We start from the raw sequence: 130,774 nt of genomic DNA on the forward strand, positions 1-130,774 counted from the left end.
ACACACAAGCACACACCTACCTTTGTTGCCTGCAGATGCCTCCTTGGCTGTCCCCAAACGGTATCAAACCAACACCCACGGGAAGCTGTAAGCATAGAGGACATGCCTGCACCCCATTGGACTTACCTGTGTGGGTTAAACCCGGGTTATTTGACAACCTATGGCGGTGATGGTTCTGCTCAGGCAGAGCAGTGCTGATGCTCCTCATAAAGCTGTCGCTGCTGTGAAGGTTCTAGGTGACATCACAAATCCCTATGGTTACATACACAACAAAGCTGGGTTGTTGTTGTTTACACTCTGCAAGGCCTGTGGAAGTGAGTGACATCATAGCACTGTAGTTCTGAGGGTTCTAGATGGATGCAACAATCTCCTGTTGCTTCTATGAAGGCCATAATAGACGACATCACCAAACAGCTCCATAGTCACATACACAGCAAAGGAGAGATGTTGTTTACACCTAGTGATGTCAGTGGTATTGAGTGACATCACAGCACAGTGCTAAGGCTCCTGGGCCTGGACACAGCAGCGGCTGCAATATCTCAACGGAGAATACGTTTATATATATGTGTGTGTGTGCGCGTATATATATATATATATATATATATATATATATATATATATATTTCTCCGCCGAAATCACTTTTAAACCCATTTCCACCTTTTTTTCCCTTCTCTTCCTCTTACTTTTTTTTCACGTTTTTTTACGTTTTTCTCCTTTTCGCCTCTTTTCTGGGCGTATTATTCTTCTTTTTCTTCTTTTTTTTCGTCTAATGCATACCCCATCAGTGCAGCAATGCTTATTCAATACCGCCAGCAGATGGAGACACTGGGGGATAATTTTCTAAGGATTTATACTGATTTTTCCTGTCTGAATTTGTCGCACAGAAAGTTGCAGGCCAAATATGTGTGACATTTCTGCGACTTTAGCTTCTAGAGCATTTTTACAACATTATACATAGGTGCTGAATACATAAAAAGCGACTGTTCAGCGACAGACAAGTCGCATCGGCTGAAAGTAGGCCAGAATGTCAGTCCATGTTGGAGCAGGTTTAGATACAGTCTAAAGTATAGATCTTAAAGTCTGTGCACAGAATTTAGCAAGGGCCTCGCACCTTCTGATGCATCAGGTAGGTGCACAATAGCATAGCCTAACCCTCTGTACTTTGGTCTATATTGATGCGGGACATAGACAGCCAGCTGATGACCAATCCATTAGTGCAATGGATGGCTGGAAGCATTTGTCTTTGCCTTTGCAATACCACAGAAGCAATGCATGGTCAATGTACAGCAATGACACACCTGTGTGAACAGCCAGGAGACCCCCCCCCCATGTTATGTTACATAGTTACATAGTTAGTACGGTCGAAAAAAGACATATGTCCATCAAGTTCAACCAGGGAATTAAGGGGTAGGGGTGTGGCGCGATATTGGGGAAGGGATGAGATTTTATATTTCTTCATAAGCATTAATCTTATTTTGTCAATTAGGAACATTCAGCACCCACCCGCTATCAAGGCAGCTGCCTATCATGTCATGCCCTACCTGCACAGGTGTGCTGGCTACTCAAATGATCCAATTAAGGAGGCCATTTAGTCAGCAGCAGCAGAAGTCCTGTGCCTGGACGCTCCAACAGCGGCCAGACACAAGCAGAAGCAGCAGAAGCAGCAGCAGCAGCACCACCTTTTGTTTTTTGGCTGCAGCAGCAGCAAGGCCCACAGGGCTGGCTAGCTGGCTAGCCAGCAAGCAGGTAGCAATGAAAGTAGGAATCTTTCTTTTTAACCCTGTAAGGGGGTGGTGCACTGTACCCGAAGATACTGCCATATCGGGTCAATGCATAGGGCGACGGAAGCAAGCTTCGAAATCGGCCCCCGTTCTCAAAAATCCATTTAATATATGGTCCCCAGATAGGGGACGTATCAGATATTAAACTGATAAGAACAGATACTACACTTGATCTTAGCCAAAAGGCCGAGAAGCGATAACCGTGAAAGGGGCGGGCCCAACAAGGTCCCCTTCATGGGCACTATCACTGCTTGCTGTCAGGGAGGCTGCCAGACAATTTTCCATGCACACTCTGGGCTGGGGGGCAGTCAACCACCAGTACACACAGCAGAACCTAAACCCATACCATTATTGCTAAGCAGCAAGACAGGGGCCCATTGCACTCCCACGGGGCCTTTTTAAATGCAATCCATAACCCGGATTTGCCAGGAACCCTTCTTACTCCTCCTACTTGCATGTGACACTGGGCTTAGGATCTGCATAGGAAACACACACACAAGCACACACCTACCTTTGTTGCCTGCAGATGCCTCCTTGGCTGTCCCCAAACGGTATCAAACCAACACCCACGGGAAGCTGTAAGCATAGAGGACATGCCTGCACCCCATTGGACTTACCTGTGTGGGTTAAACCCGGGTTATTTGACAACCTATGGCGGTGATGGTTCTGCTCAGGCAGAGCAGTGCTGATGCTCCTCATAAAGCTGTCGCTGCTGTGAAGGTTCTAGGTGACATCACAAATCCCTATGGTTACATACACAACAAAGCTGGGTTGTTGTTGTTTACACTCTGCAAGGCCTGTGGAAGTGAGTGACATCATAGCACTGTAGTTCTGAGGGTTCTAGATGGATGCAACAATCTCCTGTTGCTTCTATGAAGGCCATAATAGACGACATCACCAAACAGCTCCATAGTCACATACACAGCAAAGGAGAGATGTTGTTTACACCTAGTGATGTCAGTGGTATTGAGTGACATCACAGCACAGTGCTAAGGCTCCTGGGCCTGGACACAGCAGCGGCTGCAATATCTCAACGGAGAATACGTTTATATATATGTGTGTGTGTGCGCGTATATATATATATATATATATATATATATATATATATATATATATTCTCCGCCGAAATCACTTTTAAACCCATTTCCACCTTTTTTTCCCTTCTCTTCCTCTTACTTTTTTTTCACGTTTTTTTACGTTTTTCTCCTTTTCGCCTCTTTTCTGGGCGTATTATTCTTCTTTTTCTTCTTTTTTTTCGTCTAATGCATACCCCATCAGTGCAGCAATGCTTATTCAATACCGCCAGCAGATGGAGACACTGGGGGATAATTTTCTAAGGATTTATACTGATTTTTCCTGTCTGAATTTGTCGCACAGAAAGTTGCAGGCCAAATATGTGTGACATTTCTGCGACTTTAGCTTCTAGAGCATTTTTACAACATTATACATAGGTGCTGAATACATAAAAAGCGACTGTTCAGCGACAGACAAGTCGCATCGGCTGAAAGTAGGCCAGAATGTCAGTCCATGTTGGAGCAGGTTTAGATACAGTCTAAAGTATAGATCTCAAAGTCTGTGCACAGAATTTAGCAAGGGCCTCGCACCTTCTGATGCATCAGGTAGGTGCACAATAGCATAGCCTAACCCTCTGTACTTTGGTCTATATTGATGCGGGACATAGACAGCCAGCTGATGACCAATCCATTAGTGCAATGGATGGCTGGAAGCATTTGTCTTTGCCTTTGCAATACCACAGAAGCAATGCATGGTCAATGTACAGCAATGACACACCTGTGTGAACAGCCAGGAGACCCCCCCCCCCATGTTATGTTACATAGTTACATAGTTAGTACGGTCGAAAAAAGACATATGTCCATCAAGTTCAACCAGGGAATTAAGGGGTAGGGGTGTGGCGCGATATTGGGGAAGGGATGAGATTTTATATTTCTTCATAAGCATTAATCTTATTTTGTCAATTAGGAACATTCAGCACCCACCCGCTATCAAGGCAGCTGCCTATCATGTCATGCCCTACCTGCACAGGTGTGCTGGCTACTCAAATGATCCAATTAAGGAGGCCATTTAGTCAGCAGCAGCAGAAGTCCTGTGCCTGGACGCTCCAACAGCGGCCAGACACAAGCAGAAGCAGCAGAAGCAGCAGCAGCAGCACCACCTTTTGTTTTTTGGCTGCAGCAGCAGCAAGGCCCACAGGGCTGGCTAGCTGGCTAGCCAGCAAGCAGGTAGCAATGAAAGTAGGAATCTTTCTTTTTAACCCTGTAAGGGGGTGGTGCACTGTACCCGAAGATACTGCCATATCGGGTCAATGCATAGGGCGACGGAAGCAAGCTTCGAAATCGGCCCCCGTTCTCAAAAATCCATTTAATATATGGTCCCCAGATAGGGGACGTATCAGATATTAAACTGATAAGAACAGATACTACACTTGATCTTAGCCAAAAGGCCGAGAAGCGATAACCGTGAAAGGGGCGGGCCCAACAAGGTCCCCTTCATGGGCACTATCACTGCTTGCTGTCAGGGAGGCTGCCAGACAATTTTCCATGCACACTCTGGGCTGGGGGGCAGTCAACCACCAGTACACACAGCAGAACCTAAACCCATACCATTATTGCTAAGCAGCAAGACAGGGGCCCATTGCACTCCCACGGGGCCTTTTTAAATGCAATCCATAACCCGGATTTGCCAGGAACCCTTCTTACTCCTCCTACTTGCATGTGACACTGGGCTTAGGATCTGCATAGGAAACACACACACAAGCACACACCTACCTTTGTTGCCTGCAGATGCCTCCTTGGCTGTCCCCAAACGGTATCAAACCAACACCCACGGGAAGCTGTAAGCATAGAGGACATGCCTGCACCCCATTGGACTTACCTGTGTGGGTTAAACCCGGGTTATTTGACAACCTATGGCGGTGATGGTTCTGCTCAGGCAGAGCAGTGCTGATGCTCCTCATAAAGCTGTCGCTGCTGTGAAGGTTCTAGGTGACATCACAAATCCCTATGGTTACATACACAACAAAGCTGGGTTGTTGTTGTTTACACTCTGCAAGGCCTGTGGAAGTGAGTGACATCATAGCACTGTAGTTCTGAGGGTTCTAGATGGATGCAACAATCTCCTGTTGCTTCTATGAAGGCCATAATAGACGACATCACCAAACAGCTCCATAGTCACATACACAGCAAAGGAGAGATGTTGTTTACACCTAGTGATGTCAGTGGTATTGAGTGACATCACAGCACAGTGCTAAGGCTCCTGGGCCTGGACACAGCAGCGGCTGCAATATCTCAACGGAGAATACGTTTATATATATGTGTGTGTGTGCGCGTATATATATATATATATATATATATATATATATATATATATATATTTCTCCGCCGAAATCACTTTTAAACCCATTTCCACCTTTTTTTCCCTTCTCTTCCTCTTACTTTTTTTTCACGTTTTTTTACGTTTTTCTCCTTTTCGCCTCTTTTCTGGGCGTATTATTCTTCTTTTTCTTCTTTTTTTTCGTCTAATGCATACCCCATCAGTGCAGCAATGCTTATTCAATACCGCCAGCAGATGGAGACACTGGGGGATAATTTTCTAAGGATTTATACTGATTTTTCCTGTCTGAATTTGTCGCACAGAAAGTTGCAGGCCAAATATGTGTGACATTTCTGCGACTTTAGCTTCTAGAGCATTTTTACAACATTATACATAGGTGCTGAATACATAAAAAGCGACTGTTCAGCGACAGACAAGTCGCATCGGCTGAAAGTAGGCCAGAATGTCAGTCCATGTTGGAGCAGGTTTAGATACAGTCTAAAGTATAGATCTTAAAGTCTGTGCACAGAATTTAGCAAGGGCCTCGCACCTTCTGATGCATCAGGTAGGTGCACAATAGCATAGCCTAACCCTCTGTACTTTGGTCTATATTGATGCGGGACATAGACAGCCAGCTGATGACCAATCCATTAGTGCAATGGATGGCTGGAAGCATTTGTCTTTGCCTTTGCAATACCACAGAAGCAATGCATGGTCAATGTACAGCAATGACACACCTGTGTGAACAGCCAGGAGACCCCCCCCCCATGTTATGTTACATAGTTACATAGTTAGTACGGTCGAAAAAAGACATATGTCCATCAAGTTCAACCAGGGAATTAAGGGGTAGGGGTGTGGCGCGATATTGGGGAAGGGATGAGATTTTATATTTCTTCATAAGCATTAATCTTATTTTGTCAATTAGGAACATTCAGCACCCACCCGCTATCAAGGCAGCTGCCTATCATGTCATGCCCTACCTGCACAGGTGTGCTGGCTACTCAAATGATCCAATTAAGGAGGCCATTTAGTCAGCAGCAGCAGAAGTCCTGTGCCTGGACGCTCCAACAGCGGCCAGACACAAGCAGAAGCAGCAGAAGCAGCAGCAGCAGCACCACCTTTTGTTTTTTGGCTGCAGCAGCAGCAAGGCCCACAGGGCTGGCTAGCTGGCTAGCCAGCAAGCAGGTAGCAATGAAAGTAGGAATCTTTCTTTTTAACCCTGTAAGGGGGTGGTGCACTGTACCCGAAGATACTGCCATATCGGGTCAATGCATAGGGCGACGGAAGCAAGCTTCGAAATCGGCCCCCGTTCTCAAAAATCCATTTAATATATGGTCCCCAGATAGGGGACGTATCAGATATTAAACTGATAAGAACAGATACTACACTTGATCTTAGCCAAAAGGCCGAGAAGCGATAACCGTGAAAGGGGCGGGCCCAACAAGGTCCCCTTCATGGGCACTATCACTGCTTGCTGTCAGGGAGGCTGCCAGACAATTTTCCATGCACACTCTGGGCTGGGGGGCAGTCAACCACCAGTACACACAGCAGAACCTAAACCCATACCATTATTGCTAAGCAGCAAGACAGGGGCCCATTGCACTCCCACGGGGCCTTTTTAAATGCAATCCATAACCCGGATTTGCCAGGAACCCTTCTTACTCCTCCTACTTGCATGTGACACTGGGCTTAGGATCTGCATAGGAAACACACACACAAGCACACACCTACCTTTGTTGCCTGCAGATGCCTCCTTGGCTGTCCCCAAACGGTATCAAACCAACACCCACGGGAAGCTGTAAGCATAGAGGACATGCCTGCACCCCATTGGACTTACCTGTGTGGGTTAAACCCGGGTTATTTGACAACCTATGGCGGTGATGGTTCTGCTCAGGCAGAGCAGTGCTGATGCTCCTCATAAAGCTGTCGCTGCTGTGAAGGTTCTAGGTGACATCACAAATCCCTATGGTTACATACACAACAAAGCTGGGTTGTTGTTGTTTACACTCTGCAAGGCCTGTGGAAGTGAGTGACATCATAGCACTGTAGTTCTGAGGGTTCTAGATGGATGCAACAATCTCCTGTTGCTTCTATGAAGGCCATAATAGACGACATCACCAAACAGCTCCATAGTCACATACACAGCAAAGGAGAGATGTTGTTTACACCTAGTGATGTCAGTGGTATTGAGTGACATCACAGCACAGTGCTAAGGCTCCTGGGCCTGGACACAGCAGCGGCTGCAATATCTCAACGGAGAATACGTTTATATATATGTGTGTGTGTGCGCGTATATATATATATATATATATATATATATATATATATATATATATTTCTCCGCCGAAATCACTTTTAAACCCATTTCCACCTTTTTTTCCCTTCTCTTCCTCTTACTTTTTTTTCACGTTTTTTTACGTTTTTCTCCTTTTCGCCTCTTTTCTGGGCGTATTATTCTTCTTTTTCTTCTTTTTTTTCGTCTAATGCATACCCCATCAGTGCAGCAATGCTTATTCAATACCGCCAGCAGATGGAGACACTGGGGGATAATTTTCTAAGGATTTATACTGATTTTTCCTGTCTGAATTTGTCGCACAGAAAGTTGCAGGCCAAATATGTGTGACATTTCTGCGACTTTAGCTTCTAGAGCATTTTTACAACATTATACATAGGTGCTGAATACATAAAAAGCGACTGTTCAGCGACAGACAAGTCGCATCGGCTGAAAGTAGGCCAGAATGTCAGTCCATGTTGGAGCAGGTTTAGATACAGTCTAAAGTATAGATCTTAAAGTCTGTGCACAGAATTTAGCAAGGGCCTCGCACCTTCTGATGCATCAGGTAGGTGCACAATAGCATAGCCTAACCCTCTGTACTTTGGTCTATATTGATGCGGGACATAGACAGCCAGCTGATGACCAATCCATTAGTGCAATGGATGGCTGGAAGCATTTGTCTTTGCCTTTGCAATACCACAGAAGCAATGCATGGTCAATGTACAGCAATGACACACCTGTGTGAACAGCCAGGAGACCCCCCCCCATGTTATGTTACATAGTTACATAGTTAGTACGGTCGAAAAAAGACATATGTCCATCAAGTTCAACCAGGGAATTAAGGGGTAGGGGTGTGGCGCGATATTGGGGAAGGGATGAGATTTTATATTTCTTCATAAGCATTAATCTTATTTTGTCAATTAGGAACATTCAGCACCCACCCGCTATCAAGGCAGCTGCCTATCATGTCATGCCCTACCTGCACAGGTGTGCTGGCTACTCAAATGATCCAATTAAGGAGGCCATTTAGTCAGCAGCAGCAGAAGTCCTGTGCCTGGACGCTCCAACAGCGGCCAGACACAAGCAGAAGCAGCAGAAGCAGCAGCAGCAGCACCACCTTTTGTTTTTTGGCTGCAGCAGCAGCAAGGCCCACAGGGCTGGCTAGCTGGCTAGCCAGCAAGCAGGTAGCAATGAAAGTAGGAATCTTTCTTTTTAACCCTGTAAGGGGGTGGTGCACTGTACCCGAAGATACTGCCATATCGGGTCAATGCATAGGGCGACGGAAGCAAGCTTCGAAATCGGCCCCCGTTCTCAAAAATCCATTTAATATATGGTCCCCAGATAGGGGACGTATCAGATATTAAACTGATAAGAACAGATACTACACTTGATCTTAGCCAAAAGGCCGAGAAGCGATAACCGTGAAAGGGGCGGGCCCAACAAGGTCCCCTTCATGGGCACTATCACTGCTTGCTGTCAGGGAGGCTGCCAGACAATTTTCCATGCACACTCTGGGCTGGGGGGCAGTCAACCACCAGTACACACAGCAGAACCTAAACCCATACCATTATTGCTAAGCAGCAAGACAGGGGCCCATTGCACTCCCACGGGGCCTTTTTAAATGCAATCCATAACCCGGATTTGCCAGGAACCCTTCTTACTCCTCCTACTTGCATGTGACACTGGGCTTAGGATCTGCATAGGAAACACACACACAAGCACACACCTACCTTTGTTGCCTGCAGATGCCTCCTTGGCTGTCCCCAAACGGTATCAAACCAACACCCACGGGAAGCTGTAAGCATAGAGGACATGCCTGCACCCCATTGGACTTACCTGTGTGGGTTAAACCCGGGTTATTTGACAACCTATGGCGGTGATGGTTCTGCTCAGGCAGAGCAGTGCTGATGCTCCTCATAAAGCTGTCGCTGCTGTGAAGGTTCTAGGTGACATCACAAATCCCTATGGTTACATACACAACAAAGCTGGGTTGTTGTTGTTTACACTCTGCAAGGCCTGTGGAAGTGAGTGACATCATAGCACTGTAGTTCTGAGGGTTCTAGATGGATGCAACAATCTCCTGTTGCTTCTATGAAGGCCATAATAGACGACATCACCAAACAGCTCCATAGTCACATACACAGCAAAGGAGAGATGTTGTTTACACCTAGTGATGTCAGTGGTATTGAGTGACATCACAGCACAGTGCTAAGGCTCCTGGGCCTGGACACAGCAGCGGCTGCAATATCTCAACGGAGAATACGTTTATATATATGTGTGTGTGTGCGCGTATATATATATATATATATATATATATATATATATATATATATTTCTCCGCCGAAATCACTTTTAAACCCATTTCCACCTTTTTTTCCCTTCTCTTCCTCTTACTTTTTTTTCACGTTTTTTTACGTTTTTCTCCTTTTCGCCTCTTTTCTGGGCGTATTATTCTTCTTTTTCTTCTTTTTTTTCGTCTAATGCATACCCCATCAGTGCAGCAATGCTTATTCAATACCGCCAGCAGATGGAGACACTGGGGGATAATTTTCTAAGGATTTATACTGATTTTTCCTGTCTGAATTTGTCGCACAGAAAGTTGCAGGCCAAATATGTGTGACATTTCTGCGACTTTAGCTTCTAGAGCATTTTTACAACATTATACATAAGTGCTGAATACATAAAAAGCGACTGTTCAGCGACAGACAAGTCGCATCGGCTGAAAGTAGGCCAGAATGTCAGTCCATGTTGGAGCAGGTTTAGATACAGTCTAAAGTATAGATCTTAAAGTCTGTGCACAGAATTTAGCAAGGGCCTCGCACCTTCTGATGCATCAGGTAGGTGCACAATAGCATAGCCTAACCCTCTGTACTTTGGTCTATATTGATGCGGGACATAGACAGCCAGCTGATGACCAATCCATTAGTGCAATGGATGGCTGGAAGCATTTGTCTTTGCCTTTGCAATACCACAGAAGCAATGCATGGTCAATGTACAGCAATGACACACCTGTGTGAACAGCCAGGAGACCCCCCCCCCATGTTATGTTACATAGTTACATAGTTAGTACGGTCGAAAAAAGACATATGTCCATCAAGTTCAACCAGGGAATTAAGGGGTAGGGGTGTGGCGCGATATTGGGGAAGGGATGAGATTTTATATTTCTTCATAAGCATTAATCTTATTTTGTCAATTAGGAACATTCAGCACCCACCCGCTATCAAGGCAGCTGCCTATCATGTCATGCCCTACCTGCACAGGTGTGCTGGCTACTCAAATGATCCAATTAAGGAGGCCATTTAGTCAGCAGCAGCAGAAGTCCTGTGCCTGGACGCTCCAACAGCGGCCAGACACAAGCAGAAGCAGCAGAAGCAGCAGCAGCAGCACCACCTTTTGTTTTTTGGCTGCAGCAGCAGCAAGGCCCACAGGGCTGGCTAGCTGGCTAGCCAGCAAGCAGGTAGCAATGAAAGTAGGAATCTTTCTTTTTAACCCTGTAAGGGGGTGGTGCACTGTACCCGAAGATACTGCCATATCGGGTCAATGCATAGGGCGACGGAAGCAAGCTTCGAAATCGGCCCCCGTTCTCAAAAATCCATTTAATATATGGTCCCCAGATAGGGGACGTATCAGATATTAAACTGATAAGAACAGATACTACACTTGATCTTAGCCAAAAGGCCGAGAAGCGATAACCGTGAAAGGGGCGGGCCCAACAAGGTCCCCTTCATGGGCACTATCACTGCTTGCTGTCAGGGAGGCTGCCAGACAATTTTCCATGCACACTCTGGGCTGGGGGGCAGTCAACCACCAGTACACACAGCAGAACCTAAACCCATACCATTATTGCTAAGCAGCAAGACAGGGGCCCATTGCACTCCCACGGGGCCTTTTTAAATGCAATCCATAACCCGGATTTGCCAGGAACCCTTCTTACTCCTCCTACTTGCATGTGACACTGGGCTTAGGATCTGCATAGGAAACACACACACAAGCACACACCTACCTTTGTTGCCTGCAGATGCCTCCTTGGCTGTCCCCAAACGGTATCAAACCAACACCCACGGGAAGCTGTAAGCATAGAGGACATGCCTGCACCCCATTGGACTTACCTGTGTGGGTTAAATCCGGGTTATTTGACAACCTATGGCGGTGATGGTTCTGCTCAGGCAGAGCAGTGCTGATGCTCCTCATAAAGCTGTCGCTGCTGTGAAGGTTCTAGGTGACATCACAAATCCCTTTGGTTACATACACAACAAAGCTGGGTTGTTGTTGTTTACACTCTGCAAGGCCTGTGGAAGTGAGTGACATCATAGCACTGTAGTTCTGAGGGTTCAAGATGGATGCAACAATCTCCTGTTGCTTCTATGAAGGCCGTAATAGACGACATCACCAAACAGCTCCATAGTCACATACACAGCAAAGGAGAGATGTTGTTTACACCTAGTGATGTCAGTGGTATTGAGTGACATCACAGCACAGTGCTAAGGCTCCTGGGCCTGGACACAGCAGCGGCTGCAATATCTCAACGGAGAATACGTTTATATCTATGTGTGTGTGTGCGCATATATATATATATATATATATATATATATATATATATATATTTCTCCGCCGAAATCACTTTTAAACCCATTTCCACCTTTTTTTCCCTTCTCTTCCTCTTACTTTTTTTTCACGCTTTTTTACGTTTTTCTCCTTTTCGCCTCTTTTCTGGGCGTATTATTCTTCTTTTTCTTCTTTTTTTTCGTCTAATGCATACCCCATCAGTGCAGCAATGCTTATTCAATACCGCCAGCAGATGGAGACACTGGGGGATAATTTTCTAAGGATTTATACTGATTTTTCCTGTCTGAATTTGTCGCACAGAAAGTTGCAGGCCAAATATGTGTGACATTTCTGCGACTTTAGCTTCTAGAGCATTTTTACAACATTATACATAGGTGCTGAATACATAAAAAGCGACTGTTCAGCGACAGACAAGTCGCATCGGCTGAAAGTAGGCCAGAATGTCAGTCCATGTTGGAGCAGGTTTAGATACAGTCTAAAGCATAGATCTCAAAGTCTGTGCACAGAATTTAGCAAGGGCCTCGCACCTTCTGATGCATCAGGTAGGTGCACAATAGCATAGCCTAACCCTCTGTACTTTGGTCTATATTGATGCGGGACATAGACAGCCAGCTGATGACCAATCCATTAGTGCAATGGATGGCTGGAAGCATTTGTCTTTGCCTTTGCAATACCACAGAAGCAATGCATGGTCAATGTACAGCAATGACACACCTGTGTGAACAGCCAGGAGACCCCCCCCCCCCCCCCATGTTATGTTACATAGTTACATAGTTAGTACGGTCGAAAAAAGACATATGTCCATCACGTTCAACCAGGGAATTAAGGGGTAGGGGTGTGGCGCGATATTGGGGAAGGGATGAGATTTTATATTTCTTCATAAGCATTAATCTTATTTTGTCAATTAGGAACATTCAGCACCCACCCGCTATCAAGGCAGCTGCCTATCATGTCATGCCCTACCTGCACAGGTGTGCTGGCTACTCAAATGATCCAATTAAGGAGGCCATTTAGTCAGCAGCAGCAGAAGTCCTGTGCCTGGACGCTCCAACAGGGGCCAGACACAAGCAGAAGCAGAAGCAGCAGAAGCAGCACCACCTTTTGTTTTTTGGCTGCAGCAGCAGCAAGGCCCACAGGGCTGGCTAGCTGGCTAGCCAGCAAGCAGGTAGCAATGAAAGTAGGAATCTTTCTTTTTAACCCTGTAAGGGGGTGGTGCACTGTACCCGAAGATACTGCCATATCGGGTCAATGCATAGGGCGACGGAAGCAAGCTTCGAAATCGGCCCCCGTTCTCAAAAATCCATTTAATATATGGTCCCCAGATAGGGGACGTATCAGATATTAAACTGATAAGAACAGATACTACACTTGATCTTAGCCAAAAGGCCGAGAAGCGATAACCGTGAAAGGGGCGGGCCCAACAAGGTCCCCTTCATGGGCACTATCACTGCTTGCTGTCAGGGAGGCTGCCAGACAATTTTCCATGCACACTCTGGGCTGGGGGGCAGTCAACCACCAGTACACACAGCAGAACCTAAACCCATACCATTATTGCTAAGCAGCAAGACAGGGGCCCATTGCACTCCCACGGGGCCTTTTTAAATGCAATCCATAACCCGGATTTGCCAGGAACCCTTCTTACTCCTCCTACTTGCATGTGACACTGGGCTTAGGATCTGCATAGGAAACACACACACAAGCACACACCTACCTTTGTTGCCTGCAGATGCCTCCTTGGCTGTCCCCAAACGGTATCAAACCAACACCCACGGGAAGCTGTAAGCATAGAGGACATGCCTGCACCCCATTGGACTTACCTGTGTGGGTTAAATCCGGGTTATTTGACAACCTATGGCGGTGATGGTTCTGCTCAGGCAGAGCAGTGCTGATGCTCCTCATAAAGCTGTCGCTGCTGTGAAGGTTCTAGGTGACATCACAAATCCCTATGGTTACATACACAACAAAGCTGGGTTGTTGTTGTTTACACTCTGCAAGGCCTGTGGAAGTGAGTGACATCATAGCACTGTAGTTCTGAGGGTTCAAGATGGATGCAACAATCTCCTGTTGCTTCTATGAAGGCCGTAATAGACGACATCACCAAACAGCTCCATAGTCACATACACAGCAAAGGAGAGATGTTGTTTACACCTAGTGATGTCAGTGGTATTGAGTGACATCACAGCACAGTGCTAAGGCTCCTGGGCCTGGACACAGCAGCGGCTGCAATATCTCAACGGAGAATACGTTTATATCTATGTGTGTGTGTGCGCATATATATATATATATATATATATATATATATATATATATATATTTCTCCGCCGAAATCACTTTTAAACCCATTTCCACCTTTTTTTCCCTTCTCTTCCTCTTACTTTTTTTTCACGTTTTTTTACGTTTTTCTCCTTTTCGCCTCTTTTCTGGGCGTATTATTCTTCTTTTTCTTCTTTTTTTTCGTCTAATGCATACCCCATCAGTGCAGCAATGCTTATTCAATACCGCCAGCAGATGGAGACACTGGGGGATAATTTTCTAAGGATTTATACTGATTTTTCCTGTCTGAATTTGTCGCACAGAAAGTTGCAGGCCAAATATGTGTGACATTTCTGCGACTTTAGCTTCTAGAGCATTTTTACAACATTATACATAGGTGCTGAATACATAAAAAGCGACTGTTCAGCGACAGACAAGTCGCATCGGCTGAAAGTAGGCCAGAATGTCAGTCCATGTTGGAGCAGGTTTAGATACAGTCTAAAGCATAGATCTCAAAGTCTGTGCACAGAATTTAGCAAGGGCCTCGCACCTTCTGATGCATCAGGTAGGTGCACAATAGCATAGCCTAACCCTCTGTACTTTGGTCTATATTGATGCGGGACATAGACAGCCAGCTGATGACCAATCCATTAGTGCAATGGATGGCTGGAAGCATTTGTCTTTGCCTTTGCAATACCACAGAAGCAATGCATGGTCAATGTACAGCAATGACACACCTGTGTGAACAGCCAGGAGACCCCCCCCCCCCCCCCCCCCATGTTATGTTACATAGTTACATAGTTAGTACGGTCGAAAAAAGACATATGTCCATCACGTTCAACCAGGGAATTAAGGGGTAGGGGTGTGGCGCGATATTGGGGAAGGGATGAGATTTTATATTTCTTCATAAGCATTAATCTTATTTTGTCAATTAGGAACATTCAGCACCCACCCGCTATCAAGGCAGCTGCCTATCATGTCATGCCCTACCTGCACAGGTGTGCTGGCTACTCAAATGATCCAATTAAGGAGGCCATTTAGTCAGCAGCAGCAGAAGTCCTGTGCCTGGACGCTCCAACAGGGGCCAGACACAAGCAGAAGCAGAAGCAGCAGAAGCAGCAGCAGCACCACCTTTTGTTTTTTGGCTGCAGCAGCAGCAAGGCCCACAGGGCTGGCTAGCTGGCTAGCCAGCAAGCAGGTAGCAATGAAAGTAGGAATCTTTCTTTTTAACCCTGTAAGGGGGTGGTGCACTGTACCCGAAGATACTGCCATATCGGGTCAATGCATAGGGCGACGGAAGCAAGCTTCGAAATCGGCCCCCGTTCTCAAAAATCCATTTAATATATGGTCCCCAGATAGGGGACGTATCAGATATTAAACTGATAAGAACAGATACTACACTTGATCTTAGCCAAAAGGCCGAGAAGCGATAACCGTGAAAGGGGCGGGCCCAACAAGGTCCCCTTCATGGGCACTATCACTGCTTGCTGTCAGGGAGGCTGCCAGACAATTTTCCATGCACACTCTGGGCTGGGGGGCAGTCAACCACCAGTACACACAGCAGAACCTAAACCCATACCATTATTGCTAAGCAGCAAGACAGGGGCCCATTGCACTCCCACGGGGCCTTTTTAAATGCAATCCATAACCCGGATTTGCCAGGAACCCTTCTTACTCCTCCTACTTGCATGTGACACTGGGCTTAGGATCTGCATAGGAAACACACACACAAGCACACACCTACCTTTGTTGCCTGCAGATGCCTCCTTGGCTGTCCCCAAACGGTATCAAACCAACACCCACGGGAAGCTGTAAGCATAGAGGACATGCCTGCACCCCATTGGACTTACCTGTGTGGGTTAAATCCGGGTTATTTGACAACCTATGGCGGTGATGGTTCTGCTCAGGCAGAGCAGTGCTGATGCTCCTCATAAAGCTGTCGCTGCTGTGAAGGTTCTAGGTGACATCACAAATCCCTTTGGTTACATACACAACAAAGCTGGGTTGTTGTTGTTTACACTCTGCAAGGCCTGTGGAAGTGAGTGACATCATAGCACTATAGTTCTGAGGGTTCAAGATGGATGCAACAATCTCCTGTTGCTTCTATGAAGGCCGTAATAGACGACATCACCAAACAGCTCCATAGTCACATACACAGCAAAGGAGAGATGTTGTTTACACCTAGTGATGTCAGTGGTATTGAGTGACATCACAGCACAGTGCTAAGGCTCCTGGGCCTGGACACAGCAGCGGCTGCAATATCTCAACGGAGAATACGTTTATATCTATGTGTGTGTGTGCGCATATATATATATATATATATATATATATATATATATATATATATATATATATTTCTCCGCCGAAATCACTTTTAAACCCATTTCCACCTTTTTTTCCCTTCTCTTCCTCTTACTTTTTTTTCACGTTTTTTTACGTTTTTCTCCTTTTCGCCTCTTTTCTGGGCGTATTATTCTTCTTTTTCTTCTTTTTTTTCGTCTAATGCATACCCCATCAGTGCAGCAATGCTTATTCAATACCGCCAGCAGATGGAGACACTGGGGGATAATTTTCTAAGGATTTATACTGATTTTTCCTGTCTGAATTTGTCGCACAGAAAGTTGCAGGCCAAATATGTGTGACATTTCTGCGACTTTAGCTTCTAAAGCATTTTTACAACATTATACATAGGTGCTGAATACATAAAAAGCGACTGTTCAGCGACAGACAAGTCGCATCGGCTGAAAGTAGGCCAGAATGTCAGTCCATGTTGGAGCAGGTTTAGATACAGTCTAAAGCATAGATCTCAAAGTCTGTGCACAGAATTTAGCAAGGGCCTCGCACCTTCTGATGCATCAGGTAGGTGCACAATAGCATAGCCTAACCCTCTGTACTTTGGTCTATATTGATGCGGGACATAGACAGCCAGCTGATGACCAATCCATTAGTGCAATGGATGGCTGGAAGCATTTGTCTTTGCCTTTGCAATACCACAGAAGCAATGCATGGTCAATGTACAGCAATGACACACCTGTGTGAACAGCCAGGAGACCCCCCCCCCCCCCCCCCATGTTATGTTACATAGTTACATAGTTAGTACGGTCGAAAAAAGACATATGTCCATCACGTTCAACCAGGGAATTAAGGGGTAGGGGTGTGGCGCGATATTGGGGAAGGGATGAGATTTTATATTTCTTCATAAGCATTAATCTTATTTTGTCAATTAGGAACATTCAGCACCCACCCGCTATCAAGGCAGCTGCCTATCATGTCATGCCCTACCTGCACAGGTGTGCTGGCTACTCAAATGATCCAATTAAGGAGGCCATTTAGTCAGCAGCAGCAGAAGTCCTGTGCCTGGACGCTCCAACAGGGGCCAGACACAAGCAGAAGCAGAAGCAGCAGAAGCAGCAGCAGCACCACCTTTTGTTTTTTGGCTGCAGCAGCAGCAAGGCCCACAGGGCTGGCTAGCTGGCTAGCCAGCAAGCAGGTAGCAATGAAAGTAGGAATCTTTCTTTTTAACCCTGTAAGGGGGTGGTGCACTGTACCCGAAGATACTGCCATATCGGGTCAATGCATAGGGCGACGGAAGCAAGCTTCGAAATCGGCCCCCGTTCTCAAAAATCCATTTAATATATGGTCCCCAGATAGGGGACGTATCAGATATTAAACTGATAAGAACAGATACTACACTTGATCTTAGCCAAAAGGCCGAGAAGCGATAACCGTGAAAGGGGCGGGCCCAACAAGGTCCCCTTCATGGGCACTATCACTGCTTGCTGTCAGGGAGGCTGCCAGACAATTTTCCATGCACACTCTGGGCTGGGGGGCAGTCAACCACCAGTACACACAGCAGAACCTAAACCCATACCATTATTGCTAAGCAGCAAGACAGGGGCCCATTGCACTCCCACGGGGCCTTTTTAAATGCAATCCATAACCCGGATTTGCCAGGAACCCTTCTTACTCCTCCTACTTGCATGTGACACTGGGCTTAGGATCTGCATAGGAAACACACACACAAGCACACACCTACCTTTGTTGCCTGCAGATGCCTCCTTGGCTGTCCCCAAACGGTATCAAACCAACACCCACGGGAAGCTGTAAGCATAGAGGACATGCCTGCACCCCATTGGACTTACCTGTGTGGGTTAAATCCGGGTTATTTGACAACCTATGGCGGTGATGGTTCTGCTCAGGCAGAGCAGTGCTGATGCTCCTCATAAAGCTGTCGCTGCTGTGAAGGTTCTAGGTGACATCACAAATCCCTATGGTTACATACACAACAAAGCTGGGTTGTTGTTGTTTACACTCTGCAAGGCCTGTGGAAGTGAGTGACATCATAGCACTGTAGTTCTGAGGGTTCAAGATGGATGCAACAATCTCCTGTTGCTTCTATGAAGGCCGTAATAGACGACATCACCAAACAGCTCCATAGTCACATACACAGCAAAGGAGAGATGTTGTTTACACCTAGTGATGTCAGTGGTATTGAGTGACATCACAGCACAGTGCTAAGGCTCCTGGGCCTGGACACAGCAGCGGCTGCAATATCTCAACGGAGAATACGTTTATATCTATGTGTGTGTGTGCGCATATATATATATATATATATATATATATATATATATATATATATATATATTTCTCCGCCGAAATCACTTTTAAACCCATTTCCACCTTTTTTTCCCTTCTCTTCCTCTTACTTTTTTTTCACGTTTTTTTACGTTTTTCTCCTTTTCGCCTCTTTTCTGGGCGTATTATTCTTCTTTTTCTTCTTTTTTTTCGTCTAATGCATACCCCATCAGTGCAGCAATGCTTATTCAATACCGCCAGCAGATGGAGACACTGGGGGATAATTTTCTAAGGATTTATACTGATTTTTCCTGTCTGAATTTGTCGCACAGAAAGTTGCAGGCCAAATATGTGTGACATTTCTGCGACTTTAGCTTCTAGAGCATTTTTACAACATTATACATAGGTGCTGAATACATAAAAAGCGACTGTTCAGCGACAGACAAGTCGCATCGGCTGAAAGTAGGCCAGAATGTCAGTCCATGTTGGAGCAGGTTTAGATACAGTCTAAAGCATAGATCTCAAAGTCTGTGCACAGAATTTAGCAAGGGCCTCGCACCTTCTGATGCATCAGGTAGGTGCACAATAGCATAGCCTAACCCTCTGTACTTTGGTCTATATTGATGCGGGACATAGACAGCCAGCTGATGACCAATCCATTAGTGCAATGGATGGCTGGAAGCATTTGTCTTTGCCTTTGCAATACCACAGAAGCAATGCATGGTCAATTTACAGCAATGACACACCTGTGTGAACAGCCAGGAGACCCCCCCCCCCCCCATGTTATGTTACATAGTTACATAGTTAGTACGGTCGAAAAAAGACATATGTCCATCACGTTCAACCAGGGAATTAAGGGGTAGGGGTGTGGCGCGATATTGGGGAAGGGATGAGATTTTATATTTCTTCATAAGCATTAATCTTATTTTGTCAATTAGGAACATTCAGCACCCACCCGCTATCAAGGCAGCTGCCTATCATGTCATGCCCTACCTGCACAGGTGTGCTGGCTACTCAAATGATCCAATTAAGGAGGCCATTTAGTCAGCAGCAGCAGAAGTCCTGTGCCTGGACGCTCCAACAGGGGCCAGACACAAGCAGAAGCAGAAGCAGCAGAAGCAGCAGCAGCACCACCTTTTGTTTTTTGGCTGCAGCAGCAGCAAGGCCCACAGGGCTGGCTAGCTGGCTAGCCAGCAAGCAGGTAGCAATGAAAGTAGGAATCTTTCTTTTTAACCCTGTAAGGGGGTGGTGCACTGTACCCGAAGATACTGCCATATCGGGTCAATGCATAGGGCGACGGAAGCAAGCTTCGAAATCGGCCCCCGTTCTCAAAAATCCATTTAATATATGGTCCCCAGATAGGGGACGTATCAGATATTAAACTGATAAGAACAGATACTACACTTGATCTTAGCCAAAAGGCCGAGAAGCGATAACCGTGAAAGGGGCGGGCCCAACAAGGTCCCCTTCATGGGCACTATCACTGCTTGCTGTCAGGGAGGCTGCCAGACAATTTTCCATGCACACTCTGGGCTGGGGGGCAGTCAACCACCAGTACACACAGCAGAACCTAAACCCATACCATTATTGCTAAGCAGCAAGACAGGGGCCCATTGCACTCCCACGGGGCCTTTTTAAATGCAATCCATAACCCGGATTTGCCAGGAACCCTTCTTACTCCTCCTACTTGCATGTGACACTGGGCTTAGGATCTGCATAGGAAACACACACACAAGCACACACCTACCTTTGTTGCCTGCAGATGCCTCCTTGGCTGTCCCCAAACGGTATCAAACCAACACCCACGGGAAGCTGTAAGCATAGAGGACATGCCTGCACCCCATTGGACTTACCTGTGTGGGTTAAATCCGGGTTATTTGACAACCTATGGCGGTGATGGTTCTGCTCAGGCAGAGCAGTGCTGATGCTCCTCATAAAGCTGTCGCTGCTGTGAAGGTTCTAGGTGACATCACAAATCCCTTTGGTTACATACACAACAAAGCTGGGTTGTTGTTGTTTACACTCTGCAAGGCCTGTGGAAGTGAGTGACATCATAGCACTGTAGTTCTGAGGGTTCAAGATGGATGCAACAATCTCCTGTTGCTTCTATGAAGGCCGTAATAGACGACATCACCAAACAGCTCCATAGTCACATACACAGCAAAGGAGAGATGTTGTTTACACCTAGTGATGTCAGTGGTATTGAGTGACATCACAGCACAGTGCTAAGGCTCCTGGGCCTGGACACAGCAGCGGCTGCAATATCTCAACGGAGAATACGTTTATATCTATGTGTGTGTGTGCGCATATATATATATATATATATATATATATATATATATATTTCTCCGCCGAAATCACTTTTAAACCCATTTCCACCTTTTTTTCCCTTCTCTTCCTCTTACTTTTTTTTCACGTTTTTTTACGTTTTTCTCCTTTTCGCCTCTTTTCTGGGCGTATTATTCTTCTTTTTCTTCTTTTTTTTCGTCTAATGCATACCCCATCAGTGCAGCAATGCTTATTCAATACCGCCAGCAGATGGAGACACTGGGGGATAATTTTCTAAGGATTTATACTGATTTTTCCTGTCTGAATTTGTCGCACAGAAAGTTGCAGGCCAAATATGTGTGACATTTCTGCGACTTTAGCTTCTAGAGCATTTTTACAACATTATACATAGGTGCTGAATACATAAAAAGCGACTGTTCAGCGACAGACAAGTCGCATCGGCTGAAAGTAGGCCAGAATGTCAGTCCATGTTGGAGCAGGTTTAGATACAGTCTAAAGCATAGATCTCAAAGTCTGTGCACAGAATTTAGCAAGGGCCTCGCACCTTCTGATGCATCAGGTAGGTGCACAATAGCATAGCCTAACCCTCTGTACTTTGGTCTATATTGATGCGGGACATAGACAGCCAGCTGATGACCAATCCATTAGTGCAATGGATGGCTGGAAGCATTTGTCTTTGCCTTTGCAATACCACAGAAGCAATGCATGGTCAATGTACAGCAATGACACACCTGTGTGAACAGCCAGGAGACCCCCCCCCCCCCCCCCCCATGTTATGTTACATAGTTACATAGTTAGTACGGTCGAAAAAAGACATATGTCCATCACGTTCAACCAGGGAATTAAGGGGTAGGGGTGTGGCGCGATATTGGGGAAGGGATGAGATTTTATATTTCTTCATAAGCATTAATCTTATTTTGTCAATTAGGAACATTCAGCACCCACCCGCTATCAAGGCAGCTGCCTATCATGTCATGCCCTACCTGCACAGGTGTGCTGGCTACTCAAATGATCCAATTAAGGAGGCCATTTAGTCAGCAGCAGCAGAAGTCCTGTGCCTGGACGCTCCAACAGGGGCCAGACACAAGCAGAAGCAGAAGCAGCAGAAGCAGCAGCAGCACCACCTTTTGTTTTTTGGCTGCAGCAGCAGCAAGGCCCACAGGGCTGGCTAGCTGGCTAGCCAGCAAGCAGGTAGCAATGAAAGTAGGAATCTTTCTTTTTAACCCTGTAAGGGGGTGGTGCACTGTACCCGAAGATACTGCCATATCGGGTCAATGCATAGGGCGACGGAAGCAAGCTTCGAAATCGGCCCCCGTTCTCAAAAATCCATTTAATATATGGTCCCCAGATAGGGGACGTATCAGATATTAAACTGATAAGAACAGATACTACACTTGATCTTAGCCAAAAGGCCGAGAAGCGATAACCGTGAAAGGGGCGGGCCCAACAAGGTCCCCTTCATGGGCACTATCACTGCTTGCTGTCAGGGAGGCTGCCAGACAATTTTCCATGCACACTCTGGGCTGGGGGGCAGTCAACCACCAGTACACACAGCAGAACCTAAACCCATACCATTATTGCTAAGCAGCAAGACAGGGGCCCATTGCACTCCCACGGGGCCTTTTTAAATGCAATCCATAACCCGGATTTGCCAGGAACCCTTCTTACTCCTCCTACTTGCATGTGACACTGGGCTTAGGATCTGCATAGGAAACACACACACAAGCACACACCTACCTTTGTTGCCTGCAGATGCCTCCTTGGCTGTCCCCAAACGGTATCAAACCAACACCCACGGGAAGCTGTAAGCATAGAGGACATGCCTGCACCCCATTGGACTTACCTGTGTGGGTTAAATCCGGGTTATTTGACAACCTATGGCGGTGATGGTTCTGCTCAGGCAGAGCAGTGCTGATGCTCCTCATAAAGCTGTCGCTGCTGTGAAGGTTCTAGGTGACATCACAAATCCCTTTGGTTACATACACAACAAAGCTGGGTTGTTGTTGTTTACACTCTGCAAGGCCTGTGGAAGTGAGTGACATCATAGCACTGTAGTTCTGAGGGTTCAAGATGGATGCAACAATCTCCTGTTGCTTCTATGAAGGCCGTAATAGACGACATCACCAAACAGCTCCATAGTCACATACACAGCAAAGGAGAGATGTTGTTTACACCTAGTGATGTCAGTGGTATTGAGTGACATCACAGCACAGTGCTAAGGCTCCTGGGCCTGGACACAGCAGCGGCTGCAATATCTCAACGGAGAATACGTTTATATCTATGTGTGTGTGTGCGCATATATATATATATATATATATATATATATATATATATATATTTCTCCGCCGAAATCACTTTTAAACCCATTTCCACCTTTTTTTCCCTTCTCTTCCTCTTACTTTTTTTTCACGTTTTTTTACGTTTTTCTCCTTTTCGCCTCTTTTCTGGGCGTATTATTCTTCTTTTTCTTCTTTTTTTTCGTCTAATGCATACCCCATCAGTGCAGCAATGCTTATTCAATACCGCCAGCAGATGGAGACACTGGGGGATAATTTTCTAAGGATTTATACTGATTTTTCCTGTCTGAATTTGTCGCACAGAAAGTTGCAGGCCAAATATGTGTGACATTTCTGCGACTTTAGCTTCTAGAGCATTTTTACAACATTATACATAGGTGCTGAATACATAAAAAGCGACTGTTCAGCGACAGACAAGTCGCATCGGCTGAAAGTAGGCCAGAATGTCAGTCCATGTTGGAGCAGGTTTAGATACAGTCTAAAGCATAGATCTCAAAGTCTGTGCACAGAATTTAGCAAGGGCCTCGCACCTTCTGATGCATCAGGTAGGTGCACAATAGCATAGCCTAACCCTCTGTACTTTGGTCTATATTGATGCGGGACATAGACAGCCAGCTGATGACCAATCCATTAGTGCAATGGATGGCTGGAAGCATTTGTCTTTGCCTTTGCAATACCACAGAAGCAATGCATGGTCAATGTACAGCAATGACACACCTGTGTGAACAGCCAGGAGACCCCAACCCCCCCCCCCCCCCCATGTTATGTTACATAGTTACATAGTTAGTACGGTCGAAAAAAGACATATGTCCATCACGTTCAACCAGGGAATTAAGGGGTAGGGGTGTGGCGCGATATTGGGGAAGGGATGAGATTTTATATTTCTTCATAAGCATTAATCTTATTTTGTCAATTAGGAACATTCAGCACCCACCCGCTATCAAGGCAGCTGCCTATCATGTCATGCCCTACCTGCACAGGTGTGCTGGCTACTCAAATGATCCAATTAAGGAGGCCATTTAGTCAGCAGCAGCAGAAGTCCTGTGCCTGGACGCTCCAACAGGGGCCAGACACAAGCAGAAGCAGAAGCAGCAGAAGCAGCAGCAGCACCACCTTTTGTTTTTTGGCTGCAGCAGCAGCAAGGCCCACAGGGCTGGCTAGCTGGCTAGCCAGCAAGCAGGTAGCAATGAAAGTAGGAATCTTTCTTTTTAACCCTGTAAGGGGGTGGTGCACTGTACCCGAAGATACTGCCATATCGGGTCAATGCATAGGGCGACGGAAGCAAGCTTCGAAATCGGCCCCCGTTCTCAAAAATCCATTTAATATATGGTCCCCAGATAGGGGACGTATCAGATATTAAACTGATAAGAACAGATACTACACTTGATCTTAGCCAAAAGGCCGAGAAGCGATAACCGTGAAAGGGGCGGGCCCAACAAGGTCCCCTTCATGGGCACTATCACTGCTTGCTGTCAGGGAGGCTGCCAGACAATTTTCCATGCACACTCTGGTCTGGGGGGCAGTCAACCACCAGTACACACAGCAGAACCTAAACCCATACCATTATTGCTAAGCAGCAAGACAGGGGCCCATTGCACTCCCACGGGGCCTTTTTAAATGCAATCCATAACCCGGATTTGCCAGGAACCCTTCTTACTCCTCCTACTTGCATGTGACACTGGGCTTAGGATCTGCATAGGAAACACACACACAAGCACACACCTACCTTTGTTGCCTGCAGATGCCTCCTTGGCTGTCCCCAAACGGTATCAAACCAACACCCACGGGAAGCTGTAAGCATAGAGGACATGCCTGCACCCCATTGGACTTACCTGTGTGGGTTAAATCCGGGTTATTTGACAACCTATGGCGGTGATGGTTCTGCTCAGGCAGAGCAGTGCTGATGCTCCTCATAAAGCTGTCGCTGCTGTGAAGGTTCTAGGTGACATCACAAATCCCTTTGGTTACATACACAACAAAGCTGGGTTGTTGTTGTTTACACTCTGCAAGGCCTGTGGAAGTGAGTGACATCATAGCACTGTAGTTCTGAGGGTTCAAGATGGATGCAACAATCTCCTGTTGCTTCTATGAAGGCCGTAATAGACGACATCACCAAACAGCTCCATAGTCACATACACAGCAAAGGAGAGATGTTGTTTACACCTAGTGATGTCAGTGGTATTGAGTGACATCACAGCACAGTGCTAAGGCTCCTGGGCCTGGACACAGCAGCGGCTGCAATATCTCAACGGAGAATACGTTTATATCTATGTGTGTGTGTGCGCATATATATATATATATATATATATATATATATATATATATTTCTCCGCCGAAATCACTTTTAAACCCATTTCCACCTTTTTTTCCCTTCTCTTCCTCTTACTTTTTTTTCACGTTTTTTTACGTTTTTCTCCTTTTCGCCTCTTTTCTGGGCGTATTATTCTTCTTTTTCTTCTTTTTTTTCGTCTAATGCATACCCCATCAGTGCAGCAATGCTTATTCAATACCGCCAGCAGATGGAGACACTGGGGGATAATTTTCTAAGGATTTATACTGATTTTTCCTGTCTGAATTTGTCGCACAGAAAGTTGCAGGCCAAATATGTGTGACATTTCTGCGACTTTAGCTTCTAGAGCATTTTTACAACATTATACATAGGTGCTGAATACATAAAAAGCGACTGTTCAGCGACAGACAAGTCGCATCGGCTGAAAGTAGGCCAGAATGTCAGTCCATGTTGGAGCAGGTTTAGATACAGTCTAAAGCATAGATCTCAAAGTCTGTGCACAGAATTTAGCAAGGGCCTCGCACCTTCTGATGCATCAGGTAGGTGCACAATAGCATAGCCTAACCCTCTGTACTTTGGTCTATATTGATGCGGGACATAGACAGCCAGCTGATGACCAATCCATTAGTGCAATGGATGGCTGGAAGCATTTGTCTTTGCCTTTGCAATACCACAGAAGCAATGCATGGTCAATGTACAGCAATGACACACCTGTGTGAACAGCCAGGAGACCCCCCCCCCCCCCCCATGTTATGTTACATAGTTACATAGTTAGTACGGTCGAAAAAAGACATATGTCCATCACGTTCAACCAGGGAATTAAGGGGTAGGGGTGTGGCGCGATATTGGGGAAGGGATGAGATTTTATATTTCTTCATAAGCATTAATCTTATTTTGTCAATTAGGAACATTCAGCACCCACCCGCTATCAAGGCAGCTGCCTATCATGTCATGCCCTACCTGCACAGGTGTGCTGGCTACTCAAATGATCCAATTAAGGAGGCCATTTAGTCAGCAGCAGCAGAAGTCCTGTGCCTGGACGCTCCAACAGGGGCCAGACACAAGCAGAAGCAGAAGCAGCAGAAGCAGCAGCAGCACCACCTTTTGTTTTTTGGCTGCAGCAGCAGCAAGGCCCACAGGGCTGGCTAGCTGGCTAGCCAGCAAGCAGGTAGCAATGAAAGTAGGAATCTTTCTTTTTAACCCTGTAAGGGGGTGGTGCACTGTACCCGAAGATACTGCCATATCGGGTCAATGCATAGGGCGACGGAAGCAAGCTTCGAAATCGGCCCCCGTTCTCAAAAATCCATTTAATATATGGTCCCCAGATAGGGGACGTATCAGATATTAAACTGATAAGAACAGATACTACACTTGATCTTAGCCAAAAGGCCGAGAAGCGATAACCGTGAAAGGGGCGGGCCCAACAAGGTCCCCTTCATGGGCACTATCACTGCTTGCTGTCAGGGAGGCTGCCAGACAATTTTCCATGCACACTCTGGGCTGGGGGGCAGTCAACCACCAGTACACACAGCAGAACCTAAACCCATACCATTATTGCTAAGCAGCAAGACAGGGGCCCATTGCACTCCCACGGGGCCTTTTTAAATGCAATCCATAACCCGGATTTGCCAGGAACCCTTCTTACTCCTCCTACTTGCATGTGACACTGGGCTTAGGATCTGCATAGGAAACACACACACAAGCACACACACACCTACCTTTGTTGCCTGCAGATGCCTCCTTGGCTGTCCCCAAACGGTATCAAACCAACACCCACGGGAAGCTGTAAGCATAGAGGACATGCCTGCACCCCATTGGACTTACCTGTGTGGGTTAAATCCGGGTTATTTGACAACCTATGGCGGTGATGGTTCTGCTCAGGCAGAGCAGTGCTGATGCTCCTCATAAAGCTGTCGCTGCTGTGAAGGTTCTAGGTGACATCACAAATCCCTTTGGTTACATACACAACAAAGCTGGGTTGTTGTTGTTTACACTCTGCAAGGCCTGTGGAAGTGAGTGACATCATAGCACTGTAGTTCTGAGGGTTCAAGATGGATGCAACAATCTCCTGTTGCTTCTATGAAGGCCGTAATAGACGACATCACCAAACAGCTCCATAGTCACATACACAGCAAAGGAGAGATGTTGTTTACACCTAGTGATGTCAGTGGTATTGAGTGACATCACAGCACAGTGCTAAGGCTCCTGGGCCTGGACACAGCAGCGGCTGCAATATCTCAACGGAGAATACGTTTATATCTATGTGTGTGTGTGCGCATATATATATATATATATATATATATATATATATATATATATATATTTCTCCGCCGAAATCACTTTTAAACCCATTTCCACCTTTTTTTCCCTTCTCTTCCTCTTACTTTTTTTTCACGTTTTTTTACGTTTTTCTCCTTTTCGCCTCTTTTCTGGGCGTATTATTCTTCTTTTTCTTCTTTTTTTTCGTCTAATGCATACCCCATCAGTGCAGCAATGCTTATTCAATACCGCCAGCAGATGGAGACACTGGGGGATAATTTTCTAAGGATTTATACTGATTTTTCCTGTCTGAATTTGTCGCACAGAAAGTTGCAGGCCAAATATGTGTGACATTTCTGCGACTTTAGCTTCTAGAGCATTTTTACAACATTATACATAGGTGCTGAATACATAAAAAGCGACTGTTCAGCGACAGACAAGTCGCATCGGCTGAAAGTAGGCCAGAATGTCAGTCCATGTTGGAGCAGGTTTAGATACAGTCTAAAGCATAGATCTCAAAGTCTGTGCACAGAATTTAGCAAGGGCCTCGCACCTTCTGATGCATCAGGTAGGTGCACAATAGCATAGCCTAACCCTCTGTACTTTGGTCTATATTGATGCGGGACATAGACAGCCAGCTGATGACCAATCCATTAGTGCAATGGATGGCTGGAAGCATTTGTCTTTGCCTTTGCAATACCACAGAAGCAATGCATGGTCAATGTACAGCAATGACACACCTGTGTGAACAGCCAGGAGACCCCCCCCCCCCCCCCATGTTATGTTACATAGTTACATAGTTAGTACGGTCGAAAAAAGACATATGTCCATCACGTTCAACCAGGGAATTAAGGGGTAGGGGTGTGGCGCGATATTGGGGAAGGGATGAGATTTTATATTTCTTCATAAGCATTAATCTTATTTTGTCAATTAGGAACATTCAGCACCCACCCGCTATCAAGGCAGCTGCCTATCATGTCATGCCCTACCTGCACAGGTGTGCTGGCTACTCAAATGATCCAATTAAGGAGGCCATTTAGTCAGCAGCAGCAGAAGTCCTGTGCCTGGACGCTCCAACAGGGGCCAGACACAAGCAGAAGCAGAAGCAGCAGAAGCAGCAGCAGCACCACCTTTTGTTTTTTGGCTGCAGCAGCAGCAAGGCCCACAGGGCTGGCTAGCTGGCTAGCCAGCAAGCAGGTAGCAATGAAAGTAGGAATCTTTCTTTTTAACCCTGTAAGGGGGTGGTGCACTGTACCCGAAGATACTGCCATATCGGGTCAATGCATAGGGCGACGGAAGCAAGCTTCGAAATCGGCCCCCGTTCTCAAAAATCCATTTAATATATGGTCCCCAGATAGGGGACGTATCAGATATTAAACTGATAAGAACAGATACTACACTTGATCTTAGCCAAAAGGCCGAGAAGCGATAACCGTGAAAGGGGCGGGCCCAACAAGGTCCCCTTCATGGGCACTATCACTGCTTGCTGTCAGGGAGGCTGCCAGACAATTTTCCATGCACACTCTGGGCTGGGGGGCAGTCAACCACCAGTACACACAGCAGAACCTAAACCCATACCATTATTGCTAAGCAGCAAGACAGGGGCCCATTGCACTCCCACGGGGCCTTTTTAAATGCAATCCATAACCCGGATTTGCCAGGAACCCTTCTTACTCCTCCTACTTGCATGTGACACTGGGCTTAGGATCTGCATAGGAAACACACACACAAGCACACACCTACCTTTGTTGCCTGCAGATGCCTCCTTGGCTGTCCCCAAACGGTATCAAACCAACACCCACGGGAAGCTGTAAGCATAGAGGACATGCCTGCACCCCATTGGACTTACCTGTGTGGGTTAAATCCGGGTTATTTGACAACCTATGGCGGTGATGGTTCTGCTCAGGCAGAGCAGTGCTGATGCTCCTCATAAAGCTGTCGCTGCTGTGAAGGTTCTAGGTGACATCACAAATCCCTTTGGTTACATACACAACAAAGCTGGGTTGTTGTTGTTTACACTCTGCAAGGCCTGTGGAAGTGAGTGACATCATAGCACTGTAGTTCTGAGGGTTCAAGATGGATGCAACAATCTCCTGTTGCTTCTATGAAGGCCGTAATAGACGACATCACCAAACAGCTCCATAGTCACATACACAGCAAAGGAGAGATGTTGTTTACACCTAGTGATGTCAGTGGTATTGAGTGACATCACAGCACAGTGCTAAGGCTCCTGGGCCTGGACACAGCAGCGGCTGCAATATCTCAACGGAGAATACGTTTATATCTATGTGTGTGTGTGCGCATATATATATATATATATATATATATATATATATATATATATATATGTATATATCTCCGCCGAAATCACTTTTAAACCCATTTCCACCTTTTTTTCCCTTCTCTTCCTCTTACTTTTTTTTCACGTTTTTTTACGTTTTTCTCCTTTTCGCCTCTTTTCTGGGCGTATTATTCTTCTTTTTCTTCTTTTTTTTCGTCTAATGCATACCCCATCAGTGCAGCAATGCTTATTCAATACCGCCAGCAGATGGAGACACTGGGGGATAATTTTCTAAGGATTTATACTGATTTTTCCTGTCTGAATTTGTCGCACAGAAAGTTGCAGGCCAAATATGTGTGACATTTCTGCGACTTTAGCTTCTAGAGCATTTTTACAACATTATACATAGGTGCTGAATACATAAAAAGCGACTGTTCAGCGACAGACAAGTCGCATCGGCTGAAAGTAGGCCAGAATGTCAGTCCATGTTGGAGCAGGTTTAGATACAGTCTAAAGCATAGATCTCAAAGTCTGTGCACAGAATTTAGCAAGGGCCTCGCACCTTCTGATGCATCAGGTAGGTGCACAATAGCATAGCCTAACCCTCTGTACTTTGGTCTATATTGATGCGGGACATAGACAGCCAGCTGATGACCAATCCATTAGTGCAATGGATGGCTGGAAGCATTTGTCTTTGCCTTTGCAATACCACAGAAGCAATGCATGGTCAATGTACAGCAATGACACACCTGTGTGAACAGCCAGGAGACCCCCCCCCCCCCCCCCCCCCATGTTATGTTACATAGTTACATAGTTAGTACGGTCGAAAAAAGACATATGTCCATCACGTTCAACCAGGGAATTAAGGGGTAGGGGTGTGGCGCGATATTGGGGAAGGGATGAGATTTTATATTTCTTCATAAGCATTAATCTTATTTTGTCAATTAGGAACATTCAGCACCCACCCGCTATCAAGGCAGCTGCCTATCATGTCATGCCCTACCTGCACAGGTGTGCTGGCTACTCAAATGATCCAATTAAGGAGGCCATTTAGTCAGCAGCAGCAGAAGTCCTGTGCCTGGACGCTCCAACAGGGGCCAGACACAAGCAGAAGCAGAAGCAGCAGAAGCAGCAGCAGCACCACCTTTTGTTTTTTGGCTGCAGCAGCAGCAAGGCCCACAGGGCTGGCTAGCTGGCTAGCCAGCAAGCAGGTAGCAATGAAAGTAGGAATCTTTCTTTTTAACCCTGTAAGGGGGTGGTGCACTGTACCCGAAGATACTGCCATATCGGGTCAATGCATAGGGCGACGGAAGCAAGCTTCGAAATCGGCCCCCGTTCTCAAAAATCCATTTAATATATGGTCCCCAGATAGGGGACGTATCAGATATTAAACTGATAAGAACAGATACTACACTTGATCTTAGCCAAAAGGCCGAGAAGCGATAACCGTGAAAGGGGCGGGCCCAACAAGGTCCCCTTCATGGGCACTATCACTGCTTGCTGTCAGGGAGGCTGCCAGACAATTTTCCATGCACACTCTGGGCTGGGGGGCAGTCAACCACCAGTACACACAGCAGAACCTAAACCCATACCATTATTGCTAAGCAGCAAGACAGGGGCCCATTGCACTCCCACGGGGCCTTTTTAAATGCAATCCATAACCCGGATTTGCCAGGAACCCTTCTTACTCCTCCTACTTGCATGTGACACTGGGCTTAGGATCTGCATAGGAAACACACACACAAGCACACACCTACCTTTGTTGCCTGCAGATGCCTCCTTGGCTGTCCCCAAACGGTATCAAACCAACACCCACGGGAAGCTGTAAGCATAGAGGACATGCCTGCACCCCATTGGACTTACCTGTGTGGGTTAAATCCGGGTTATTTGACAACCTATGGCGGTGATGGTTCTGCTCAGGCAGAGCAGTGCTGATGCTCCTCATAAAGCTGTCGCTGCTCTGAAGGTTCTAGGTGACATCACAAATCCCTTTGGTTACATACACAACAAAGCTGGGTTGTTGTTGTTTACACTCTGCAAGGCCTGTGGAAGTGAGTGACATCATAGCACTGTAGTTCTGAGGGTTCAAGATGGATGCAACAATCTCCTGTTGCTTCTATGAAGGCCGTAATAGACGACATCACCAAACAGCTCCATAGTCACATACACAGCAAAGGAGAGATGTTGTTTACACCTAGTGATGTCAGTGGTATTGAGTGACATCACAGCACAGTGCTAAGGCTCCTGGGCCTGGACACAGCAGCGGCTGCAATATCTCAACGGAGAATACGTTTATATCTATGTGTGTGTGTGCGCATATATATATATATATATATATATATATATATATATATATATATATATTTCTCCGCCGAAATCACTTTTAAACCCATTTCCACCTTTTTTTCCCTTCTCTTCCTCTTACTTTTTTTTCACGTTTTTTTACGTTTTTCTCCTTTTCGCCTCTTTTCTGGGCGTATTATTCTTCTTTTTCTTCTTTTTTTTCGTCTAATGCATACCCCATCAGTGCAGCAATGCTTATTCAATACCGCCAGCAGATGGAGACACTGGGGGATAATTTTCTAAGGATTTATACTGATTTTTCCTGTCTGAATTTGTCGCACAGAAAGTTGCAGGCCAAATATGTGTGACATTTCTGCGACTTTAGCTTCTAGAGCATTTTTACAACATTATACATAGGTGCTGAATACATAAAAAGCGACTGTTCAGCGACAGACAAGTCGCATCGGCTGAAAGTAGGCCAGAATGTCAGTCCATGTTGGAGCAGGTTTAGATACAGTCTAAAGCATAGATCTCAAAGTCTGTGCACAGAATTTAGCAAGGGCCTCGCACCTTCTGATGCATCAGGTAGGTGCACAATAGCATAGCCTAACCCTCTGTACTTTGGTCTATATTGATGCGGGACATAGACAGCCAGCTGATGACCAATCCATTAGTGCAATGGATGGCTGGAAGCATTTGTCTTTGCCTTTGCAATACCACAGAAGCAATGCATGGTCAATGTACAGCAATGACACACCTGTGTGAACAGCCAGGAGACCCCCCCCCCCCCCATGTTATGTTACATAGTTACATAGTTAGTACGGTCGAAAAAAGACATATGTCCATCACGTTCAACCAGGGAATTAAGGGGTAGGGGTGTGGCGCGATATTGGGGAAGGGATGAGATTTTATATTTCTTCATAAGCATTAATCTTATTTTGTCAATTAGGAACATTCAGCACCCACCCGCTATCAAGGCAGCTGCCTATCATGTCATGCCCTACCTGCACAGGTGTGCTGGCTACTCAAATGATCCAATTAAGGAGGCCATTTAGTCAGCAGCAGCAGAAGTCCTGTGCCTGGACGCTCCAACAGGGGCCAGACACAAGCAGAAGCAGAAGCAGCAGAAGCAGCAGCAGCACCACCTTTTGTTTTTTGGCTGCAGCAGCAGCAAGGCCCACAGGGCTGGCTAGCTGGCTAGCCAGCAAGCAGGTAGCAATGAAAGTAGGAATCTTTCTTTTTAACCCTGTAAGGGGGTGGTGCACTGTACCCGAAGATACTGCCATATCGGGTCAATGCATAGGGCGACGGAAGCAAGCTTCGAAATCGGCCCCCGTTCTCAAAAATCCATTTAATATATGGTCCCCAGATAGGGGACGTATCAGATATTAAACTGATAAGAACAGATACTACACTTGATCTTAGCCAAAAGGCCGAGAAGCGATAACCGTGAAAGGGGCGGGCCCAACAAGGTCCCCTTCATGGGCACTATCACTGCTTGCTGTCAGGGAGGCTGCCAGACAATTTTCCATGCACACTCTGGGCTGGGGGGCAGTCAACCACCAGTACACACAGCAGAACCTAAACCCATACCATTATTGCTAAGCAGCAAGACAGGGGCCCATTGCACTCCCACGGGGCCTTTTTAAATGCAATCCATAACCCGGATTTGCCAGGAACCCTTCTTACTCCTCCTACTTGCATGTGACACTGGGCTTAGGATCTGCATAGGAAACACACACACAAGCACACACCTACCTTTGTTGCCTGCAGATGCCTCCTTGGCTGTCCCCAAACGGTATCAAACCAACACCCACGGGAAGCTGTAAGCATAGAGGACATGCCTGCACCCCATTGGACTTACCTGTGTGGGTTAAATCCGGGTTATTTGACAACCTATGGCGGTGATGGTTCTGCTCAGGCAGAGCAGTGCTGATGCTCCTCATAAAGCTGTCGCTGCTGTGAAGGTTCTAGGTGACATCACAAATCCCTTTGGTTACATACACAACAAAGCTGGGTTGTTGTTGTTTACACTCTGCAAGGCCTGTGGAAGTGAGTGACATCATAGCACTGTAGTTCTGAGGGTTCAAGATGGATGCAACAATCTCCTGTTGCTTCTATGAAGGCCGTAATAGACGACATCACCAAACAGCTCCATAGTCACATACACAGCAAAGGAGAGATGTTGTTTACACCTAGTGATGTCAGTGGTATTGAGTGACATCACAGCACAGTGCTAAGGCTCCTGGGCCTGGACACAGCAGCGGCTGCAATATCTCAACGGAGAATACGTTTATATCTATGTGTGTGTGTGCGCATATATATATATATATATATATATATATATATATATATATATATTTCTCCGCCGAAATCACTTTTAAACCCATTTCCACCTTTTTTTCCCTTCTCTTCCTCTTACTTTTTTTTCACGTTTTTTTACGTTTTTCTCCTTTTCGCCTCTTTTCTGGGCGTATTATTCTTCTTTTTCTTCTTTTTTTTCGTCTAATGCATACCCCATCAGTGCAGCAATGCTTATTCAATACCGCCAGCAGATGGAGACACTGGGGGATAATTTTCTAAGGATTTATACTGATTTTTCCTGTCTGAATTTGTCGCACAGAAAGTTGCAGGCCAAATATGTGTGACATTTCTGCGACTTTAGCTTCTAGAGCATTTTTACAACATTATACATAGGTGCTGAATACATAAAAAGCGACTGTTCAGCGACAGACAAGTCGCATCGGCTGAAAGTAGGCCAGAATGTCAGTCCATGTTGGAGCAGGTTTAGATACAGTCTAAAGCATAGATCTCAAAGTCTGTGCACAGAATTTAGCAAGGGCCTCGCACCTTCTGATGCATCAGGTAGGTGCACAATAGCATAGCCTAACCCTCTGTACTTTGGTCTATATTGATGCGGGACATAGACAGCCAGCTGATGACCAATCCATTAGTGCAATGGATGGCTGGAAGCATTTGTCTTTGCCTTTGCAATACCACAGAAGCAATGCATGGTCAATGTACAGCAATGACACACCTGTGTGAACAGCCAGGAGACCCCCCCCCCCCCATGTTATGTTACATAGTTACATAGTTAGTACGGTCGAAAAAAGACATATGTCCATCACGTTCAACCAGGGAATTAAGGGGTAGGGGTGTGGCGCGATATTGGGGAAGGGATGAGATTTTATATTTCTTCATAAGCATTAATCTTATTTTGTCAATTAGGAACATTCAGCACCCACCCGCTATCAAGGCAGCTGCCTATCATGTCATGCCCTACCTGCACAGGTGTGCTGGCTACTCAAATGATCCAATTAAGGAGGCCATTTAGTCAGCAGCAGCAGAAGTCCTGTGCCTGGACGCTCCAACAGGGGCCAGACACAAGCAGAAGCAGAAGCAGCAGAAGCAGCAGCAGCACCACCTTTTGTTTTTTGGCTGCAGCAGCAGCAAGGCCCACAGGGCTGGCTAGCTGGCTAGCCAGCAAGCAGGTAGCAATGAAAGTAGGAATCTTTCTTTTTAACCCTGTAAGGGGGTGGTGCACTGTACCCGAAGATACTGCCATATCGGGTCAATGCATAGGGCGACGGAAGCAAGCTTCGAAATCGGCCCCCGTTCTCAAAAATCCATTTAATATATGGTCCCCAGATAGGGGACGTATCAGATATTAAACTGATAAGAACAGATACTACACTTGATCTTAGCCAAAAGGCCGAGAAGCGATAACCGTGAAAGGGGCGGGCCCAACAAGGTCCCCTTCATGGGCACTATCACTGCTTGCTGTCAGGGAGGCTGCCAGACAATTTTCCATGCACACTCTGGGCTGGGGGGCAGTCAACCACCAGTACACACAGCAGAACCTAAACCCATACCATTATTGCTAAGCAGCAAGACAGGGGCCCATTGCACTCCCACGGGGCCTTTTTAAATGCAATCCATAACCCGGATTTGCCAGGAACCCTTCTTACTCCTCCTACTTGCATGTGACACTGGGCTTAGGATCTGCATAGGAAACACACACACAAGCACACACCTACCTTTGTTGCCTGCAGATGCCTCCTTGGCTGTCCCCAAACGGTATCAAACCAACACCCACGGGAAGCTGTAAGCATAGAGGACATGCCTGCACCCCATTGGACTTACCTGTGTGGGTTAAATCCGGGTTATTTGACAACCTATGGCGGTGATGGTTCTGCTCAGGCAGAGCAGTGCTGATGCTCCTCATAAAGCTGTCGCTGCTGTGAAGGTTCTAGGTGACATCACAAATCCCTTTGGTTACATACACAACAAAGCTGGGTTGTTGTTGTTTACACTCTGCAAGGCCTGTGGAAGTGAGTGACATCATAGCACTGTAGTTCTGAGGGTTCAAGATGGATGCAACAATCTCCTGTTGCTTCTATGAAGGCCGTAATAGACGACATCACCAAACAGCTCCATAGTCACATACACAGCAAAGGAGAGATGTTGTTTACACCTAGTGATGTCAGTGGTATTGAGTGACATCACAGCACAGTGCTAAGGCTCCTGGGCCTGGACACAGCAGCGGCTGCAATATCTCAACGGAGAATACGTTTATATCTATGTGTGTGTGTGCGCATATATATATATATATATATATATATATATATATATATATTTCTCCGCCGAAATCACTTTTAAACCCATTTCCACCTTTTTTTCCCTTCTCTTCCTCTTACTTTTTTTTCACGTTTTTTTACGTTTTTCTCCTTTTCGCCTCTTTTCTGGGCGTATTATTCTTCTTTTTCTTCTTTTTTTTCGTCTAATGCATACCCCATCAGTGCAGCAATGCTTATTCAATACCGCCAGCAGATGGAGACACTGGGGGATAATTTTCTAAGGATTTATACTGATTTTTCCTGTCTGAATTTGTCGCACAGAAAGTTGCAGGCCAAATATGTGTGACATTTCTGCGACTTTAGCTTCTAGAGCATTTTTACAACATTATACATAGGTGCTGAATACATAAAAAGCGACTGTTCAGCGACAGACAAGTCGCATCGGCTGAAAGTAGGCCAGAATGTCAGTCCATGTTGGAGCAGGTTTAGATACAGTCTAAAGCATAGATCTCAAAGTCTGTGCACAGAATTTAGCAAGGGCCTCGCACCTTCTGATGCATCAGGTAGGTGCACAATAGCATAGCCTAACCCTCTGTACTTTGGTCTATATTGATGCGGGACATAGACAGCCAGCTGATGACCAATCCATTAGTGCAATGGATGGCTGGAAGCATTTGTCTTTGCCTTTGCAATACCACAGAAGCAATGCATGGTCAATGTACAGCAATGACACACCTGTGTGAACAGCCAGGAGACCCCCCCCCCCCCCCATGTTATGTTACATAGTTACATAGTTAGTACGGTCGAAAAAAGACATATGTCCATCACGTTCAACCAGGGAATTAAGGGGTAGGGGTGTGGCGCGATATTGGGGAAGGGATGAGATTTTATATTTCTTCATAAGCATTAATCTTATTTTGTCAATTAGGAACATTCAGCACCCACCCGCTATCAAGGCAGCTGCCTATCATGTCATGCCCTACCTGCACAGGTGTGCTGGCTACTCAAATGATCCAATTAAGGAGGCCATTTAGTCAGCAGCAGCAGAAGTCCTGTGCCTGGACGCTCCAACAGGGGCCAGACACAAGCAGAAGCAGAAGCAGCAGAAGCAGCAGCAGCACCACCTTTTGTTTTTTGGCTGCAGCAGCAGCAAGGCCCACAGGGCTGGCTAGCTGGCTAGCCAGCAAGCAGGTAGCAATGAAAGTAGGAATCTTTCTTTTTAACCCTGTAAGGGGGTGGTGCACTGTACCCGAAGATACTGCCATATCGGGTCAATGCATAGGGCGACGGAAGCAAGCTTCGAAATCGGCCCCCGTTCTCAAAAATCCATTTAATATATGGTCCCCAGATAGGGGACGTATCAGATATTAAACTGATAAGAACAGATACTACACTTGATCTTAGCCAAAAGGCCGAGAAGCGATAACCGTGAAAGGGGCGGGCCCAACAAGGTCCCCTTCATGGGCACTATCACTGCTTGCTGTCAGGGAGGCTGCCAGACAATTTTCCATGCACACTCTGGGCTGGGGGGCAGTCAACCACCAGTACACACAGCAGAACCTAAACCCATACCATTATTGCTAAGCAGCAAGACAGGGGCCCATTGCACTCCCACGGGGCCTTTTTAAATGCAATCCATAACCCGGATTTGCCAGGAACCCTTCTTACTCCTCCTACTTGCATGTGACACTGGGCTTAGGATCTGCATAGGAAACACACACACAAGCACACACCTACCTTTGTTGCCTGCAGATGCCTCCTTGGCTGTCCCCAAACGGTATCAAACCAACACCCACGGGAAGCTGTAAGCATAGAGGACATGCCTGCACCCCATTGGACTTACCTGTGTGGGTTAAATCCGGGTTATTTGACAACCTATGGCGGTGATGGTTCTGCTCAGGCAGAGCAGTGCTGATGCTCCTCATAAAGCTGTCGCTGCTGTGAAGGTTCTAGGTGACATCACAAATCCCTTTGGTTACATACACAACAAAGCTGGGTTGTTGTTGTTTACACTCTGCAAGGCCTGTGGAAGTGAGTGACATCATAGCACTGTAGTTCTGAGGGTTCAAGATGGATGCAACAATCTCCTGTTGCTTCTATGAAGGCCGTAATAGACGACATCACCAAACAGCTCCATAGTCACATACACAGCAAAGGAGAGATGTTGTTTACACCTAGTGATGTCAGTGGTATTGAGTGACATCACAGCACAGTGCTAAGGCTCCTGGGCCTGGACACAGCAGCGGCTGCAATATCTCAACGGAGAATACGTTTATATCTATGTGTGTGTGTGCGCATATATATATATATATATATATATATATATATATATATATATATATATTTCTCCGCCGAAATCACTTTTAAACCCATTTCCACCTTTTTTTCCCTTCTCTTCCTCTTACTTTTTTTTCACGTTTTTTTACGTTTTTCTCCTTTTCGCCTCTTTTCTGGGCGTATTATTCTTCTTTTTCTTCTTTTTTTTCGTCTAATGCATACCCCATCAGTGCAGCAATGCTTATTCAATACCGCCAGCAGATGGAGACACTGGGGGATAATTTTCTAAGGATTTATACTGATTTTTCCTGTCTGAATTTGTCGCACAGAAAGTTGCAGGCCAAATATGTGTGACATTTCTGCGACTTTAGCTTCTAGAGCATTTTTACAACATTATACATAGGTGCTGAATACATAAAAAGCGACTGTTCAGCGACAGACAAGTCGCATCGGCTGAAAGTAGGCCAGAATGTCAGTCCATGTTGGAGCAGGTTTAGATACAGTCTAAAGCATAGATCTCAAAGTCTGTGCACAGAATTTAGCAAGGGCCTCGCACCTTCTGATGCATCAGGTAGGTGCACAATAGCATAGCCTAACCCTCTGTACTTTGGTCTATATTGATGCGGGACATAGACAGCCAGCTGATGACCAATCCATTAGTGAAATGGATGGCTGGAAGCATTTGTCTTTGCCTTTGCAATACCACAGAAGCAATGCATGGTCAATGTACAGCAATGACACACCTGTGTGAACAGCCAGGAGACCCCCCCCCCCCCCCCCCCCATGTTATGTTACATAGTTACATAGTTAGTACGGTCGAAAAAAGACATATGTCCATCACGTTCAACCAGGGAATTAAGGGGTAGGGGTGTGGCGCGATATTGGGGAAGGGATGAGATTTTATATTTCTTCATAAGCATTAATCTTATTTTGTCAATTAGGAACATTCAGCACCCACCCGCTATCAAGGCAGCTGCCTATCATGTCATGCCCTACCTGCACAGGTGTGCTGGCTACTCAAATGATCCAATTAAGGAGGCCATTTAGTCAGCAGCAGCAGAAGTCCTGTGCCTGGACGCTCCAACAGGGGCCAGACACAAGCAGAAGCAGAAGCAGCAGAAGCAGCAGCAGCACCACCTTTTGTTTTTTGGCTGCAGCAGCAGCAAGGCCCACAGGGCTGGCTAGCTGGCTAGCCAGCAAGCAGGTAGCAATGAAAGTAGGAATCTTTCTTTTTAACCCTGTAAGGGGGTGGTGCACTGTACCCGAAGATACTGCCATATCGGGTCAATGCATAGGGCGACGGAAGCAAGCTTCGAAATCGGCCCCCGTTCTCAAAAATCCATTTAATATATGGTCCCCAGATAGGGGACGTATCAGATATTAAACTGATAAGAACAGATACTACACTTGATCTTAGCCAAAAGGCCGAGAAGCGATAACCGTGAAAGGGGCGGGCCCAACAAGGTCCCCTTCATGGGCACTATCACTGCTTGCTGTCAGGGAGGCTGCCAGACAATTTTCCATGCACACTCTGGGCTGGGGGGCAGTCAACCACCAGTACACACAGCAGAACCTAAACCCATACCATTATTGCTAAGCAGCAAGACAGGGGCCCATTGCACTCCCACGGGGCCTTTTTAAATGCAATCCATAACCCGGATTTGCCAGGAACCCTTCTTACTCCTCCTACTTGCATGTGACACTGGGCTTAGGATCTGCATAGGAAACACACACACAAGCACACACCTACCTTTGTTGCCTGCAGATGCCTCCTTGGCTGTCCCCAAACGGTATCAAACCAACACCCACGGGAAGCTGTAAGCATAGAGGACATGCCTGCACCCCATTGGACTTACCTGTGTGGGTTAAATCCGGGTTATTTGACAACCTATGGCGGTGATGGTTCTGCTCAGGCAGAGCAGTGCTGATGCTCCTCATAAAGCTGTCGCTGCTGTGAAGGTTCTAGGTGACATCACAAATCCCTTTGGTTACATACACAACAAAGCTGGGTTGTTGTTGTTTACACTCTGCAAGGCCTGTGGAAGTGAGTGACATCATAGCACTGTAGTTCTGAGGGTTCAAGATGGATGCAACAATCTCCTGTTGCTTCTATGAAGGCCGTAATAGACGACATCACCAAACAGCTCCATAGTCACATACACAGCAAAGGAGAGATGTTGTTTACACCTAGTGATGTCAGTGGTATTGAGTGACATCACAGCACAGTGCTAAGGCTCCTGGGCCTGGACACAGCAGCGGCTGCAATATCTCAACGGAGAATACGTTTATATCTATGTGTGTGTGTGCGCATATATATATATATATATATATATATATATATATATATATATATATATATATTTCTCCGCCGAAATCACTTTTAAACCCATTTCCACCTTTTTTTCCCTTCTCTTCCTCTTACTTTTTTTTCACGTTTTTTTACGTTTTTCTCCTTTTCGCCTCTTTTCTGGGCGTATTATTCTTCTTTTTCTTCTTTTTTTTCGTCTAATGCATACCCCATCAGTGCAGCAATGCTTATTCAATACCGCCAGCAGATGGAGACACTGGGGGATAATTTTCTAAGGATTTATACTGATTTTTCCTGTCTGAATTTGTCGCACAGAAAGTTGCAGGCCAAATATGTGTGACATTTCTGCGACTTTAGCTTCTAGAGCATTTTTACAACATTATACATAGGTGCTGAATACATAAAAAGCGACTGTTCAGCGACAGACAAGTCGCATCGGCTGAAAGTAGGCCAGAATGTCAGTCCATGTTGGAGCAGGTTTAGATACAGTCTAAAGCATAGATCTCAAAGTCTGTGCACAGAATTTAGCAAGGGCCTCGCACCTTCTGATGCATCAGGTAGGTGCACAATAGCATAGCCTAACCCTCTGTACTTTGGTCTATATTGATGCGGGACATAGACAGCCAGCTGATGACCAATCCATTAGTGCAATGGATGGCTGGAAGCATTTGTCTTTGCCTTTGCAATACCACAGAAGCAATGCATGGTCAATGTACAGCAATGACACACCTGTGTGAACAGCCAGGAGACCCCCCCCCCCCCCCCCCCATGTTATGTTACATAGTTACATAGTTAGTACGGTCGAAAAAAGACATATGTCCATCACGTTCAACCAGGGAATTAAGGGGTAGGGGTGTGGCGCGATATTGGGGAAGGGATGAGATTTTATATTTCTTCATAAGCATTAATCTTATTTTGTCAATTAGGAACATTCAGCACCCACCCGCTATCAAGGCAGCTGCCTATCATGTCATGCCCTACCTGCACAGGTGTGCTGGCTACTCAAATGATCCAATTAAGGAGGCCATTTAGTCAGCAGCAGCAGAAGTCCTGTGCCTGGACGCTCCAACAGGGGCCAGACACAAGCAGAAGCAGAAGCAGCAGAAGCAGCAGCAGCACCACCTTTTGTTTTTTGGCTGCAGCAGCAGCAAGGCCCACAGGGCTGGCTAGCTGGCTAGCCAGCAAGCAGGTAGCAATGAAAGTAGGAATCTTTCTTTTTAACCCTGTAAGGGGGTGGTGCACTGTACCCGAAGATACTGCCATATCGGGTCAATGCATAGGGCGACGGAAGCAAGCTTCGAAATCGGCCCCCGTTCTCAAAAATCCATTTAATATATGGTCCCCAGATAGGGGACGTATCAGATATTAAACTGATAAGAACAGATTTTTTTTTTTTTTTTAATCTAAAGCCGAGGAACGTGCTTTCGATTCACCCAAAGTGCAAGAAAAAGTGCAAACGTGTTACACTAAAAAAACGTGCACAAAGGATGCGGTCTATCGCAAGCCCTTCTCCGATAGGAGAGAGGCCCCCCAACAAACCTTACCCTTCGCCTCCGGACCAAAAGGTACCTGCGAGGTTCCAGGTTCGATGTCCCTTTTCGCCGAAGCTACTAGGGGACCACAAATGCTCCCGGCATCCCCCTTGGCGTTAGCCAAGGTATCTGCCCGCAGAGCCGATTACGGTAGGTACCCTGCCAAACCAGGAGTACCCGGGGTGTTTGCAGGGAGGTGCGGAACCTAATGGCCACACACACCTCCCCTAGACCGCCAGGAGGGACACCCAGAAGGGCTACCGCATCCTGACCAATCCTGTGAACACACAACACGCAAAAAGTGACACAGTGAGACAAAAAAAGAAATAAATAAGTGAATGTGTGCAGATATACTGCCCGGACATCCGGCCGGATCTATAAAAATTTCTCTGATCCTAGCCAGAAGGCCGGGAATCAAGAGGTGAGTGCCACAAGGTGAAGAGATTATGGTGCCCGTGCTTCAACTCAGTGAGTCTATTCTCCCAGTGAGTTTCGGCACCTCGGGGTCACCACTCCCCGAGGCACAAAAGTACCTCGGCTCTAGACCCTCTCAGCCTCATGGCGAGACCCGGAGGGAACAGGTCACATCGGGGCAGCCGTCGAGCTGATTCCTCAGAACCAGCCACGGAAAGCCCTGGTACACCTGCATCCTCCATGCAGCACCCATCCCCACCAGCATGAAAACTGATAAGAACAGATACTACACTTGATCTTAGCCAAAAGGCCGAGAAGCGATAACCGTGAAAGGGGCGGGCCCAACAAGGTCCCCTTCATGGGCACTATCACTGCTTGCTGTCAGGGAGGCTGCCAGACAATTTTCCATGCACACTCTGGGCTGGGGGGCAGTCAACCACCAGTACACACAGCAGAACCTAAACCCATACCATTATTGCTAAGCAGCAAGACAGGGGCCCATTGCACTCCCACGGGGCCTTTTTAAATGCAATCCATAACCCGGATTTGCCAGGAACCCTTCTTACTCCTCCTACTTGCATGTGACACTGGGCTTAGGATCTGCATAGGAAACACACACACAAGCACACACCTACCTTTGTTGCCTGCAGATGCCTCCTTGGCTGTCCCCAAACGGTATCAAACCAACACCCACGGGAAGCTGTAAGCATAGAGGACATGCCTGCACCCCATTGGACTTACCTGTGTGGGTTAAATCCGGGTTATTTGACAACCTATGGCGGTGATGGTTCTGCTCAGGCAGAGCAGTGCTGATGCTCCTCATAAAGCTGTCGCTGCTGTGAAGGTTCTAGGTGACATCACAAATCCCTTTGGTTACATACACAACAAAGCTGGGTTGTTGTTGTTTACACTCTGCAAGGCCTGTGGAAGTGAGTGACATCATAGCACTGTAGTTCTGAGGGTTCAAGATGGATGCAACAATCTCCTGTTGCTTCTATGAAGGCCGTAATAGACGACATCACCAAACAGCTCCATAGTCACATACACAGCAAAGGAGAGATGTTGTTTACACCTAGTGATGTCAGTGGTATTGAGTGACATCACAGCACAGTGCTAAGGCTCCTGGGCCTGGACACAGCAGCGGCTGCAATATCTCAACGGAGAATACGTTTATATCTATGTGTGTGTGTGCGCATATATATATATATATATATATATATATATATATATATATATATATATTTCTCCGCCGAAATCACTTTTAAACCCATTTCCACCTTTTTTTCCCTTCTCTTCCTCTTACTTTTTTTTCACGTTTTTTTACGTTTTTCTCCTTTTCGCCTCTTTTCTGGGCGTATTATTCTTCTTTTTCTTCTTTTTTTTCGTCTAATGCATACCCCATCAGTGCAGCAATGCTTATTCAATACCGCCAGCAGATGGAGACACTGGGGGATAATTTTCTAAGGATTTATACTGATTTTTCCTGTCTGAATTTGTCGCACAGAAAGTTGCAGGCCAAATATGTGTGACATTTCTGCGACTTTAGCTTCTAGAGCATTTTTACAACATTATACATAGGTGCTGAATACATAAAAAGCGACTGTTCAGCGACAGACAAGTCGCATCGGCTGAAAGTAGGCCAGAATGTCAGTCCATGTTGGAGCAGGTTTAGATACAGTCTAAAGCATAGATCTCAAAGTCTGTGCACAGAATTTAGCAAGGGCCTCGCACCTTCTGATGCATCAGGTAGGTGCACAATAGCATAGCCTAACCCTCTGTACTTTGGTCTATATTGATGCGGGACATAGACAGCCAGCTGATGACCAATCCATTAGTGCAATGGATGGCTGGAAGCATTTGTCTTTGCCTTTGCAATACCACAGAAGCAATGCATGGTCAATGTACAGCAATGACACACCTGTGTGAACAGCCAGGAGACCCCCCCCCCCCCCCCCCCCCATGTTATGTTACATAGTTACATAGTTAGTACGGTCGAAAAAAGACATATGTCCATCACGTTCAACCAGGGAATTAAGGGGTAGGGGTGTGGCGCGATATTGGGGAAGGGATGAGATTTTATATTTCTTCATAAGCATTAATCTTATTTTGTCAATTAGGAACATTCAGCACCCACCCGCTATCAAGGCAGCTGCCTATCATGTCATGCCCTACCTGCACAGGTGTGCTGGCTACTCAAATGATCCAATTAAGGAGGCCATTTAGTCAGCAGCAGCAGAAGTCCTGTGCCTGGACGCTCCAACAGGGGCCAGACACAAGCAGAAGCAGAAGCAGCAGAAGCAGCAGCAGCACCACCTTTTGTTTTTTGGCTGCAGCAGCAGCAAGGCCCACAGGGCTGGCTAGCTGGCTAGCCAGCAAGCAGGTAGCAATGAAAGTAGGAATCTTTCTTTTTAACCCTGTAAGGGGGTGGTGCACTGTACCCGAAGATACTTCCATATCGGGTCAATGCATAGGGCGACGGAAGCAAGCTTCGAAATCGGCCCCCGTTCTCAAAAATCCATTTAATATATGGTCCCCAGATAGGGGACGTATCAGATATTAAACTGATAAGAACAGATTTTTTTACTTTTAGATATAATATTCTTAGACTAAAAGACCTTACGCAGTCCAGATTATACTTAGTCTGCTAAAAGCATATTCCACAGATGTAGATTCCAAAGACTTTTAGCCACTTTGTGACCTAATCTTTTTTTATCCAATAAATAGAAAACATACATCTCACTAAGAGCTAGGCGAACACAATCTTTAGAGGTAATAGTGTCTCTTTTAAAAAGAAGAATATTCCTCGTCTTCCATAGTGCAATTTTAATACAATTTATACTAATCCACAAAACCCGAGACTTTTCCACAGATAAAACATTATAAAATCCATATAAAATAACTTCATGATTTAAAAAATTAAGATCAGAAATGAATTTTAGTAAGGGTCCTATCAAATGCCATATCTCTTGGGCGTAAAAACAGTTCCAAAAAAGGTGTAAAACTGTTTCCTCACTAGGACACCCCATTCTCGGGCACTTTGCACTACGACACAATCCTCTTCTGTGTTGGAATTCTCTGGTAGGCAAACATTGATGTGCTATCTGCCAGGCCAGATCTTTTAAGTCATTAGATAAGAATCCCATATTCACCATCCTCCAAACTCTTAGAGATTTCTCAGTGGAATAATTAGATATTAAGCAAATCTGTTCTATCTTCCTGATTTCAGGAACTAATTTTCGTGCATTACTACAAATTTCTTGACTAAAATTAGCAATGCCATAAATACGAATAATCTTTTCTAAAACCACATAGTGCGCTGGGGGAATAAATAAGATTGGGGACGTTAAAGGTAAGGTTATCCACTTTCTTTTTCTAAAAATGTGACCTGCAGCATATTTTAAAAAATAAGACCAATAACAGTTTCTTTGCAAGCCATTAAAACACATAGAAAAAAAGTGAATATATAAAAACCTTTTTAAATCAGGCACATCCTTACCCCCCAATTTCTTTGTCTTCATCATTACATCTCTCCTGAGTTTATCCATTTTAGACCCCCATAAAAAATGAAAGCAAATCTTGTTTAAAAACTTTAAGGTGCGTTCACTCGGTGGGAAAACCAAGCTTAAATATAGCATGATAGGTAGCAACAAAGCTTTCATTATCAGTACTTTTCCTTCTATTGTTAATTTCCTCATTTTCCAAAAACTTATTTTCTTTTGCACTTTCTCTTTGACGATGGACCAGCTTTCCTCTCCATTATTTTCATTGTCAAAGATGACACCCAAGATTTTGATTTTATCATATTGCACATTCACCTCCGTATTGCCCCAATTCCCTATTGCAAAGCAATCACATTTATTTTTATTTAATTTGAAGCCAGAGCCCTCACAAAAAAATTCTGTCTGTCTGATAGCACGTTTCAGGGATGGTTCATCTGGACATAGAATATTAACATCATCCATGTATGCTATCGTCTTTACGCTCTGTCCTCCACTTCCAGGGATTGGCACTCCTCTAATGAGCTTATCTTTTCTCAAAACATTCAACAGAGGTTCTATTGCACATATGAAAAGAATGGGTGATAGGGGGCACCCCTGTTTCACCCCAGACTGTAAACATACCTCTTGGGATAAAAAACCGTTAATTAAAATACGACTAAAACAGTTTTTATATAAAAGTGCAATTTTTCCAACAATAAAATCAGGAAAATTCATTTTCTTTAAAACCAACCATAAAAAATCATGAGAAACACGGTCATAAGCCTTTTGAAAATCCAAGGATAAAATTGCCAATTTCTGATCACATTGTTTCTGATACCATAAAACATCTTTTACAAGGTTTAGATGATCACTTATTTTCCTTCCAGGTACTCCGCATACTTGGTCACTGTGTATAACCTTAGAAATTACCTGCTTGAGCCTATTTGCTAAAATTTTTGCTAAAACCTTATAGTCTGTATTTAGCAGGGTAATAGGCCTCCAATTTTCTAATTTAGAGATGTCTCCTTTTTTAAAAATCAGAGTAACAACACCATCTCTCCAGGACGCAGGTAAAATCTCAGATTTAAAAGCACAGTTAAAAATACCTAAAAGATCATCTTTTAAAATGGACCAAAAACACAGATAAAATTCAACTGGCAACCCATCCGAACCAGGTGTTTTACCATTTAAAAAACTCTTAAAAGTGCTTAAAAGTTCAGGTAAAAAGATTTCATCACAAAGGCTCTCTTGGTCAGTTTTGTCAAGTTTTGAATCCAAGGTATCTAAAACATCATTAGTAAAGGAAATATCAATATCTTTTTTATTAAAAAGCTCCTGATAAAATACTTGTGCTTCTCGCAACATCTCTTCATTAGTTATCTTCCCTTCTATTACAGATATCATTTCTTTCTTTCCCACCACCTTCTTAAAAAAGAATCTCGAACACTTTTCATCATTCTCCAGACATTGCACCTTGCTGTTAAAAATCATTTCTTTTCCTTTTTGACTAATGGCATTTTTTATTTCATTCTTTGTCTGAGCAATAACATCATCCATCTCAAGCCCGGCTTGCTTTAGTTTATAATATGTTTGGATTTTAGTGTTTAACATTTTAAACCATAACTTTTTCTCCTTAGCCTTTTGGATGCCCACACGGATAAAAAACAGTTTAGTCCACTTTTTAACATCCTCCCACCAATCCAAAATATTTTTATATTGGGATTGACGCAATCTCCATTTGTTATAAGCAGCAATAAAATCATTTTTTGTTTTCATGTCCTCTAATAAAGTAGTGTTGAGCTTCCAAACGCCTCTGCCTTTCTCTAGGCCAGGTAAAGTGACATGTGCATGTAATAACTTATGATCAGAGAAAATATTCGATAAAAGAGAAACCTCAACTAGATTAAAACTTTCCGATAAAAAAATAAAATCAATCCTGGATTTGCAGACATTATTTTCCCATGTGTAACCAGGGTCGTCTGGGTATTTTCTCCTCCAGACATCGGTAAAGTTAAAATCCTCAGTCATACTCTTAATCTGTTTCTCTGTTTTATCCACTCTGACATGCACACTTCCACTCTCACGATGATCACCACTCATACAACAATTAAAATCTCCAGCCATTAAAATAGGTGTTGAACCTGGGATAAAAGCCTGAATATCATTAATCAAGTCGGCTCTCTCATTTTTTTCAGGAGAAGCATAGATGTTAAAAAGCTTAATCTCTGAGCCATTGTACTTAATATTAACTAATAGCGCTCTACCAGGTATAATTTCTAAGAAGGACAAAACTTGTACATCTGAACCTCTAAACAAGATCCCAACACCTGAAGATCTGTTCAGATTGTCACCCGACCAGACCGATGGTCCCAAAGTCCAGCTACGACAAAGGTCCTCATAATTTGGACTATGTTCAATTCCACATTCTTGTAAAAAGAACAGAGAACAGTCCAAGGTCTCTAAAAAACTAAACAAAGCAGCCCTTCTCGTAGGGCTCTTTAGACCTCTCACATTAAGAGAGGAGCACTTTAAGGAAGCTATTCGCTACTGGAGTTTGAGTCCGATATGAAACCCACAGGTGACTCCGGGCTTTCGAACTCTTTGATATTTTTTGGATCGGACGCTGATCTTATAGAAGGCCTCCATGCATGTTGACTGTCCTCACATTCGTCTGAGCTTTTTTTGACAGGCCGTTTAATGCCAAGTTGTGGCTCATCTCCAAGTTCCTTCTTCCGCTTGATCTCCTTCACGCCAACCTCCATGGCTTCACTGCTCACTAGTGACCCTCCACCACCAGAACCCTCCACAGAAGGTCTCCCCTCTGTCTCAGGCACAGCAGAAAGGTCCATAAGCTCCGCCACGACATGAGAAGTTACAGCCGGCTTTTCTGAAGGCGCCTCAGACCGCTGGGGTGCTTTCGCAGGTGGTACTTCAGCTTGCACTACACCCACTCTCCCCGCTACACGGTCAGCCCACGATCTAGCTACACTGGAACGGAGACTGCAATCTTTAAAGGCATGGCCTTCTTCACCACAAATGTTGCAGACGATTTTAGCACAGTCCTTAGAAACATGGCCTTCTTGATTGCACCGACCACAGCGAACTGTAGTGTCCGTGCAAACTTCCATAGTATGTCCGAATTTCTTACATTTCCTACAAAAAGTAGGCATCTCGGGATAAAACAAATAGCCCTTATCCCGACCGATAGAAAAGTTGGAGGGTGGATGACACAACCCTCCAATGCCAGTAGCATCCTCCTTCATTTTCACAAAAAACTTATGTTTCCCCGTCCATAGGTCTTCTGAATTCATCACCTTATGGGAATACTTAACAGAACTGCAGTATTTCCCCAAAAAGAGCTCAATATGGGACACAGTCACAAAGGGATTGTGCATACACACAACTAGAGGAATATCGCCTCCAGTATACAACACTGTGACCGTGATCCCATCAAGCTCAGCAAGGTCTTGATTGCTTTTCAGCTTCTCAAAAAGATTCTGGCATGCATAAGCAGAGTCCAGAGTTAGGATGAAGCTGCCCTTCCGAGGATCTCTGAGACAGACGATGTTCTCTTTCTTCACCCCAAGAAGCTTGTAGAGAGTTTCTTTCACAAAATAAGAAAGTTGGACGAGTTCTTGCTTGTCTTCATCAACATCAAAGCGAAAGGAAAAACGAATCCGCGTTTCACCGGATGTAAGGTAACGGATGCGAACACCCATCTTGTCGATCGCCTTTTCGGTTCCTCGTAGCAGCCCCCCTTGGAAAAGGTAGGACAAACTCCCAGGATCCTCCTGACCAGACACTTGATCTAGCCAAAAGGCCGAGAAGCGATAACCGTGAAAGGGGCGGGCCCAACAAGGTCCCCTTCATGGGCACTATCACTGCTTGCTGTCAGGGAGGCTGCCAGACAATTTTCCATGCACACTCTGGGCTGGGGGGCAGTCAACCACCAGTACACACAGCAGAACCTAAACCCATACCATTATTGCTAAGCAGCAAGACAGGGGCCCATTGCACTCCCACGGGGCCTTTTTAAATGCAATCCATAACCCGGATTTGCCAGGAACCCTTCTTACTCCTCCTACTTGCATGTGACACTGGGCTTAGGATCTGCATAGGAAACACACACACAAGCACACACCTACCTTTGTTGCCTGCAGATGCCTCCTTGGCTGTCCCCAAACGGTATCAAACCAACACCCACGGGAAGCTGTAAGCATAGAGGACATGCCTGCACCCCATTGGACTTACCTGTGTGGGTTAAATCCGGGTTATTTGACAACCTATGGCGGTGATGGTTCTGCTCAGGCAGAGCAGTGCTGATGCTCCTCATAAAGCTGTCGCTGCTGTGAAGGTTCTAGGTGACATCACAAATCCCTTTGGTTACATACACAACAAAGCTGGGTTGTTGTTGTTTACACTCTGCAAGGCCTGTGGAAGTGAGTGACATCATAGCACTGTAGTTCTGAGGGTTCAAGATGGATGCAACAATCTCCTGTTGCTTCTATGAAGGCCGTAATAGACGACATCACCAAACAGCTCCATAGTCACATACACAGCAAAGGAGAGATGTTGTTTACACCTAGTGATGTCAGTGGTATTGAGTGACATCACAGCACAGTGCTAAGGCTCCTGGGCCTGGACACAGCAGCGGCTGCAATATCTCAACGGAGAATACGTTTATATCTATGTGTGTGTGTGCGCATATATATATATATATATATATATATATATATATATATATATATTTCTCCGCCGAAATCACTTTTAAACCCATTTCCACCTTTTTTTCCCTTCTCTTCCTCTTACTTTTTTTTCACGTTTTTTTAAGTTTTTCTCCTTTTCGCCTCTTTTCTGGGCGTATTATTCTTCTTTTTCTTCTTTTTTTTCGTCTAATGCATACCCCATCAGTGCAGCAATGCTTATTCAATACCGCCAGCAGATGGAGACACTGGGGGATAATTTTCTAAGGATTTATACTGATTTTTCCTGTCTGAATTTGTCGCACAGAAAGTTGCAGGCCAAATATGTGTGACATTTCTGCGACTTTAGCTTCTAGAGCATTTTTACAACATTATACATAGGTGCTGAATACATAAAAAGCGACTGTTCAGCGACAGACAAGTCGCATCGGCTGAAAGTAGGCCAGAATGTCAGTCCATGTTGGAGCAGGTTTAGATACAGTCTAAAGCATAGATCTCAAAGTCTGTGCACAGAATTTAGCAAGGGCCTCGCACCTTCTGATGCATCAGGTAGGTGCACAATAGCATAGCCTAACCCTCTGTACTTTGGTCTATATTGATGCGGGACATAGACAGCCAGCTGATGACCAATCCATTAGTGCAATGGATGGCTGGAAGCATTTGTCTTTGCCTTTGCAATACCACAGAAGCAATGCATGGTCAATGTACAGCAATGACACACCTGTGTGAACAGCCAGGAGACCCCCCCCCCCCCCCCCCCCCCCCATGTTATGTTACATAGTTACATAGTTAGTACGGTCGAAAAAAGACATATGTCCATCACGTTCAACCAGGGAATTAAGGGGTAGGGGTGTGGCGCGATATTGGGGAAGGGATGAGATTTTATATTTCTTCATAAGCATTAATCTTATTTTGTCAATTAGGAACATTCAGCACCCACCCGCTATCAAGGCAGCTGCCTATCATGTCATGCCCTACCTGCACAGGTGTGCTGGCTACTCAAATGATCCAATTAAGGAGGCCATTTAGTCAGCAGCAGCAGAAGTCCTGTGCCTGGACGCTCCAACAGGGGCCAGACACAAGCAGAAGCAGAAGCAGCAGAAGCAGCAGCAGCACCACCTTTTGTTTTTTGGCTGCAGCAGCAGCAAGGCCCACAGGGCTGGCTAGCTGGCTAGCCAGCAAGCAGGTAGCAATGAAAGTAGGAATCTTTCTTTTTAACCCTGTAAGGGGGTGGTGCACTGTACCCGAAGATACTGCCATATCGGGTCAATGCATAGGGCGACGGAAGCAAGCTTCGAAATCGGCCCCCGTTCTCAAAAATCCATTTAATATATGGTCCCCAGATAGGGGACGTATCAGATATTAAACTGATAAGAACAGATACTACACTTGATCTTAGCCAAAAGGCCGAGAAGCGATAACCGTGAAAGGGGCGGGCCCAACAAGGTCCCCTTCATGGGCACTATCACTGCTTGCTGTCAGGGAGGCTGCCAGACAATTTTCCATGCACACTCTGGGCTGGGGGGCAGTCAACCACCAGTACACACAGCAGAACCTAAACCCATACCATTATTGCTAAGCAGCAAGACAGGGGCCCATTGCACTCCCACGGGGCCTTTTTAAATGCAATCCATAACCCGGATTTGCCAGGAACCCTTCTTACTCCTCCTACTTGCATGTGACACTGGGCTTAGGATCTGCATAGGAAACACACACACAAGCACACACCTACCTTTGTTGCCTGCAGATGCCTCCTTGGCTGTCCCCAAACGGTATCAAACCAACACCCACGGGAAGCTGTAAGCATAGAGGACATGCCTGCACCCCATTGGACTTACCTGTGTGGGTTAAATCCGGGTTATTTGACAACCTATGGCGGTGATGGTTCTGCTCAGGCAGAGCAGTGCTGATGCTCCTCATAAAGCTGTCGCTGCTGTGAAGGTTCTAGGTGACATCACAAATCCCTTTGGTTACATACACAACAAAGCTGGGTTGTTGTTGTTTACACTCTGCAAGGCCTGTGGAAGTGAGTGACATCATAGCACTGTAGTTCTGAGGGTTCAAGATGGATGCAACAATCTCCTGTTGCTTCTATGAAGGCCGTAATAGACGACATCACCAAACAGCTCCATAGTCACATACACAGCAAAGGAGAGATGTTGTTTACACCTAGTGATGTCAGTGGTATTGAGTGACATCACAGCACAGTGCTAAGGCTCCTGGGCCTGGACACAGCAGCGGCTGCAATATCTCAACGGAGAATACGTTTATATCTATGTGTGTGTGTGCGCATATATATATATATATATATATATATATATATATATATATATATATTTCTCCGCCGAAATCACTTTTAAACCCATTTCCACCTTTTTTTCCCTTCTCTTCCTCTTACTTTTTTTTCACGTTTTTTTACGTTTTTCTCCTTTTCGCCTCTTTTCTGGGCGTATTATTCTTCTTTTTCTTCTTTTTTTTCGTCTAATGCATACCCCATCAGTGCAGCAATGCTTATTCAATACCGCCAGCAGATGGAGACACTGGGGGATAATTTTCTAAGGATTTATACTGATTTTTCCTGTCTGAATTTGTCGCACAGAAAGTTGCAGGCCAAATATGTGTGACATTTCTGCGACTTTAGCTTCTAGAGCATTTTTACAACATTATACATAGGTGCTGAATACATAAAAAGCGACTGTTCAGCGACAGACAAGTCGCATCGGCTGAAAGTAGGCCAGAATGTCAGTCCATGTTGGAGCAGGTTTAGATACAGTCTAAAGCATAGATCTCAAAGTCTGTGCACAGAATTTAGCAAGGGCCTCGCACCTTCTGATGCATCAGGTAGGTGCACAATAGCATAGCCTAACCCTCTGTACTTTGGTCTATATTGATGCGGGACATAGACAGCCAGCTGATGACCAATCCATTAGTGCAATGGATGGCTGGAAGCATTTGTCTTTGCCTTTGCAATACCACAGAAGCAATGCATGGTCAATGTACAGCAATGACACACCTGTGTGAACAGCCAGGAGACCCCCCCCCCCCCCCCCATGTTATGTTACATAGTTACATAGTTAGTACGGTCGAAAAAAGACATATGTCCATCACGTTCAACCAGGGAATTAAGGGGTAGGGGTGTGGCGCGATATTGGGGAAGGGATGAGATTTTATATTTCTTCATAAGCATTAATCTTATTTTGTCAATTAGGAACATTCAGCACCCACCCGCTATCAAGGCAGCTGCCTATCATGTCATGCCCTACCTGCACAGGTGTGCTGGCTACTCAAATGATCCAATTAAGGAGGCCATTTAGTCAGCAGCAGCAGAAGTCCTGTGCCTGGACGCTCCAACAGGGGCCAGACACAAGCAGAAGCAGAAGCAGCAGAAGCAGCAGCAGCACCACCTTTTGTTTTTTGGCTGCAGCAGCAGCAAGGCCCACAGGGCTGGCTAGCTGGCTAGCCAGCAAGCAGGTAGCAATGAAAGTAGGAATCTTTCTTTTTAACCCTGTAAGGGGGTGGTGCACTGTACCCGAAGATACTGCCATATCGGGTCAATGCATAGGGCGACGGAAGCAAGCTTCGAAATCGGCCCCCGTTCTCAAAAATCCATTTAATATATGGTCCCCAGATAGGGGACGTATCAGATATTAAACTGATAAGAACAGATACTACACTTGATCTTAGCCAAAAGGCCGAGAAGCGATAACCGTGAAAGGGGCGGGCCCAACAAGGTCCCCTTCATGGGCACTATCACTGCTTGCTGTCAGGGAGGCTGCCAGACAATTTTCCATGCACACTCTGGGCTGGGGGGGCAGTCAACCACCAGTACACACAGCAGAACCTAAACCCATACCATTATTGCTAAGCAGCAAGACAGGGGCCCATTGCACTCCCACGGGGCCTTTTTAAATGCAATCCATAACCCGGATTTGCCAGGAACCCTTCTTACTCCTCCTACTTGCATGTGACACTGGGCTTAGGATCTGCATAGGAAACACACACACAAGCACACACCTACCTTTGTTGCCTGCAGATGCCTCCTTGGCTGTCCCCAAACGGTATCAAACCAACACCCACGGGAAGCTGTAAGCATAGAGGGACATGCCTGCACCCCATTGGACTTACCTGTGTGGGTTAAATCCGGGTTATTTGACAACCTATGGCGGTGATGGTTCTGCTCAGGCAGAGCAGTGCTGATGCTCCTCATAAAGCTGTCGCTGCTGTGAAGGTTCTAGGTGACATCACAAATCCCTTTGGTTACATACACAACAAAGCTGGGTTGTTGTTGTTTACACTCTGCAAGGCCTGTGGAAGTGAGTGACATCATAGCACTGTAGTTCTGAGGGTTCAAGATGGATGCAACAATCTCCTGTTGCTTCTATGAAGGCCGTAATAGACGACATCACCAAACAGCTCCATAGTCACATACACAGCAAAGGAGAGATGTTGTTTACACCTAGTGATGTCAGTGGTATTGAGTGACATCACAGCACAGTGCTAAGGCTCCTGGGCCTGGACACAGCAGCGGCTGCAATATCTCAACGGAGAATACGTTTATATCTATGTGTGTGTGTGCGCATATATATATATATATATATATATATATATATATATATATTTCTCCGCCGAAATCACTTTTAAACCCATTTCCACCTTTTTTTCCCTTCTCTTCCTCTTACTTTTTTTTCACGTTTTTTTACGTTTTTCTCCTTTTCGCCTCTTTTCTGGGCGTATTATTCTTCTTTTTCTTCTTTTTTTTCGTCTAATGCATACCCCATCAGTGCAGCAATGCTTATTCAATACCGCCAGCAGATGGAGACACTGGGGGATAATTTTCTAAGGATTTATACTGATTTTTCCTGTCTGAATTTGTCGCACAGAAAGTTGCAGGCCAAATATGTGTGACATTTCTGCGACTTTAGCTTCTAGAGCATTTTTACAACATTATACATAGGTGCTGAATACATAAAAAGCGACTGTTCAGCGACAGACAAGTCGCATCGGCTGAAAGTAGGCCAGAATGTCAGTCCATGTTGGAGCAGGTTTAGATACAGTCTAAAGCATAGATCTCAAAGTCTGTGCACAGAATTTAGCAAGGGCCTCGCACCTTCTGATGCATCAGGTAGGTGCACAATAGCATAGCCTAACCCTCTGTACTTTGGTCTATATTGATGCGGGACATAGACAGCCAGCTGATGACCAATCCATTAGTGCAATGGATGGCTGGAAGCATTTGTCTTTGCCTTTGCAATACCACAGAAGCAATGCATGGTCAATGTACAGCAATGACACACCTGTGTGAACAGCCAGGAGACCCCCCCCCCCCCCCCCCCCATGTTATGTTACATAGTTACATAGTTAGTACGGTCGAAAAAAGACATATGTCCATCACGTTCAACCAGGGAATTAAGGGGTAGGGGTGTGGCGCGATATTGGGGAAGGGATGAGATTTTATATTTCTTCATAAGCATTAATCTTATTTTGTCAATTAGGAACATTCAGCACCCACCCGCTATCAAGGCAGCTGCCTATCATGTCATGCCCTACCTGCACAGGTGTGCTGGCTACTCAAATGATCCAATTAAGGAGGCCATTTAGTCAGCAGCAGCAGAAGTCCTGTGCCTGGACGCTCCAACAGGGGCCAGACACAAGCAGAAGCAGAAGCAGCAGAAGCAGCAGCAGCACCACCTTTTGTTTTTTGGCTGCAGCAGCAGCAAGGCCCACAGGGCTGGCTAGCTGGCTAGCCAGCAAGCAGGTAGCAATGAAAGTAGGAATCTTTCTTTTTAACCCTGTAAGGGGGTGGTGCACTGTACCCGAAGATACTGCCATATCGGGTCAATGCATAGGGCGACGGAAGCAAGCTTCGAAATCGGCCCCCGTTCTCAAAAATCCATTTAATATATGGTCCCCAGATAGGGGACGTATCAGATATTAAACTGATAAGAACAGATACTACACTTGATCTTAGCCAAAAGGCCGAGAAGCGATAACCGTGAAAGGGGCGGGCCCAACAAGGTCCCCTTCATGGGCACTATCACTGCTTGCTGTCAGGGAGGCTGCCAGACAATTTTCCATGCACACTCTGGGCTGGGGGGCAGTCAACCACCAGTACACACAGCAGAACCTAAACCCATACCATTATTGCTAAGCAGCAAGACAGGGGCCCATTGCACTCCCACGGGGCCTTTTTAAATGCAATCCATAACCCGGATTTGCCAGGAACCCTTCTTACTCCTCCTACTTGCATGTGACACTGGGCTTAGGATCTGCATAGGAAACACACACACAAGCACACACCTACCTTTGTTGCCTGCAGATGCCTCCTTGGCTGTCCCCAAACGGTATCAAACCAACACCCACGGGAAGCTGTAAGCATAGAGGACATGCCTGCACCCCATTGGACTTACCTGTGTGGGTTAAATCCGGGTTATTTGACAACCTATGGCGGTGATGGTTCTGCTCAGGCAGAGCAGTGCTGATGCTCCTCATAAAGCTGTCGCTGCTGTGAAGGTTCTAGGTGACATCACAAATCCCTTTGGTTACATACACAACAAAGCTGGGTTGTTGTTGTTTACACTCTGCAAGGCCTGTGGAAGTGAGTGACATCATAGCACTGTAGTTCTGAGGGTTCAAGATGGATGCAACAATCTCCTGTTGCTTCTATGAAGGCCGTAATAGACGACATCACCAAACAGCTCCATAGTCACATACACAGCAAAGGAGAGATGTTGTTTACACCTAGTGATGTCAGTGGTATTGAGTGACATCACAGCACAGTGCTAAGGCTCCTGGGCCTGGACACAGCAGCGGCTGCAATATCTCAACGGAGAATACGTTTATATATATGTGTGTGTGTGCGCATATATATATATATATATATATATATATATATATATATTTCTCCGCCGAAATCACTTTTAAACCCATTTCCACCTTTTTTTCCCTTCTCTTCCTCTTACTTTTTTTTCACGTTTTTTTACGTTTTTCTCCTTTTCGCCTCTTTTCTGGGCGTATTATTCTTCTTTTTCTTCTTTTTTTCGTCTAATGCATACCCCATCAGTGCAGCAATGCTTATTCAATACCGCCAGCAGATGGAGACACTGGGGGATAATTTTCTAAGGATTTATACTGATTTTTCCTGTCTGAATTTGTCGCACAGAAAGTTGCAGGCCAAATATGTGTGACATTTCTGCGACTTTAGCTTCTAGAGCATTTTTACAACATTATACATAGGTGCTGAATACATAAAAAGCGACTGTTCAGCGACAGACAAGTCGCATCGGCTGAAAGTAGGCCAGAATGTCAGTCCATGTTGGAGCAGGTTTAGATACAGTCTAAAGCATAGATCTCAAAGTCTGTGCACAGAATTTAGCAAGGGCCTCGCACCTTCTGATGCATCAGGTAGGTGCACAATAGCATAGCCTAACCCTCTGTACTTTGGTCTATATTGATGCGGGACATAGACAGCCAGCTGATGACCAATCCATTAGTGCAATGGATGGCTGGAAGCATTTGTCTTTGCCTTTGCAATACCACAGAAGCAATGCATGGTCAATGTACAGCAATGACACACCTGTGTGAACAGCCAGGAGACCCCCCCCCCCCCCCCCCCATGTTATGTTACATAGTTACATAGTTAGTACGGTCGAAAAAAGACATATGTCCATCACGTTCAACCAGGGAATTAAGGGGTAGGGGTGTGGCGCGATATTGGGGAAGGGATGAGATTTTATATTTCTTCATAAGCATTAATCTTATTTTGTCAATTAGGAACATTCAGCACCCACCCGCTATCAAGGCAGCTGCCTATCATGTCATGCCCTACCTGCACAGGTGTGCTGGCTACTCAAATGATCCAATTAAGGAGGCCATTTAGTCAGCAGCAGCAGAAGTCCTGTGCCTGGACGCTCCAACAGGGGCCAGACACAAGCAGAAGCAGAAGCAGCAGAAGCAGCAGCAGCACCACCTTTTGTTTTTTGGCTGCAGCAGCAGCAGCAAGGCCCACAGGGCTGGCTAGCTGGCTAGCCAGCAAGCAGGTAGCAATGAAAGTAGGAATCTTTCTTTTTAACCCTGTAAGGGGGTGGTGCACTGTACCCGAAGATACTGCCATATCGGGTCAATGCATAGGGCGACGGAAGCAAGCTTCGAAATCGGCCCCCGTTCTCAAAAATCCATTTAATATATGGTCCCCAGATAGGGGACGTATCAGATATTAAACTGATAAGAACAGATACTACACTTGATCTTAGCCAAAAGGCCGAGAAGCGATAACCGTGAAAGGGGCGGGCCCAACAAGGTCCCCTTCATGGGCACTATCACTGCTTGCTGTCAGGGAGGCTGCCAGACAATTTTCCATGCACACTCTGGGCTGGGGGGCAGTCAACCACCAGTACACACAGCAGAACCTAAACCCATACCATTATTGCTAAGCAGCAAGACAGGGGCCCATTGCACTCCCACGGGGCCTTTTTAAATGCAATCCATAACCCGGATTTGCCAGGAACCCTTCTTACTCCTCCTACTTGCATGTGACACTGGGCTTAGGATCTGCATAGGAAACACACACACAAGCACACACCTACCTTTGTTGCCTGCAGATGCCTCCTTGGCTGTCCCCAAACGGTATCAAACCAACACCCACGGGAAGCTGTAAGCATAGAGGACATGCCTGCACCCCATTGGACTTACCTGTGTGGGTTAAATCCGGGTTATTTGACAACCTATGGCGGTGATGGTTCTGCTCAGGCAGAGCAGTGCTGATGCTCCTCATAAAGCTGTCGCTGCTGTGAAGGTTCTAGGTGACATCACAAATCCCTTTGGTTACATACACAACAAAGCTGGGTTGTTGTTGTTTACACTCTGCAAGGCCTGTGGAAGTGAGTGACATCATAGCACTGTAGTTCTGAGGGTTCAAGATGGATGCAACAATCTCCTGTTGCTTCTATGAAGGCCGTAATAGACGACATCACCAAACAGCTCCATAGTCACATACACAGCAAAGGAGAGATGTTGTTTACACCTAGTGATGTCAGTGGTATTGAGTGACATCACAGCACAGTGCTAAGGCTCCTGGGCCTGGACACAGCAGCGGCTGCAATATCTCAACGGAGAATACGTTTATATCTATGTGTGTGTGTGCGCATATATATATATATATATATATATATATATATATATATATATATATTTCTCCGCCGAAATCACTTTTAAACCCATTTCCACCTTTTTTTCCCTTCTCTTCCTCTTACTTTTTTTTCACGTTTTTTTACGTTTTTCTCCTTTTCGCCTCTTTTCTGGGCGTATTATTCTTCTTTTTCTTCTTTTTTTTCGTCTAATGCATACCCCATCAGTGCAGCAATGCTTATTCAATACCGCCAGCAGATGGAGACACTGGGGGATAATTTTCTAAGGATTTATACTGATTTTTCCTGTCTGAATTTGTCGCACAGAAAGTTGCAGGCCAAATATGTGTGACATTTCTGCGACTTTAGCTTCTAGAGCATTTTTACAACATTATACATAGGTGCTGAATACATAAAAAGCGACTGTTCAGCGACAGACAAGTCGCATCGGCTGAAAGTAGGCCAGAATGTCAGTCCATGTTGGAGCAGGTTTAGATACAGTCTAAAGCATAGATCTCAAAGTCTGTGCACAGAATTTAGCAAGGGCCTCGCACCTTCTGATGCATCAGGTAGGTGCACAATAGCATAGCCTAACCCTCTGTACTTTGGTCTATATTGATGCGGGACATAGACAGCCAGCTGATGACCAATCCATTAGTGCAATGGATGGCTGGAAGCATTTGTCTTTGCCTTTGCAATACCACAGAAGCAATGCATGGTCAATGTACAGCAATGACACACCTGTGTGAACAGCCAGGAGACCCCCCCCCCCCATGTTATGTTACATAGTTACATAGTTAGTACGGTCGAAAAAAGACATATGTCCATCACGTTCAACCAGGGAATTAAGGGGTAGGGGTGTGGCGCGATATTGGGGAAGGGATGAGATTTTATATTTCTTCATAAGCATTAATCTTATTTTGTCAATTAGGAACATTCAGCACCCACCCGCTATCAAGGCAGCTGCCTATCATGTCATGCCCTACCTGCACAGGTGTGCTGGCTACTCAAATGATCCAATTAAGGAGGCCATTTAGTCAGCAGCAGCAGAAGTCCTGTGCCTGGACGCTCCAACAGGGGCCAGACACAAGCAGAAGCAGAAGCAGCAGAAGCAGCAGCAGCACCACCTTTTGTTTTTTGGCTGCAGCAGCAGCAAGGCCCACAGGGCTGGCTAGCTGGCTAGCCAGCAAGCAGGTAGCAATGAAAGTAGGAATCTTTCTTTTTAACCCTGTAAGGGGGTGGTGCACTGTACCCGAAGATACTGCCATATCGGGTCAATGCATAGGGCGACGGAAGCAAGCTTCGAAATCGGCCCCCGTTCTCAAAAATCCATTTAATATATGGTCCCCAGATAGGGGACGTATCAGATATTAAACTGATAAGAACAGATACTACACTTGATCTTAGCCAAAAGGCCGAGAAGCGATAACCGTGAAAGGGGCGGGCCCAACAAGGTCCCCTTCATGGGCACTATCACTGCTTGCTGTCAGGGAGGCTGCCAGACAATTTTCCATGCACACTCTGGGCTGGGGGGCAGTCAACCACCAGTACACACAGCAGAACCTAAACCCATACCATTATTGCTAAGCAGCAAGACAGGGGCCCATTGCACTCCCACGGGGCCTTTTTAAATGCAATCCATAACCCGGATTTGCCAGGAACCCTTCTTACTCCTCCTACTTGCATGTGACACTGGGCTTAGGATCTGCATAGGAAACACACACACAAGCACACACCTACCTTTGTTGCCTGCAGATGCCTCCTTGGCTGTCCCCAAACGGTATCAAACCAACACCCACGGGAAGCTGTAAGCATAGAGGACATGCCTGCACCCCATTGGACTTACCTGTGTGGGTTAAATCCGGGTTATTTGACAACCTATGGCGGTGATGGTTCTGCTCAGGCAGAGCAGTGCTGATGCTCCTCATAAAGCTGTCGCTGCTGTGAAGGTTCTAGGTGACATCACAAATCCCTTTGGTTACATACACAACAAAGCTGGGTTGTTGTTGTTTACACTCTGCAAGGCCTGTGGAAGTGAGTGACATCATAGCACTGTAGTTCTGAGGGTTCAAGATGGATGCAACAATCTCCTGTTGCTTCTATGAAGGCCGTAATAGACGACATCACCAAACAGCTCCATAGTCACATACACAGCAAAGGAGAGATGTTGTTTACACCTAGTGATGTCAGTGGTATTGAGTGACATCACAGCACAGTGCTAAGGCTCCTGGGCCTGGACACAGCAGCGGCTGCAATATCTCAACGGAGAATACGTTTATATCTATGTGTGTGTGTGCGCATATATATATATATATATATATATATATATATATATATATATATATATTTCTCCGCCGAAATCACTTTTAAACCCATTTCCACCTTTTTTTCCCTTCTCTTCCTCTTACTTTTTTTTCACGTTTTTTTACGTTTTTCTCCTTTTCGCCTCTTTTCTGGGCGTATTATTCTTCTTTTTCTTCTTTTTTTTCGTCTAATGCATACCCCATCAGTGCAGCAATGCTTATTCAATACCGCCAGCAGATGGAGACACTGGGGGATAATTTTCTAAGGATTTATACTGATTTTTCCTGTCTGAATTTGTCGCACAGAAAGTTGTAGGCCAAATATGTGTGACATTTCTGCGACTTTAGCTTCTAGAGCATTTTTACAACATTATACATAGGTGCTGAATACATAAAAAGCGACTGTTCAGCGACAGACAAGTCGCATCGGCTGAAAGTAGGCCAGAATGTCAGTCCATGTTGGAGCAGGTTTAGATACAGTCTAAAGCATAGATCTCAAAGTCTGTGCACAGAATTTAGCAAGGGCCTCGCACCTTCTGATGCATCAGGTAGGTGCACAATAGCATAGCCTAACCCTCTGTACTTTGGTCTATATTGATGCGGGACATAGACAGCCAGCTGATGACCAATCCATTAGTGCAATGGATGGCTGGAAGCATTTGTCTTTGCCTTTGCAATACCACAGAAGCAATGCATGGTCAATGTACAGCAATGACACACCTGTGTGAACAGCCAGGAGACCCCCCCCCCCCCCCCATGTTATGTTACATAGTTACATAGTTAGTACGGTCGAAAAAAGACATATGTCCATCACGTTCAACCAGGGAATTAAGGGGTAGGGGTGTGGCGCGATATTGGGGAAGGGATGAGATTTTATATTTCTTCATAAGCATTAATCTTATTTTGTCAATTAGGAACATTCAGCACCCACCCGCTATCAAGGCAGCTGCCTATCATGTCATGCCCTACCTGCACAGGTGTGCTGGCTACTCAAATGATCCAATTAAGGAGGCCATTTAGTCAGCAGCAGCAGAAGTCCTGTGCCTGGACGCTCCAACAGGGGCCAGACACAAGCAGAAGCAGAAGCAGCAGAAGCAGCAGCAGCAGCACCACCTTTTGTTTTTTGGCTGCAGCAGCAGCAAGGCCCACAGGGCTGGCTAGCTGGCTAGCCAGCAAGCAGGTAGCAATGAAAGTAGGAATCTTTCTTTTTAACCCTGTAAGGGGGTGGTGCACTGTACCCGAAGATACTGCCATATCGGGTCAATGCATAGGGCGACGGAAGCAAGCTTCGAAATCGGCCCCCGTTCTCAAAAATCCATTTAATATATGGTCCCCAGATAGGGGACGTATCAGATATTAAACTGATAAGAACAGATACTACACTTGATCTTAGCCAAAAGGCCGAGAAGCGATAACCGTGAAAGGGGCGGGCCCAACAAGGTCCCCTTCATGGGCACTATCACTGCTTGCTGTCAGGGAGGCTGCCAGACAATTTTCCATGCACACTCTGGGCTGGGGGGCAGTCAACCACCAGTACACACAGCAGAACCTAAACCCATACCATTATTGCTAAGCAGCAAGACAGGGGCCCATTGCACTCCCACGGGGCCTTTTTAAATGCAATCCATAACCCGGATTTGCCAGGAACCCTTCTTACTCCTCCTACTTGCATGTGACACTGGGCTTAGGATCTGCATAGGAAACACACACACAAGCACACACCTACCTTTGTTGCCTGCAGATGCCTCCTTGGCTGTCCCCAAACGGTATCAAACCAACACCCACGGGAAGCTGTAAGCATAGAGGACATGCCTGCACCCCATTGGACTTACCTGTGTGGGTTAAATCCGGGTTATTTGACAACCTATGGCGGTGATGGTTCTGCTCAGGCAGAGCAGTGCTGATGCTCCTCATAAAGCTGTCGCTGCTGTGAAGGTTCTAGGTGACATCACAAATCCCTTTGGTTACATACACAACAAAGCTGGGTTGTTGTTGTTTACACTCTGCAAGGCCTGTGGAAGTGAGTGACATCATAGCACTGTAGTTCTGAGGGTTCAAGATGGATGCAACAATCTCCTGTTGCTTCTATGAAGGCCGTAATAGACGACATCACCAAACAGCTCCATAGTCACATACACAGCAAAGGAGAGATGTTGTTTACACCTAGTGATGTCAGTGGTATTGAGTGACATCACAGCACAGTGCTAAGGCTCCTGGGCCTGGACACAGCAGCGGCTGCAATATCTCAACGGAGAATACGTTTATATCTATGTGTGTGTGTGCGCATATATATATATATATATATATATATATATATATATATATATATATATATATTTCTCCGCCGAAATCACTTTTAAACCCATTTCCACCTTTTTTTCCCTTCTCTTCCTCTTACTTTTTTTTCACGTTTTTTTACGTTTTTCTCCTTTTCGCCTCTTTTCTGGGCGTATTATTCTTCTTTTTCTTCTTTTTTTTCGTCTAATGCATACCCCATCAGTGCAGCAATGCTTATTCAATACCGCCAGCAGATGGAGACACTGGGGGATAATTTTCTAAGGATTTATACTGATTTTTCCTGTCTGAATTTGTCGCACAGAAAGTTGCAGGCCAAATATGTGTGACATTTCTGCGACTTTAGCTTCTAGAGCATTTTTACAACATTATACATAGGTGCTGAATACATAAAAAGCGACTGTTCAGCGACAGACAAGTCGCATCGGCTGAAAGTAGGCCAGAATGTCAGTCCATGTTGGAGCAGGTTTAGATACAGTCTAAAGCATAGATCTCAAAGTCTGTGCACAGAATTTAGCAAGGGCCTCGCACCTTCTGATGCATCAGGTAGGTGCACAATAGCATAGCCTAACCCTCTGTACTTTGGTCTATATTGATGCGGGACATAGACAGCCAGCTGATGACCAATCCATTAGTGCAATGGATGGCTGGAAGCATTTGTCTTTGCCTTTGCAATACCACAGAAGCAATGCATGGTCAATGTACAGCAATGACACACCTGTGTGAACAGCCAGGAGACCCCCCCCCCCCCCCCCCCCCCATGTTATGTTACATAGTTACATAGTTAGTACGGTCGAAAAAAGACATATGTCCATCACGTTCAACCAGGGAATTAAGGGGTAGGGGTGTGGCGCGATATTGGGGAAGGGATGAGATTTTATATTTCTTCATAAGCATTAATCTTATTTTGTCAATTAGGAACATTCAGCACCCACCCGCTATCAAGGCAGCTGCCTATCATGTCATGCCCTACCTGCACAGGTGTGCTGGCTACTCAAATGATCCAATTAAGGAGGCCATTTAGTCAGCAGCAGCAGAAGTCCTGTGCCTGGACGCTCCAACAGGGGCCAGACACAAGCAGAAGCAGAAGCAGCAGAAGCAGCAGCAGCACCACCTTTTGTTTTTTGGCTGCAGCAGCAGCAAGGCCCACAGGGCTGGCTAGCTGGCTAGCCAGCAAGCAGGTAGCAATGAAAGTAGGAATCTTTCTTTTTAACCCTGTAAGGGGGTGGTGCACTGTACCCGAAGATACTGCCATATCGGGTCAATGCATAGGGCGACGGAAGCAAGCTTCGAAATCGGCCCCCGTTCTCAAAAATCCATTTAATATATGGTCCCCAGATAGGGGACGTATCAGATATTAAACTGATAAGAACAGATACTACACTTGATCTTAGCCAAAAGGCCGAGAAGCGATAACCGTGAAAGGGGCGGGCCCAACAAGGTCCCCTTCATGGGCACTATCACTGCTTGCTGTCAGGGAGGCTGCCAGACAATTTTCCATGCACACTCTGGGCTGGGGGGCAGTCAACCACCAGTACACACAGCAGAACCTAAACCCATACCATTATTGCTAAGCAGCAAGACAGGGGCCCATTGCACTCCCACGGGGCCTTTTTAAATGCAATCCATAACCCGGATTTGCCAGGAACCCTTCTTACTCCTCCTACTTGCATGTGACACTGGGCTTAGGATCTGCATAGGAAACACACACACAAGCACACACCTACCTTTGTTGCCTGCAGATGCCTCCTTGGCTGTCCCCAAACGGTATCAAACCAACACCCACGGGAAGCTGTAAGCATAGAGGACATGCCTGCACCCCATTGGACTTACCTGTGTGGGTTAAATCCGGGTTATTTGACAACCTATGGCGGTGATGGTTCTGCTCAGGCAGAGCAGTGCTGATGCTCCTCATAAAGCTGTCGCTGCTGTGAAGGTTCTAGGTGACATCACAAATCCCTTTGGTTACATACACAACAAAGCTGGGTTGTTGTTGTTTACACTCTGCAAGGCCTGTGGAAGTGAGTGACATCATAGCACTGTAGTTCTGAGGGTTCAAGATGGATGCAACAATCTCCTGTTGCTTCTATGAAGGCCGTAATAGACGACATCACCAAACAGCTCCATAGTCACATACACAGCAAAGGAGAGATGTTGTTTACACCTAGTGATGTCAGTGGTATTGAGTGACATCACAGCACAGTGCTAAGGCTCCTGGGCCTGGACACAGCAGCGGCTGCAATATCTCAACGGAGAATACGTTTATATCTATGTGTGTGTGTGCGCATATATATATATATATATATATATATATATATATATTTCTCCGCCGAAATCACTTTTAAACCCATTTCCACCTTTTTTTCCCTTCTCTTCCTCTTACTTTTTTTTCACGTTTTTTTAAGTTTTTCTCCTTTTCGCCTCTTTTCTGGGCGTATTATTCTTCTTTTTCTTCTTTTTTTTCGTCTAATGCATACCCCATCAGTGCAGCAATGCTTATTCAATACCGCCAGCAGATGGAGACACTGGGGGATAATTTTCTAAGGATTTATACTGATTTTTCCTGTCTGAATTTGTCGCACAGAAAGTTGCAGGCCAAATATGTGTGACATTTCTGCGACTTTAGCTTCTAGAGCATTTTTACAACATTATACATAGGTGCTGAATACATAAAAAGCGACTGTTCAGCGACAGACAAGTCGCATCGGCTGAAAGTAGGCCAGAATGTCAGTCCATGTTGGAGCAGGTTTAGATACAGTCTAAAGCATAGATCTCAAAGTCTGTGCACAGAATTTAGCAAGGGCCTCGCACCTTCTGATGCATCAGGTAGGTGCACAATAGCATAGCCTAACCCTCTGTACTTTGGTCTATATTGATGCGGGACATAGACAGCCAGCTGATGACCAATCCATTAGTGCAATGGATGGCTGGAAGCATTTGTCTTTGCCTTTGCAATACCACAGAAGCAATGCATGGTCAATGTACAGCAATGACACACCTGTGTGAACAGCCAGGAGACCCCCCCCCCCCCCCCCCCCCCATGTTATGTTACATAGTTACATAGTTAGTACGGTCGAAAAAAGACATATGTCCATCACGTTCAACCAGGGAATTAAGGGGTAGGGGTGTGGCGCGATATTGGGGAAGGGATGAGATTTTATATTTCTTCATAAGCATTAATCTTATTTTGTCAATTAGGAACATTCAGCACCCACCCGCTATCAAGGCAGCTGCCTATCATGTCATGCCCTACCTGCACAGGTGTGCTGGCTACTCAAATGATCCAATTAAGGAGGCCATTTAGTCAGCAGCAGCAGAAGTCCTGTGCCTGGACGCTCCAACAGGGGCCAGACACAAGCAGAAGCAGAAGCAGCAGAAGCAGCAGCAGCACCACCTTTTGTTTTTTGGCTGCAGCAGCAGCAAGGCCCACAGGGCTGGCTAGCTGGCTAGCCAGCAAGCAGGTAGCAATGAAAGTAGGAATCTTTCTTTTTAACCCTGTAAGGGGGTGGTGCACTGTACCCGAAGATACTGCCATATCGGGTCAATGCATAGGGCGACGGAAGCAAGCTTCGAAATCGGCCCCCGTTCTCAAAAATCCATTTAATATATGGTCCCCAGATAGGGGACGTATCAGATATTAAACTGATAAGAACAGATACTACACTTGATCTTAGCCAAAAGGCCGAGAAGCGATAACCGTGAAAGGGGCGGGCCCAACAAGGTCCCCTTCATGGGCACTATCACTGCTTGCTGTCAGGGAGGCTGCCAGACAATTTTCCATGCACACTCTGGGCTGGGGGGCAGTCAACCACCAGTACACACAGCAGAACCTAAACCCATACCATTATTGCTAAGCAGCAAGACAGGGGCCCATTGCACTCCCACGGGGCCTTTTTAAATGCAATCCATAACCCGGATTTGCCAGGAACCCTTCTTACTCCTCCTACTTGCATGTGACACTGGGCTTAGGATCTGCATAGGAAACACACACACAAGCACACACCTACCTTTGTTGCCTGCAGATGCCTCCTTGGCTGTCCCCAAACGGTATCAAACCAACACCCACGGGAAGCTGTAAGCATAGAGGACATGCCTGCACCCCATTGGACTTACCTGTGTGGGTTAAATCCGGGTTATTTGACAACCTATGGCGGTGATGGTTCTGCTCAGGCAGAGCAGTGCTGATGCTCCTCATAAAGCTGTCGCTGCTGTGAAGGTTCTAGGTGACATCACAAATCCCTTTGGTTACATACACAACAAAGCTGGGTTGTTGTTGTTTACACTCTGCAAGGCCTGTGGAAGTGAGTGACATCATAGCACTGTAGTTCTGAGGGTTCAAGATGGATGCAACAATCTCCTGTTGCTTCTATGAAGGCCGTAATAGACGACATCACCAAACAGCTCCATAGTCACATACACAGCAAAGGAGAGATGTTGTTTACACCTAGTGATGTCAGTGGTATTGAGTGACATCACAGCACAGTGCTAAGGCTCCTGGGCCTGGACACAGCAGCGGCTGCAATATCTCAACGGAGAATACGTTTATATCTATGTGTGTGTGTGCGCATATATATATATATATATATATATATATATATATATATATATATATATATTTCTCCGCCGAAATCACTTTTAAACCCATTTCCACCTTTTTTTCCCTTCTCTTCCTCTTACTTTTTTTTCACGTTTTTTTACGTTTTTCTCCTTTTCGCCTCTTTTCTGGGCGTATTATTCTTCTTTTTCTTCTTTTTTTTCGTCTAATGCATACCCCATCAGTGCAGCAATGCTTATTCAATACCGCCAGCAGATGGAGACACTGGGGGATAATTTTCTAAGGATTTATACTGATTTTTCCTGTCTGAATTTGTCGCACAGAAAGTTGCAGGCCAAATATGTGTGACATTTCTGCGACTTTAGCTTCTAGAGCATTTTTACAACATTATACATAGGTGCTGAATACATAAAAAGCGACTGTTCAGCGACAGACAAGTCGCATCGGCTGAAAGTAGGCCAGAATGTCAGTCCATGTTGGAGCAGGTTTAGATACAGTCTAAAGCATAGATCTCAAAGTCTGTGCACAGAATTTAGCAAGGGCCTCGCACCTTCTGATGCATCAGGTAGGTGCACAATAGCATAGCCTAACCCTCTGTACTTTGGTCTATATTGATGCGGGACATAGACAGCCAGCTGATGACCAATCCATTAGTGCAATGGATGGCTGGAAGCATTTGTCTTTGCCTTTGCAATACCACAGAAGCAATGCATGGTCAATGTACAGCAATGACACACCTGTGTGAACAGCCAGGAGACCCCCCCCCCCCCCCCCCCATGTTATGTTACATAGTTACATAGTTAGTACGGTCGAAAAAAGACATATGTCCATCACGTTCAACCAGGGAATTAAGGGGTAGGGGTGTGGCGCGATATTGGGGAAGGGATGAGATTTTATATTTCTTCATAAGCATTAATCTTATTTTGTCAATTAGGAACATTCAGCACCCACCCGCTATCAAGGCAGCTGCCTATCATGTCATGCCCTACCTGCACAGGTGTGCTGGCTACTCAAATGATCCAATTAAGGAGGCCATTTAGTCAGCAGCAGCAGAAGTCCTGTGCCTGGACGCTCCAACAGGGGCCAGACACAAGCAGAAGCAGAAGCAGCAGAAGCAGCAGCAGCACCACCTTTTGTTTTTTGGCTGCAGCAGCAGCAAGGCCCACAGGGCTGGCTAGCTGGCTAGCCAGCAAGCAGGTAGCAATGAAAGTAGGAATCTTTCTTTTTAACCCTGTAAGGGGGTGGTGCACTGTACCCGAAGATACTGCCATATCGGGTCAATGCATAGGGCGACGGAAGCAAGCTTCGAAATCGGCCCCCGTTCTCAAAAATCCATTTAATATATGGTCCCCAGATAGGGGACGTATCAGATATTAAACTGATAAGAACAGATACTACACTTGATCTTAGCCAAAAGGCCGAGAAGCGATAACCGTGAAAGGGGCGGGCCCAACAAGGTCCCCTTCATGGGCACTATCACTGCTTGCTGTCAGGGAGGCTGCCAGACAATTTTCCATGCACACTCTGGGCTGGGGGGCAGTCAACCACCAGTACACACAGCAGAACCTAAACCCATACCATTATTGCTAAGCAGCAAGACAGGGGCCCATTGCACTCCCACGGGGCCTTTTTAAATGCAATCCATAACCCGGATTTGCCAGGAACCCTTCTTACTCCTCCTACTTGCATGTGACACTGGGCTTAGGATCTGCATAGGAAACACACACACAAGCACACACCTACCTTTGTTGCCTGCAGATGCCTCCTTGGCTGTCCCCAAACGGTATCAAACCAACACCCACGGGAAGCTGTAAGCATAGAGGACATGCCTGCACCCCATTGGACTTACCTGTGTGGGTTAAATCCGGGTTATTTGACAACCTATGGCGGTGATGGTTCTGCTCAGGCAGAGCAGTGCTGATGCTCCTCATAAAGCTGTCGCTGCTGTGAAGGTTCTAGGTGACATCACAAATCCCTTTGGTTACATACACAACAAAGCTGGGTTGTTGTTGTTTACACTCTGCAAGGCCTGTGGAAGTGAGTGACATCATAGCACTGTAGTTCTGAGGGTTCAAGATGGATGCAACAATCTCCTGTTGCTTCTATGAAGGCCGTAATAGACGACATCACCAAACAGCTCCATAGTCACATACACAGCAAAGGAGAGATGTTGTTTACACCTAGTGATGTCAGTGGTATTGAGTGACATCACAGCACAGTGCTAAGGCTCCTGGGCCTGGACACAGCAGCGGCTGCAATATCTCAACGGAGAATACGTTTATATCTATGTGTGTGTGTGCGCATATATATATATATATATATATATATATATATATATATATATATATTTCTCCGCCGAAATCACTTTTAAACCCATTTCCACCTTTTTTTCCCTTCTCTTCCTCTTACTTTTTTTTCACGTTTTTTTACGTTTTTCTCCTTTTCGCCTCTTTTCTGGGCGTATTATTCTTCTTTTTCTTCTTTTTTTTCGTCTAATGCATACCCCATCAGTGCAGCAATGCTTATTCAATACCGCCAGCAGATGGAGACACTGGGGGATAATTTTCTAAGGATTTATACTGATTTTTCCTGTCTGAATTTGTCGCACAGAAAGTTGCAGGCCAAATATGTGTGACATTTCTGCGACTTTAGCTTCTAGAGCATTTTTACAACATTATACATAGGTGCTGAATACATAAAAAGCGACTGTTCAGCGACAGACAAGTCGCATCGGCTGAAAGTAGGCCAGAATGTCAGTCCATGTTGGAGCAGGTTTAGATACAGTCTAAAGCATAGATCTCAAAGTCTGTGCACAGAATTTAGCAAGGGCCTCGCACCTTCTGATGCATCAGGTAGGTGCACAATAGCATAGCCTAACCCTCTGTACTTTGGTCTATATTGATGCGGGACATAGACAGCCAGCTGATGACCAATCCATTAGTGCAATGGATGGCTGGAAGCATTTGTCTTTGCCTTTGCAATACCACAGAAGCAATGCATGGTCAATGTACAGCAATGACACACCTGTGTGAACAGCCAGGAGACCCCCCCCCCCCCCCCCCATGTTATGTTACATAGTTACATAGTTAGTACGGTCGAAAAAAGACATATGTCCATCACGTTCAACCAGGGAATTAAGGGGTAGGGGTGTGGCGCGATATTGGGGAAGGGATGAGATTTTATATTTCTTCATAAGCATTAATCTTATTTTGTCAATTAGGAACATTCAGCACCCACCCGCTATCAAGGCAGCTGCCTATCATGTCATGCCCTACCTGCACAGGTGTGCTGGCTACTCAAATGATCCAATTAAGGAGGCCATTTAGTCAGCAGCAGCAGAAGTCCTGTGCCTGGACGCTCCAACAGGGGCCAGACACAAGCAGAAGCAGAAGCAGCAGAAGCAGCAGCAGCACCACCTTTTGTTTTTTGGCTGCAGCAGCAGCAAGGCCCACAGGGCTGGCTAGCTGGCTAGCCAGCAAGCAGGTAGCAATGAAAGTAGGAATCTTTCTTTTTAACCCTGTAAGGGGGTGGTGCACTGTACCCGAAGATACTGCCATATCGGGTCAATGCATAGGGCGACGGAAGCAAGCTTCGAAATCGGCCCCCGTTCTCAAAAATCCATTTAATATATGGTCCCCAGATAGGGGACGTATCAGATATTAAACTGATAAGAACAGATACTACACTTGATCTTAGCCAAAAGGCCGAGAAGCGATAACCGTGAAAGGGGCGGGCCCAACAAGGTCCCCTTCATGGGCACTATCACTGCTTGCTGTCAGGGAGGCTGCCAGACAATTTTCCATGCACACTCTGGGCTGGGGGGCAGTCAACCACCAGTACACACAGCAGAACCTAAACCCATACCATTATTGCTAAGCAGCAAGACAGGGGCCCATTGCACTCCCACGGGGCCTTTTTAAATGCAATCCATAACCCGGATTTGCCAGGAACCCTTCTTACTCCTCCTACTTGCATGTGACACTGGGCTTAGGATCTGCATAGGAAACACACACACAAGCACACACCTACCTTTGTTGCCTGCAGATGCCTCCTTGGCTGTCCCCAAACGGTATCAAACCAACACCCACGGGAAGCTGTAAGCATAGAGGACATGCCTGCACCCCATTGGACTTACCTGTGTGGGTTAAATCCGGGTTATTTGACAACCTATGGCGGTGATGGTTCTGCTCAGGCAGAGCAGTGCTGATGCTCCTCATAAAGCTGTCGCTGCTGTGAAGGTTCTAGGTGACATCACAAATCCCTTTGGTTACATACACAACAAAGCTGGGTTGTTGTTGTTTACACTCTGCAAGGCCTGTGGAAGTGAGTGACATCATAGCACTGTAGTTCTGAGGGTTCAAGATGGATGCAACAATCTCCTGTTGCTTCTATGAAGGCCGTAATAGACGACATCACCAAACAGCTCCATAGTCACATACACAGCAAAGGAGAGATGTTGTTTACACCTAGTGATGTCAGTGGTATTGAGTGACATCACAGCACAGTGCTAAGGCTCCTGGGCCTGGACACAGCAGCGGCTGCAATATCTCAACGGAGAATACGTTTATATCTATGTGTGTGTGTGCGCATATATATATATATATATATATATATATATATATATATATATATTCTCCGCCGAAATCACTTTTAAACCCATTTCCACCTTTTTTTCCCTTCTCTTCCTCTTACTTTTTTTTCACGTTTTTTTACGTTTTTCTCCTTTTCGCCTCTTTTCTGGGCGTATTATTCTTCTTTTTCTTCTTTTTTTTCGTCTAATGCATACCCCATCAGTGCAGCAATGCTTAGCTTATTCAATACCGCCAGCAGATGGAGACACTGGGGGATAATTTTCTAAGGATTTATACTGATTTTTCCTGTCTGAATTTGTCGCACAGAAAGTTGCAGGCCAAATATGTGTGACATTTCTGCGACTTTAGCTTCTAGAGCATTTTTACAACATTATACATAGGTGCTGAATACATAAAAAGCGACTGTTCAGCGACAGACAAGTCGCATCGGCTGAAAGTAGGCCAGAATGTCAGTCCATGTTGGAGCAGGTTTAGATACAGTCTAAAGCATAGATCTCAAAGTCTGTGCACAGAATTTAGCAAGGGCCTCGCACCTTCTGATGCATCAGGTAGGTGCACAATAGCATAGCCTAACCCTCTGTACTTTGGTCTATATTGATGCGGGACATAGACAGCCAGCTGATGACCAATCCATTAGTGCAATGGATGGCTGGAAGCATTTGTCTTTGCCTTTGCAATACCACAGAAGCAATGCATGGTCAATGTACAGCAATGACACACCTGTGTGAACAGCCAGGAGACCCCCCCCCCCCCCCCCCCCATGTTATGTTACATAGTTACATAGTTAGTACGGTCGAAAAAAGACATATGTCCATCACGTTCAACCAGGGAATTAAGGGGTAGGGGTGTGGCGCGATATTGGGGAAGGGATGAGATTTTATATTTCTTCATAAGCATTAATCTTATTTTGTCAATTAGGAACATTCAGCACCCACCCGCTATCAAGGCAGCTGCCTATCATGTCATGCCCTACCTGCACAGGTGTGCTGGCTACTCAAATGATCCAATTAAGGAGGCCATTTAGTCAGCAGCAGCAGAAGTCCTGTGCCTGGACGCTCCAACAGGGGCCAGACACAAGCAGAAGCAGAAGCAGCAGAAGCAGCAGCAGCACCACCTTTTGTTTTTTGGCTGCAGCAGCAGCAAGGCCCACAGGGCTGGCTAGCTGGCTAGCCAGCAAGCAGGTAGCAATGAAAGTAGGAATCTTTCTTTTTAACCCTGTAAGGGGGTGGTGCACTGTACCCGAAGATACTGCCATATCGGGTCAATGCATAGGGCGACGGAAGCAAGCTTCGAAATCGGCCCCCGTTCTCAAAAATCCATTTAATATATGGTCCCCAGATAGGGGACGTATCAGATATTAAACTGATAAGAACAGATACTACACTTGATCTTAGCCAAAAGGCCGAGAAGCGATAACCGTGAAAGGGGCGGGCCCAACAAGGTCCCCTTCATGGGCACTATCACTGCTTGCTGTCAGGGAGGCTGCCAGACAATTTTCCATGCACACTCTGGGCTGGGGGGCAGTCAACCACCAGTACACACAGCAGAACCTAAACCCATACCATTATTGCTAAGCAGCAAGACAGGGGCCCATTGCACTCCCACGGGGCCTTTTTAAATGCAATCCATAACCCGGATTTGCCAGGAACCCTTCTTACTCCTCCTACTTGCATGTGACACTGGGCTTAGGATCTGCATAGGAAACACACACACAAGCACACACCTACCTTTGTTGCCTGCAGATGCCTCCTTGGCTGTCCCCAAACGGTATCAAACCAACACCCACGGGAAGCTGTAAGCATAGAGGACATGCCTGCACCCCATTGGACTTACCTGTGTGGGTTAAATCCGGGTTATTTGACAACCTATGGCGGTGATGGTTCTGCTCAGGCAGAGCAGTGCTGATGCTCCTCATAAAGCTGTCGCTGCTGTGAAGGTTCTAGGTGACATCACAAATCCCTTTGGTTACATACACAACAAAGCTGGGTTGTTGTTGTTTACACTCTGCAAGGCCTGTGGAAGTGAGTGACATCATAGCACTGTAGTTCTGAGGGTTCAAGATGGATGCAACAATCTCCTGTTGCTTCTATGAAGGCCGTAATAGACGACATCACCAAACAGCTCCATAGTCACATACACAGCAAAGGAGAGATGTTGTTTACACCTAGTGATGTCAGTGGTATTGAGTGACATCACAGCACAGTGCTAAGGCTCCTGGGCCTGGACACAGCAGCGGCTGCAATATCTCAACGGAGAATACGTTTATATCTATGTGTGTGTGTGCGCATATATATATATATATATATATATATATATATATATATATATATATATTTCTCCGCCGAAATCACTTTTAAACCCATTTCCACCTTTTTTTCCCTTCTCTTCCTCTTACTTTTTTTTCACGTTTTTTTACGTTTTTCTCCTTTTCGCCTCTTTTCTGGGCGTATTATTCTTCTTTTTCTTCTTTTTTTTCGTCTAATGCATACCCCATCAGTGCAGCAATGCTTATTCAATACCGCCAGCAGATGGAGACACTGGGGGATAATTTTCTAAGGATTTATACTGATTTTTCCTGTCTGAATTTGTCGCACAGAAAGTTGCAGGCCAAATATGTGTGACATTTCTGCGACTTTAGCTTCTAGAGCATTTTTACAACATTATACATAGGTGCTGAATACATAAAAAGCGACTGTTCAGCGACAGACAAGTCGCATCGGCTGAAAGTAGGCCAGAATGTCAGTCCATGTTGGAGCAGGTTTAGATACAGTCTAAAGCATAGATCTCAAAGTCTGTGCACAGAATTTAGCAAGGGCCTCGCACCTTCTGATGCATCAGGTAGGTGCACAATAGCATAGCCTAACCCTCTGTACTTTGGTCTATATTGATGCGGGACATAGACAGCCAGCTGATGACCAATCCATTAGTGCAATGGATGGCTGGAAGCATTTGTCTTTGCCTTTGCAATACCACAGAAGCAATGCATGGTCAATGTACAGCAATGACACACCTGTGTGAACAGCCAGGAGACCCCCCCCCCATGTTATGTTACATAGTTACATAGTTAGTACGGTCGAAAAAAGACATATGTCCATCACGTTCAACCAGGGAATTAAGGGGTAGGGGTGTGGCGCGATATTGGGGAAGGGATGAGATTTTATATTTCTTCATAAGCATTAATCTTATTTTGTCAATTAGGAACATTCAGCACCCACCCGCTATCAAGGCAGCTGCCTATCATGTCATGCCCTACCTGCACAGGTGTGCTGGCTACTCAAATGATCCAATTAAGGAGGCCATTTAGTCAGCAGCAGCAGAAGTCCTGTGCCTGGACGCTCCAACAGGGGCCAGACACAAGCAGAAGCAGAAGCAGCAGAAGCAGCAGCAGCACCACCTTTTGTTTTTTGGCTGCAGCAGCAGCAAGGCCCACAGGGCTGGCTAGCTGGCTAGCCAGCAAGCAGGTAGCAATGAAAGTAGGAATCTTTCTTTTTAACCCTGTAAGGGGGTGGTGCACTGTACCCGAAGATACTGCCATATCGGGTCAATGCATAGGGCGACGGAAGCAAGCTTCGAAATCGGCCCCCGTTCTCAAAAATCCATTTAATATATGGTCCCCAGATAGGGGACGTATCAGATATTAAACTGATAAGAACAGATACTACACTTGATCTTAGCCAAAAGGCCGAGAAGCGATAACCGTGAAAGGGGCGGGCCCAACAAGGTCCCCTTCATGGGCACTATCACTGCTTGCTGTCAGGGAGGCTGCCAGACAATTTTCCATGCACACTCTGGGCTGGGGGGCAGTCAACCACCAGTACACACAGCAGAACCTAAACCCATACCATTATTGCTAAGCAGCAAGACAGGGGCCCATTGCACTCCCACGGGGCCTTTTTAAATGCAATCCATAACCCGGATTTGCCAGGAACCCTTCTTACTCCTCCTACTTGCATGTGACACTGGGCTTAGGATCTGCATAGGAAACACACACACAAGCACACACCTACCTTTGTTGCCTGCAGATGCCTCCTTGGCTGTCCCCAAACGGTATCAAACCAACACCCACGGGAAGCTGTAAGCATAGAGGACATGCCTGCACCCCATTGGACTTACCTGTGTGGGTTAAATCCGGGTTATTTGACAACCTATGGCGGTGATGGTTCTGCTCAGGCAGAGCAGTGCTGATGCTCCTCATAAAGCTGTCGCTGCTGTGAAGGTTCTAGGTGACATCACAAATCCCTTTGGTTACATACACAACAAAGCTGGGTTGTTGTTGTTTACACTCTGCAAGGCCTGTGGAAGTGAGTGACATCATAGCACTGTAGTTCTGAGGGTTCAAGATGGATGCAACAATCTCCTGTTGCTTCTATGAAGGCCGTAATAGACGACATCACCAAACAGCTCCATAGTCACATACACAGCAAAGGAGAGATGTTGTTTACACCTAGTGATGTCAGTGGTATTGAGTGACATCACAGCACAGTGCTAAGGCTCCTGGGCCTGGACACAGCAGCGGCTGCAATATCTCAACGGAGAATACGTTTATATCTATGTGTGTGTGTGCGCATATATATATATATATATATATATATATATATATATATATATATATATTTCTCCGCCGAAATCACTTTTAAACCCATTTCCACCTTTTTTTCCCTTCTCTTCCTCTTACTTTTTTTTCACGTTTTTTTACGTTTTTCTCCTTTTCGCCTCTTTTCTGGGCGTATTATTCTTCTTTTTCTTCTTTTTTTTCGTCTAATGCATACCCCATCAGTGCAGCAATGCTTATTCAATACCGCCAGCAGATGGAGACACTGGGGGATAATTTTCTAAGGATTTATACTGATTTTTCCTGTCTGAATTTGTCGCACAGAAAGTTGCAGGCCAAATATGTGTGACATTTCTGCGACTTTAGCTTCTAGAGCATTTTTACAACATTATACATAGGTGCTGAATACATAAAAAGCGACTGTTCAGCGACAGACAAGTCGCATCGGCTGAAAGTAGGCCAGAATGTCAGTCCATGTTGGAGCAGGTTTAGATACAGTCTAAAGCATAGATCTCAAAGTCTGTGCACAGAATTTAGCAAGGGCCTCGCACCTTCTGATGCATCAGGTAGGTGCACAATAGCATAGCCTAACCCTCTGTACTTTGGTCTATATTGATGCGGGACATAGACAGCCAGCTGATGACCAATCCATTAGTGCAATGGATGGCTGGAAGCATTTGTCTTTGCCTTTGCAATACCACAGAAGCAATGCATGGTCAATGTACAGCAATGACACACCTGTGTGAACAGCCAGGAGACCCCCCCCCCCCCCCCCCATGTTATGTTACATAGTTACATAGTTAGTACGGTCGAAAAAAGACATATGTCCATCACGTTCAACCAGGGAATTAAGGGGTAGGGGTGTGGCGCGATATTGGGGAAGGGATGAGATTTTATATTTCTTCATAAGCATTAATCTTATTTTGTCAATTAGGAACATTCAGCACCCACCCGCTATCAAGGCAGCTGCCTATCATGTCATGCCCTACCTGCACAGGTGTGCTGGCTACTCAAATGATCCAATTAAGGAGGCCATTTAGTCAGCAGCAGCAGAAGTCCTGTGCCTGGACGCTCCAACAGGGGCCAGACACAAGCAGAAGCAGAAGCAGCAGAAGCAGCAGCAGCACCACCTTTTGTTTTTTGGCTGCAGCAGCAGCAAGGCCCACAGGGCTGGCTAGCTGGCTAGCCAGCAAGCAGGTAGCAATGAAAGTAGGAATCTTTCTTTTTAACCCTGTAAGGGGGTGGTGCACTGTACCCGAAGATACTGCCATATCGGGTCAATGCATAGGGCGACGGAAGCAAGCTTCGAAATCGGCCCCCGTTCTCAAAAATCCATTTAATATATGGTCCCCAGATAGGGGACGTATCAGATATTAAACTGATAAGAACAGATACTACACTTGATCTTAGCCAAAAGGCCGAGAAGCGATAACCGTGAAAGGGGCGGGCCCAACAAGGTCCCCTTCATGGGCACTATCACTGCTTGCTGTCAGGGAGGCTGCCAGACAATTTTCCATGCACACTCTGGGCTGGGGGGCAGTCAACCACCAGTACACACAGCAGAACCTAAACCCATACCATTATTGCTAAGCAGCAAGACAGGGGCCCATTGCACTCCCACGGGGCCTTTTTAAATGCAATCCATAACCCGGATTTGCCAGGAACCCTTCTTACTCCTCCTACTTGCATGTGACACTGGGCTTAGGATCTGCATAGGAAACACACACACAAGCACACACCTACCTTTGTTGCCTGCAGATGCCTCCTTGGCTGTCCCCAAACGGTATCAAACCAACACCCACGGGAAGCTGTAAGCATAGAGGACATGCCTGCACCCCATTAGACTTACCTGTGTGGGTTAAATCCGGGTTATTTGACAACCTATGGCGGTGATGGTTCTGCTCAGGCAGAGCAGTGCTGATGCTCCTCATAAAGCTGTCGCTGCTGTGAAGGTTCTAGGTGACATCACAAATCCCTTTGGTTACATACACAACAAAGCTGGGTTGTTGTTGTTTACACTCTGCAAGGCCTGTGGAAGTGAGTGACATCATAGCACTGTAGTTCTGAGGGTTCAAGATGGATGCAACAATCTCCTGTTGCTTCTATGAAGGCCGTAATAGACGACATCACCAAACAGCTCCATAGTCACATACACAGCAAAGGAGAGATGTTGTTTACACCTAGTGATGTCAGTGGTATTGAGTGACATCACAGCACAGTGCTAAGGCTCCTGGGCCTGGACACAGCAGCGGCTGCAATATCTCAACGGAGAATACGTTTATATCTATGTGTGTGTGTGCGCATATATATATATATATATATATATATATATATATATATATATATATTTCTCCGCCGAAATCACTTTTAAACCCATTTCCACCTTTTTTTCCCTTCTCTTCCTCTTACTTTTTTTTCACGTTTTTTTACGTTTTTCTCCTTTTCGCCTCTTTTCTGGGCGTATTATTCTTCTTTTTCTTCTTTTTTTTCGTCTAATGCATACCCCATCAGTGCAGCAATGCTTATTCAATACCGCCAGCAGATGGAGACACTGGGGGATAATTTTCTAAGGATTTATACTGATTTTTCCTGTCTGAATTTGTCGCACAGAAAGTTGCAGGCCAAATATGTGTGACATTTCTGCGACTTTAGCTTCTAGAGCATTTTTACAACATTATACATAGGTGCTGAATACATAAAAAGCGACTGTTCAGCGACAGACAAGTCGCATCGGCTGAAAGTAGGCCAGAATGTCAGTCCATGTTGGAGCAGGTTTAGATACAGTCTAAAGCATAGATCTCAAAGTCTGTGCACAGAATTTAGCAAGGGCCTCGCACCTTCTGATGCATCAGGTAGGTGCACAATAGCATAGCCTAACCCTCTGTACTTTGGTCTATATTGATGCGGGACATAGACAGCCAGCTGATGACCAATCCATTAGTGCAATGGATGGCTGGAAGCATTTGTCTTTGCCTTTGCAATACCACAGAAGCAATGCATGGTCAATGTACAGCAATGACACACCTGTGTGAACAGCCAGGAGACCCCCCCCCCCCCCCCCCCATGTTATGTTACATAGTTACATAGTTAGTACGGTCGAAAAAAGACATATGTCCATCACGTTCAACCAGGGAATTAAGGGGTAGGGGTGTGGCGCGATATTGGGGAAGGGATGAGATTTTATATTTCTTCATAAGCATTAATCTTATTTTGTCAATTAGGAACATTCAGCACCCACCCGCTATCAAGGCAGCTGCCTATCATGTCATGCCCTACCTGCACAGGTGTGCTGGCTACTCAAATGATCCAATTAAGGAGGCCATTTAGTCAGCAGCAGCAGAAGTCCTGTGCCTGGACGCTCCAACAGGGGCCAGACACAAGCAGAAGCAGAAGCAGCAGAAGCAGCAGCAGCACCACCTTTTGTTTTTTGGCTGCAGCAGCAGCAAGGCCCACAGGGCTGGCTAGCTGGCTAGCCAGCAAGCAGGTAGCAATGAAAGTAGGAATCTTTCTTTTTAACCCTGTAAGGGGGTGGTGCACTGTACCCGAAGATACTGCCATATCGGGTCAATGCATAGGGCGACGGAAGCAAGCTTCGAAATCGGCCCCCGTTCTCAAAAATCCATTTAATATATGGTCCCCAGATAGGGGACGTATCAGATATTAAACTGATAAGAACAGATACTACACTTGATCTTAGCCAAAAGGCCGAGAAGCGATAACCGTGAAAGGGGCGGGCCCAACAAGGTCCCCTTCATGGGCACTATCACTGCTTGCTGTCAGGGAGGCTGCCAGACAATTTTCCATGCACACTCTGGGCTGGGGGGCAGTCAACCACCAGTACACACAGCAGAACCTAAACCCATACCATTATTGCTAAGCAGCAAGACAGGGGCCCATTGCACTCCCACGGGGCCTTTTTAAATGCAATCCATAACCCGGATTTGCCAGGAACCCTTCTTACTCCTCCTACTTGCATGTGACACTGGGCTTAGGATCTGCATAGGAAACACACACACAAGCACACACCTACCTTTGTTGCCTGCAGATGCCTCCTTGGCTGTCCCCAAACGGTATCAAACCAACACCCACGGGAAGCTGTAAGCATAGAGGACATGCCTGCACCCCATTGGACTTACCTGTGTGGGTTAAATCCGGGTTATTTGACAACCTATGGCGGTGATGGTTCTGCTCAGGCAGAGCAGTGCTGATGCTCCTCATAAAGCTGTCGCTGCTGTGAAGGTTCTAGGTGACATCACAAATCCCTTTGGTTACATACACAACAAAGCTGGGTTGTTGTTGTTTACACTCTGCAAGGCCTGTGGAAGTGAGTGACATCATAGCACTGTAGTTCTGAGGGTTCAAGATGGATGCAACAATCTCCTGTTGCTTCTATGAAGGCCGTAATAGACGACATCACCAAACAGCTCCATAGTCACATACACAGCAAAGGAGAGATGTTGTTTACACCTAGTGATGTCAGTGGTATTGAGTGACATCACAGCACAGTGCTAAGGCTCCTGGGCCTGGACACAGCAGCGGCTGCAATATCTCAACGGAGAATACGTTTATATCTATGTGTGTGTGTGCGCATATATATATATATATATATATATATATATATATATATATATATATATATATATATTTCTCCGCCGAAATCACTTTTAAACCCATTTCCACCTTTTTTTCCCTTCTCTTCCTCTTACTTTTTTTTCACGTTTTTTTACGTTTTTCTCCTTTTCGCCTCTTTTCTGGGCGTATTATTCTTCTTTTTCTTCTTTTTTTTCGTCTAATGCATACCCCATCAGTGCAGCAATGCTTATTCAATACCGCCAGCAGATGGAGACACTGGGGGATAATTTTCTAAGGATTTATACTGATTTTTCCTGTCTGAATTTGTCGCACAGAAAGTTGCAGGCCAAATATGTGTGACATTTCTGCGACTTTAGCTTCTAGAGCATTTTTACAACATTATACATAGGTGCTGAATACATAAAAAGCGACTGTTCAGCGACAGACAAGTCGCATCGGCTGAAAGTAGGCCAGAATGTCAGTCCATGTTGGAGCAGGTTTAGATACAGTCTAAAGCATAGATCTCAAAGTCTGTGCACAGAATTTAGCAAGGGCCTCGCACCTTCTGATGCATCAGGTAGGTGCACAATAGCATAGCCTAACCCTCTGTACTTTGGTCTATATTGATGCGGGACATAGACAGCCAGCTGATGACCAATCCATTAGTGCAATGGATGGCTGGAAGCATTTGTCTTTGCCTTTGCAATACCACAGAAGCAATGCATGGTCAATGTACAGCAATGACACACCTGTGTGAACAGCCAGGAGACCCCCCCCCCCCCCCCCCCCATGTTATGTTACATAGTTACATAGTTAGTACGGTCGAAAAAAGACATATGTCCATCACGTTCAACCAGGGAATTAAGGGGTAGGGGTGTGGCGCGATATTGGGGAAGGGATGAGATTTTATATTTCTTCATAAGCATTAATCTTATTTTGTCAATTAGGAACATTCAGCACCCACCCGCTATCAAGGCAGCTGCCTATCATGTCATGCCCTACCTGCACAGGTGTGCTGGCTACTCAAATGATCCAATTAAGGAGGCCATTTAGTCAGCAGCAGCAGAAGTCCTGTGCCTGGACGCTCCAACAGGGGCCAGACACAAGCAGAAGCAGAAGCAGCAGAAGCAGCAGCAGCACCACCTTTTGTTTTTTGGCTGCAGCAGCAGCAAGGCCCACAGGGCTGGCTAGCTGGCTAGCCAGCAAGCAGGTAGCAATGAAAGTAGGAATCTTTCTTTTTAACCCTGTAAGGGGGTGGTGCACTGTACCCGAAGATACTGCCATATCGGGTCAATGCATAGGGCGACGGAAGCAAGCTTCGAAATCGGCCCCCGTTCTCAAAAATCCATTTAATATATGGTCCCCAGATAGGGGACGTATCAGATATTAAACTGATAAGAACAGATACTACACTTGATCTTAGCCAAAAGGCCGAGAAGCGATAACCGTGAAAGGGGCGGGCCCAACAAGGTCCCCTTCATGGGCACTATCACTGCTTGCTGTCAGGGAGGCTGCCAGACAATTTTCCATGCACACTCTGGGCTGGGGGGCAGTCAACCACCAGTACACACAGCAGAACCTAAACCCATACCATTATTGCTAAGCAGCAAGACAGGGGCCCATTGCACTCCCACGGGGCCTTTTTAAATGCAATCCATAACCCGGATTTGCCAGGAACCCTTCTTACTCCTCCTACTTGCATGTGACACTGGGCTTAGGATCTGCATAGGAAACACACACACAAGCACACACCTACCTTTGTTGCCTGCAGATGCCTCCTTGGCTGTCCCCAAACGGTATCAAACCAACACCCACGGGAAGCTGTAAGCATAGAGGACATGCCTGCACCCCATTGGACTTACCTGTGTGGGTTAAATCCGGGTTATTTGACAACCTATGGCGGTGATGGTTCTGCTCAGGCAGAGCAGTGCTGATGCTCCTCATAAAGCTGTCGCTGCTGTGAAGGTTCTAGGTGACATCACAAATCCCTTTGGTTACATACACAACAAAGCTGGGTTGTTGTTGTTTACACTCTGCAAGGCCTGTGGAAGTGAGTGACATCATAGCACTGTAGTTCTGAGGGTTCAAGATGGATGCAACAATCTCCTGTTGCTTCTATGAAGGCCGTAATAGACGACATCACCAAACAGCTCCATAGTCACATACACAGCAAAGGAGAGATGTTGTTTACACCTAGTGATGTCAGTGGTATTGAGTGACATCACAGCACAGTGCTAAGGCTCCTGGGCCTGGACACAGCAGCGGCTGCAATATCTCAACGGAGAATACGTTTATATCTATGTGTGTGTGTGCGCATATATATATATATATATATATATATATATATATATATATATATATATTTCTCCGCCGAAATCACTTTTAAACCCATTTCCACCTTTTTTTCCCTTCTCTTCCTCTTACTTTTTTTTCACGTTTTTTTACGTTTTTCTCCTTTTCGCCTCTTTTCTGGGCGTATTATTCTTCTTTTTCTTCTTTTTTTTCGTCTAATGCATACCCCATCAGTGCAGCAATGCTTATTCAATACCGCCAGCAGATGGAGACACTGGGGGATAATTTTCTAAGGATTTATACTGATTTTTCCTGTCTGAATTTGTCGCACAGAAAGTTGCAGGCCAAATATGTGTGACATTTCTGCGACTTTAGCTTCTAGAGCATTTTTACAACATTATACATAGGTGCTGAATACATAAAAAGCGACTGTTCAGCGACAGACAAGTCGCATCGGCTGAAAGTAGGCCAGAATGTCAGTCCATGTTGGAGCAGGTTTAGATACAGTCTAAAGCATAGATCTCAAAGTCTGTGCACAGAATTTAGCAAGGGCCTCGCACCTTCTGATGCATCAGGTAGGTGCACAATAGCATAGCCTAACCCTCTGTACTTTGGTCTATATTGATGCGGGACATAGACAGCCAGCTGATGACCAATCCATTAGTGCAATGGATGGCTGGAAGCATTTGTCTTTGCCTTTGCAATACCACAGAAGCAATGCATGGTCAATGTACAGCAATGACACACCTGTGTGAACAGCCAGGAGACCCCCCCCCCCCCCCCCCCATGTTATGTTACATAGTTACATAGTTAGTACGGTCGAAAAAAGACATATGTCCATCACGTTCAACCAGGGAATTAAGGGGTAGGGGTGTGGCGCGATATTGGGGAAGGGATGAGATTTTATATTTCTTCATAAGCATTAATCTTATTTTGTCAATTAGGAACATTCAGCACCCACCCGCTATCAAGGCAGCTGCCTATCATGTCATGCCCTACCTGCACAGGTGTGCTGGCTACTCAAATGATCCAATTAAGGAGGCCATTTAGTCAGCAGCAGCAGAAGTCCTGTGCCTGGACGCTCCAACAGGGGCCAGACACAAGCAGAAGCAGAAGCAGCAGAAGCAGCAGCAGCACCACCTTTTGTTTTTTGGCTGCAGCAGCAGCAAGGCCCACAGGGCTGGCTAGCTGGCTAGCCAGCAAGCAGGTAGCAATGAAAGTAGGAATCTTTCTTTTTAACCCTGTAAGGGGGTGGTGCACTGTACCCGAAGATACTGCCATATCGGGTCAATGCATAGGGCGACGGAAGCAAGCTTCGAAATCGGCCCCCGTTCTCAAAAATCCATTTAATATATGGTCCCCAGATAGGGGACGTATCAGATATTAAACTGATAAGAACAGATAAGGTTTCAACAAAATTTTATTGAATAAATAAGAAACCATACAAAATTTAAAATGCAAAATAATAAAAGGTTCACAAAAGTTTTAAAATACAAATAATAAAACCAGTAATAAAAGGAGAAAAAATAAAAATGGCAGGATAAAACATTATACAAATATCATAAAAACTGATTATACTGTTATTTCGTTCCATAGAGGCAGACACCACATGGATGCTGCCTCGCTGGCCCCCAACTGTTTCTTGTCTCTTAGGTAATAGATGTACATCTCACTCAGGGCCAGCTTTATACAGTTTTTAACATCAATAAAATCATGTTTAAAAAGTAAGATGTTCCTAACTTTCCAGATGGCATTTTTAAAACAATTAATAATCATCCAGCAGATCATCTGCTGTTTAAAATTGGGGCAGTTAAAAAGACCGTAAAAGACACATTCGTGATTAAAATCTTTTAGGCCGCAGGCCCACTTCAAAAGTGGGCCTACCTTCCTCCAAAGCTCCCGTGCAAAAGGGCAGTTCCAAAATATGTGCAGCACCGTTTCGTCCACTCCGCAGCCATCTCTCGGGCACTTGGCTCTCGCCACCAGTCCTCGCCTGTGCTGGAACTCACGAGTAGGGAGGCACTGGTGGACGATTGCCCAGGCAAGATCCCTGTGTACATTCGCCAGAAACTTCCCGTACACGTTCCGCCATACCTTTTTGGATCTTGCCTGTGTGAAATTGGACACTGCCAGGGTAACCTCACTCCGCCTGAGGACCTTTGATACCTTTCTCTGGTCCCCCAGTATGTCAGGCTCCAAATCTTGGAGACCTAGGAGCCTGACTGTCTTTTCCAACACCACATAATGTTTTGGGGGACACAGAAGCACCGGAGCGTTCAGAGGGATGCGCAACCATCTTTTAAAAACCATGCCCGCAGCGTACCTTAAAAAGCAGCTAAAAATGCCATCGGATTTAATAATTTTAAAACAGAAACAGAAATACTTTATGTAAAAGAAAGTAAAAAGGTTAGGAACATCTTTCCCGCCATTATCTTTACTTTTGTACATAAAATCACGCTTTAATTTCTCCATTTTTGAACCCCATAAAAAGGTAAAAACAATTCTAGTTACTTTTTTAATGTATAAAATAGATGGAGGAAATACCATGGCAATGTATAGCATAATAGGGAGTAAAACCATCTTTATTATTAAAATCTTCCCCTCCATGGTAAGGTTTCTAAGATTCCACATTAAAATCTTCTTCTCCATCTTAGCTATAGCTGAATCCCAGTTAGGGCTCCCATCATTGACCTGGTTAAAAACAATACCTAAAACTTTAATTTGATCCTGTTGCATTGTGACTCCTGGGGTGATGGATGAATCCCAGGAGCCAATATAAAAACAGTCACATTTATCTGTGTTTAGCTTAAAACCAGAGACCTCGCAGAAATAGCTGGTGTTCCTCAATGCCCCCCTCATGGATGGAGAGTCCGGGCACAGTATGGTGACATCATCCATGTACCCCAACACCTTTAGATGGGTCCCTCCTCCACCAGGTATCGGTACGCCTCTTACTACCCAGTCTTTTCTGAGGAGGGCCATCAGTGGTTCGATTGCGCAAATAAAAAGGAGTGGGGACAGGGGGCAGCCCTGTTTGACACCTGATAAAAGAGGAACACCGCTGGTTAAAAAGCCATTAACAGAGACTTGACTAAAACAGGATCGGTATAAAAGCATGATTCGGCTTAAAATCGTTTCAGGCACTGCCATCTTTTTAAGAACTAAAAACAGGTATTCATGGGAGACCCTATCAAAGGCTTTTTCAAAGTCTAAGGATAAAATTGCTACAGTTTGATTTCTATCCTTAAAATACCATAAAACATCTCTTAAAATATTTAGGGATTCAGCTATAGACCTTCCAGGTACCCCACAAACCTGATTTGGGTGAATTAATTTATGAATAAAAGGTTTAAAACGAACAGCTAATAACTTGGCTAAAACTTTATAATCGACATTTAAAAGTGTGATGGGGCGCCAATTTTTTAGCATATCCTTTTCACCTTTTTTAAAAAGTAATGATACAATCCCCCTCCTCCAGGAAGGGGGAAGTTCATTAACAATAAAAGTTTCTTTATACAATAAAACCATATCATCCTTTAAAATATCCCAAAAAGCTAAATAAAATTCGATGGGTAAACCATCTTCCCCAGGGGCCTTCCCACTAGAAAAACTTTTAAAAACAAATAAAAGTTCAACTAAGTTAAGATCACGGGATAAAACCTCCTGGTCTAAAACATCTAGCTTAAAATCAAGGGAATTAAGAACATGTTCTAAAAAGGATGGATTAAGATCTTTCTTATTAAAAAGAAGCTGGTAGAAGTTAAAAACTGCATCTAACATGCCTTTTGGAGTGGATTCACCCTCAAGGTTTTGGATGATATCCCTCCTATTCATCACTTTTTTAAAAAAGAAACGGGAACATTTCTCGCCCTCCTCCAGGTGCTGCACATGTGAGTTAAAAATGATTTGTTTCCCTTTCTTTTCTATGGCATGTTTTATTTCAGTTTTAAGGTTTAAAATATCATTTTCTACATCCATACCAGCTTCTTTCAATTTAAAAAGTACATTTAAACGCATGTTAAGAACATAAAACCACTGTTTTTCCATTTTTGCCTTCTTCTTACCTGCTTTGATAAAAAAAAATCTGATTTTAGATTTGGTGCCCTCCCACCAGTGCAGCATAGGCTCGTGGGGTTTTCTTTGTGATTGCCAGCACTGGTAGGTCCGCACAAACTCCTCTTTTATCTCAGGGTCCTCTAGGAGTGTGGTGTTTAATCTCCAGAGGCCCCTTTTTGCTTTTTGCTCCCCCTCTAGCTCCAGGCCCACCAAGAGGAGCTTATGATCAGAGAAGATATTCTGCTCGAGCGTGCATTTCAGGGGTTTAAAAGCTCTAGAGGAAAAAATAAAATCGATTCTGGAGCTCACTCTTCCATTGGACCATGTGGCGCCCGGGTCCTCCGGCAAGAGATCCTTCCAGAAATCTTTCAAATTAAAATCATCAATAAAATTTTTAAGCAGGTAAGAAGTGCGGTCTTTACGATTAATATCCCCACCCTGCCGGTGTTCCCCATCACGTATGCAGTTAAAATCACCTCCCACCAGCAGGGGAGAAGACCCAACACAAAACAGTGGTAAAATTTCAAATAGTTCTGCCCGATCCTGTTTATCAGGAGGGGCATACACATTTAAAACACGAATTAAAAGTCCATTAAAATATAGATGAATTAAAAGAGCTCTGCCAGGCACAATCTCAGTTACTGTATGAATAGAAAAGGACTGGCCTCGGCAGAGCAGCCCAACACCCACAGAACGACAGTCATTTGCACCGGACCATATGGATGGGCCCAGCTTCCAGTCTTCTTTTAAGTCTTTATAGTCCATTTTACTAGGGATTCCACATTCTTGTAGCAGGCAAAGGTCAAAGTCACATGTCTCTAGATAAGAAAATAAAGCAGCCCTGCGATCAGGGCTCTTTAAGGACCTCACATTGAGTGAGGCAATTTTTACAGGGATAGGCATAGTTTATGGAGAGTCAGTGCTTGGAGAATCAAAGTCAATAATAAGCTGCGTACCGTCATCCCCCGCCTGCGGGGTCATCAGCTCCTTGATGTTCTGAGGGTCGGAGCTTGAGATCGATGATGCCCCGACCCTGAGCTCGCTCTCGTCCGAACTACGGCACGCCGCTTTCCTTTGAATGTCTTCCTCTTCTTCTTCTCTTTGTCTTTTAAATGTCACACTGCTGTCCATATCCTCTGTGTTGCTCTCACTCGATGTAATCTCTGGCCCCCGGCTGATGGATCTGCGTCTTCTTTCATCATTTGACGACTGGAACTGCTGCACAGGGGCCTGTGAGGCCTCTTTTCCGGAACCTTTGCCGCTACCTTGGGAAGTTTTCATCGCTTGTTCCCCAGCAAGCGTTGCTGAGGACTGTTGCTCCAACTTCCCCATCGATCGACGATGGCCAGTTTTACCCACCGGGTCCACTGCTGGCGGGGCAGCAAACCCTGGTTTGGCGCCACTTGTCTTCTTGGCCCTGTCCTGTATAGGCGGAGTAACAGGACCGGGCTCAGACCTGGCCACCTGGCTCCCCTTCCGGCGGGCTTTCACCGGGGCCTCTTCGTCCGGAGCAGGGCGACCCTGGGCCAAGCCAGTACCTGGCTTATGCTGCAATTTTGGGTCCACCTTTGCCCCCACCGAGGCCCGTCGGCTGCCACCCGCCACAGGTGAGCCCCCTTCAGAAGTTTCGGCGGGCTCTTGAGCCAGGTAGGAAGTCGATCGACGTCTTTCAATTTCCCGGGCAGTAAACTCGATTACCCGCCCGGGCTTCGTGGAATCCCCATGGCCTCCCCCTAGCACTACCACCGGTGGGCCCCCCGATGGAGCACCAGAGGTCTTGGGCCTGGACCCATCAGTACCTGCCATCTGGGGTTTGGGCATCTTAAAAAAGGACGTCTTTTGTCCTGTCCCCTCTTTGGGTGGGCCCAGCCTTGACCCACCCATCGTAGTTTTTGCTTTATGGGGACAGGAATTAAAATCGTGATTTTCCTCTCCGCAGAGGTTGCACCTTATCGTATGGCTACATCTTGAGGCTATGTGACCTTCTTGGCCACACCTATTGCAGCGAATCACACGCTCCGCGCCGCAGGTCTCCTGGGTGTGGCCAAACCTCAAGCAATTTCGGCAATACATAGGCATTTGAGGATAGAACAGGAAGCCCCGAACTCTCCCGATGGCAAAATTTGGGGGCGGATGGCAAAGACCCCCAATACCACCGGGATCCTTACGGAGCTTGACCCAGAACTTCCTCTTGCCGTTCCAGAACCGCACGGAGTTCAAGATTTTGTTTGCGAATCGCACCTCTTCGCAGTATCGCCGAAGAAAAGTGGCTATATCCTCCGTGGTCACATAAGGGCTGTGCATAGCCACCACCAACGGTATATGTTCCTCACCATAGAGGAACTGGAACGAAAGACCGTCGAGTCGATCGTCCCTCTGGTCCGCACCAGACAAGGTTGCATAGATGTTATCGCAACACGCCGTGGCCGTGAAGGTGACGGTATACAGGCCACGGCTTTCCTGGTCATTTAGACACAGGATGTCCTCCCTATTGAGGCGGAAGTAGTCAAGAAGAATCACCTCCGCAATGAAGCGGAGGTTCTTCAACTGACGATGGCTCTCCGACACCTCTATGCGGATGGTATTTCGCATCGACATTTCCCCAGAGGGGAAAGCCCAGGAGAACGGCATCTTCCACACCCAGGGACTAAGCCCCTTCCCCAATAGCAGCAGGGGCTCGGAATCCCGCTATAAAAGCGGAACCCTTACCCAAGGCAGAGGTCGGGGGTACCCTAGGTGCTTCCGAAGCTACAGGTAACGCTCAACGTACCGAAAATGCCTTCTGAGACACAAGGTCCCAGAGACAGGGGGATCGCAACCCGTTGTCCGTGGACTAAGCCCGCTCCCCAATAGCAGCAAGGGGGTGAAGTCCCTCCATAAGGAGAGACAATCCCCCAAGGCCGAGAAGCGGGGTACCACAGACACCTTCCGACCAGACCAAATGCAGATACTACACTTGATCTTAGCCAAAAGGCCGAGAAGCGATAACCGTGAAAGGGGCGGGCCCAACAAGGTCCCCTTCATGGGCACTATCACTGCTTGCTGTCAGGGAGGCTGCCAGACAATTTTCCATGCACACTCTGGGCTGGGGGGCAGTCAACCACCAGTACACACAGCAGAACCTAAACCCATACCATTATTGCTAAGCAGCAAGACAGGGGCCCATTGCACTCCCACGGGGCCTTTTTAAATGCAATCCATAACCCGGATTTGCCAGGAACCCTTCTTACTCCTCCTACTTGCATGTGACACTGGGCTTAGGATCTGCATAGGAAACACACACACAAGCACACACCTACCTTTGTTGCCTGCAGATGCCTCCTTGGCTGTCCCCAAACGGTATCAAACCAACACCCACGGGAAGCTGTAAGCATAGAGGACATGCCTGCACCCCATTGGACTTACCTGTGTGGGTTAAATCCGGGTTATTTGACAACCTATGGCGGTGATGGTTCTGCTCAGGCAGAGCAGTGCTGATGCTCCTCATAAAGCTGTCGCTGCTGTGAAGGTTCTAGGTGACATCACAAATCCCTTTGGTTACATACACAACAAAGCTGGGTTGTTGTTGTTTACACTCTGCAAGGCCTGTGGAAGTGAGTGACATCATAGCACTGTAGTTCTGAGGGTTCAAGATGGATGCAACAATCTCCTGTTGCTTCTATGAAGGCCGTAATAGACGACATCACCAAACAGCTCCATAGTCACATACACAGCAAAGGAGAGATGTTGTTTACACCTAGTGATGTCAGTGGTATTGAGTGACATCACAGCACAGTGCTAAGGCTCCTGGGCCTGGACACAGCAGCGGCTGCAATATCTCAACGGAGAATACGTTTATATCTATGTGTGTGTGTGCGCATATATATATATATATATATATATATATATATATATATATATATATATATATTCTCCGCCGAAATCACTTTTAAACCCATTTCCACCTTTTTTTCCCTTCTCTTCCTCTTACTTTTTTTTCACGTTTTTTTACGTTTTTCTCCTTTTCGCCTCTTTTCTGGGCGTATTATTCTTCTTTTTCTTCTTTTTTTTCGTCTAATGCATACCCCATCAGTGCAGCAATGCTTATTCAATACCGCCAGCAGATGGAGACACTGGGGGATAATTTTCTAAGGATTTATACTGATTTTTCCTGTCTGAATTTGTCGCACAGAAAGTTGCAGGCCAAATATGTGTGACATTTCTGCGACTTTAGCTTCTAGAGCATTTTTACAACATTATACATAGGTGCTGAATACATAAAAAGCGACTGTTCAGCGACAGACAAGTCGCATCGGCTGAAAGTAGGCCAGAATGTCAGTCCATGTTGGAGCAGGTTTAGATACAGTCTAAAGCATAGATCTCAAAGTCTGTGCACAGAATTTAGCAAGGGCCTCGCACCTTCTGATGCATCAGGTAGGTGCACAATAGCATAGCCTAACCCTCTGTACTTTGGTCTATATTGATGCGGGACATAGACAGCCAGCTGATGACCAATCCATTAGTGCAATGGATGGCTGGAAGCATTTGTCTTTGCCTTTGCAATACCACAGAAGCAATGCATGGTCAATGTACAGCAATGACACACCTGTGTGAACAGCCAGGAGACCCCCCCCCCCCCCCCCCCCATGTTATGTTACATAGTTACATAGTTAGTACGGTCGAAAAAAGACATATGTCCATCACGTTCAACCAGGGAATTAAGGGGTAGGGGTGTGGCGCGATATTGGGGAAGGGATGAGATTTTATATTTCTTCATAAGCATTAATCTTATTTTGTCAATTAGGAACATTCAGCACCCACCCGCTATCAAGGCAGCTGCCTATCATGTCATGCCCTACCTGCACAGGTGTGCTGGCTACTCAAATGATCCAATTAAGGAGGCCATTTAGTCAGCAGCAGCAGAAGTCCTGTGCCTGGACGCTCCAACAGGGGCCAGACACAAGCAGAAGCAGAAGCAGCAGAAGCAGCAGCAGCACCACCTTTTGTTTTTTGGCTGCAGCAGCAGCAAGGCCCACAGGGCTGGCTAGCTGGCTAGCCAGCAAGCAGGTAGCAATGAAAGTAGGAATCTTTCTTTTTAACCCTGTAAGGGGGTGGTGCACTGTACCCGAAGATACTGCCATATCGGGTCAATGCATAGGGCGACGGAAGCAAGCTTCGAAATCGGCCCCCGTTCTCAAAAATCCATTTAATATATGGTCCCCAGATAGGGGACGTATCAGATATTAAACTGATAAGAACAGATACTACACTTGATCTTAGCCAAAAGGCCGAGAAGCGATAACCGTGAAAGGGGCGGGCCCAACAAGGTCCCCTTCATGGGCACTATCACTGCTTGCTGTCAGGGAGGCTGCCAGACAATTTTCCATGCACACTCTGGGCTGGGGGGCAGTCAACCACCAGTACACACAGCAGAACCTAAACCCATACCATTATTGCTAAGCAGCAAGACAGGGGCCCATTGCACTCCCACGGGGCCTTTTTAAATGCAATCCATAACCCGGATTTGCCAGGAACCCTTCTTACTCCTCCTACTTGCATGTGACACTGGGCTTAGGATCTGCATAGGAAACACACACACAAGCACACACCTACCTTTGTTGCCTGCAGATGCCTCCTTGGCTGTCCCCAAACGGTATCAAACCAACACCCACGGGAAGCTGTAAGCATAGAGGACATGCCTGCACCCCATTGGACTTACCTGTGTGGGTTAAATCCGGGTTATTTGACAACCTATGGCGGTGATGGTTCTGCTCAGGCAGAGCAGTGCTGATGCTCCTCATAAAGCTGTCGCTGCTGTGAAGGTTCTAGGTGACATCACAAATCCCTTTGGTTACATACACAACAAAGCTGGGTTGTTGTTGTTTACACTCTGCAAGGCCTGTGGAAGTGAGTGACATCATAGCACTGTAGTTCTGAGGGTTCTAGATGGATGCAACAATCTCCTGTTGCTTCTATGAAGGCCGTAATAGACGACATCACCAAACAGCTCCATAGTCACATACACAGCAAAGGAGAGATGTTGTTTACACCTAGTGATGTCAGTGGTATTGAGTGACATCACAGCACAGTGCTAAGGCTCCTGGGCCTGGACACAGCAGCGGCTGCAATATCTCAACGGAGAATACGTTTATATCTATGTGTGTGTGTGCGCATATATATATATATATATATATATATATATATATATATATATATTCTCCGCCGAAATCACTTTTAAACCCATTTCCACCTTTTTTTCCCTTCTCTTCCTCTTACTTTTTTTTCACGTTTTTTTACGTTTTTCTCCTTTTCGCCTCTTTTCTGGGCGTATTATTCTTCTTTTTCTTCTTTTTTTTCGTCTAATGCATACCCCATCAGTGCAGCAATGCTTATTCAATACCGCCAGCAGATGGAGACACTGGGGGATAATTTTCTAAGGATTTATACTGATTTTTCCTGTCTGAATTTGTCGCACAGAAAGTTGCAGGCCAAATATGTGTGACATTTCTGCGACTTTAGCTTCTAGAGCATTTTTACAACATTATACATAGGTGCTGAATACATAAAAAGCGACTGTTCAGCGACAGACAAGTCGCATCGGCTGAAAGTAGGCCAGAATGTCAGTCCATGTTGGAGCAGGTTTAGATACAGTCTAAAGCATAGATCTCAAAGTCTGTGCACAGAATTTAGCAAGGGCCTCGCACCTTCTGATGCATCAGGTAGGTGCACAATAGCATAGCCTAACCCTCTGTACTTTGGTCTATATTGATGCGGGACATAGACAGCCAGCTGATGACCAATCCATTAGTGCAATGGATGGCTGGAAGCATTTGTCTTTGCCTTTGCAATACCACAGAAGCAATGCATGGTCAATGTACAGCAATGACACACCTGTGTGAACAGCCAGGAGACCCCCCCCCCCCCCCCCCCCATGTTATGTTACATAGTTACATAGTTAGTACGGTCGAAAAAAGACATATGTCCATCACGTTCAACCAGGGAATTAAGGGGTAGGGGTGTGGCGCGATATTGGGGAAGGGATGAGATTTTATATTTCTTCATAAGCATTAATCTTATTTTGTCAATTAGGAACATTCAGCACCCACCCGCTATCAAGGCAGCTGCCTATCATGTCATGCCCTACCTGCACAGGTGTGCTGGCTACTCAAATGATCCAATTAAGGAGGCCATTTAGTCAGCAGCAGCAGAAGTCCTGTGCCTGGACGCTCCAACAGGGGCCAGACACAAGCAGAAGCAGAAGCAGCAGAAGCAGCAGCAGCACCACCTTTTGTTTTTTGGCTGCAGCAGCAGCAAGGCCCACAGGGCTGGCTAGCTGGCTAGCCAGCAAGCAGGTAGCAATGAAAGTAGGAATCTTTCTTTTTAACCCTGTAAGGGGGTGGTGCACTGTACCCGAAGATACTGCCATATCGGGTCAATGCATAGGGCGACGGAAGCAAGCTTCGAAATCGGCCCCCGTTCTCAAAAATCCATTTAATATATGGTCCCCAGATAGGGGACGTATCAGATATTAAACTGATAAGAACAGATACTACACTTGATCTTAGCCAAAAGGCCGAGAAGCGATAACCGTGAAAGGGGCGGGCCCAACAAGGTCCCCTTCATGGGCACTATCACTGCTTGCTGTCAGGGAGGCTGCCAGACAATTTTCCATGCACACTCTGGGCTGGGGGGCAGTCAACCACCAGTACACACAGCAGAACCTAAACCCATACCATTATTGCTAAGCAGCAAGACAGGGGCCCATTGCACTCCCACGGGGCCTTTTTAAATGCAATCCATAACCCGGATTTGCCAGGAACCCTTCTTACTCCTCCTACTTGCATGTGACACTGGGCTTAGGATCTGCATAGGAAACACACACACAAGCACACACCTACCTTTGTTGCCTGCAGATGCCTCCTTGGCTGTCCCCAAACGGTATCAAACCAACACCCACGGGAAGCTGTAAGCATAGAGGACATGCCTGCACCCCATTGGACTTACCTGTGTGGGTTAAATCCGGGTTATTTGACAACCTATGGCGGTGATGGTTCTGCTCAGGCAGAGCAGTGCTGATGCTCCTCATAAAGCTGTCGCTGCTGTGAAGGTTCTAGGTGACATCACAAATCCCTTTGGTTACATACACAACAAAGCTGGGTTGTTGTTGTTTACACTCTGCAAGGCCTGTGGAAGTGAGTGACATCATAGCACTGTAGTTCTGAGGGTTCTAGATGGATGCAACAATCTCCTGTTGCTTCTATGAAGGCCGTAATAGACGACATCACCAAACAGCTCCATAGTCACATACACAGCAAAGGAGAGATGTTGTTTACACCTAGTGATGTCAGTGGTATTGAGTGACATCACAGCACAGTGCTAAGGCTCCTGGGCCTGGACACAGCAGCGGCTGCAATATCTCAACGGAGAATACGTTTATATCTATGTGTGTGTGTGCGCATATATATATATATATATATATATATATATATATATATATATATATTTCTCCGCCGAAATCACTTTTAAACCCATTTCCACCTTTTTTTCCCTTCTCTTCCTCTTACTTTTTTTTCACGTTTTTTTACGTTTTTCTCCTTTTCGCCTCTTTTCTGGGCGTATTATTCTTCTTTTTCTTCTTTTTTTTCGTCTAATGCATACCCCATCAGTGCAGCAATGCTTATTCAATACCGCCAGCAGATGGAGACACTGGGGGATAATTTTCTAAGGATTTATACTGATTTTTCCTGTCTGAATTTGTCGCACAGAAAGTTGCAGGCCAAATATGTGTGACATTTCTGCGACTTTAGCTTCTAGAGCATTTTTACAACATTATACATAGGTGCTGAATACATAAAAAGCGACTGTTCAGCGACAGACAAGTCGCATCGGCTGAAAGTAGGCCAGAATGTCAGTCCATGTTGGAGCAGGTTTAGATACAGTCTAAAGCATAGATCTCAAAGTCTGTGCACAGAATTTAGCAAGGGCCTCGCACCTTCTGATGCATCAGGTAGGTGCACAATAGCATAGCCTAACCCTCTGTACTTTGGTCTATATTGATGCGGGACATAGACAGCCAGCTGATGACCAATCCATTAGTGCAATGGATGGCTGGAAGCATTTGTCTTTGCCTTTGCAATACCACAGAAGCAATGCATGGTCAATGTACAGCAATGACACACCTGTGTGAACAGCCAGGAGACCCCCCCCCCCCCCCCCCCCCCATGTTATGTTACATAGTTACATAGTTAGTACGGTCGAAAAAAGACATATGTCCATCACGTTCAACCAGGGAATTAAGGGGTAGGGGTGTGGCGCGATATTGGGGAAGGGATGAGATTTTATATTTCTTCATAAGCATTAATCTTATTTTGTCAATTAGGAACATTCAGCACCCACCCGCTATCAAGGCAGCTGCCTATCATGTCATGCCCTACCTGCACAGGTGTGCTGGCTACTCAAATGATCCAATTAAGGAGGCCATTTAGTCAGCAGCAGCAGAAGTCCTGTGCCTGGACGCTCCAACAGGGGCCAGACACAAGCAGAAGCAGAAGCAGCAGAAGCAGCAGCAGCACCACCTTTTGTTTTTTGGCTGCAGCAGCAGCAAGGCCCACAGGGCTGGCTAGCTGGCTAGCCAGCAAGCAGGTAGCAATGAAAGTAGGAATCTTTCTTTTTAACCCTGTAAGGGGGTGGTGCACTGTACCCGAAGATACTGCCATATCGGGTCAATGCATAGGGCGACGGAAGCAAGCTTCGAAATCGGCCCCCGTTCTCAAAAATCCATTTAATATATGGTCCCCAGATAGGGGACGTATCAGATATTAAACTGATAAGAACAGATACTACACTTGATCTTAGCCAAAAGGCCGAGAAGCGATAACCGTGAAAGGGGCGGGCCCAACAAGGTCCCCTTCATGGGCACTATCACTGCTTGCTGTCAGGGAGGCTGCCAGACAATTTTCCATGCACACTCTGGGCTGGGGGGCAGTCAACCACCAGTACACACAGCAGAACCTAAACCCATACCATTATTGCTAAGCAGCAAGACAGGGGCCCATTGCACTCCCACGGGGCCTTTTTAAATGCAATCCATAACCCGGATTTGCCAGGAACCCTTCTTACTCCTCCTACTTGCATGTGACACTGGGCTTAGGATCTGCATAGGAAACACACACACAAGCACACACCTACCTTTGTTGCCTGCAGATGCCTCCTTGGCTGTCCCCAAACGGTATCAAACCAACACCCACGGGAAGCTGTAAGCATAGAGGACATGCCTGCACCCCATTGGACTTACCTGTGTGGGTTAAATCCGGGTTATTTGACAACCTATGGCGGTGATGGTTCTGCTCAGGCAGAGCAGTGCTGATGCTCCTCATAAAGCTGTCGCTGCTGTGAAGGTTCTAGGTGACATCACAAATCCCTTTGGTTACATACACAACAAAGCTGGGTTGTTGTTGTTTACACTCTGCAAGGCCTGTGGAAGTGAGTGACATCATAGCACTGTAGTTCTGAGGGTTCAAGATGGATGCAACAATCTCCTGTTGCTTCTATGAAGGCCGTAATAGACGACATCACCAAACAGCTCCATAGTCACATACACAGCAAAGGAGAGATGTTGTTTACACCTAGTGATGTCAGTGGTATTGAGTGACATCACAGCACAGTGCTAAGGCTCCTGGGCCTGGACACAGCAGCGGCTGCAATATCTCAACGGAGAATACGTTTATATCTATGTGTGTGTGTGCGCATATATATATATATATATATATATATATATATATATATATATATATATATTTCTCCGCCGAAATCACTTTTAAACCCATTTCCACCTTTTTTTCCCTTCTCTTCCTCTTACTTTTTTTTCACGTTTTTTTACGTTTTTCTCCTTTTCGCCTCTTTTCTGGGCGTATTATTCTTCTTTTTCTTCTTTTTTTTCGTCTAATGCATACCCCATCAGTGCAGCAATGCTTATTCAATACCGCCAGCAGATGGAGACACTGGGGGATAATTTTCTAAGGATTTATACTGATTTTTCCTGTCTGAATTTGTCGCACAGAAAGTTGCAGGCCAAATATGTGTGACATTTCTGCGACTTTAGCTTCTAGAGCATTTTTACAACATTATACATAGGTGCTGAATACATAAAAAGCGACTGTTCAGCGACAGACAAGTCGCATCGGCTGAAAGTAGGCCAGAATGTCAGTCCATGTTGGAGCAGGTTTAGATACAGTCTAAAGCATAGATCTCAAAGTCTGTGCACAGAATTTAGCAAGGGCCTCGCACCTTCTGATGCATCAGGTAGGTGCACAATAGCATAGCCTAACCCTCTGTACTTTGGTCTATATTGATGCGGGACATAGACAGCCAGCTGATGACCAATCCATTAGTGCAATGGATGGCTGGAAGCATTTGTCTTTGCCTTTGCAATACCACAGAAGCAATGCATGGTCAATGTACAGCAATGACACACCTGTGTGAACAGCCAGGAGACCCCCCCCCCCCCCCCCCATGTTATGTTACATAGTTACATAGTTAGTACGGTCGAAAAAAGACATATGTCCATCACGTTCAACCAGGGAATTAAGGGGTAGGGGTGTGGCGCGATATTGGGGAAGGGATGAGATTTTATATTTCTTCATAAGCATTAATCTTATTTTGTCAATTAGGAACATTCAGCACCCACCCGCTATCAAGGCAGCTGCCTATCATGTCATGCCCTACCTGCACAGGTGTGCTGGCTACTCAAATGATCCAATTAAGGAGGCCATTTAGTCAGCAGCAGCAGAAGTCCTGTGCCTGGACGCTCCAACAGGGGCCAGACACAAGCAGAAGCAGAAGCAGCAGAAGCAGCAGCAGCACCACCTTTTGTTTTTTGGCTGCAGCAGCAGCAAGGCCCACAGGGCTGGCTAGCTGGCTAGCCAGCAAGCAGGTAGCAATGAAAGTAGGAATCTTTCTTTTTAACCCTGTAAGGGGGTGGTGCACTGTACCCGAAGATACTGCCATATCGGGTCAATGCATAGGGCGACGGAAGCAAGCTTCGAAATCGGCCCCCGTTCTCAAAAATCCATTTAATATATGGTCCCCAGATAGGGGACGTATCAGATATTAAACTGATAAGAACAGATACTACACTTGATCTTAGCCAAAAGGCCGAGAAGCGATAACCGTGAAAGGGGCGGGCCCAACAAGGTCCCCTTCATGGGCACTATCACTGCTTGCTGTCAGGGAGGCTGCCAGACAATTTTCCATGCACACTCTGGGCTGGGGGGCAGTCAACCACCAGTACACACAGCAGAACCTAAACCCATACCATTATTGCTAAGCAGCAAGACAGGGGCCCATTGCACTCCCACGGGGCCTTTTTAAATGCAATCCATAACCCGGATTTGCCAGGAACCCTTCTTACTCCTCCTACTTGCATGTGACACTGGGCTTAGGATCTGCATAGGAAACACACACACAAGCACACACCTACCTTTGTTGCCTGCAGATGCCTCCTTGGCTGTCCCCAAACGGTATCAAACCAACACCCACGGGAAGCTGTAAGCATAGAGGACATGCCTGCACCCCATTGGACTTACCTGTGTGGGTTAAATCCGGGTTATTTGACAACCTATGGCGGTGATGGTTCTGCTCAGGCAGAGCAGTGCTGATGCTCCTCATAAAGCTGTCGCTGCTGTGAAGGTTCTAGGTGACATCACAAATCCCTTTGGTTACATACACAACAAAGCTGGGTTGTTGTTGTTTACACTCTGCAAGGCCTGTGGAAGTGAGTGACATCATAGCACTGTAGTTCTGAGGGTTCTAGATGGATGCAACAATCTCCTGTTGCTTCTATGAAGGCCATAATAGACGACATCACCAAACAGCTCCATAGTCACATACACAGCAAAGGAGAGATGTTGTTTATACCTAGTGATGTCAGTGGTATTGAGTGACATCACAGCACAGTGCTAAGGCTCCTGGGCCTGGACACAGCAGCGGCTGCAATATCTCAACGGAGAATACGTTTATATCTATGTGTGTGTGTGCGCATATATATATATATATATATATATATATATATATATATATATATATATTTCTCCGCCGAAATCACTTTTAAACCCATTTCCACCTTTTTTTCCCTTCTCTTCCTCTTACTTTTTTTTCACGTTTTTTTACGTTTTTCTCCTTTTCGCCTCTTTTCTGGGCGTATTATTCTTCTTTTTCTTCTTTTTTTTCGTCTAATGCATACCCCATCAGTGCAGCAATGCTTATTCAATACCGCCAGCAGATGGAGACACTGGGGGATAATTTTCTAAGGATTTATACTGATTTTTCCTGTCTGAATTTGTCGCACAGAAAGTTGCAGGCCAAATATGTGTGACATTTCTGCGACTTTAGCTTCTAGAGCATTTTTACAACATTATACATAGGTGCTGAATACATAAAAAGCGACTGTTCAGCGACAGACAAGTCGCATCGGCTGAAAGTAGGCCAGAATGTCAGTCCATGTTGGAGCAGGTTTAGATACAGTCTAAAGCATAGATCTCAAAGTCTGTGCACAGAATTTAGCAAGGGCCTCGCACCTTCTGATGCATCAGGTAGGTGCACAATAGCATAGCCTAACCCTCTGTACTTTGGTCTATATTGATGCGGGACATAGACAGCCAGCTGATGACCAATCCATTAGTGCAATGGATGGCTGGAAGCATTTGTCTTTGCCTTTGCAATACCACAGAAGCAATGCATGGTCAATGTACAGCAATGACACACCTGTGTGAACAGCCAGGAGACCCCCCCCCCCCCCCCCCCCATGTTATGTTACATAGTTACATAGTTAGTACGGTCGAAAAAAGACATATGTCCATCACGTTCAACCAGGGAATTAAGGGGTAGGGGTGTGGCGCGATATTGGGGAAGGGATGAGATTTTATATTTCTTCATAAGCATTAATCTTATTTTGTCAATTAGGAACATTCAGCACCCACCCGCTATCAAGGCAGCTGCCTATCATGTCATGCCCTACCTGCACAGGTGTGCTGGCTACTCAAATGATCCAATTAAGGAGGCCATTTAGTCAGCAGCAGCAGAAGTCCTGTGCCTGGACGCTCCAACAGGGGCCAGACACAAGCAGAAGCAGAAGCAGCAGAAGCAGCAGCAGCACCACCTTTTGTTTTTTGGCTGCAGCAGCAGCAAGGCCCACAGGGCTGGCTAGCTGGCTAGCCAGCAAGCAGGTAGCAATGAAAGTAGGAATCTTTCTTTTTAACCCTGTAAGGGGGTGGTGCACTGTACCCGAAGATACTGCCATATCGGGTCAATGCATAGGGCGACGGAAGCAAGCTTCGAAATCGGCCCCCGTTCTCAAAAATCCATTTAATATATGGTCCCCAGATAGGGGACGTATCAGATATTAAACTGATAAGAACAGATTTTTTTTTTTTTTTTTTTTAACTTGGCTACCCCTGAGGGGTATCTTTTTATTTAGAATTCATAAAATTTTATAAAGTGCATTATGATTTTTAAATATAATTTTTTTTTTCAATAAAAACGAATTTTGATAATAAAATCACATATAACAATAAAAGTTCACATAAATACAATCATAATACACTTAAAATGGGCACTTGGTGGCTTTACAAAAGGGCGTTCCATTCATTAAAATACCATTTTCTAGCTAATAAAGGATAATATTTCTTGTCTAATAAAAAGTACTGGTACATATCACTAAAACAAAGAGCTAAAACATCATTCACAGATAAAATCTCATGTTTAAAAAGTAAAATGTTTCTGGCATTCCATAGAGCTGCTTTAACACAGTTTATGATCTTCCATGCCATTGTCTCTTGAGTCCGTATTGGGCATTCCAGACATCCATAAAAAACAGCTGCAGAGTTTAAGTCCTTTATTTCTGTTATCTTCTTCACCAGAGGGAGTATTTTAGTCCATATCCTTTTTGCATAAAAACAAGTCCAGAAAAGGTGGTACACGGTCTCGGGTTCCTGGCAGCCCTCCCTCGGGCATACTGCAGTGTTGGCCATCCTTCTTCGGTGCTGGAATGCCCGGCATGGAAGACACTCGTGTATGCAGCTCCAGGCCAGATCTTTCTGTGAATTAAAAAGATAAATCATATTTGCCATCTTCCATATTTTCCTGCATTTCTCTTCATTAAAATTATTCACAGGGGCAATAAAACCACTTTCTTTAATATATGTTAGCAATTTTTTGCTATTAGTTATTTCATTAATACTTTTTCCGTTAAAGTTGTACAGGTTGAAAATTTTCTCTAAAATCTTGTATTGTTGGGGAAGATTAAAAGCATAAGGACAGCTTAAAACAGTTTTAAACCACCCATTCCTCCTCATAAAAAAACCTGTATTAAAACGGATAAAATATGACCAGTAACTATCCTTAAAAAGTGTGCTAACACATATGCTAAAAAACTTGGTAAAAAGGAACGCCCTGATGTCGGGGAAGTCCTTTCCACCCATACCTTTTGGCATCATGACGATCTCTCTTCTCAATTTTTCACTCTTGGAGCTCCATAAAAAGGTAAAACATGCTTTAATAATTTTATTTAAAATCATTTCGGGGGGTGGAAAGACCATGCTAAGATACAATAAAATGGGTAAAATCACCATCTTTGTAACTAAAACCTTCCCCTCCATCGTTAGCTTTCTCATGTTCCACATACAAATTTTTGTGTTTATTTTTTGAGCCACCAAGTCCCAGCTATTAAAACCATTGTTTGACTCACTGAAGGAGACCCCTAAAATCTGCACAGACTCAGACACAGGAATGGGTAAATCCCTTAAAAACAGTCCTCCTATATTTAAAACACTGCTTTTATTAAAATTTACCTTAAAACCGGAGGCACAACAAAAAAATTCAACTTGCTTTAGGGCTTTTTGAAGCGATGGGGTGTCCCTTCCGAGCACTGCCACATCGTCCATGTACCCCACTACTTTAGCCTCTAGTCCCCCTCCTCCCGGCAGGGGGACCCCTCTTATTTGCTTATCTCTCCTCAAGGTGCATAGTAGAGGCTCAAGCGCACATATGAAAAGTAGTGGGGACAAAGGACACCCCTGCTTCACTCCGGAATTTAAAATCACATCCTGTGTCTTAAAACCGTTAACTAAAATCTTGCTTGTGCAGTTTTTATAAAAGGCCTTAAGAGACAATAAAAAGCCTTCAGGTATACCCATTTTCTCTAAAACCTTAAAAAGATAAAAATGTGACACTCTGTCAAAAGCCTTCTCGAAGTCTAAGGATAAAATGGCTAGTTTTCCGTTTCTAGACTTTGTGTCACTAATCACATCTTTTAAAAGGTTAAGATTTTCCCATATGCTCCTCCCAGGCACCCCACAGACCTGATTTGAATGGATTATTTTCTCTATTACACTTTTTAATCTATTTGCGCACAGTTTTGCCATCACTTTGTAGTCACAGTTGAGGAGGGTGATTGGTCTCCAGTTCTTTAGATCTGACCGGTCTCCCTTTTTGAACAGCAGGGAGACATCACCCTTCATCCATGAACCTGGGAGGGCTTTTGTTTTAAATACTTCCGTAAAAAGGGAAAAAAGGTCATCTTTTAAAATACCATAAAAAATGACATAAAACTCAATGGGTATACCGTCAGGACCAGGCACCTTACCGGATTTAAAACTCCTGATCGTCTCTAAAACCTCCTGTTCCGAGATCTCCCTCTGTAAAAGAGACTGGGACACAGGGTCTAAAACATTGGTAATCTCCTTCAATGAGTCATTCATAAAATCAATATCAATATTTTTTGTATTAAAAAGATCCGCATAAAATGAATGTACCCTTTTTAAAATACCCTGTACATCTTTTTCTCCTTGTATATTATCAATTAACACCTTTTTATCCGTTACTTTCTTAAAAAAGTACCTGGAGCAGGTCTCGTTCTCTTCAAGGTGCTTTATTTTGGATCTGAAAATTATCTCTTTTCCCTTCTGCTCCAGGCACTGTTTTATTTCTTTTTTTAAGTCAGTAATTTCTCTATAAACCTCTATACCATTGTCTCTGAATTTGTACAGGGTCTGCAGACGGGTATTTAGAAGGGAGTAAAACTCACGCTTCTCTTTAGCTCTAGAGATCCCTACTCTAATAAAAAACTCTTTTATTTTTATTTTCATTTTCTCCCACCATATACTGATGGGAGTGTTAGGATCTCTTACCCGTCTGCAGTACTTGTAGAAGTTGATAAAATCGGATAAAACCTGCGGATCTTCTAAAAGGGATACATTCATCTTCCAGGCATTCCTCCCAGTCTTTTTTCTAAAATCACTCTTCACCTTAAAAGATAAAAGTTTGTGATCAGAAAAAACATTGGTTAAAACATCACACTTAAAAGGCAGTACTTGATAAGAACAGAAGATAAAATCGATCCTGGAGCTGCAGTTTGCGTTGCTCCAGGTCACACCGTCTCTTTCTGGTAAAATACTATTGCATTTCTTAAAAACATCAGTAAGTCTAAAATCAATAATCATATTTTTTAACATAGAAGATGTTTTATCATAGTTTCTACTTACTGAATTGGTAAAACGGTGCTCCCCCCTTAAAATACAATTAAAATCACCTGCTAAAATAAGAGGTTCAGAATCATTGATAAAAAGGGGTAAAATCTCTAACATCCGTGCTCTATCATTTTTATTGGGTGAACCATAAAAATTTAAAAACTGCCATTTAATACCATCAATAAAAGCTTTAACCAATAAAATTCTGCCTGGTAAAATCTCATGAATAAAATCAATAAAAGCATTTCCTTTAAAAAGTATGGCGACCCCTGCTGATCTGGATTCGTTAGATCCAGACCAGACTGATGGACCGTGTACCCAATCTTTTTTATACTTTTCATAATTTAAACTATGCGGGATGCCGCACTCCTGCAGGAAAACCACAGAAGCAGCAAAAATAGACAAGTAGTTAAAAAGGGCAACCCGTTTCGCTCGTGAACTTATACTTCTTACATTCATAGACAATCCGGACAACTCAGCCATTGGAGATGTAAAAAAAAGGGAGGCTCAGATAACAAACTAAAAACCAGATTGCGCACTGGAGCTCTCGTTACCCCCCACCTCCGACTCTACCGTACACATAGAGGAAGCCGGAGAGGAACCACCATCGCTCGAGCAGCCCCCCTCTTCCAAGACCACAGGTGTATAGACGGAGTACATTGGTAAGAACAGCTTCTGGGCTCCATTCTCTTTTTCGGCGTCCACCTCATGCCCCTCCATAGGGGTCGGGTGCGTACTTAGGTCCGTTTCCGGGACCTCGGAGATGGTCACCCCTGAAACCTCCTCCTGGCTGGGAGGAGGAGGGGTATCCACCGCTGGGACCTGTGGAGGAGCTTCACTTGGAGCCCCCGTCACGACAGGAACTTCCATCTGCTCCTCCTGGACCACCTCCGAGTCCGGACGCCCTTTGGAGCCCCTTCGTCTTTTCACCTTTGCTACTCCGTCCGGGTTTTCACACTCAGGGGGACCCCGAGCAGGAGGACCTTCCGGGGTGGAATCGGGCACCTCTCGCTCTTCCACCTTCTCTGAGGTATCTGCCCGATCCCCTCTCGCATTTCTCTTCCCCGGCCTCCTCTCATTTGGGGTCCCCCTTTCCACCTGTGCCTCTTTCTCCTGGGGTTCTTTTGGGGGGGCCGTGGTCTCCATCTCACAGCTTACCTCTTCTTGTGGGGGGTGCTCCTCCTCTCTGGCTTTTCCCCAGGCTGGTCTCCGGACGTCTCTCTTGGGTTGCCCTTGCTGTTCTGTGGTTTTTTTGGGTCTGTGGGGACAGAAAGCATACACGTGACCAAAGTGACGGCAAAAATTACATCTCAAACCCTTATCACATTTTTCTGTTTCATGTTGCATGCTTCCACATTTCTTACAGGAACTTTCACAATTTTCCTTTATGTGCCCATAACGTTGGCACCTTCTGCAGAAGTTTGGCATTCCCGCAAAAAAGAGGTCGCCACACACATTGTTTAATTTAAAACGAGCAGGCGGTAATAGTATCCCCCCTGGGAGGGTGGGGTCTTTGTTGCACGTGACTTGATATCGCCATTTTGAGGTCCAGACACCACAGTCGTTCATGATTTTTCCTCTGAACTCCACCTTTTTAAAGTAGGCTGCCAGGAACCCATCGATCTCTCTCTGATTTACAAAAGGGGAGTACATCTTCACGACAATCAACTTGGTTTCATCTAGGACGTGCTCAACAATTTGGATACCCTTAAGCCTCGGATCATCTTGCTTTGGAATTTTCATTACTGCATCTAAGAATACGCCTTCCCCCATGAAAGTGCAGTCGTAGATCCTCCGCTTAGGGTAATCCTGGATGGCCAAAATCTCTCGCTTACGAACATTAAGAATCTTGTCGAGCACGTCCTCTATCACGAACCTCATGCCACGTGCATCCGCCGCATCACCTGTGAGAATGACCCGCACAGTGTGTTTAATCCGGGCATAAGCCGGTACCGAACCAGGATCTAGATCTTCATCCATGGTTCATTCGTGTTTTGGTCTGGTTCTCTCCGCTCCAACCAACCAGCCAATTCGCTCAAACCTCTCTCCACCCGAAGGCTTTGAGAGGCGATCGCAACCCGTTACCCTGGGACTAAGCCCTCTCCCCAATAGCAACAAGTGGGTGAAGCCCAGGCAATAAACCTGGGCGATCCCACAAGGCCGAGGAGAGGGGTACCCGAGTACCTTCTGACCAGATCTCCTGTATTACTACACTTGATCTTAGCCAAAAGGCCGAGAAGCGATAACCGTGAAAGGGGCGGGCCCAACAAGGTCCCCTTCATGGGCACTATCACTGCTTGCTGTCAGGGAGGCTGCCAGACAATTTTCCATGCACACTCTGGGCTGGGGGGCAGTCAACCACCAGTACACACAGCAGAACCTAAACCCATACCATTATTGCTAAGCAGCAAGACAGGGGCCCATTGCACTCCCACGGGGCCTTTTTAAATGCAATCCATAACCCGGATTTGCCAGGAACCCTTCTTACTCCTCCTACTTGCATGTGACACTGGGCTTAGGATCTGCATAGGAAACACACACACAAGCACACACCTACCTTTGTTGCCTGCAGATGCCTCCTTGGCTGTCCCCAAACGGTATCAAACCAACACCCACGGGAAGCTGTAAGCATAGAGGACATGCCTGCACCCCATTGGACTTACCTGTGTGGGTTAAATCCGGGTTATTTGACAACCTATGGCGGTGATGGTTCTGCTCAGGCAGAGCAGTGCTGATGCTCCTCATAAAGCTGTCGCTGCTGTGAAGGTTCTAGGTGACATCACAAATCCCTTTGGTTACATACACAACAAAGCTGGGTTGTTGTTGTTTACACTCTGCAAGGCCTGTGGAAGTGAGTGACATCATAGCACTGTAGTTCTGAGGGTTCAAGATGGATGCAACAATCTCCTGTTGCTTCTATGAAGGCCGTAATAGACGACATCACCAAACAGCTCCATAGTCACATACACAGCAAAGGAGAGATGTTGTTTACACCTAGTGATGTCAGTGGTATTGAGTGACATCACAGCACAGTGCTAAGGCTCCTGGGCCTGGACACAGCAGCGGCTGCAATATCTCAACGGAGAATACGTTTATATCTATGTGTGTGTGTGCGCATATATATATATATATATATATATATATATATATATATATATATATTTCTCCGCCGAAATCACTTTTAAACCCATTTCCACCTTTTTTTCCCTTCTCTTCCTCTTACTTTTTTTTCACGTTTTTTTACGTTTTTCTCCTTTTCGCCTCTTTTCTGGGCGTATTATTCTTCTTTTTCTTCTTTTTTTTCGTCTAATGCATACCCCATCAGTGCAGCAATGCTTATTCAATACCGCCAGCAGATGGAGACACTGGGGGATAATTTTCTAAGGATTTATACTGATTTTTCCTGTCTGAATTTGTCGCACAGAAAGTTGCAGGCCAAATATGTGTGACATTTCTGCGACTTTAGCTTCTAGAGCATTTTTACAACATTATACATAGGTGCTGAATACATAAAAAGCGACTGTTCAGCGACAGACAAGTCGCATCGGCTGAAAGTAGGCCAGAATGTCAGTCCATGTTGGAGCAGGTTTAGATACAGTCTAAAGCATAGATCTCAAAGTCTGTGCACAGAATTTAGCAAGGGCCTCGCACCTTCTGATGCATCAGGTAGGTGCACAATAGCATAGCCTAACCCTCTGTACTTTGGTCTATATTGATGCGGGACATAGACAGCCAGCTGATGACCAATCCATTAGTGCAATGGATGGCTGGAAGCATTTGTCTTTGCCTTTGCAATACCACAGAAGCAATGCATGGTCAATGTACAGCAATGACACACCTGTGTGAACAGCCAGGAGACCCCCCCCCCCCCCCCCCCATGTTATGTTACATAGTTACATAGTTAGTACGGTCGAAAAAAGACATATGTCCATCACGTTCAACCAGGGAATTAAGGGGTAGGGGTGTGGCGCGATATTGGGGAAGGGATGAGATTTTATATTTCTTCATAAGCATTAATCTTATTTTGTCAATTAGGAACATTCAGCACCCACCCGCTATCAAGGCAGCTGCCTATCATGTCATGCCCTACCTGCACAGGTGTGCTGGCTACTCAAATGATCCAATTAAGGAGGCCATTTAGTCAGCAGCAGCAGAAGTCCTGTGCCTGGACGCTCCAACAGGGGCCAGACACAAGCAGAAGCAGAAGCAGCAGAAGCAGCAGCAGCACCACCTTTTGTTTTTTGGCTGCAGCAGCAGCAAGGCCCACAGGGCTGGCTAGCTGGCTAGCCAGCAAGCAGGTAGCAATGAAAGTAGGAATCTTTCTTTTTAACCCTGTAAGGGGGTGGTGCACTGTACCCGAAGATACTGCCATATCGGGTCAATGCATAGGGCGACGGAAGCAAGCTTCGAAATCGGCCCCCGTTCTCAAAAATCCATTTAATATATGGTCCCCAGATAGGGGACGTATCAGATATTAAACTGATAAGAACAGATACTACACTTGATCTTAGCCAAAAGGCCGAGAAGCGATAACCGTGAAAGGGGCGGGCCCAACAAGGTCCCCTTCATGGGCACTATCACTGCTTGCTGTCAGGGAGGCTGCCAGACAATTTTCCATGCACACTCTGGGCTGGGGGGCAGTCAACCACCAGTACACACAGCAGAACCTAAACCCATACCATTATTGCTAAGCAGCAAGACAGGGGCCCATTGCACTCCCACGGGGCCTTTTTAAATGCAATCCATAACCCGGATTTGCCAGGAACCCTTCTTACTCCTCCTACTTGCATGTGACACTGGGCTTAGGATCTGCATAGGAAACACACACACAAGCACACACCTACCTTTGTTGCCTGCAGATGCCTCCTTGGCTGTCCCCAAACGGTATCAAACCAACACCCACGGGAAGCTGTAAGCATAGAGGACATGCCTGCACCCCATTGGACTTACCTGTGTGGGTTAAATCCGGGTTATTTGACAACCTATGGCGGTGATGGTTCTGCTCAGGCAGAGCAGTGCTGATGCTCCTCATAAAGCTGTCGCTGCTGTGAAGGTTCTAGGTGACATCACAAATCCCTTTGGTTACATACACAACAAAGCTGGGTTGTTGTTGTTTACACTCTGCAAGGCCTGTGGAAGTGAGTGACATCATAGCACTGTAGTTCTGAGGGTTCAAGATGGATGCAACAATCTCCTGTTGCTTCTATGAAGGCCGTAATAGACGACATCACCAAACAGCTCCATAGTCACATACACAGCAAAGGAGAGATGTTGTTTACACCTAGTGATGTCAGTGGTATTGAGTGACATCACAGCACAGTGCTAAGGCTCCTGGGCCTGGACACAGCAGCGGCTGCAATATCTCAACGGAGAATACGTTTATATCTATGTGTGTGTGTGCGCATATATATATATATATATATATATATATATATATATATATTCTCCGCCGAAATCACTTTTAAACCCATTTCCACCTTTTTTTCCCTTCTCTTCCTCTTACTTTTTTTTCACGTTTTTTTACGTTTTTCTCCTTTTCGCCTCTTTTCTGGGCGTATTATTCTTCTTTTTCTTCTTTTTTTTCGTCTAATGCATTCCCCATCAGTGCAGCAATGCTTATTCAATACCGCCAGCAGATGGAGACACTGGGGGATAATTTTCTAAGGATTTATACTGATTTTTCCTGTCTGAATTTGTCGCACAGAAAGTTGCAGGCCAAATATGTGTGACATTTCTGCGACTTTAGCTTCTAGAGCATTTTTACAACATTATACATAGGTGCTGAATACATAAAAAGCGACTGTTCAGCGACAGACAAGTCGCATCGGCTGAAAGTAGGCCAGAATGTCAGTCCATGTTGGAGCAGGTTTAGATACAGTCTAAAGCATAGATCTCAAAGTCTGTGCACAGAATTTAGCAAGGGCCTCGCACCTTCTGATGCATCAGGTAGGTGCACAATAGCATAGCCTAACCCTCTGTACTTTGGTCTATATTGATGCGGGACATAGACAGCCAGCTGATGACCAATCCATTAGTGCAATGGATGGCTGGAAGCATTTGTCTTTGCCTTTGCAATACCACAGAAGCAATGCATGGTCAATGTACAGCAATGACACACCTGTGTGAACAGCCAGGAGACCCCCCCCCCCCCCCCCCATGTTATGTTACATAGTTACATAGTTAGTACGGTCGAAAAAAGACATATGTCCATCACGTTCAACCAGGGAATTAAGGGGTAGGGGTGTGGCGCGATATTGGGGAAGGGATGAGATTTTATATTTCTTCATAAGCATTAATCTTATTTTGTCAATTAGGAACATTCAGCACCCACCCGCTATCAAGGCAGCTGCCTATCATGTCATGCCCTACCTGCACAGGTGTGCTGGCTACTCAAATGATCCAATTAAGGAGGCCATTTAGTCAGCAGCAGCAGAAGTCCTGTGCCTGGACGCTCCAACAGGGGCCAGACACAAGCAGAAGCAGAAGCAGCAGAAGCAGCAGCAGCACCACCTTTTGTTTTTTGGCTGCAGCAGCAGCAAGGCCCACAGGGCTGGCTAGCTGGCTAGCCAGCAAGCAGGTAGCAATGAAAGTAGGAATCTTTCTTTTTAACCCTGTAAGGGGGTGGTGCACTGTACCCGAAGATACTGCCATATCGGGTCAATGCATAGGGCGACGGAAGCAAGCTTCGAAATCGGCCCCCGTTCTCAAAAATCCATTTAATATATGGTCCCCAGATAGGGGACGTATCAGATATTAAACTGATAAGAACAGATTTTTTTTTTTTTTTTTTTTTTCCTCAGTTACAGACTATTGTTTGGACGATCATCAGGTCACCTACCAAGACTCGTCACTTAAAACAATATCTGAAAAAACATCATACGGAAAAAACTAACTAAGGGAACCGAGTGCCAAGAAAAAGTGACTAAACAACAAAACAAAAAAACATGTCAAAAACAATCACAGAAATTGGTCAAAAACTTACAGCTTTCTCCTTTACGTACTTCTTATAAATTCTTCCATCGTGTATGCATCCAGATTTTCTCCGCTTCTTCTTCACCAATTCTCTTTTTGTCCAGTAGAAAGATAGTAAAAATCCTTCCTAAAAACAATCTTTTCAATTCCCTCGGAGAAATAACAACATTTTTAAAAACAAGCAAATTGCGTGAGTCCCATAAAACCTCTTTAAAAACAGAAAAAAGAATCCAATTAGTACGTGTATCTTCCTTTTTACTAAGATCTTGACCAATAAAAACTTTCTCAAAAGAAAAACTGTTATATCCAGTGAGTTGGATTAAAAACCTCTTTAAAAACATAAAAAATTCTTTTGCATAAAAACAGTCCCAATAAAGGTGCACTAAGTCTTCTCTACCTCCACAACCCTCTCTTGGGCATCTGTCACTTATTCTCAAACCTCTTCCATTTAAAAAAGATCGGGTTGGGAGGCAGCCATGAAAGGACATCCAACTAACGTCTTTTTGTCTGTTTGATAGTCTAATAACTTTAAAAAACTTCCAAATCTTCACAGACTGAGCATTAGTGCAGAATGGTACTTCATATAATCTCTCATTTTTCCTTATTTCTTGTTCTATTTTCTTTTTATCAGGTTCACCTAAAGAGCTCAAACCAAATTGATCATTGAAAGACCTGAGGAGCACATAGAAGGTAGGTATCACATGTGCTATGGGTCTCCTCAAATCCCTCTCACACCAGCCCCATTTGGAAAACAACCATCCTGCAAGGTATTTACTCATGTCTGCCGCCCTATTATTGCACTGTATCAATTTAAAAATTAAAAGAAAATAGTGCACCTTTAAAAACAGATCAATGTTTGGAAAGTTATATCCGCCCAAATTCATACTCTTCATCACTTCTTCTCTTCTCATTTTCTCCATCTTAGACCCCCAGAAGAACACAAAAAGCTTCCTTGTGACTCTCCTAGTCCATAACTTCCCTGGAGGAAGCACCATAGCCGTATACAAGAGAAGCGGTAGGATTACAGACTTAATGATAAGAACTTTCCCTTTAAGTGACAAGTTCCTTAACCTCCAGAAGGATAGCTTCTTCTCAATTTTACTGTCCAAAGTCTCATAACTTTTCTTTCCTTTGAGGTCTTTGTCAAATATCACTCCTAGCACTTCAATGTCTTCTTTTTCCTTAACACCATCCACTACTATATTCTCTTGGTTCCCAAGACTGCATAATTGGCACTTCCCCCAGTTCACATTCATCCCAGCCACACAACAAAAAATCCTCACATGCAAATTTACTCTGTTGAGATCTGCTTGGGATGTACAAGTAAAAACCACATCGTCCATATAACTTAAGACCTTTAACTTACTACCATCACTACCTGGAATAAAAACACCACTCACACATTTATCTTTCTGCACATTCTTCAACAGGCCCTCTATAACGCATATAAACAGAATTGGGGAGAGTGGGCATCCCTGTCTGACTCCAGACAAGACATTAAAAGCAGGCCCCACATGCCCATTTACTAAAATCTGACTTGTCACCCCATGATAAAAACTCATAATAACAGATAATAACTTTTCTGGAATACCTAAGTGTTTTAAAACAATGAACATAAAATCATGTGCAACCTTATCATAAGCCTTTTCGAAATCTATGGACTCAACAAACAGTGCATTCTTGTTAAAGTTACTGTAATAAATAGAGTCTCTTAAAAGCAATAAATTATCTGTTATTTTTCTTTTCGGTACTGCACAAACTTGGTATTCTCCTACAAGGTGGTCCACTACATCACTCAGTCTATTAGCCACAATCTTAGCAATTATCTTGTAGTCACAATTTAATAAAGTTATAGGTCTCCAATTTTTAAGATCTCTGCCATCACCTTTTTTATGAATTAATGTTATGACCCCTTTCTTCATAGATTCAGCTAAAACACCTGAGTTAAAAACATATTGCACCACCCGTGTAAACTCTTTACTTAAAATATTCCAGAACGCGGAATAAAACTCAGCGGGGAGACCATCACAGCCTGGTGTCTTCCCTTTGGCCATCTTATCCAGGGCCTGCTTGATCTCCCCTTCACTAACATCATCAATCAAAAAATCAACTTTTTCAACAGGAACATTATTCTCCAAAATATTACAATAATCATTCATCTCCGTCTCACTGGCTCTGCTCTTATTACTAAAGAGTGTCTCATAAAATCTGCCAATCTCCTTCACCATCTCCTCTCCAAAAACTTCCCCCGTAGGGGTAAAAACAGATTTAAAAACACCTTTAGCATTAAAACATTTTTTAAAGAAATACCGTGTACACTGCTCATTTTCTTCTAGGTGCTGCACTTTAGACTTATATACAATATTCCTTCCCTTTTCCAACAACCTTTTTTTCATCTCCCCCTTCACCTTAACAATCTCATCCTCCACCTCCACACCAACACGTTTAAACTTATAGAGAGTCTCTAACCGGGATACAAGCCTTTCATCACTCCTCCTCTTCTCTTGTGCTCTCTTTATGCAAAACATCTTAAAGAAATTAGAAAACTCTCCTTTAGCCCATTCCCACCACACTAAGACATTACTAAAATCAGGTTGTTTAGAAACACAGGATAAAAACACATGATTAAAACCAGCCATTACTTCCTCATCTTCCAATAGACTTACATTTAATTTCCAGAGCCCCCTCCCAAAATGAAGGGACTCTGTGACACTTATCTCAGCCGACACCATCTTGTGGTCTGAGAAAGTTGACATCATTTGATTGCACCGGACCACCTTAATCCCATCAGAGACCAGGATGTAATCGATCCGGGATTTACAGCGGCCACTATCTGATATGTACGTATATCTTTCATCAGTGCTAACCATCAGTCCAACATCAGTAAAATGCAAGTCTTGAATAATTTGATTTAAAACATTGGAAGTAATATCAGTTCTAACCTCAGCAGAGCTCTCACGATCATTGACGGATCTAATGCAGTTAAAATCGCCAACAATAATAGTATCTTCACGACCAGGGATAAAAAACTTAAGGGACTCTAAAAAAGACAAACGTGCTTGTTTTTCTGCTGGAGCATACACATTAAAAATTCTCATCCTCTGGCCCAAAACCTCAAAAATTAAAACCATACAACGACCAGGTACTAAAATTTGGCAATTTAAAACTTTAATGTCCCTGTTTCGCAATAAAATCCCCACACCTTCATTTTTGTTTTCTGCACATGTGGACCAGAAGGACTGCCCACACTTCCACTCATTTGCATAAGGTGCTGACTTTATTGCACACTCCTGTAAACATATCACATCACTTCTAACATTCTCAAGAATATCAAAAATTGCAGCTCTCCTAATTTCAGACTCAATACTTCTTACATTAATAGTTGTTACAACCAAAGTCATAATAACTAGGAAAAGAAAACCAAATGCTTTAAAATCCATCTTAACTTAGAAATTAACATTTTGGCCTTCAACTTTCCTATGTAAACTTGCAAAACAATCAGGCGACCCTATGTTAGAGTCCCTGTCTATTTCATTATCACTACCAAGAACAAGGGCTTCCTGATCCTCAGACCAGCTCCCTGTCTTACACCTTTTATTCACCACCTGCACATCCTCATCTTCCTCCTCCTCTTCTTCCTTACTGCGAGAAACTCTCTGACCAGGTGTTAGAGATCTCTGAGATGACCCAACAACTTCCATTCCCTCCTCCTCCCCCACAATTGGGTTTGGACATTCAATATCATCCATAGCCTCTTCACTAGAAAGAACATCACCATACACTGTCTCAATTTTCTCCACCACTTTCACTTTTTTTGCTTTTTTCTTTTTCACCAAGGTAAATTCACCTCCCACACCTGTCTCCTCACCAGTCACAGCAGTGGAAACACCCTCCTCCCCTGACCTCTCCTGAGTGCTAATGTGCTCCACTATCACAGAACTTTCCTCAGCCACCTGTGCCACATTAACACTCACACTCACACTCTCACCAACTCCAGGAACAAACCTCCCTCCCCCTTTTTCTCTTTGTTCTCCTCTATTCCCAGCTGCATCAGCATAACTTCTCTTCTTTTTATACCACATATCACAGCCTCTTGCCAAATGTTCCTCACTTCCACAGATATCACATGTCTTCTTCTCTGTACAGATACTTGCTTCATGACCAGTTTTCCCACAATTTCTGCAACATTCTCCTTTCTCAGGGCAATAATCCTGCACATGGCCATAGGCATGGCACTTTCTACAATATTGCAACTGGCCTTCATAAAAGCAGAAACCTCTCTCTCCTCCGATAGAAAACACCTGTGGTATGCTCTTCCTTCCATCTTGCATTCCTTCATCTTTTTTAAATTTTACAATAAACTTTCTCTTACAATTAAAGTACCCAAACTTGTTCTTAAGTCTTCCTATAAATTTCACTTCCTCGCAATACCGGAACAAAAAGTTTGTAACCATTTCATCAGAAACCTTAGGATTATACATGTGGACAATTACTACCTTTGTTGTATTCATAAATAACGGTTCCACTTTAATCTTCTTCATTATAGCAGGCTCACTTTTCCTCTTCATTTCTTCAAGATCCATATAGACTCTCTGGCAAATCTCAGAACCACAAAAAGTAATATCATAAATTCCTTGCCTAGGAAAATCCTGTATAGCCAATACATTCCATACCTGTAGGTAATCAAGCTTGCGAAGAATCTCCACAACGATTTGGTCAAGTCCGATCGTCCCCCGGTGCTCGCCAGGAACGTAGATCCGCACCGTGTCCTCAAGTCCACGCGCCTTCTCGCTCATTTTTGCAGGTAAAACCCACGATCGCAGCTCAGCAACAATCCAGGGCCCCCCGTAAAGAGGGCCCCGATCCCCACTCCTTTCAACCCAAACCACGCACAGAAATCCACACGTGATCTTAGCCAAAAGGCCGAGAAGCGATAACCGTGAAAGGGGCGGGCCCAACAAGGTCCCCTTCATGGGCACTATCACTGCTTGCTGTCAGGGAGGCTGCCAGACAATTTTCCATGCACACTCTGGGCTGGGGGGCAGTCAACCACCAGTACACACAGCAGAACCTAAACCCATACCATTATTGCTAAGCAGCAAGACAGGGGCCCATTGCACTCCCACGGGGCCTTTTTAAATGCAATCCATAACCCGGATTTGCCAGGAACCCTTCTTACTCCTCCTACTTGCATGTGACACTGGGCTTAGGATCTGCATAGGAAACACACACACAAGCACACACCTACCTTTGTTGCCTGCAGATGCCTCCTTGGCTGTCCCCAAACGGTATCAAACCAACACCCACGGGAAGCTGTAAGCATAGAGGACATGCCTGCACCCCATTGGACTTACCTGTGTGGGTTAAATCCGGGTTATTTGACAACCTATGGCGGTGATGGTTCTGCTCAGGCAGAGCAGTGCTGATGCTCCTCATAAAGCTGTCGCTGCTGTGAAGGTTCTAGGTGACATCACAAATCCCTTTGGTTACATACACAACAAAGCTGGGTTGTTGTTGTTTACACTCTGCAAGGCCTGTGGAAGTGAGTGACATCATAGCACTGTAGTTCTGAGGGTTCAAGATGGATGCAACAATCTCCTGTTGCTTCTATGAAGGCCGTAATAGACGACATCACCAAACAGCTCCATAGTCACATACACAGCAAAGGAGAGATGTTGTTTACACCTAGTGATGTCAGTGGTATTGAGTGACATCACAGCACAGTGCTAAGGCTCCTGGGCCTGGACACAGCAGCGGCTGCAATATCTCAACGGAGAATACGTTTATATCTATGTGTGTGTGTGCGCATATATATATATATATATATATATATATATATATATATATATATATTTCTCCGCCGAAATCACTTTTAAACCCATTTCCACCTTTTTTTCCCTTCTCTTCCTCTTACTTTTTTTTCACGTTTTTTTACGTTTTTCTCCTTTTCGCCTCTTTTCTGGGCGTATTATTCTTCTTTTTCTTCTTTTTTTTCGTCTAATGCATACCCCATCAGTGCAGCAATGCTTATTCAATACCGCCAGCAGATGGAGACACTGGGGGATAATTTTCTAAGGATTTATACTGATTTTTCCTGTCTGAATTTGTCGCACAGAAAGTTGCAGGCCAAATATGTGTGACATTTCTGCGACTTTAGCTTCTAGAGCATTTTTACAACATTATACATAGGTGCTGAATACATAAAAAGCGACTGTTCAGCGACAGACAAGTCGCATCGGCTGAAAGTAGGCCAGAATGTCAGTCCATGTTGGAGCAGGTTTAGATACAGTCTAAAGCATAGATCTCAAAGTCTGTGCACAGAATTTAGCAAGGGCCTCGCACCTTCTGATGCATCAGGTAGGTGCACAATAGCATAGCCTAACCCTCTGTACTTTGGTCTATATTGATGCGGGACATAGACAGCCAGCTGATGACCAATCCATTAGTGCAATGGATGGCTGGAAGCATTTGTCTTTGCCTTTGCAATACCACAGAAGCAATGCATGGTCAATGTACAGCAATGACACACCTGTGTGAACAGCCAGGAGACCCCCCCCCCCCCCCCATGTTATGTTACATAGTTACATAGTTAGTACGGTCGAAAAAAGACATATGTCCATCACGTTCAACCAGGGAATTAAGGGGTAGGGGTGTGGCGCGATATTGGGGAAGGGATGAGATTTTATATTTCTTCATAAGCATTAATCTTATTTTGTCAATTAGGAACATTCAGCACCCACCCGCTATCAAGGCAGCTGCCTATCATGTCATGCCCTACCTGCACAGGTGTGCTGGCTACTCAAATGATCCAATTAAGGAGGCCATTTAGTCAGCAGCAGCAGAAGTCCTGTGCCTGGACGCTCCAACAGGGGCCAGACACAAGCAGAAGCAGAAGCAGCAGAAGCAGCAGCAGCACCACCTTTTGTTTTTTGGCTGCAGCAGCAGCAAGGCCCACAGGGCTGGCTAGCTGGCTAGCCAGCAAGCAGGTAGCAATGAAAGTAGGAATCTTTCTTTTTAACCCTGTAAGGGGGTGGTGCACTGTACCCGAAGATACTGCCATATCGGGTCAATGCATAGGGCGACGGAAGCAAGCTTCGAAATCGGCCCCCGTTCTCAAAAATCCATTTAATATATGGTCCCCAGATAGGGGACGTATCAGATATTAAACTGATAAGAACAGATACTACACTTGATCTTAGCCAAAAGGCCGAGAAGCGATAACCGTGAAAGGGGCGGGCCCAACAAGGTCCCCTTCATGGGCACTATCACTGCTTGCTGTCAGGGAGGCTGCCAGACAATTTTCCATGCACACTCTGGGCTGGGGGGCAGTCAACCACCAGTACACACAGCAGAACCTAAACCCATACCATTATTGCTAAGCAGCAAGACAGGGGCCCATTGCACTCCCACGGGGCCTTTTTAAATGCAATCCATAACCCGGATTTGCCAGGAACCCTTCTTACTCCTCCTACTTGCATGTGACACTGGGCTTAGGATCTGCATAGGAAACACACACACAAGCACACACCTACCTTTGTTGCCTGCAGATGCCTCCTTGGCTGTCCCCAAACGGTATCAAACCAACACCCACGGGAAGCTGTAAGCATAGAGGACATGCCTGCACCCCATTGGACTTACCTGTGTGGGTTAAATCCGGGTTATTTGACAACCTATGGCGGTGATGGTTCTGCTCAGGCAGAGCAGTGCTGATGCTCCTCATAAAGCTGTCGCTGCTGTGAAGGTTCTAGGTGACATCACAAATCCCTTTGGTTACATACACAACAAAGCTGGGTTGTTGTTGTTTACACTCTGCAAGGCCTGTGGAAGTGAGTGACATCATAGCACTGTAGTTCTGAGGGTTCAAGATGGATGCAACAATCTCCTGTTGCTTCTATGAAGGCCGTAATAGACGACATCACCAAACAGCTCCATAGTCACATACACAGCAAAGGAGAGATGTTGTTTACACCTAGTGATGTCAGTGGTATTGAGTGACATCACAGCACAGTGCTAAGGCTCCTGGGCCTGGACACAGCAGCGGCTGCAATATCTCAACGGAGAATACGTTTATATCTATGTGTGTGTGTGCGCATATATATATATATATATATATATATATATATATATATATATATATATTTCTCCGCCGAAATCACTTTTAAACCCATTTCCACCTTTTTTTCCCTTCTCTTCCTCTTACTTTTTTTTCACGTTTTTTTACGTTTTTCTCCTTTTCGCCTCTTTTCTGGGCGTATTATTCTTCTTTTTCTTCTTTTTTTTCGTCTAATGCATACCCCATCAGTGCAGCAATGCTTATTCAATACCGCCAGCAGATGGAGACACTGGGGGATAATTTTCTAAGGATTTATACTGATTTTTCCTGTCTGAATTTGTCGCACAGAAAGTTGCAGGCCAAATATGTGTGACATTTCTGCGACTTTAGCTTCTAGAGCATTTTTACAACATTATACATAGGTGCTGAATACATAAAAAGCGACTGTTCAGCGACAGACAAGTCGCATCGGCTGAAAGTAGGCCAGAATGTCAGTCCATGTTGGAGCAGGTTTAGATACAGTCTAAAGCATAGATCTCAAAGTCTGTGCACAGAATTTAGCAAGGGCCTCGCACCTTCTGATGCATCAGGTAGGTGCACAATAGCATAGCCTAACCCTCTGTACTTTGGTCTATATTGATGCGGGACATAGACAGCCAGCTGATGACCAATCCATTAGTGCAATGGATGGCTGGAAGCATTTGTCTTTGCCTTTGCAATACCACAGAAGCAATGCATGGTCAATGTACAGCAATGACACACCTGTGTGAACAGCCAGGAGACCCCCCCATGTTATGTTACATAGTTACATAGTTAGTACGGTCGAAAAAAGACATATGTCCATCACGTTCAACCAGGGAATTAAGGGGTAGGGGTGTGGCGCGATATTGGGGAAGGGATGAGATTTTATATTTCTTCATAAGCATTAATCTTATTTTGTCAATTAGGAACATTCAGCACCCACCCGCTATCAAGGCAGCTGCCTATCATGTCATGCCCTACCTGCACAGGTGTGCTGGCTACTCAAATGATCCAATTAAGGAGGCCATTTAGTCAGCAGCAGCAGAAGTCCTGTGCCTGGACGCTCCAACAGGGGCCAGACACAAGCAGAAGCAGAAGCAGCAGAAGCAGCAGCAGCACCACCTTTTGTTTTTTGGCTGCAGCAGCAGCAAGGCCCACAGGGCTGGCTAGCTGGCTAGCCAGCAAGCAGGTAGCAATGAAAGTAGGAATCTTTCTTTTTAACCCTGTAAGGGGGTGGTGCACTGTACCCGAAGATACTGCCATATCGGGTCAATGCATAGGGCGACGGAAGCAAGCTTCGAAATCGGCCCCCGTTCTCAAAAATCCATTTAATATATGGTCCCCAGATAGGGGACGTATCAGATATTAAACTGATAAGAACAGATTTTTTTTTTTTTTTTTTTTAAACCTTCAGGTTTGGACATTAAAACATCAAAATCCAACTCCATACTTCGTCACTTAGACTTTCTGAAGTAAAGTCCAACTCATCATTAGGTCTTTCTTTTTATTTTCAATTTCAAACAAACATAAATACCATCACCAATTACAAACTTACAAGATATCTCCATTTCAAAAACTTCCATATCCCCTCAGCATCCTTATCCCCCAAATTCTTCCTATCACACAAATAAACAACATATAACCTATCTAGAATCATCTTAATACAACCCTCCACCGACACGTTTTTTCTTTTGAATACACATAAATTCCTAACATCCCAAAGTACTTCTTTAATAATGGCAAGCAACACAAAAAAAAACCCTTTCCTTATCTCTCCCTACCATACTAAGTCCAAACATAACCACATCATACGACATATACCTTATACCAGTCAATTCTTTAAACAGCAATCTCATCCCTTTCCACACACCTTGCGCCATTTCACAATTCCAAAATACATGCATCACACTCTCAATCCCATCACACTCATCTCTTGGACACCTCTCATACCTTCCAATCCCTCTATTTCTTTGAAATTCTCTTACCGGTAACGCACCATGCAAACTCTGCCATACTATCTCACGTTGTCTATTTGTTACTCCAACAGTCATTATACTCTTCCACACTCTCCCCACATCTACAGCTCTCACCATATTAATTGAACATTCAACTTCGTCTTTTTTAATGTACCCAATCATACTCTTTTTACTCACAAACACTTCTGGACCCACACCAATCAACCTATAATTCTCCAAAAATTTCACCACATATACATACCAACTAGGACACACAAAAGCATAAGGCACTCTCAAATCTCTTTCCAACCAACCCAATTTACATAACACACTGCCACCCAAATATCTCACCATACATGCACAACTCTTTTCACCTCCCATCATTCTTTTCAAAGCAAAAACAATATTCACACCCAGATACACATCAACATTCGGAAAGTCCATTCCTCCATTTTTACCATCTTTCATTACAATCTCTCTCTTAACTCTTTCCATCTTTGTACCCCACAAAAACACAAATAACATTCTTTTCACCTTTCGCAAAACCATATAACTTGGCGGAAACACAACAGCAACATATAACAGTATTGGCAAAATCACACTCTTCACTATCATAACCTTACCAACCATTGACAACTCTCTCAATCTCCAAAAATTCAATTTCTTTTGCACTCTCTTCCCCACATCCTCCCAACTATTTCTACCATCCAACCGTTCATCCATCTTCACCCCCAATACCTGAATAGGCCCTTCCACCCCTTCCATACCAACATCCTCACTCTGAGTCACACCACCAAAACATTTATATTCACTCTTTCCCCAATTGACCTTAAAACCAGACGCACCACAAAACAGGCTTACCAATAACTTGGATCTTCTTACAGCCGCAACAGATTCACTTACCACACATACATCATCCATATAAGCCAACACTTTAACCACTTTACCACGACCCCCCGGAACTCTCACACCTCTCACACATTTATCCTTACGCAATAATTCTAATAATGGTTCCATAGCACAAATAAAAGCAATAGGTGACAAGGGACATCCCTGTCTCACCCCTGAACATACTTTAATCTCCTCAGTCATCCATCCATTAATCAGAATCTTACTATACACTTCCTTATACAACATTCTCACAATATTCACAAAATCACCTGGAAACCCCATTTTAACTAGCACCTTAAACAAAAACCCATGCGACAAACGGTCAAAAGCTTTTTCAAAATCAATTGACAACACACGAACCACCTGCTTTCTACACATACCATCCCACAATATATCTCTCAACAAACACAAATTCTCACTAATTCTTCTTCCTGGCACACCACACACTTGCTCCTCCCCAATCACTTGCTCTATCACGTCCCTCATTCTATTTGTAATCAGCTTTGCAAATATTTTATAATCCACATTCAACAAAGTTATCGGCCTCCAATTCCTTACATCATTCACATCCCCTTTCTTATAAATCAAAACCACTATCCCACTCTTCATACTTTCCACCAATCTTCCATTAGCCCACATATACTTAAAGATACTCTCCATATCATCCTTCAGTACATCCCACAATTTCACATAAAACTCAGCCGGCAACCCATCCTCTCCAGGAGTCTTATTTTTAGCCATACTATCAACCGTCCTTTTAATTTCTTCCATTCCAATCTCTCTCATTAAACTCTCATACTCATTACAATCTACCTTCTTATCAATCACTTCCAGCACTTCCTCAGCCAAACCCCTATCACACTGTTTGACTGCATATAAGTCCTCATAAAACTCTTTCACCTCATTCAGTACAGCTTTGCCTCTCACCAAACCACCATCCTTATCATACACACTCACTAAATCATCCTTTCTCCCAATCACTTTCTTAAAAAAATATCTTGAACACTTTTCATCCTTCTCCAATTTGTCCACTTTTGCTCGGTACATTAACTCTTTTCCTCTTTCATTCAACCAATCCTTTATATCTCTTTTCACAGCATCAATCTTACCATCCACTCTCCATCCCTTCTTTTTCAACTTAATGAGAAACCCCAACCTTTTATTCAGCCATTCATACTTCTTTCTTTCCCTAGCTTTCCTTTTATAACCTTCCCTCTTGAAAAAAACCTTAGTTCTTTCTTTAACCCACTCCCACCAACACAATAAATCCAAAAATTCTTTTTTCTTCTCACACCATAACTTATACTTCTTAATATACCTATCATATACCTCCTTTTCATCCAACAGTTTCACATTAAGCTTCCAGTAACCCCTCCCACTTATGCAAATCTCATCCAACACCAAACCACAACTCACACGCTCATGATCAGAATAAATCACTCTCTCTTGCTTATACCACATACATCCTATCATTTTGGACACAAAACACATATCTAATCTTGACTCACTCCTTCCACTCTCAGCATGATATGTTGCTAACACAGGATTCACACCACACACTTCAACCACATCTCTTAACTTGAAATCACTCACCATACTCTTAAGCATATTTCCAGAAACATCCGCATCCCTCCCAATCTCACAGTTGAAATCACCTACTAACAACACTGGTTCCTTCCCAGACAAAAACCCCTTAATTATTTCAAACAAACCCACCCTCTCCTCCTTATTCACAGGTGCATAAACATTAATTAACTTAAACTTAAACCCATGTAACCCAACCTCCACCAACACACACCTTCCTTCCCTTAACACCATTTGACTACAAACTTTAAACTTATTATTCCTAAACAAAACCCCAACTCCATCATTTCTATTTACATTAGAGCAAGACCACACTGCTGGTCCATATCTCCACTCCTCCTTTTTTGGAGGAAAATCCAATCCACATTCCTGTAGACAAATTATGTCATTATTAGTTCCTGCCAATTCCTCCAGAATGGCCGCTCTTCTATTCTTATTTTTAAAGACTCTAACATTTGACAAACTAACCGAAAAAGACATATCAAATCAAATAACAACCCATAGGAAGAAAAAACCTAGAAGAGAGTTAATGAACTTTACGGCTCAGTGTCGAGGGAGAAGTTTCTTCTCCAATGCATTTATCCATTTCACCCTCAGATATTGCGGCAAAACGATTACTCGTCTCCACCACCGTCTGCTCCATCTTTTCACCACTGGCACCTCTCGCCGCCTTCCGTGGGGGACGAAAAAGATCTTCCTCTCTCTCTTTAGCACTTTCCTCTTCTGAATTCGACCATTCAACTTTTTGAGTGCCAGACACCTGAGGACTAGGCACCTCTTCAATTCTCACCTCCTCCTCCATCTCCTCTTCAATCTCCTCCTGCACCTTCTCTTCCACCACCGTTGCTTTCTCAATAATGCTAGCAATCACACTCTTTTCTGCCATGTCTGCCTTTGCCTTTTCCCTTTTTTTAATTGCCAAATCTTTTCTGGCCTCTTTCTCCTTCTCCCTCTTAGCCACCTCCGGACAATTTCTATACACATGTCCAACAAGGCCACAAAGATCACAAGTTCTGGGCTGTGGACAAGCTCCCGCCTCATGCCCTGGCATTTTACAATTTCGGCACTTCTTATTACCTGGACAAGCCTCTTTAACATGTCCAAACAGCAAACAATCACGGCAAAACAATGGCTGGCCATAATAATAGACATAACCCCGGTTTCCAGCGATTGAAAAATTGGCCGGTGGGTGTTTCACTCCACCAATGCTCCCAGGATCCAGCTTCAGTTTTACAAAGAACTTCCATGTGCCATTAAACACACCCAAACTACTAGTTTGCTTCACTCCCCCTTGGACACTTTCACAGTAGATACTTAGAAAGTTCTTAATCATATCCGGGTCTAAGAACGGATTGTACATATGTACAAACAGAGTCTTCACTCCCATCTCAAACAGAGGAAAAAACTTTACATTTTCCAAGACAGGGTTACTGGCATTTCTTTTCAAACATTCATAGAAGTTCTGGCAATCAGCTTCATAGATGAAGGACACATCATATATTCCTTGCTTCCTATTCTCTTGCACACAGAACAAACTATCCATGCCAAAACCGCCCAATTTCTCCACAAGTTCATGTCCAATGTACTCAATCCGATTCTTACCCCGGTCAGAAGTTTCCACCATAAAACGTACAGTCTTCTCAATCGCAGGGAGGTATTCCTTTCCAGCCATTGTTCTTCTCTTGTCTGTCGGTTCCACAGTAAGATCACCACTCCGGATTCCTGCTCAGCAGAACACCCGCACCCCTGACCCAGACCAAGTTTACACTTGATCGGAGCCAAAAGGCCGAGAAGCGATAACCGTGAAAGGGGCGGGCCCAACAAGGTCCCCTTCATGGGCACTATCACTGCTTGCTGTCAGGGAGGCTGCCAGACAATTTTCCATGCACACTCTGGGCTGGGGGGCAGTCAACCACCAGTACACACAGCAGAACCTAAACCCATACCATTATTGCTAAGCAGCAAGACAGGGGCCCATTGCACTCCCACGGGGCCTTTTTAAATGCAATCCATAACCCGGATTTGCCAGGAACCCTTCTTACTCCTCCTACTTGCATGTGACACTGGGCTTAGGATCTGCATAGGAAACACACACACAAGCACACACCTACCTTTGTTGCCTGCAGATGCCTCCTTGGCTGTCCCCAAACGGTATCAAACCAACACCCACGGGAAGCTGTAAGCATAGAGGACATGCCTGCACCCCATTGGACTTACCTGTGTGGGTTAAATCCGGGTTATTTGACAACCTATGGCGGTGATGGTTCTGCTCAGGCAGAGCAGTGCTGATGCTCCTCATAAAGCTGTCGCTGCTGTGAAGGTTCTAGGTGACATCACAAATCCCTTTGGTTACATACACAACAAAGCTGGGTTGTTGTTGTTTACACTCTGCAAGGCCTGTGGAAGTGAGTGACATCATAGCACTGTAGTTCTGAGGGTTCAAGATGGATGCAACAATCTCCTGTTGCTTCTATGAAGGCCGTAATAGACGACATCACCAAACAGCTCCATAGTCACATACACAGCAAAGGAGAGATGTTGTTTACACCTAGTGATGTCAGTGGTATTGAGTGACATCACAGCACAGTGCTAAGGCTCCTGGGCCTGGACACAGCAGCGGCTGCAATATCTCAACGGAGAATACGTTTATATCTATGTGTGTGTGTGCGCATATATATATATATATATATATATATATATATATATATATATATATATATATTTCTCCGCCGAAATCACTTTTAAACCCATTTCCACCTTTTTTTCCCTTCTCTTCCTCTTACTTTTTTTTCACGTTTTTTTACGTTTTTCTCCTTTTCGCCTCTTTTCTGGGCGTATTATTCTTCTTTTTCTTCTTTTTTTTCGTCTAATGCATACCCCATCAGTGCAGCAATGCTTATTCAATACCGCCAGCAGATGGAGACACTGGGGGATAATTTTCTAAGGATTTATACTGATTTTTCCTGTCTGAATTTGTCGCACAGAAAGTTGCAGGCCAAATATGTGTGACATTTCTGCGACTTTAGCTTCTAGAGCATTTTTACAACATTATACATAGGTGCTGAATACATAAAAAGCGACTGTTCAGCGACAGACAAGTCGCATCGGCTGAAAGTAGGCCAGAATGTCAGTCCATGTTGGAGCAGGTTTAGATACAGTCTAAAGCATAGATCTCAAAGTCTGTGCACAGAATTTAGCAAGGGCCTCGCACCTTCTGATGCATCAGGTAGGTGCACAATAGCATAGCCTAACCCTCTGTACTTTGGTCTATATTGATGCGGGACATAGACAGCCAGCTGATGACCAATCCATTAGTGCAATGGATGGCTGGAAGCATTTGTCTTTGCCTTTGCAATACCACAGAAGCAATGCATGGTCAATGTACAGCAATGACACACCTGTGTGAACAGCCAGGAGACCCCCCCATGTTATGTTACATAGTTACATAGTTAGTACGGTCGAAAAAAGACATATGTCCATCACGTTCAACCAGGGAATTAAGGGGTAGGGGTGTGGCGCGATATTGGGGAAGGGATGAGATTTTATATTTCTTCATAAGCATTAATCTTATTTTGTCAATTAGGAACATTCAGCACCCACCCGCTATCAAGGCAGCTGCCTATCATGTCATGCCCTACCTGCACAGGTGTGCTGGCTACTCAAATGATCCAATTAAGGAGGCCATTTA

The 130,774-nt window shown here is 45.2% G+C and overlaps 43 non-coding genes and 5 pseudogenes across 43 annotated transcripts; all 48 read right to left on the reverse strand.

Annotated features, from left to right (window-relative positions):
* Positions 1-1,789: 1,789 nt before the first annotated feature.
* On the reverse strand, positions 1,790-1,980 carry LOC130298951 (U2 spliceosomal RNA). The gene has a single exon (XR_008850160.1). It is a non-coding gene; the product is annotated as a U2 spliceosomal RNA (small nuclear RNA).
* A 2,084-nt stretch (positions 1,981-4,064) lies between these two features.
* Positions 4,065-4,255, reverse strand: LOC130298962 (U2 spliceosomal RNA). The gene has a single exon (XR_008850171.1). It is a non-coding gene; the product is annotated as a U2 spliceosomal RNA (small nuclear RNA).
* A 2,084-nt stretch (positions 4,256-6,339) lies between these two features.
* LOC130298974 (U2 spliceosomal RNA) lies at positions 6,340-6,530 on the reverse strand. Its single transcript, XR_008850182.1, has one exon. It is a non-coding gene; the product is annotated as a U2 spliceosomal RNA (small nuclear RNA).
* A 2,083-nt stretch (positions 6,531-8,613) lies between these two features.
* On the reverse strand, positions 8,614-8,804 carry LOC130298985 (U2 spliceosomal RNA). Its single transcript, XR_008850194.1, has one exon. It is a non-coding gene; the product is annotated as a U2 spliceosomal RNA (small nuclear RNA).
* A 2,082-nt stretch (positions 8,805-10,886) lies between these two features.
* On the reverse strand, positions 10,887-11,077 carry LOC130298996 (U2 spliceosomal RNA). Its single transcript, XR_008850203.1, has one exon. It is a non-coding gene; the product is annotated as a U2 spliceosomal RNA (small nuclear RNA).
* Positions 11,078-13,160: 2,083 nt separating this feature from the next.
* Positions 13,161-13,351, reverse strand: LOC130298952 (U2 spliceosomal RNA). The gene has a single exon (XR_008850161.1). It is a non-coding gene; the product is annotated as a U2 spliceosomal RNA (small nuclear RNA).
* A 2,095-nt stretch (positions 13,352-15,446) lies between these two features.
* LOC130298953 (U2 spliceosomal RNA) lies at positions 15,447-15,637 on the reverse strand. The gene has a single exon (XR_008850162.1). It is a non-coding gene; the product is annotated as a U2 spliceosomal RNA (small nuclear RNA).
* Positions 15,638-17,738: 2,101 nt separating this feature from the next.
* LOC130298954 (U2 spliceosomal RNA) lies at positions 17,739-17,929 on the reverse strand. Its single transcript, XR_008850163.1, has one exon. It is a non-coding gene; the product is annotated as a U2 spliceosomal RNA (small nuclear RNA).
* Positions 17,930-20,024: 2,095 nt separating this feature from the next.
* LOC130298955 (U2 spliceosomal RNA) lies at positions 20,025-20,215 on the reverse strand. The gene has a single exon (XR_008850164.1). It is a non-coding gene; the product is annotated as a U2 spliceosomal RNA (small nuclear RNA).
* Positions 20,216-22,303: 2,088 nt separating this feature from the next.
* On the reverse strand, positions 22,304-22,494 carry LOC130298956 (U2 spliceosomal RNA). Its single transcript, XR_008850165.1, has one exon. It is a non-coding gene; the product is annotated as a U2 spliceosomal RNA (small nuclear RNA).
* A 2,095-nt stretch (positions 22,495-24,589) lies between these two features.
* On the reverse strand, positions 24,590-24,780 carry LOC130298957 (U2 spliceosomal RNA). The gene has a single exon (XR_008850166.1). It is a non-coding gene; the product is annotated as a U2 spliceosomal RNA (small nuclear RNA).
* A 2,087-nt stretch (positions 24,781-26,867) lies between these two features.
* Positions 26,868-27,058, reverse strand: LOC130298958 (U2 spliceosomal RNA). The gene has a single exon (XR_008850167.1). It is a non-coding gene; the product is annotated as a U2 spliceosomal RNA (small nuclear RNA).
* A 2,097-nt stretch (positions 27,059-29,155) lies between these two features.
* On the reverse strand, positions 29,156-29,346 carry LOC130298959 (U2 spliceosomal RNA). The gene has a single exon (XR_008850168.1). It is a non-coding gene; the product is annotated as a U2 spliceosomal RNA (small nuclear RNA).
* A 2,104-nt stretch (positions 29,347-31,450) lies between these two features.
* LOC130298960 (U2 spliceosomal RNA) lies at positions 31,451-31,641 on the reverse strand. The gene has a single exon (XR_008850169.1). It is a non-coding gene; the product is annotated as a U2 spliceosomal RNA (small nuclear RNA).
* A 2,093-nt stretch (positions 31,642-33,734) lies between these two features.
* Positions 33,735-33,925, reverse strand: LOC130298961 (U2 spliceosomal RNA). Its single transcript, XR_008850170.1, has one exon. It is a non-coding gene; the product is annotated as a U2 spliceosomal RNA (small nuclear RNA).
* A 2,088-nt stretch (positions 33,926-36,013) lies between these two features.
* Positions 36,014-36,204, reverse strand: LOC130298963 (U2 spliceosomal RNA). Its single transcript, XR_008850172.1, has one exon. It is a non-coding gene; the product is annotated as a U2 spliceosomal RNA (small nuclear RNA).
* Positions 36,205-38,290: 2,086 nt separating this feature from the next.
* On the reverse strand, positions 38,291-38,481 carry LOC130298964 (U2 spliceosomal RNA). Its single transcript, XR_008850173.1, has one exon. It is a non-coding gene; the product is annotated as a U2 spliceosomal RNA (small nuclear RNA).
* A 2,099-nt stretch (positions 38,482-40,580) lies between these two features.
* LOC130298965 (U2 spliceosomal RNA) lies at positions 40,581-40,771 on the reverse strand. Its single transcript, XR_008850174.1, has one exon. It is a non-coding gene; the product is annotated as a U2 spliceosomal RNA (small nuclear RNA).
* A 2,102-nt stretch (positions 40,772-42,873) lies between these two features.
* Positions 42,874-43,056, reverse strand: LOC130298991 (U2 spliceosomal RNA). The gene has a single exon (XR_008850200.1). It is a non-coding gene; the product is annotated as a U2 spliceosomal RNA (small nuclear RNA).
* Positions 43,057-43,750: 694 nt separating this feature from the next.
* LOC130298997 (U2 spliceosomal RNA) lies at positions 43,751-43,910 on the reverse strand (annotated as a pseudogene).
* Positions 43,911-46,010: 2,100 nt separating this feature from the next.
* LOC130298993 (U2 spliceosomal RNA) lies at positions 46,011-46,187 on the reverse strand (annotated as a pseudogene).
* A 6,811-nt stretch (positions 46,188-52,998) lies between these two features.
* LOC130298966 (U2 spliceosomal RNA) lies at positions 52,999-53,189 on the reverse strand. Its single transcript, XR_008850175.1, has one exon. It is a non-coding gene; the product is annotated as a U2 spliceosomal RNA (small nuclear RNA).
* Positions 53,190-55,283: 2,094 nt separating this feature from the next.
* LOC130298967 (U2 spliceosomal RNA) lies at positions 55,284-55,474 on the reverse strand. Its single transcript, XR_008850176.1, has one exon. It is a non-coding gene; the product is annotated as a U2 spliceosomal RNA (small nuclear RNA).
* Positions 55,475-57,567: 2,093 nt separating this feature from the next.
* On the reverse strand, positions 57,568-57,758 carry LOC130298969 (U2 spliceosomal RNA). Its single transcript, XR_008850177.1, has one exon. It is a non-coding gene; the product is annotated as a U2 spliceosomal RNA (small nuclear RNA).
* Positions 57,759-59,848: 2,090 nt separating this feature from the next.
* LOC130298970 (U2 spliceosomal RNA) lies at positions 59,849-60,039 on the reverse strand. The gene has a single exon (XR_008850178.1). It is a non-coding gene; the product is annotated as a U2 spliceosomal RNA (small nuclear RNA).
* A 2,089-nt stretch (positions 60,040-62,128) lies between these two features.
* On the reverse strand, positions 62,129-62,319 carry LOC130298971 (U2 spliceosomal RNA). Its single transcript, XR_008850179.1, has one exon. It is a non-coding gene; the product is annotated as a U2 spliceosomal RNA (small nuclear RNA).
* A 2,098-nt stretch (positions 62,320-64,417) lies between these two features.
* On the reverse strand, positions 64,418-64,608 carry LOC130298972 (U2 spliceosomal RNA). Its single transcript, XR_008850180.1, has one exon. It is a non-coding gene; the product is annotated as a U2 spliceosomal RNA (small nuclear RNA).
* A 2,105-nt stretch (positions 64,609-66,713) lies between these two features.
* Positions 66,714-66,904, reverse strand: LOC130298973 (U2 spliceosomal RNA). Its single transcript, XR_008850181.1, has one exon. It is a non-coding gene; the product is annotated as a U2 spliceosomal RNA (small nuclear RNA).
* A 2,089-nt stretch (positions 66,905-68,993) lies between these two features.
* On the reverse strand, positions 68,994-69,184 carry LOC130298975 (U2 spliceosomal RNA). Its single transcript, XR_008850183.1, has one exon. It is a non-coding gene; the product is annotated as a U2 spliceosomal RNA (small nuclear RNA).
* A 2,100-nt stretch (positions 69,185-71,284) lies between these two features.
* Positions 71,285-71,475, reverse strand: LOC130298976 (U2 spliceosomal RNA). The gene has a single exon (XR_008850184.1). It is a non-coding gene; the product is annotated as a U2 spliceosomal RNA (small nuclear RNA).
* Positions 71,476-73,570: 2,095 nt separating this feature from the next.
* LOC130298977 (U2 spliceosomal RNA) lies at positions 73,571-73,761 on the reverse strand. Its single transcript, XR_008850185.1, has one exon. It is a non-coding gene; the product is annotated as a U2 spliceosomal RNA (small nuclear RNA).
* A 2,099-nt stretch (positions 73,762-75,860) lies between these two features.
* Positions 75,861-76,051, reverse strand: LOC130298978 (U2 spliceosomal RNA). Its single transcript, XR_008850186.1, has one exon. It is a non-coding gene; the product is annotated as a U2 spliceosomal RNA (small nuclear RNA).
* Positions 76,052-78,140: 2,089 nt separating this feature from the next.
* Positions 78,141-78,331, reverse strand: LOC130298979 (U2 spliceosomal RNA). Its single transcript, XR_008850187.1, has one exon. It is a non-coding gene; the product is annotated as a U2 spliceosomal RNA (small nuclear RNA).
* Positions 78,332-80,428: 2,097 nt separating this feature from the next.
* LOC130298980 (U2 spliceosomal RNA) lies at positions 80,429-80,619 on the reverse strand. Its single transcript, XR_008850188.1, has one exon. It is a non-coding gene; the product is annotated as a U2 spliceosomal RNA (small nuclear RNA).
* A 2,096-nt stretch (positions 80,620-82,715) lies between these two features.
* LOC130298981 (U2 spliceosomal RNA) lies at positions 82,716-82,906 on the reverse strand. The gene has a single exon (XR_008850189.1). It is a non-coding gene; the product is annotated as a U2 spliceosomal RNA (small nuclear RNA).
* Positions 82,907-85,013: 2,107 nt separating this feature from the next.
* Positions 85,014-85,204, reverse strand: LOC130298982 (U2 spliceosomal RNA). Its single transcript, XR_008850190.1, has one exon. It is a non-coding gene; the product is annotated as a U2 spliceosomal RNA (small nuclear RNA).
* A 2,098-nt stretch (positions 85,205-87,302) lies between these two features.
* Positions 87,303-87,488, reverse strand: LOC130298990 (U2 spliceosomal RNA). The gene has a single exon (XR_008850199.1). It is a non-coding gene; the product is annotated as a U2 spliceosomal RNA (small nuclear RNA).
* A 5,389-nt stretch (positions 87,489-92,877) lies between these two features.
* Positions 92,878-93,095, reverse strand: LOC130298998 (U2 spliceosomal RNA; annotated as a pseudogene).
* A 2,102-nt stretch (positions 93,096-95,197) lies between these two features.
* Positions 95,198-95,388, reverse strand: LOC130298983 (U2 spliceosomal RNA). The gene has a single exon (XR_008850191.1). It is a non-coding gene; the product is annotated as a U2 spliceosomal RNA (small nuclear RNA).
* A 2,094-nt stretch (positions 95,389-97,482) lies between these two features.
* LOC130298984 (U2 spliceosomal RNA) lies at positions 97,483-97,673 on the reverse strand. The gene has a single exon (XR_008850193.1). It is a non-coding gene; the product is annotated as a U2 spliceosomal RNA (small nuclear RNA).
* A 2,099-nt stretch (positions 97,674-99,772) lies between these two features.
* LOC130298986 (U2 spliceosomal RNA) lies at positions 99,773-99,963 on the reverse strand. The gene has a single exon (XR_008850195.1). It is a non-coding gene; the product is annotated as a U2 spliceosomal RNA (small nuclear RNA).
* A 2,099-nt stretch (positions 99,964-102,062) lies between these two features.
* LOC130298987 (U2 spliceosomal RNA) lies at positions 102,063-102,253 on the reverse strand. Its single transcript, XR_008850196.1, has one exon. It is a non-coding gene; the product is annotated as a U2 spliceosomal RNA (small nuclear RNA).
* A 2,099-nt stretch (positions 102,254-104,352) lies between these two features.
* LOC130298994 (U2 spliceosomal RNA) lies at positions 104,353-104,549 on the reverse strand. The gene has a single exon (XR_008850202.1). It is a non-coding gene; the product is annotated as a U2 spliceosomal RNA (small nuclear RNA).
* A 5,172-nt stretch (positions 104,550-109,721) lies between these two features.
* On the reverse strand, positions 109,722-109,854 carry LOC130298999 (U2 spliceosomal RNA; annotated as a pseudogene).
* A 2,096-nt stretch (positions 109,855-111,950) lies between these two features.
* Positions 111,951-112,141, reverse strand: LOC130298988 (U2 spliceosomal RNA). Its single transcript, XR_008850197.1, has one exon. It is a non-coding gene; the product is annotated as a U2 spliceosomal RNA (small nuclear RNA).
* Positions 112,142-114,229: 2,088 nt separating this feature from the next.
* Positions 114,230-114,421, reverse strand: LOC130298992 (U2 spliceosomal RNA). The gene has a single exon (XR_008850201.1). It is a non-coding gene; the product is annotated as a U2 spliceosomal RNA (small nuclear RNA).
* Positions 114,422-121,610: 7,189 nt separating this feature from the next.
* LOC130298989 (U2 spliceosomal RNA) lies at positions 121,611-121,801 on the reverse strand. Its single transcript, XR_008850198.1, has one exon. It is a non-coding gene; the product is annotated as a U2 spliceosomal RNA (small nuclear RNA).
* Positions 121,802-123,887: 2,086 nt separating this feature from the next.
* LOC130298995 (U2 spliceosomal RNA) lies at positions 123,888-124,067 on the reverse strand (annotated as a pseudogene).
* Between the last annotated feature and the right edge of the window lie 6,707 nt (positions 124,068-130,774).

This window comes from Hyla sarda, unplaced genomic scaffold (genome assembly GCF_029499605.1).
Source record: "Hyla sarda isolate aHylSar1 unplaced genomic scaffold, aHylSar1.hap1 scaffold_1029, whole genome shotgun sequence".
In the NCBI taxonomy this organism is placed as follows: Eukaryota; Metazoa; Chordata; class Amphibia; order Anura; family Hylidae; genus Hyla; species Hyla sarda.